Raw genomic sequence first — 121,896 nt, forward strand, 5'->3', positions numbered from 1 at the left:
ATTAGCTTTTCACTGGATTTAGAAATGCAGTCAGATCATTTTCTGTATGTATTTTACTTTTATCTTTTTGTATTTTTGTCGGTCAGCTGCAAGTCCACTAACAACAGGGAGCATACGGTATGCTTCTGCAAAATGTCAGGGTGCAATATGGAGGTCAGAGTAATTATATAATCCTAAAATTTCAAAGGGAGCTGTCATTTGAAAGAGGCCATGTTGATGAGTATTGCAGTCTCAAAAATGCTTACTTTTGTATATAGCCTCATTTTACAAGATAGGGATGAAAGTTTGTAGACTACAGAAGTAATTACAGTAAGCCGCCTCTTAAGCCTTTTATTCTCTGTGTGAAAGCCGTGAACCCTGTCGCATACATGGTGGGATTTGAATGAGTTTTCTCTTTTTTTTTAGTGTCCTCTTTCGTTTCAACACAGGCACAGCCAAAGGTTCTCCAGGGATGCAGTCTGCTGTATCTGTAGCGGGCCGCTAATTCATCATGATAAAGCGTTTCGCAGTATTCTTGGGCGTCTGGCTGGTCTATTCTGGGCCCGGTGACTGTCTGTGAAGGATGTAGAGTGCTGCGAGGGCGCTGTGCACCTCCTGCTCTCACCTCTCCCCGCACCTGTCGGATGACTCCCTCCTCAGCGGGCCGGCAGCCCGCGCAACCCACTGCCCGCGCTCGCTCGCGGAGCTTGGGCCAGACTCGGGGGCCCGATTTTTTTTGGCTCGCTTCCCTGAGACCTCTCTGTGTTGGACATGTGTGCTCTGCCTGTGGAGTAATTGCAGCTTGTGCTTTTGTTTACCCTTCGCAGTCTCCATGCGATCACGTGTAATCACGATATGACTGTGAAGCCAAAATCAGTTGGACATGTTTTTAAATCAGGTTCCACTGACATTAAAAATCTTTTAAAAGCTTAAACTCTCCCCTATCTGTGTTTTCACCAGTGCAATTTAGTTTTAACACCCAGCTCCCACCTACCAGCCAGTAACAATGAGATAGTGAATTGATGGGTGGGGGAAGATGGGTACATGGGATCAGTCTCGCAAGCCTTATCATTCTTTCAGCAAAATCTTTGATTAAGTATGTTATATAACTTTTTTTCATTTGGATCTCTTCTTTTGAATTGAGTGTTTTTTTTTGGGGTTGAATGGCCTGTATTTGGGATAGGGAGTCATAGTTAGTTGGATTAAGGTTTGTCTGTGATATATTTCTTTGTTTTTAGCTCTTTCACATTTGAGCAAAGGCCATCTTTTGATATGTCTTTCTTCTGTAGCAAACAAGTAAATGGACAGTGGCTTGGTTTCTGTCTTCATCTGTAGTAGTTTCTGTCTTTTAGTGTTGTAAATCCTGGCTCTTGATGAGGCAGAGAGCGGCTAACAGAGTATCTACAGTACATGACAATTGATAGAAAATTATGACAGAACTCAGCGGAGATTTGGCTATAAAAATCTCTGAAATGCATTTTACACATTTTAGTTTAAAAAGAAAATTGTGTAAAATGCAGGGTTTATCATTCATTTCTCTGCAAAGATGACCTTGTTGACCAGCACCACAGATAAGATCTATAATATTGTACCAGGAGTTCTCTCTGAGCTAGTCTCTGTGTATCCAGTAACTCTTCTACACTGTCAGCCCTCTCTGCCAGTGAGTGCGGTTGACTGATTCACTAGAGTCCCCATGGCCCCCTGTTCAATTGATATGAATCAAATTTGTGACATGACACATGTGAGCACTAGCTCTCTCTTCCCCTGTCTTTTTCTCTCCTCCTGATTCCCACTGGCACAGCACTGTTGGCATGACCGTTGCTACACTGGTCCCTCCAGTGTGGTGTGTTGAGGTGGCCGTTGTTTCTCCAGATGGGTTCATCGCTTGGGTAAACATAATACATCTTATCTGGCAGTAATTCACCAGTTGGTGTATGGGTTGACCAGCTCTTCTGTAAGACAAATTGGGGTCCCCTTTTGAGGAATGAGTAGTTCAGTGCCGACTCTTCACTGGAGACCTCCTGAGCATTGGTGGGCAGGGATCCAAGAGTATATTGCTGTGCAAGAGGGCTGAAACTGAAGGTCTTAGCTGCTCAGTTATAATCCCAAGTATGCACCAGTGTTTAATAGTCTTGCTGGATATTGGAACAACTGAAAAAAATAGCGTGCATTTTCCATGACCAAAGATAGTTTCAATATTCCAACAACAAGCCCTCATTTCCATAAATATGTATGTGACTTGTCACAACAACTTAGAAGCACAACAGTGTGCAAAAATAAAATTTCAGCATTTTAAATTCACATAGAAAGACAGATTAGCCAAATCAACAGCAGCAAAAACCTGAATTCCACAGTGGGTAATGAAAGCTTTGCAAATATTCAATGCAGACCATTGTGATTTAGGGAAAAGTGTTTCCCTCACAGTAGTCATGGTGAATTGTGTCTTTTCAATACATCTGGTGCACCCATTGGGTCCCCTTTTTATTTCTGGAAACACCTCATTTGCAATTAAACCTAGCTATTTTGACAAATGCAGGCTCCCCAGCGCTTGCAGCTGGGATTGGGAGCACAAACATTCGTAAAGAAAGGGCAGAGCAGGGGGACTTTGTTCTCAGGCTGCCCAATCCGCCCCCCTGCCAGGGAAAGCTGTCACTGCATGGGCTGTGACTGGGCCAGATGTGGAGCCCTACTGGGATCCCATCACACGTATGTTAGCCTCACTCCAGTGGTCTCTCAAGCCCATACAAATCCACTCCACTCGCTCTGTCTCTCCCACCCTTCAGCTTCACATCGTCACGCTGGGTCCTGACCAGGAGATCGGTTTGTGGAGGGACGGGATCACACAGAGCTGTGGATGTCCATGTGGGGTTAAATGTAATCATTTCATGGGTGCCCTCATCTGATGTGTACACAATACAAATGACAAAAAGGCAAGTTCAGTATGTGTGGTATCTTACAAGTGTCTTACAGGCACATGGAGCACATTTTAACACATTTTAAGTTCCACAACAAGTGCTTCCAACTTTTTGTCTGCTAACAGTCAAAAAAAAAACAAAACTGGGAGGTATGCACTACGTTCTGCAGGCCATATTTCATTATTCAGATTAAAGCAGTTCTGGGCTAGATAACCCCAGGTCTGAGGAGCTGAGTCTTCAGGAGACCACACAATGTAGTGACTCACTTTATTGCAGAGTCTACTGAAAAGCAGATATGTCAAAGGCCAAGTGAACAGATGAATGCAGCAGATCCTTACTCACTCACCACTTTTATAAGACTCTGATGCCACGCTAACCTGAACAATTTATCAGCTAAGCATTAATCAATAAGTGCTGTGTTTTTCAGAAGGTGATACCTTGACTTATGAAAGTCACAGAAACAAAGTCATGAATCTGATCTGGCAGAGCATGATGTCAGGTTCAATGCGAGGAAATAAAATAATGAATTATCTGTCACCACAGAAGCTTCATTATCCAATGGGTAGATTATGCCATTCATCCGTTTATGCCAAGCAACAGCTGTGATGGGCATTGATGAAGCCAGCCCAGCAACTGAAAATGGCACTTTGTAAACAAGCAGTCCACCGTCAGTAACTAACAATACATAGCCTTGGCAATGGATTGTTATTTGCTTATGTTGTGTATCTGTCCTTGGTTAATAATATTTTCCAGCACTTCCATAACCAGCTGTACAGTGTGAGATTTCTCAGTGGCATTTTCAGATGAACCAGGTGAGGAGATTGAAATCGGTAGTAGGGTCGTTCCATGCCAACTCACCCAGAATTCAGAACTTTTCCCAGTTCATGTCATGGATTTTCTTGGGAAAAAAAAAAATCATGTAAAAACTTCTATTACATTCAGGGGACCTTGCAAAATACTGTGGCACGGAATGAACCAGAGCCTCAAGGCTGCTCAGTGCTTAATGAACAGCGAGAAAAGTGTATACACCATAATTATACGTTCTCACAATTGTTTAATTGTGCACCTCAAGTCTTGGAAATCTTGAGCATATTACTTTTTCTCACAACTGTCAAGAAGAGCAAGGCATGTGTCTTTGTGTAATTTGCTTATAGCTCCTGGTGTCCACAAATCCTTCATTCAGTTCTGTTCCATTTCATTTCACACTGGCAGAGATAATTGCTCCCCCCCCCCCCCCCCCCCCCCCCCCGATTATGGCCAATCTGAATGAGGATGGATGAGGAAGTGTCTGAGTAGAAGGTAGAAACTGTGTTTTGAAGTTGCTTGTTATTCCAGCAGTGTGCTTGCGTAGTGGAGCATGTCCCCTGGAAAGCTCTCCACACAATTAGTCTTTTGTACATCTCCCAAACTGCCAACGTTGCACAGTAAGAACAGCGGTGATTGTGGAAATTGTCCCAACTTCAGTGCATCTTCTCATGACATGCTGATTGTTGTCTGATTTAATATATTATATAATTGCCAAACATATACTGTATATATACTAATATATATCTAATGCACAGGCAATTAGTTTAGAGGGGTATTATTTTCACAGTGGCAGTGTACTCTATACTGTGCCATGGCATACTACAGTGGCCAGTGGCACACAAACTGAGGAGCTTTCGTAGCCCCAGAATTCCTGAGGGCAGTCCTATTTCCAGCAGGTAATTGTCAGCATCTCAGACATTCAGTAATATAATCTGTGCAGCAGTTACCAGCATCCTTGTCATTTAACCCGAGGGACCAGTTAAATATTGACATACTGCAACAACTTGGTAATTGCAGCCTATTCCTGTGCGTGCTGTGAGAAGTCAGCCCGCACCAACATCATTCCCTTGGTGGCTGGATGTGTCTACTTTGTTTTCTTCACAATTCAGTCTGTTAAGGTAGGGGCAGTGCTCTTGCATCGAAATTGTGGTATAGATTGTAAAGCCTAAGCCTGCCAGTGAGGTTTGCATTACCCGCATATATGCAGATCTTGGGAAAAGCGCAGGAATTATTTTTGTGTGAACCTTCGATGACTGTAGTGTGTTATATAATGGGTTGTGTAGTTTATGGTACTCTTGTCTCATATGTGTGTTTAGGATGATAACACGATTATTCATTTAGGAAGTGGAGGATTGACATTCAGTATTTACCTGCATTCACACATGGTATAGTGGAATAAAATGCATTTATGCCTGCATTCTTGCAGTATAAGAGGATTTAGTCTGTTTAATCCAGCATTCACACATGGCAAGTATAAGTGTGTGCTACATCCATGGAGTTGCCAGCATCATTACGCCATTGTCACGGCCATTTCTCACAGGAACCATGGGGAAACCATATTTTACCTCACTAGGATCTCTAAACAACCAAGCAACAGCAATTGGAATCAGAAAAGGACTTCTGTAAAAAGAAAATCAATAGGCGTGTGATGATAGGTTTATTGTATCAGAGCCATGCTTACTGACTTTGTTGACTTGTTAAATTTCAAGTATCGATCACATACATATCAGGAGATTTAGAAATTTTTTGTTTGCAGGTGGGGGTGGAGTGCTGTTTTCTTTTGTGTCTAATTTAATCATTGCATTTAAGTTCAACCCCAGATAATATTGTCATCATTATGTGGTGTTTCTATAAAAGAATGGAATCATTAAATACAGTCTCTGTGTGTTTTCTCTAGCATTCTGCTTTGTACATCTGCCATGCTGTTCACTTGGCTGGTGTATGAATTTCACCTTGCAAGAAGGACTTGTTCTGCTTTCCAGCAAGGACAGCCAAACTGTATCAAAGTGACTTGGTAGCGAGCTCTCTAATTTGGTCGCCTACACCTGTTCTGGGTTTAATTTAGCATATTTGAACTCCTTAAGATGACCTCCAAAACAAAGTGTCCTTTATGGAGCTTCAGATTAAACTTTCATTAAGATGATCTGGCTTTACAGTGTGTTGTTTAGTACAATGCTCCATTGTCTGAGTGCTGAATTGGGTACTGTAGGTGAAGTACAGTCAGTTCACGCATGAGTCTTTAGGTAACGCAAAGCATCGTAGCCCACAGTCAAGGGTGTTTGCAGTAGTCTGAGGAGGCAAGACGTATAAGCTAGTAGGCAAACTATGTGAAGAGATTAAAGGAAAAGTGAAGTTGAATTGTAATCACATTGATGAGGTTATGCTTCCTATGGATTATGTCAGAGCAGAAGCATTTGATTCTGTCCGTGTCTGCCTTAAGTTATTAATCCTACAATTTATTGATGTGTATTTTATAATCCTTTTTATACATTCATCATCCACATATAAACCTTAAATCCAAATGGTTTGAGATGTACATGCACAACATTATTAAGAAGGAATTTGACCAAAAGACAGTTGATTGATTGTCATTAGCTCTGGACATATACTGTATATCTGTGTGCGTGTGTGTGTGTGTGTGTGTGTGTGTGTGTGAGGGATTGTGTGTGTGTGTGTGTGTGTGTGCGTGTGTGCTCATTGTTTAAGACAGGCCTTTTTTCTCTGAGATAGTTCTGTTGAGATCAGTTACAGTCACATTATGGAAGAAGAAAACAAAAAGAACAGAGACATTTAAAGAAAAAGAAATGAAAACAAAACATTGCAAATGTTTTTGAGAGACTTTATGAAAGTGATATGGCTCTGTCCCAGCATTGGTTTGGAAGAGAATGTTAGGACATACAGAACAAATAGTTACATTGCATTAAATTATGGTCATTTGGCAAATGCTCTTATCCAGGGCGACTTACATTGGTTATAGTTTTTACATGTTATGCACTTCTAAGGCTGGATATTTTTACTGGGGCAATTGTGGGTTCAATGCCGTGCCCAAGGCCACAACGACAGGGCCTCTAACCAGCAACCTTTATGAGCTCTGCTCCTTATCCCTGTGCTAGGCCACTGCCCAACAGTCTCTCTTAATGTTTTTCCATGGATTATTACTGCAGGAAGGAACAAGTGAGGAAAAAACACAAGAAACAGTTGATGCTGTTCATATAGTGTCTGTCCACTCTCTGCATTTTTCCACAGCTCAGTATCAAATTAAACACAGAGACAGGTCAGAGCAAGAGCTTTACAAGACAGCAGCTCATCCGGCCCGCAGTCTGTCCATCCACAGAGCTCTAACTGCCAGAAAGGTGCTTATATACACGCACAATGGGAGCAGATCAGGCATGAAGTACATTGTCCTGTGAGGTGCAGGCATTCTAAGCCAAACAGTACATGCCTTCCCAGACTTTCCCCACCATATACTTGTTAGATTACTTTTGTCATGGATTCCTTTTGATGGTTGTGTAGCCAGGTGGTACTTTTGACCAATTTATATCACTTTTTAAGCAGTACCCTTTTTTTCTAATTCAGAATGTACTGTACATGTCAGCTCATTGACATAAAGTTAAGCACGCTGCCACACTGTCTCCAGTAGAACAGGAATGGGGTTTATTTTCACCAGTTGGTACATGTCTAGCTGTAGGCTGCATTAGAGGGGAACCATGGTAATTGTACTGTAGTCTGAAGTAACACTCTATCTGACCTTTTCATTAAGTTATATCTTTACTTCTCTTATTAATGACATTCATCTGCTCCAAGCTTGATGTTTGTCACTGCATTTTAAATGTACAGGTGCAAAAAATGGTATGATGCAAGTCTATACCTACAAGTGCAGGCAGGCATTTAGAAAGACTTTGTTCACAGTCTTGTCAGACAAAAGCAGACACTCTTACTGTCTTGATTTTTTAGTTATTAAATAGGCATAAATCTTTTTGAGAAATCCTAAAATTGCATTGTCAACCACTTTAGTTACAAGCCCTTCAGGAAGACTCTGTGTTCCCGGAAATATGGTACACAACAGTTATAAGACCCCGCTGATGCGTGGCTTGGTTGTCATATTGACATCAGAACTGATTACATTTCTGGTAGATGGAAATACCAAAGACATGACAGTGGATTGAGGATACAAAAGACTATCTTTTCTGATCTTTTTCTGGAAAGAAATGAGATACAACCTACAAGCATGAAAGATGCTTCCACAGCACTTCAGGCTAAATGCTAAATTTCACATGCATAGTAACAACACTGGCAGAAGATTGCTGAAGACTCCCTATCTGGCTTGAACAGATAGCTAGCCATGCCTCTGGAGTGATTCAGCCAAACTGCGCCATGCTTATTCTGAGCACATGCAAGACACAGGACACAGGAACCCTCCCTGGCTCCCATAGAGAGATGTTTATGTTAGTTTTCCATGTCCAGCTATGAACTTCCTCCCTGTGGAAATCAATGGAAAGATGAGGCCTCTGCGATAGCACTGTCGCGAGGGAGTGGTTGTGTGTAATTACTTTCCTCATAAATGTTTAACCTGCCCTCCCATCATAAAGAAATTAGTCCATTTAAGGAATAGAAGGCCCTTTTTTCTAACAGTGTTAATGCATTAAGACTTAGAGCAATCAGCATATCACTCTCTGTGTGGTAGATGTGAAATATATGGCTGGATTAAGGCAGAAAAATGACTGTGAGGCATTAAAAACCGCCTCTCCTCTGGGCCTTGTTTATATTCATGATAGAGCACAGTGCGATCCCTCTCTGTGGGTGATATTCAGTGCTCTTTAATTATGTAAAAGCTCCACTGTTTTGTCATGGCATTGATTTGTTCTTGACTGCTGTAGGAGTGTGACTAAGATTGATGATTCATGACGGCAATCAAGACCACTGGCTCTGTGGGCCCCGTTGCTGTGGCATTCTTGCCGGTTAACGAGCTGGACTCGTCAACCGGGAGGGTGTTACCAGGCCAGGCCAGCAGTGCTATATGCACAGTAGCAGCAATCAAATGTCATTTAGTGTTGGTGTGTCCACAGGATCCTGTAGAAATGAACAAACTGTACAGTACTGTGCCAATACCAAGATTTACAGCTCTGTTCAGAACAGCATCTAAAGTTTTGAACCTTGAAGATGTAAAGACAGTCTGTTAGTAATTGTGCTGATACACTGCTCACATTTATGTAAATGTTTTAGCGTGACAGTTTGTAACTCCAAGATCCCGAAGGTCTAGAGATCGTCACCATCCGTGCGGGGGTTGGACGCCGCTCCGCTGAGCAGGAAGGACAATTAACGATGGACAGATCCGGCAGGTGCAGCATGGCAGTCTGTCTCAGGGCTGATCGGGGATATTCTGCTGCTGTGGAGATGGGGCACTGGAGCACACCTCTTATCCGGCCCTGCCAGCTGCTGCTGTGAGAGCCGAGGGCACAGCCAGGTCTCCGCTGATGCCGCTGCATGTCTGATACGCCAGAGCTACCTCACCACATCTCGGCACAGCCAGATATCTGGTCCATGAATTGGGCATGGCCGCTCAAAAGGGTCACATGCCAACTGTACCTGTTCAATAAACAGAAAAGGCATTTGACATTGGAGGCATTTGTGCTGATAATGTTCTAATTCTAGCTACAATTGTGAGGCATCCAGGTTTCCTACATCTGCTCTGTCAATTTCTGATAAGCCCCAACAAACACTTTGCTGTTCAAGACTGACTTTCAGTCGCTGAGAACCATCTCTCCCTGCAGGGTCTTGTACATAACAACATCTGCTTTCATCTAAATGATACAGTAATTGAGCATAAGTAATGCCAGTTAACCTCCTTCTGTGGGCTCTGTTGTTGAATTATGTTAATTAGTTCCTCCTGTTCTGAAAAGAGAAAAGTATAACAGTTAATGTGTAAGCTGCTGCACAGGGCCATATCATCAGATATGTCCTGCTAATGTGCAGTTATGTAAGAGTGAGGTGACAGAAAAAAAAACTCAGCTGACGTTGAATGTTTTGAAGATTACATTTGCAGGGTGATGGCAGCGAGAGAGCGCATTAATGTTTATTTTCATTTTTATGGGGTGGTTTTGATCTCAGCACACTTCTCTCAAACTCATGGCTGATGCATGTAGAAGCTGACTGATCAAATCGGGGAGAGATTTCAAACTCCTGTTAGTCTTTGCAGGTGCGGATTTGCTGAAATACATGTCGGGTTGAGAGGAAGAGTTAATGAAACACAGAACCAAAGGGCAGGAGTTAGAGGGGAAATGGAGTGAGGGGCATTTACTGTACAACCCATCGCAGCTTCAGACAATCACAAGCTGGCTGTTTGTAACAGGCCTGGCAGTGCGTTAGAAGACCCAGTGTGTCAAGTGTAAGTTGTCCGATTTAGAAATGTACACCAAAGCACATTACTTCAAAACACAACAAGTGGAAGCATGTCTTTGGATTTCCCCTCACGCTGATGTTTGCACTGTTTAGGGTGCTCCTTACACTGGTAATATTCTGAGCAGCTTCACAAAGCACTAACTTCAGACCAGCTCCTCAATGAACTGTCTCAGTGGGCACCATTGTGATATTATTGTCAGAGCATCAGACTATAAGCCATGCTGTGTCAGTTTTAAAGTCTGATTGAAACCCTGCAGTTATTTCCTAAAGCACGATACTTAACCTGAAATTCTTCAGTCAATACCAGATGCTGAGATCATATACAGCAACTTGTAAGCTGTGTAAGTCACCTTGGATAAGGGCATTTGGGAAAAGAAATGCACAGTAACTATACATCCCTGTTATTCTGAATGTTTAGTCTGACTGTGAGTAATTATGTCATTTGTTTTTAATACTCATAATTAAGCCGGGAGCAATTGGCTGCTTCTTATTAATGGTTATATCCATCTGCTTATGAAAGAGGTTGCCCTCTACCTAACCTCAACTCATGGGTTTACCAGCTGTTGATTTATTTTGCCTTCAGTCCAGATGTAGGGTCTGTGGCAGGGCTAATCCCTGTCAGATGCATCATGCAGGGCTCTCAGGCAGCAAGAGCAGTAGATGGCTCTGTATCAGAGAGGAATTCAAATCCCCATCATGGAAACAAGTCATTAAAGGAAAATCTAAATTGGCTCATAAGTGAGCAGCTGAATGGGACTGGAAGTAATTTTATGAAGAAAGTTATTAGCTGGGCAGGAATTAAACACTGATGGCTCATTTTGCTCCCCAGCGAGGTGTGCAAAATGAGTTCTGCAGGACCGTTGTCGCTTTATGAATCAGCCGGCGGATAAAAGGAATGGTGATGCAGAAAGGACGCAAACAAGGCAGGTGGAGAGAGACGACAGGCTGTCAGAGGCATGAGTAATTTCAGTGAGGGCTCTATGACATCATCCACCAATCAGGATGTGGTCAGGTCAAGCAGATTATGAAACATCGCTAAAACCCAGTGATGGAATTATATCACCTCTCACAGGAACCTGTCCACTCTTTCCTGTGATGCTGCCTGTGTGGTGCAAAAAAGAACAGATAAGGGTAAGATAAAATATTACATGAATGTTAATGTTTGCATGGTCTAACCTTTCTCTGGGGATTCATGTTTTGTTTGTTTGTACCTGTGAAACAGTCCTTGTATGGAAATATGATTTTATTAACTGATCTCAATGCGTATTTTTGAGGCATCAGAGGTTTTTTCTAATGAAGGTATCAGTTCTCAGTTGTTAATGAGTGCTATGTTTCATAGATTTCAACAAAATTTTCACCCGAGTGAAAATTACTTGCCCTAAAACATTTTCAACAATTGTAGAAATCTGAAGTGTTGTTTTGCAGTGTTGTGATACCTCAATGAGAAAAAAACTGTCAAGTCAAATATAGTTCATAAAGGTTTTCAAATGTAGTTCATAAAGCTTTTCTTTTTTGTTTTCCTGTAATTTATGCTATTTGACTGAGTACAGATTAGAGTACACCTCACAGTGAATAAAATGATGCTTTTCACACAATCCACAGATGGAATTAAAAATTAACCAGTGGTGTAACAGATGTATAGTGTGGATTTTGGCAAGTTGCACAAGTTCCAGACTCCGGTACGGTGTAAGTTGAAAATATATCTAAATATGAGTGCAAAACATGATTGAGGTTATCTTATTGCAATCTACAAGATGAAACCATGAAGCATACATGAAGGTTTTGTCCTTTCATTCATTGAAATGGTAACACTGGGACAGTCATGGATTAGTTTGTTGTATTCTGTTTATGTAAGCCACAGTTTTGTTATTTCCTGTCTCAAATAATAATAGCAGTTATGAGGGTCTTGGAGATGGTGGTGATGATGGTGATGATATTGTGACAAATTTGATTTATGCATCATAAACAATTATGTGAAATTGTTGCTCTGCACCACAGCCACTTAGAAGGTTGTGTTGATCAGAGGTGTTGTGGAAAGATTCTTGGCATAAGGGGTTTAGAGACCAGCTCTGATAATGTGCAGTGGGAGACTGGGGTGGCCCCTGGGAATGGATGTGCAGTTCTGACTGAGAGCTCCTGTCAGTCATAAGACAAGCCGTCGTGCTTGCTTAAATTGGAGTCATGCTATGGATTTCTTGTATTTTCCCATATTCTGCTTTCATTGACTGGGAGTTTGTTTATGGTTTGTTACAGCAGGTTTAAACCATATGAAGCCACAAATAGTTTTTGCAAAATTGTAATAGTTGTTAAGTTTCCTTCTGACCAGGCAGTTTTTTCCTGTAATCCAAACGTTATGCGAATGTGTTTTGGCTTGCTTACAATTTTCTTTGTTCCAAGAATATACATTCAATATAGGTCGTAACATTTGAAACCTGTCACCTGAAATCTGAAAAATTGATTTATTACTTACAATAACATTCCTGCCTTAAATGTATTGTCTGTGTTAAGAGCCACATTTCAATATGAGTAATGCAGCTCTTATAACATTCCACAGCATCAAATTCATGAGTAGACCCTCTACCACAAATGTTTCACTTGATGGTGTGTCTTTTATTTATATTACATTACATTCCTTTAACAGACGCTCTTATCCAGAGTGACTTCCAGCAGTAGAGAACAGAAGTGTATCCATCCAAGTTGAATGAGCGACAGTGTCAGACCGGGCTAACAACACTCCCAGACCTGTGAGTGCAAACATAGCACCATTAAAGCATTACCACAAGTTAATTTGTGCTAATCTGAAACTAGACAGTCTAGAAAACAATGGTAAATTGTTGCATACATACACTACCATGCATCTCAGTGTCACTAGCTCACAGTATCCATAACACATAGCGATACTACAAGTAAATAAGTAACATTAGTACAAGTGGCTGGTGCAAGGGGATGGGGATTGAAGTGGAACTGAGATGCAGTCTGAAGAGGTGGGTTTTCAGTCTGTGTCTGAAGATTGCCAGGGATTCTGCTGTCCTGACCCCAATGGGAAGTTCATTCCAATGTGGGGAGACCAGTACAGACTGAGCAGACAGTTACCCGAAGGTTGTGTAGTGATCTGTCTGTGGCATATGGTTTGAAGACTAATTGGAGGTATGATGGGACTGTCCCATTCACTGTCCTGAACTTGATGCGAGCCATAACAGGAAGCCAGTGAAGTGAGGTGAGGAGGAATGTGACCTGGTTTAATATTATGCGGTGTTATTTTTCTCATCTCATGTCTGGAATGAAAGACATCATCGTAGTGACATCACTTGTCTCCCCAACCCTTGCTCCTCAGTTTTCAGAATTCCACTCCATATTATACTCATAAATGGTCTGGGCCCTTTTTCATCACGAGTCTCAAAACGCATCTGAGAATTATTGCTAAAACTCCTCCTGAAAGCACTTTAGAATTTAAAAGAACTTTAAAGAATGAACAATTCCTGCCTCACAGTAGGCAATGGGAATTCCTACTCCCTTTCAGCTGGGAGTAAGACAGTTTCTTATGAGTAGATATCAGTTGATTTTTATGACGTGAAATGCTGTAAATGAACCATAGTGATGACGTTTTTCACAATATGTCCCAGCTGAGAAAATACACAATACATGCAATCGTTGAAAGCAGCAGTGTTGTCATAGCGCTGCAAATTGTGAACATGATCAAATAACCCATAAATGTGAATTAATGCCAGCATATTAGCACGGGTGGTTTCAATTCTTAATCAGCTTGAAAGCAACAAATATAATTAATTGAATTTTTTTTGCAATGATTGCAAACATCGTACAATGTTTGTCAAGACTGTACCATTTTATTTCTTCATTATGGATAATATTGCCTTAATTTCCTGATTCTTCCCACAGATAATGGGCAGGAAATCCCACATATGCCAGCGTGAGTCCTCAGCTTGTAGATATCATACAGATTTCTGCAAGCTGTTGTTGTGTGGCTGGCTCTTTCTGAGCTGTTGCAGAATATTTATGGAGAATGTGGGATCTTGCCTTATTCCCATCTCCACAACACTACCTGTGATCTTATAAACCCTTTAGATGACATAACTGATATGTGAAGTATTGTTTAAGTCATTTGTGGGTTTCACACACTGCTATATATTGCTATAAATACTTAAATGCAATAAAAATCTTTGACATGTGGCTACTTGTACTTCACCAGTGTCATGGGAATGGAATGACAAAAACTCAGTCACCAAGAAACAAAACTTAAATTACTTTTATTTAAGTGGTACGTGGTGACATTCTTCCCCATGTTAAATTGACAATGTCTCTGACGAGGTCTGTGAAAAATTAAATACCCTCCTTATCCAAGCGGTATCTGTTTAACAGCTCCTTGTTGTCAAATGTATGCAAAATGTATTTTCTCTCCAGAAAAATATCATGCTTAGATTTAGTCATCAGTTAGAAACTCCTAATGGGTTTGGGCAACTCACACAGACTCTTTAATACCTACTAAGATACTTAGGTCTTAAGAATTTTGATAAATAGCTTTTACTGTTAAGAGTAAAGGCAGGACCAAACTGATGTCATTCTGAATTTTTGAGCACTTAGGACCTATTTCCTGCTCTGAGTGGCTCGATGAATAAGAAATTGAATAAGAAATCCACATGAAATTTTGCATGACATTTTTAGATTTTTTTGAAGGCTGAAGGGTAAATGGAAAGACAAAATGACATATATTTATGGTTTATTTTTTAGATGTGGCAATTGGAGTAATCCTTTATGCCTACCATGATTTATTTGAATACCTTATAGCTTTTCACCAACATGTGATATGGGCATGATGTTTATGCATATGGATATGATTTTTTTCAGTTCTGAAACACGCAATTTAACTTCTTCCAAAATGTTTTTTTTGTAGGGCTGTCAACCTTAACGCGTTAACGCTCGTTCGCGATTAATCGTGAAACTTAAACGCGTTAATGTTTTAACACAAATTAATCATATTATCAAGTTTGAACGCAACTTCTTTTCGTAATTCCAGCGCGAATACTTACTTGGCTGAATTACTGAAAGGCGTAGCAAACGCAGATGTGCTGAACGGCAAATTTCCTTTTAACCCTTTCGCGTGTACGGTTATTATTAGCCGTTTAGCGCATATGCTAAAACTGGTGCGATTAGAACACTAGATTGGAGAAATTCTAGCTAATTTTAGCTTTGAGGAAACAGCAATTTAACTCTAAAATATAGCAAATGCTAACTGAAATCTATAAGAAACTTAATAACGCAAATGAAAACATAATGAACCATATAAGGTAACATGCGGGCTACATACCATAACAAATAAGTTACATGCGAAAATATCCGCGCTGGAATTATGGAAGGAAGTTACGGTCAAACTTGATAATGTGATTCATTTGCGTTAAAACATTAACACGTTAAAGTTTCGCGATTAATTGCGAAACGTTGACAGCCCTACTTTTTTGACATTTTTGAAAAAAAAAAAAAATTGGTCAGTAATGATTCAGCTCCTTGACCCAACTTAAGTCATGAAACCACTGTTCATTCAGCCTCTTAGGACTGGGGTCAAACCCAGACTGTAAAGCTCAGTTGGCTGTCAAGGTGAGCACCTTAACCACTGAGCTACTCAGGGGCCCCAAGCTGAGCACCTTTCAGTAAGAAATAATACACCGATGAGCCAAAACATTATGACCACTCACATGTGCACTAAATAACGTTGATCATCTCCAAACATGTGCACATGTCAAGGTCTGGGTAGATTAGATGGTAAGCAAACAATCAGTTCTCGTAGTCAACGTGTTGGATGCAGGAGAAATGGGCAGGAGTAAAGACCTGAGTGACTTGACAAGGGCCAAATTGTTATGGCCAGACAACTGGGTCAGAGCATCTCTGAAACGGCAAGGCGTGTCAGCAGTGGTGAGTACCTACAGACAGTGATCCGAGGAGGTACAAACCACAAACCGGTGACAGGGTGCTGGGCACCCAAGGCTCATCGATGCGCGAGGGCAACAAAGGTTATCCTGTCTGGTCCAAACCGGCAGAAGGTCTACTGTGGCACAAGTCACAGAAAATTTTAATGATGAATGAATTTTTACGGGAGGAATGTGTCACAACACACAGTGCATCGCTCCCTGCTGCGTATGGGGCTGCATAGCTGCAGACCGGTCAGAGTGCCCATGATGACCCCTGTCCACCATCAAAAGTGCCTACAATGGGCACGCGAGTGTCGGAACTGGACCTCGGAGCAGTGGAAGAAGGTTGCCTGGTCTGTTGAGTCCCGTTTTCTCTTAGATCACGTGGATAGCTGTGTACGTGTGCGCTGTTTTCCTGGGGAACTGATGGCATTGGAGGGAGTGTGATGCTCTGGGCAATGTCCTGCTGGGAAACCCTGGGTTCGGCCATTCATGTGGATGTCAATTTGACACGTGCCACCTACCTAAAGATCGTTGCAGACCAGGTACACCCCTTCATGGCAGTGGTATTCCCTGATGGCAGTGGGCTCTTTCAGCGGGATAATGCGCCCTGCCACACTGCACACATTGTTCGGGAATGGTTTGAGGAACATGATAAAGTGTTCAAGAAGTTGCCCTGACCACCATGTCCTCCAGATCTCAATCCAATTGAGCATCTGTGGGATATGCTGGACAAACAAGTCTGATCCATGGCGGCTCCACCTCGCAACTTACAGGACTTGAAGAGTCTGCTGCTTATGTTTTGGTGCCAGATACCACAGGACACCTTCAGGGGTCTTTTAGAGTCCATGCCTCGGCGGGTCGTTGCTGTTTTGGCGGCACACGGAGGACCAACAGCATGTTAAGCAGGTGGTGATATTGTTTTGGCTCATCAGTGTATATCAGTTCATGTTTTCACTGTGCTTAGCACTTAGTGTCATACTGATGAAACCAAAGACAAACTCCTTATTAGGAGCCAACAGCTGAGTTTTGATTTAAAGCTTGTCTCTATGAATCATCTGTAGTGTTTGAAAGTTACTGCTAGGTGGGAGTGAAGATTGGTGAAGAGAAACCACTGTCTCGATCTGTTTGTCTCAATAGCAGATATTTCACCCAAGACAGTCCTTTCTGGATAAACTGTGCAGCAAATGTGCAGATGTTTTTGTGAGCTGAATACCAATTAGGTCATCATGTGACTTCTCAGTAAACATCACAATGTAGTCTGTGCTTGAGGTAATTTCATATATTGATTAAACTCGGTCACATAGATTTCCAATTAGATGTATATAAGCATGTGTGGCCACACAGCTATGTATATCTCCCACAGCAGATCTATCTACAGGATTGTTATAATACAATGTGGTAATTTAATGCACTTTAGCTTTTTTTTACTGCCAAAGGATGTTTTGAAAGACGTCATTCTATCCTGTTTTCTCAGAAGCCTGATGTAGGATGCAATTAGGGTGCAATATTGTACATGATTAGGGTGCACGGGTGTCATGGTGCCATTGTGCAGAACACAAACTTGTCTCAGTATGAGAGAACGCAGAGCTCATGAAGAGGGCCAGACAACCCGGTGTCAGCATCGCTCGTAATGGGTCAGGGATCACACAGGAGAGAGAGAAAGCAGCCCTATATTTTTTTAAAAAAAGAAACGGCTCTACCCAGTCAGAATTGATGGTGACTTTGTGACCATTGACTGAACGGGGCTCTTTGAATTGAAAATGTACTGTAAACATGCTTTCACAGAATCAGTAAAAGGAGAGAGGGATGAAATTGGATACTGGATCACGCAGCAGACCATCATATGGTTAGACAGTGTTGCTTCAGTACAGTAAAGCCCATTCTGGAATGATTGTATAACTTTATATAACAGCTGGAGATTTACAAGGTCAGAAGCAGAGGATTGCCTCTGACAATCATCTCACTGTACATATAGAAAAATGGGAGCGTGCTCATGTTGTCTGTGGATATGCAGTGCAATATTCTCAAGAATACATCCACGGATATAGAGCAGTAGTGCTGACCAGGGCTACACTTGGACCTAGATCACAAGCCATTTGAGTGCAAGACTGATATCGCCACAGACATTCTTATGTGGGATAATGGAACAAAAATGAGACAACGTTTTTTGAGAATGCAATCACAAATCTTAAGGCTGAGACCATATCAACACACCCTACTCTTTACATTTCTACATCTCTATTATATGCTTTCCTGGCCTGCTTGATTTATGATCTATTTCACAACAGATTTTACAGGGTAATCCGTTTGTTACACCCCGTAAGACATGGTTTTGGTTATCAGCTCAGCAGATGTCATAATTTTTGTTGATTACGTACAGCAGAATGTGATCATTCTTAACTGATTCAATGCTTTTTTTATTTTTAAATAAAAGCAGGTGTGTCAGCAGAGCTGGCTGCCATAGCAAGGACAAAGGCAAACACCAAGGAAGATGAGGAAGAGCCGAAGCGTGCTGACCGTGTCTCCCAATGATGTGAGTACAGCACACATAAGCAGCACATCACCAGATCCGCTCCCAGAGAACAGCACTTAAGCTCACTTTAAGGTGAAGAACCTGAAAGAGAAAAGTGTCTGAATCATAGAACTCGAACTAAGCACAACAGCCTCTGACAAGGCAGACTGCTAAGAGAAATGTCTCTGAAAGGTAAACCATCTCTGTACAGCAGTCTTGGCAGCTTCTGCCTCTCTGCTGTTTTCCAGCTACCTGTAACTCACCCTTATGAATTCTTCAGCTCTCTCTGCCCCCCCACCCCCCCGCCCTTCATGTCTGACCTCTTAAATCCACTCAGGTTCACTTTGCTTTCAGAGCCATACCTACCTCTCTCTGCTGTTCCTCTCTTCTCAGCTTCCCTCTCCTTTCAGCTCTCTCGAATGTTCCTCTCCTCCCAGCTTCCTTCTCCCTCACCTCTCTCAGCTGCTCCTGTACTCTCAGCTTCCTTTTCCCTCCTGCTTTTCCTCCTCCAAGCTTCCTTCTCTCTTTTGCACTCCGAGCCGTTCCTCTCCTCCTAGCTTCCTTCTCCTCTCAGCTCTCTCAGCTGTTTGTCTCCTTTCAGCTTTCCTCTCTCTCAGCTCTCCTAAGTCCCATCTTTTTCACCTCTGCGAGATGAGCAAAGCAGTTGTAGTGGGTGTCTCCTGCTGAGAGAGCTCTGAAATTAGTCAGAGAGAAGAGCAAGGGCGCGCTTCTACTGTCAAACCTCCCCCTCATATTCTATACTATGTACATGTCTGAATCTACCATCTGGGTCAGCACAATTTATTCACACAATGAATTATTCATTCTTTGTCAGATTGGTAAAGAAAACATGGGAGGCAATGCAAAAAAAGTATTGCAGTCAGCCAAAAATTTGAATGTGTTGGGGGGAGAAGCTTTGTCGCCTGAGAAACGCTCTTTGCGGGATTAATAAGGGTGCTCAGGTGGCTTGTGGTCTCGTTTGGGCACAACAGGGGTTAAGGGAAGAGGGAGCGTGGTTATTTGATTGGGTTTAAGTGGAAGAGAAGTGTAGGGCGGCCGGGCAGACACAGCATGATTAAATAAAGTCCTGCTGCTCCACGTAGGCTCGGCTGGATGATGACCTATTATCAATTCAGCTCAGGTCCCTGGGACCGTTCTGTGTCGAGGAGCAACACATGGAACGCTCTCAATTTAAATGTAATTTACAGGAAAAAACCAGGGGGTTAGGTTCCGCAAAAAAATAGGTTTCATCCAACTTTTATCGTGATGCATCAATCCCTGCTTGGTTGCTGCAGATGAACTAATCTGTCTTTCTGTACTTGTGCGCTGCATACGCTTTCCCTGCTGTTGTCCTCAGGCGACTCTGTTCTCTTTTGCAAGATAGATGTATGTTATCGGGGCAGGCGTATGTGGATATATTTCTCTAATTATATGTCTTTCCCTTACTGCATAACTCATACCTCTGTGTACCGCTTCAACCTCTGTTCACCCAGAAGAGCAGCTTGGTAAAAAATACTGTTCTCTCCAATACCGGGAATTGTAAGTGAGAAGCATGAGCTGTCGGGGGGGGGGGGAGGGGGTGAGGAGTATTTGTTCCCTTTTACTTGTTGTCGTTACACCACGACACTCTGCTCTTCCTCTTTTGAAACGTGTGGTCATGCAGTCTCATGTAGTTGCCATAGTAACCGCAACTCCTCACTCATTTTTTTGTTATGATTGGGCGGCCCTTAAAGAATGGGGCTGTCTTGAACAGAGAGCTCAGCCCCCTGTTTAGCCCTGACCTTATGCCCCCGCATCTCTCCTGAGCACCTCACCCCCCTAGAGGGACCTTGGGAGGCACAGAGGAAATGGATTCTGCGTGACCTGAAACCCAGAAATTTGCAATGATATTAACACTGTAGTTAACAATAAGCTTCCCATGCATTTTGCAGCGCACTTAATAATTCTGAGTATCCTCAATACAGTCGGGTCAGTTGTGGGCTTTAATTATTCCGAGATTACAGTGATTATTATTTGTCCCTGAGTGTCATGTTAGGATTCGTTTAGTTGCAGGGTCATGGCTCAGATAATCCCCAGGACTTGTTGGTTGATTACAAGATTCTCTTTCCTTTAGATCGCTCTCTGAAAGCATCCTATTCCGTCTTGATCAGTTTAATACAAGTCCTACGCTGTGGACCTCCAACATACCTCTTTGTCAAGTTAATGTCAATGGAGCTGCATTCCCAGCTGTGGTTTTGAACAGAGCCTGATCCTGTACAAGGTCAGACTTACAGGGCTAGCAAGATAATTACTTTTGTTTTGACACTTTCACTTCCTGCTTTGGGAGATTTATTTTAAGAGAATTTGGCTTACTTAAGTGTTTTCGTCTTTCAAAAATGGCAAGCAACATTGCATAAAGCACTATTGGATTACGGTTGGAAATGTTATTTTTTATTTGCCCAAATCAGCTACAGGCACCCTAAATCAGCCTGTTTCATTTTCTACTGTACTGTCTTGATTGTTGCTGGATAATAATCAATAAATTATGAGTGTAAAAACCCAGTACAAAGAGGATTAAAGCTGTATTTTATTGGTTGATTAGAAGGAGGCCTGGTCATGACATAGCCACAGGTGTAAATTGAACGGTGGACCGCTCCTGAACACAATTAGGTTTGAAGGTTGCATTCATCATTCTGCTGCCTGGGAGTATAAATCAGATAAATGAGATTTCCTGATGAAACAGCCCGTTAAGAAAAAGACGGTGCTGGGAGGCCGGAGAGGTGTCTTCGTTTTATGAATGGGTGGTACCACCTCCTCTGGCTGTAAAACATGGACAAAGCAGTGCATCCACGCACAGTGCCCTGTAATGGAGCAGTAACCTTTTGGGATGAAAGCGCACGCACACACACACACACACACACACACACACACACACACACACGCTCACACACACACACACACACACGCTCACACAAACGCATGCACACACACACACGGGCCAGCCATTGTTCAATCACTGTGCTCTGCAAAGCCCGGGGACAAATGGAGGCTGATTGAAAAGGAGCTGCTTTGGGAAGGGGCACTCCGAGTTGTTTGTTTTCTCAGGTGAGAATAAAGAAGAGTCCTGATTCAAAGGAACTTAATGAGGCTCTGGTCCCTTGTAAAGCCACAGAGCTAGGCCTGCTGTTTGGAGCTCACTGATGAGCAGTAGGTGTGATAAAGTGAGGCTCTATAGTCTATAAGCACCCTCTGTTATTGGTGTGCACTGTAGGTGCCGTGGGTAATGTAGGATCCACAGGACACAAGGGTGTTTTTGGCTCATTAAGCTAGTGTGGCGCACACCCAAAAACTGGTATGTTCTAGCCTGTAATTGTCAATTAGAAAAGACAATCCACACACTCTGTTACTACAAAGATTATTCATGTGTACTCATGCTTAACTATCAACAAACATGAAGAAGGTTTGGGAAATCAGCGTGTGCCTTTTCTTATTTTAACTGACGTGCTTGCTTCAGCCAGAGGGAGCTTATGCATATGCCGAGTGGTCCTTTGGGAGCAACGGCATGCCTGTCCAAGGTTGTCTCATACATTAATATCTTTCGGGGACTGCATTCCAAACTTACTGCACGTTTGACATTTAAATCCTGTTTGCGGAATGTGATTTTTCAGCGGTGACATTAGGTTTAGGTCGGACATTTGACTTTGACTTGACACTAGACTGGCCCTTTTTTGTGCTGCATGTGAGATGGCTTGATCTTGTTTCTGTCAAGCTAAAATAAGGCAGAATTTTAAAGGACAAACGGTGCGTCCTTTCGCAGACAGCAACTGGCACTTCTCCCTAATGGGAAAGCCCTGTGCATGTGTTTGAATTTTTCACAGCAAACACTCTAAGCCTGCTGGGAGACTTTGGATCTGGTTCCAGCAATGGCTCGTGGTCAAGTGTTTACCGTTATTGCTGTGCGAGTTTGAAAGTGAGAAGTGTGGGGAAAATCTCTGCAAAAAACATCATGGCCAATACAGATTGTGAGCGAACATCTCACCCCAGCAGGGGCTTGATCCGTGTTGGAAATGTTTGATGGAAACCTGGCCCTTTCTGACCTCTACGACACGCTCTGCTGAAAATGTCATTACACTGATTGTGAAAATGGCGTAGACTCAGCTGAAGCTGTACTCTGCTGTCCAGAGAGGCATGCGTCCACGAGGCAGCGTTCAGTAGGTCAGCACGGCTCCTCCTGGATGCGATAATCCACTAATGGATTAAGGTATTGCACATTACAGACTTTGTACAGACGAGTGCATTCAAGGAGAACACCAGCAGAACATAATGGTAGGGAAGTAATTTAATATCAGACGTCGGCCATTGGAGAGGAAGCCCTCTGTGCTGTTTCCCAGGATGATGGACATTATCTTGTCAGCGCGTAGACGCTGTGGTGCTCGGCTTCCTCCTCTCCGTGGGGGGACCACTGGCCTGTCTGCGATGAGCAGCTGAACCCATCAGCAAGGGGCATTTCCTCAGGGGGGCAGCCGCTCTGTCTGCGACCCCTCCAGGTCACCCCTCAGGAATATCTGAGAGGGGTTACTCAAGGCACACACTGGCTGTTCCACAAGAAGGCTCTTTGAGGTGCAGTAATCGTGCAGGGCATAAATTATGCTGTGCTTTATAATGGATGAATTGGATATCAAATAAACACTGTATAAATAGTTACCAAATGTTGTTGTTGTTGTTCCATATGTTGGAAAAAAGGTCAAACCAGGGGGATACCAAGATAAAGCAGCATGTACTGAGTGCTTCTGCATCAGTTCATGTTCTACTTATAATTCTCAGGAAGAGTGATGAGCTCTTCCGTATCTTCTGGCTAAATGATTAATATGAGAGCTTCTCTTTCTCCCTGAGTGTTGTATTGCTTTTGTTGCTTTAGGTCTTATTTTTCTGTTGCAGGAGCAATCAGTGACACATGTGAAGCATTGCAGCTGCCAACATACAGCTACATTCTGTGTGCATGTGTGTGAGTGTGTGAGCATTCCTGTGTGTTTGTGGATGTATGTGAGAACGTGGGTATGTGTGCATTCCTATGCGTGTGTGTGTGTGTGTGTGTGTGTGCGCGCGTGTGCGTGTGTGTGTCTGTGTGTCTTCTCTTGCCTGGAGCCTCTGTAATCTCAGCAATCTCCCACATGTTCATACACACTCTCCCACCATTGTGGCTATATTCAGAGTGAGGTCAGGCCGCACATCACACTTGCTCTTTCTCTCTCTCTCTCTCTCTCTGTCTGTTCTTTCCCCTATTCTCTACTGAGTTCTTTGCCTCTCTGTGCTGTTCCCCTGGTTTCTGCTCTACACTCCTCTTTTCTTTGCTGTTCCCTTGGTCTCTGTGCAGCATTCTTCTGCCACCTCTCTTTTTACATACTCACCTTTTTCTCCTTCTCTTTTCCTTACCTGCTCAATGATCAGCTCCTGAGCTGAGTTATTGTTGTAAATAGCAAGCATAAATTTCTGACTGTATGAGTTGGAGTATGAAAGCAGAAAGGTTGAGATGAACCGTATAAGAGTGTTGAGCGTGTACACTGAGATTTGTTGTGTGCTTCTGTCTTGTAAGCAGGGAATGTTCTTCACTGCTTTGTGTGTGACCAAACATCTCTCTGTCTCACCTTGAGCTTTATATGTTACCTTTGAAATGTGGAAAGGCTCTATTAATCATAAATCCTTCAGTGATGAAGGCTGATGTCCTTGTGATTTCTCTTCTGAGCAGCTTCCTACAAAAGGGAAATGCATATATGCGATGAGAGGCATCTTTACTTTCCATTTGAAAAACATTTTTCCTTCTACAGAACTCTCTCTACTGAACATTTCTAAAGGCTGCAGAATTGAGGATGATTTGATTCCCAGGCTTGAAAGGACATATTTTTGCACTCTTTTAATGGGAGTGATGCGGCTGCTGGTCATTATCACCTATTGTGATTATACAATTGACGCAAAATTTGAATAACAAAATTGTGCCTTCAGAGTATACCACATATTATACCTTTTGGTTCCCCAAAACACCTCCAACATCACAGTATGACTGTTGCATGTATGGACATTCATCATTTTATTGTCCACAGGAAAGTCCAAGGCCAGGTGTTCGAATTGGACAGCTACTTAAGGATGTGGACACAGATGATGTGTGAGACAAACAGTCCCTCTTCCCGTTGCACATGTATTTAAGGAATAGTCACTAATTCTGTTTACCTGGCTGGGACAGAGATAAGCCAGTGCCTCAAAATTCTGCTCTATAAGTGATGACACTTATGCTGGGAGCAAGGAATCTTTGTTGCTGTACATTAAGGGAGTCAATCGCTGATTGTAGAGTGCAAATGAGCGTACGTTTTGAATTGTCTTACAAATAGCCTGTTCAGTGTTCATGGCATTTAATAAAATGTAAATTAATTAATTGGAAAGATACAGTGCATAAAAATACATTTTCAGATGATAGAAGCAGAAGAAATTTGCTGTACAATAAGGGTTTTTTATAGTTACATATAGTTTGTACAATTACAAATACTATTACCTATTAATTGTAAACTCCATATAACTATATGTAATTTTGTACTATGCTATTATAAGGAGTAATACATATAATATTGTAACATAAATTCCGTCATTATTGATATTAACAGTGATAGCTGACAATTTATCTTGGCATTTCCAGAACACAGAGTTGTAAACACCTTGTTTGAGTCAGGAGAACACTACAGGCAGTGAGGTTTGCTACAAGCAGAATTGTAAACAGTGCAAACACGTGTCAGGATAAGCAGGTGAGCGCATTGGATACCGCGTTGTTGTTATTCAGGACAAGTTGTTCCTGATTTTTGTCTTGTAACATGCAGTACAGACTGTTTTTCAGTTGTGTTACAGAAGGTCCTGAGCAGATCCCCTGCTGTTTGAATTATGAGTGCGTGAGAAGGCCTGGGGTGCCCTCTAGTGTACAGTGCTGGGATGCTGAGGGTGTTAACCCATTCTTGTCAGGGACTTGGGGTTCATATTGTTAAAAGACCCATGAAGTCACTTCAGAGTTCATAGAAACACAATCTGATTGAAGCTTGAGCCGCCATCACCTCTTAATTGAAACAACCATCAGCTTTTTACTGAAGTGGCCATCAGCTTTCAGTTAATGCTTTGCAAAGTGTGGAGTGGTTTGTGGGGGGCGGCAATGTAGCACAGTGGTAAGGAACAGGGCTCGTAACCGAAAGGTTGTTGGTTTGGTTCCCCATTGGGTCACTGCTACTGTACCCTTGGGTAAGGTATTTTACCCAGATTTGCCTTAGTAAATATCCAGCTGTATAAATATATAACATTTAAAAATTGTAACCTATATGAGTCGCTCCAGATAAGAGTGCCTGCTAAATGCCAGTAATAGAATGTCTTAAATAGCAAAAGTTAGTGTGGTGTTTGGGAGGTTTTGGGTGTTGATGTATTAAGCATTCAAAGGAGCTTCCTCTATACTTTGTTTTGTGTTCACTTAGTAATGTGGTGGAAGGAATGCCATGGGATATTTGTCTCCATTTTTAAAAGGAGTGATTGTGAGTGTGGGCTGCAGGTGATTGGTGCAGACAAGTCCTCTCTGTGTTTTCAACAGTCCCCCTTCCCTCCCTCTCAGGATGGCAAGGATCCCCCGGATGGCTCCCTCAGCGAGTCCTTCACCTCACCTGCCTGCACCCTCGCTGTGGACCTTCGCAGGGGGCGCAGGCGTTTCTCCGGCAACCTGCAGCTGCCCCCGCTGTCATGGAGGCAGGCAGAGAGGGCACGCACCCCCGACGATGATGTCATCCCCCGGCCGACCACACTGCCCTTCATCGTCCCGCCTCGGATAGACATCACACCTGTTGACCCTGAGTGGTGAGTAGGACCGGGCTCACAGCCGATGGTATCAGACATCGTGATATCTCGAGATATCACTGGTGTAGTATTCATAATTAATTTAAGTATGTGTGTTAACTAAGCAGAAAGCTGTTGGTTTTCTGGTACCACATTCAAACAGCTCAGGGAGTGAGCGAATTACTGTACATGGAATTATCAGTGTTTATTACCACATGTGCCACAAATTACTCTATAATCACATGCTGTTTTGTCATAACATGGGGAGGAGTGTGGTAAATGTAACCTATTGGGGTGTCACAAATGACCCAGATTAGATAATGTTATGTACAAAATGGACTGAAAGTAGATGAAAGAATAATTTCATAACAAAAAAAAATACAGGTTCACATCTTATGAAAGATTGATTTCAGAAATGTTACCCGGTGACCTTGCAGGAAGCATCCTTCCTCAAAAGATGGGAGGATGACAAACCTTCTCACTGGGATGTTTATCATCCTTCTTGGTTCACACAAATGAGTCAGATATAGCAGTGATAGCAGCCTCCTCAGTGTTGCAAGTGAGCAGGCCGAGACATACAACCCAACTCTAGTGCTCAGTATTCCCTACCAATACACATGTCTGAGGTGTCTATAGTAGGATTTATTTGTTTTATGGCAATTATTGCTATTGGTTCTTAGGCTGGCTGATAATTTGGCTATGGTATGTGTATTGGGTTATTGTATTGAAAGGAAACATAAAAGAACATTCTCATAATAGGGTATGTATTTCTAGCGATAAAACATGGTTTTAGAAAGACTCACTGTGTGCTTTGAATTTTATATTTTCTAAGTTCCTGAACGATTTGTTTGGCTTCAAACTCTATAGTTGTGTCCTACTAAACAATAAACTGTGATCTCATTCACTCAGTCCCTTTGAGTTACACATATACATTTAAACCTTAGTGGCCAACATCTTTCTTGTGTTTAAGTGTTTGTAGTTCAGCTTCATACTGTCGAAATATAGATACATACAGATCCACATATAGTCATTTATATTCAGTTATGAATAGAAATGTGTATAGAATACATATGCGTTTGATGAACTCAATTACAGTGCGGAGCATTTTTAACAAATTTTTGTTCTACTTGTTACTACATTAACTGCTTAATCAGTTTATCAGCATGTTAGCTAGTGAGCCAAGTGATTGATATATACAGTCATGGCCAAAAACATTGGCACCCCTGCACTTCTTTCAGATAATGCACCACTTCTCCCAGAAAACTGTTGCAATTAAAAATGTTTTGGTATTCACATGTTTATTTCTTTTGTTTGCATTGGAACTACACATATATATATATGTATATATATATATATATACCTATATACCTATATATATATATATAAATATATAGGCAAAACATTTTGAAATGTGTTGTTAAATAAGCAAAGCTCAGTCGCTTTGAAAATATTTTATTTCATTACAGCACTTGCACATATAAATGAACTTTTCTGCATTACAGTAACCAGATGCTCAGCCATTTACTTCCTGTCTGCTACACTGAAATAAATAGAAGTGGAATGCCAATAGAAGTAGTTTTTTGCAGGCATTGTAGAAATCAAAATGTCAATGAGCACACTGTGACGAATGTGTTTTTCTGTGGCTGTGACAGAGTTCCTTAGCTTTTGCTGCAGAACAGACTTCATATTTAGGTTTTCATCACCATTGTGCTCAGAATAACTGTAACAGCATGATACGTTTTGTATGCTTTCTTGATAGATTTTGCCACTTAGGCAAGTTGCTTGACTCTGCACACCCATCCAGCTCTCTTCAGTGATCTGCCATTGATTTAAAGGGTTCTACAAATGCTTTCAATTCACAGTGACTTTTGGGATATCAGAAGCACATCCAATTAAGTGTATTGTTTTGCATACTTCATCTGAGGAAGCAGTAGCAAGAGTTGGGTGGTTGGTGAAGCATTCCTTTTGGTTGGGACAGCCCTTAGAATGGTGATGTTTTATCGTCTGGCTTCCAAAACAAGGGGAAGTCTAGAGAGGATATAACTGATCTTGATCCTTGATCCTCGAACCCGATCCATTATTTAATCTTTAATAAATCCTCACTGAATGGGTCCCACAAAAGGAGTGACTGCCAAGTCAAAGTTTCTGTGGTACTCTGTCTAATGGACACCCATCCATGTTGTTCCTCTACAGGTATAAAGCTGTTATTTTCACATAAACGTCTTGTTTGAGAGGCCACTTTTCAGTTGTAAATTGGCCTGGTCTCAAAGTAAACCTGCTTGTCCTGTAGGGTATTTGTGCCATGGTTAGCTATGTTTTGTGTGAGCATGTTTCTTTCGGGTGTTCAGTCAGTACACAAGGGATTCAGGGCCCAGTTTTTCTTCATGGTCTGATACACGCTACTGTCAACTGATCCAGGTCTGACACAAAAGCTCTGTGGAGTTGGAGGCAAGGTCAGTTGATGGAGTCATGTCAATCTATATTTAATAACCATTATGAGATGCACTGACAACACAAGTGATTAGTGAGAGAAAAGTCTCAGTGGGTTAAGTGTGATTGAAGTGTAAAAATGAGCACCAACAGCAAGCTCCTGCTGGCAGAGGCATACAGCTATAAACTACTATCACTTTTGGATCCACTCTGGTTCAGCAACAAAAGGGGATATATCTTTTTCCATGAACAATAAAGACCTTTTCACACCGCCTTCATATTTTTCTTATTAAAAAAATTCAATTTGCATCCATGCTTGGGAAATTGGATTGCACATTCCTGGCTTTGATCGCTGAACCTTACATGGAAAAGTTCAGCTTTGAAAGCCTTATCTGTGTGTACAGATGGTGGTTTTGACTGTGTGTCGCAGCCGAAGGGCTGATATGTGTCAGAAAGAACAGGGCCAAAACAAAGAGCCCTCGTCATTTCCTCCCCCCAGCCACACGGTTTTGCCTTGAGGAGCTCAGTGAGAAGGAAGGTTTTATGCTGTCAGTGTTCTCTTGCCCTCAATTAGCCTGTGAAGATGCCTGAGGTTGTGTCGTAGTATTATTTTTATTTTATTATTTATTAGTATTATACATTTTTTCCTGGGCTGATAAAAGTGGTCCCACCTCTTCATGTGCCTTAAACCCATGCAGACACAAGGAGAACATGCAAACTCTGAAAACACAGAGCTGTAAATACAAATGGATATTATGGTTAGATTTATTGTCAGCTCTTGTATTGAATTATTGGTCAACTCCAGGTAAAGAATACCCAGTATCCTGTAGTGAATACAGTTTGTTTATGGCAGCCATGAATCAGAAAATCCTGCTGTTTGAAGAATCAGCCAGAAGATGGAGACATTACAGCAGAATGAGCTATGATGTGTGTGACTTGAATGTTGGACCTGAATAAGCTTCTTTACTTTGCATATGGGCAAGGTCATGGCTGTAGGCATTTAATCTTTGATCATTTTTAATTTTTTTTCCATGTGTGACTATGAAGACCTCTTTCATAGTATTGGAAAAAGGGAAGGAGTATCTTAATATTCATGCTAGCATATTTAAATAAGCCATGCAGTCTTGACATACCTGAATAGTGACTGAATGTCCATTATAATACTAACATCCTCCTCAACAGAATAAGAACTGGGTTTGACAGGATGTGTGTTTAGCCTATGCTCAACCATGCCAATTAACTAAATACAGTATACTGCAGAGTGCCACATTCATCAATTGCACAAACATTAATCAAGGCTAATTGGCTGATATTCAGACCTGCTCAACTGAATGGCATACCGTTTTACTGTGCTCTGCCTCTGCTGGGTTTGCGTTGCAAACTCATTTTGTAGAGAGCCACAGTGTTATCTTTTTCTGAAAAAGGCACAGCAGTCTGTTTACTGGGGTGTGAAATGACCCCCCTCTCCCCAAGCTGAAGAGCACTCCTCTAGGCCATTTCCTACCAGTGTGATGTTCAAGCACACCATTCAAATACCTGTTCACATACCTCAGTCTCTTACACAAGCTCCTAATGTTTAATTTGTTGATGAGCTATTTATAGGCATTGAATGTCATATGTTTAATTTGCCTTTGCTTTCTCTCTCTCTCTCAAAATCTATATTTGAGGAAACAAGAGGCTGGGAGGCAGCTATTTTTGGAAGACAATTATTTTCATGCCAACAGGAACAGCGTTACATTAAATTGAAGCTGTGTCGAGCATTGATTTTGATTTGTATTCCCACGTCAATTCCTGGCAGGCAAGCTTTGGGGGAGCCGTGGAGTGTAATTGCACTCGGATGTAGATGACGGGTTTTTCAGTGGATTTCATTTGGAATGAGGCTTTTTCTGGGCCTTGTTGAACAGCGTCGTCGCTCGAGCGGAGGGCGGCTGGGACTCCCGGCGTGGTGAGGATGAGGAGACAGCAGAGGCCCTCTTGTCATTGTAGAAATGCTGTTACGCACAACGGGAGAATGTGCTTCATTGGAGCTCTTTGTCACGTAATCTTCTAGGTTGAGTTGTCTTTGCGGTTTGAGTCTAGGTTAGGTCAAGGTCCTGTTGATTAGACTTTGTACATTTGACTCTATGAATAAGCTGCAAAGTGATAAAATTTCGAAAGATCTTTAATTCTGAATGAGAAGTGGTTCGTTTGTTATTTTACCAATCTGTAAGTAAATGTATTAGCTTAATAGACCATATACAATGTAAGTTAAAATATGATATTGTGTATTGTTGCAGGTATGTGTCTGTGCAAGCATTGTCATCACTGTAAAGATCAAGGCTGCAGTTTTATAGTAACTGCAATGACACACTCCGTAGTTGAAAAGCAAGTAAGAACAGGCTTTTAAAGTTTTCTCCTGAGAAATAATGTGTAAGTAATGTCGCTTCTGGAAATAGTAGTGACTCTCAACTTCAGAATAAGGAAGTGCATAATAACGGATGGTTGTCAGCTGGCGAGAAGCTAATTGTCTATTTGTCTTTCCGTAAAGAGTTGAGAGGATCTGGATCAAACTGTGTGTGTAAATGCGTGGAATCAGGTTATTCTAATCACCTATCACCAATGTGATAAGGCCAAGGTACAGTCAGTTTTGGATTGAGCCACACCTCTTCCTGCAGTTACAATACCACACCTACTAGCTTGTAGGCATGAATGTTCATTATGGTGGGTGGATTGTGGTGCTAACTGTCGATGCAGCTTCCCCCTCAATGTTTCCTTTCAGCATTAAAACACATTAGGTACTTGTGCTGCGCACTAGCTACCAGCCACCAATAATTTGTCTGGCCAGTGAACTATAACATTGAGTCATTTTGACTTGTGTCACTATAGGTAAACTATATTATTGACAACTTGGATACCTGTAGCTAGCCACTGTACCTTGCAGTAGCTAGCTGTAATCCATAGTTTAGCAATGATGAAAGAAGCTATGCAGCCAGCCATATTTGCAAACAAAATGATAAAATAACTGGCTATATAGGATGGGACACTTTCCTTGTGCTGATTGCCTCAATGAAAAGTATACAGAGGTCTATGTACATATTGGTCTATATTGTTTGTCAGAAGTATGTTTTAGTAGGAAAAATTGTTACACCTAGACCACACATTCTGCCTTTTTTTCAGTTGACTGTAAAATTATTGATATCCTTATATTATCTTAGTGCATCAAAGATAATCTAAGGATAAGTGCATCAATGTGAAATATGTGCCTTAAAAATGTTTGTGGCTGTTTGGTGAAAACATTTTGCATTTAGAAAGTAAAGATAATACAGGAAAGATCATGTTACAACATGCCCCAGAGAGATTTTAGGCTTGAATTACAGTATTCCATAGTTAAAAGCCAGTGCTACTTCCTCAGGACCTTTAATTGGGTCTGAAGTATCTTTTCAAGACCTCCATAACAGGCATCACTCACTGAGATGGTTGCGTGCACTTGCTGACTAATGTAACAGAGACCATCCCAGGCACAAGGCTCCATGTGGGGATTTTAGCTGTCTTTCAGTGTGGATCTTCTGTTGAAGGGTTCTGCATGGCTATGATGGGCTGCTTCTCCTGGTGGCAGACTGCCCTTTAGGGGAAGTGCCAGCTGTCCTGCTATGTGGGAAAGGGTGGAGAAAAGGCAAGTGCATCCAAAAGTGATCATCTCATAATAGAGGCACCACATAATCATTAATGCAGGTATATGTCCGACAAATGTCTGATAAAGTAAGGAACCTGTCTACAATGTTAGTATATTCTATAATCAGTGTTATTCCAAACCTGCAGCTTTATATGATAAGCATAAAGCAGTGAGCAGTGAATCAACAAAGTTTTTTTCGTTATGGAATTAGTGTCTATTTGTCTAAGCTCTTGGAAAATGTTTGAACTGAGACTTGTCATCAGAGAGGGATTATCTCTCTTAAGTGCACTTTCCTGGCTGCATTCCTCTACATTTCAAATATGAATGCACATACACACTCAAAAATACAGCCTGAAACAGTACTCAGACTTTCTTTTATGAATGGATAAGTTGGAGATGAAGCCATTCTCAAGAAAAGGACATCTTCCCCCATTCTACTCATTCATCTGTGAGAGGTTGACTTTATGTAAGGCCTTCCATTATGTAAGCCATTCTCAAGGCTTGGTCACAAAATACAGACGTAACTCCACGCAGCAAAAGAAGGTCAAACAAGCATGGAATACAAATCAAATAAACCAATGTCTTCAAAGTTCAATGCTGTATTCACACCTTGCATGAGAACATCTGCTGAGCAAACCAAACAGATAAACAGGGAAATTGGAAAGCTGAGTGTGAAATGGCTGCATGGAAGAGAGTTGCAGCCCACCCAGCATATTTTAACACCTAAAAAATGCTACCAGAGTTAAAGTAGAAGGGGCTTCCCATGAAGGAACATACAGAATCTGAAGATCGATACATTATCGTTTTATCCTTGAAGTCTCATGTGTTTCCAGACCCTCAGCATTGGGATTGTGCCTGCAGTCTTGACCTTTGTTCAAACTGAAGCCAAATCCACACCACTAACTACATACTAATCACCAACCTCTGATGGCTGAATCCCCTCTGGATTAGACCGCAGGAGACAAGCAGACCGGTTTTGGTAATCAGCTGTAGAATGTTTCTCGAGCCAAACGGCTGGAGGATTGGTGCCTCCCGTCCTCGGTAATTGGGTGTGAAATGTGCTGTCGGACAACGCGTCGCAGGTCTGGTATCACCCGGTCCCGGCTCTCATCGGTCTAATCTGTGCCCTGAGGAGTCAGAAGCTGTCAAGGTCACTGTGAGAAGCCGTCGCTGGTGATGCTGCGAAGCTGGCAGCGCTCTCTTTTCCTTTCGTCCTTGTCACCATGGTGAGAATCCCAGTGAAGATTAGCGCAATCTGGCCCTGCTCGAGAAATAATTGTCTACGTGACTGCAGCTGTGCTGGACGCTGTCAAGAGTAATTGACCCATTGTGTTCTGCCAATAGCTTGGCTTGTGAAATCCTGTTCCTACTCTGTGCTGGAGTGGGGGGGGTTGCTTTTTTTGTTCTGCAAATGATGCAACACTGCCTCTGTCACAGTTTGTTTTACTGCAATTTATATTAGCAATTTAAATTTAGTTGTCATTTAATAAAGAAACATACCATCTTTTTAAAATCAAAAGGTGTGGAAGGACATATCAAAGTGCTGTGTCCTCTGTTTGGTGGCTTATGTTCAAATGGATTTTTTGTAATTGTATTTTTGAAATGAACAGTGGCAGTGATCACACCCTGAGTTGAATTGAGAAGGAAAAAAGAATTAGGTTAACATGATTTATTGTCATGACTTTGAAAGATATATTTCTCATTACTTAGGCTTCTGTTGCTTTTTTTAAAATGCCATTTGACATCTCTCTACACATGCTCTGAATCTGTCTTTTCTGGTGTGTTTATTAGCTGCGCGAGCCTGGGGTAAGATTGCTTGGGTCCCTCCTGATAGTTTTAATCTGTGACTTGAATTGCGGCAAGCTGCAAAAGGTCACAAGTCATCAGAATTCAGCAGCAGTTCCACAGTCACCCAGAGACCTGACAACCCATTTCTGACTGTCGTCAAAAAGACAAGCAGCCAATCAGCTGGCAGGGGGGAGGAGCCTTCAGCCACTGTGTGAATGTGCAGACTTCAGAAATGTTTATTCTCAATGAATACTTGTGTGTGCCTTTGCTAGCTGCTGAGGGGCTGTGTGTTTAGTCTCTGTTCTCCTTGTGGAAGGTGACCCATTAGCAGGTACTCGTCTCCTCTGTGAGGAAAAGGGACCTCTGTACCCCTTGTTCTGCCTGAAGAGAGAAACTGGATGAGGGACGCGTTGATCTCAGACCCTGATGAATATTTCATAAGGGAGGTTCCAGGAGCTGAATGGATTCAGTGAGAGCCGGTGTGTACTTTACAGACGTACCATACCCACCAGGAGGCTTCTGACAGAGGAAGAGAGAGAGAAACAGGGAGGGAGAGAGAGGCACATGAGCAGTTTCTCTGAGGAGGTGTAACCATGCTCTGACACAGCTTTGCCTCGCAGCGTCTGATTACGAGGAGGACTGTGCCGAAAAGCTTAAATGCTCAGCCGTGAAAGTCTGGAGCTCTGAGGAGAGGGGAAGAGCAGACGAGCAGCGCTTCGGACCGCGACGCCCTCCGCCGAGCTCGGCCGCCGTGCCCCAGCGCACTTCGCCGTGCATGGCATAGCCTCTGGCTCCAGAGTGGTACGAAGCGCGCCCGCGTCTCTCCCTCGCCAGCATGTCCGGAAGGGAGCCCTCCTCCAACGAGCTGACCGCCCCGGAGCCGGACGCCTGCATCCGGACCTTTAAGGAGCACATGCACCTGGAGCTGGAGCCCCCCAAGCTGGGCGGCTCGGGGAAGCGGACCACCTCCCCGAAGCTGTCACCCCGCAGCTCCCCGCGGCTCTTCAGGAAGCTGATGGTGAACAAGGGCATCCGTCAGCGGCGGCGCTTCACGGTCGCTCACACCTGGTAAGGCTGACCCGGCTGCTTGTAGCTTGTAGCGCATGGTACGATTCAAGGTCTCTCACACCAGGTGCGACTGACTGGCCGTGTACGGTCATGCGGGTGTCTGCTCAGGCAATGACAGGGAATGGAGTGGCAGCATTAAGATAGGAGTCCCTTGTAGCATACAGGGAGAGTAACAGAGGTTAATATGATGCGCGTGCAGCAGGTAGCTCTGCACAGGATGTTGATGTTAACACCGTTCTTTTGGTTCCATGCTATACGATCATGTGCTGAAATATGACGCTCAGATCGGTGCTCTGTGCCAGCTGGGTCACCTTATATTTACTGCCTTGTAATTTACAGCTTTATCTGAGGAGACCTTGGAGGAGGTAAAGTGGCAAACTGCTAATGCGAGGGCACTTCACAAATGAAGCTTCTGAGAAAAATATGCTCTTATAATCTTGAGGCTTTTCAGCACACTCAGATTCTTAACATGATCTTGAAGAAGGCTTTTCTGTCTCTGTTTGCTGTTGACTCACTGTGACACAGTCCCATCTCAGGTTTTGCTTAGCGATCAGCATTTTTTTTTTTTTTTTACTGAGCTCTGGCAGTTGTCTCCTGGTGATAAATATCAGCGTATTTTTGGAGCCGTATCAGCTGAGATGCTGGGTAGGGTTTTAGAAATATGAACCAGCTCTTTCTTTCTTTATTATGTCTTTCCCCTGTCTTCGTGTTCTGTATGTGAATCTGGTTGTTTTGGTATCTGCCTGGGTCCTAGTCCGCTTCTCTTGGCTCCTCTCCTTAAGGGCATTCAGCTTTATCTGTACCACAATGACACGCTACAGCTGCTGCTAAGACAAAATAGAAATGTTCCTCTCCCCTTCTTTTTAAAAATCACAATAGCATATCACAACATTGTGGCTTCAGCTGAAAGACCCTCATGGTGATGGATGGCTCTTGTTTTTTGTCATATGTTTTTCACTAGGAGCAGAGCTGTTAATAGTTCATAAAATTTCAACATACACAGCATTCAAATTTTTGGAAAAAGCAATTTACCATTTTTCATGTCCATCGGCAATTACTTTTGTCATGGAAGCAGTTTTAACAGATGCTGCTGTTGTTTCATAACAGAAGACGCTTTACTGAAATGTTCATGACATTTCAAATCTTATTAAGAACTGACAACATGTGAAATGTGAACATTTTTCATGGTGTCAGTGCATGGTTATTGTTTTCTTCTGTGATGTAACAATGGAAGTGTATATGAGGAGGGTTCTGTCTTTACATTAGTATAGATGTGTGTGTGTTTGTGTGTGTCTCTGTGTGTATGTATGCCTGTGTATGTGTTTGTGTGTGTATGTAGTATTTTTTTTGTATGTATGTACATACGTGTGCATTTGTATCTGTGTGTTGCCGGCATTGACACAGGCTTGGGTGCGGTACACAAATATGTGCAGGGCAGGTGGAGAGATAAGGGTTTAGTGGTTAGCTGGCTGGAGCCGAAGCTCTTATACTGGGATATGAAGCAATTTCACCTTCAGTCGGTCCTCGCAGATAGTGCCGCCTCTGTGTGGCTCATATACTGTAGGGGCGAAATGGCACTGGAGCAACAGTAAATACGAGGGAGCCTGCATCTCCCTTTGCTTCTCAAAGCAGGAAAAATTAATGTTCAGTCATGCTGGTTCTGAGAAACTCCACAGACGCACAGCGACGGAATCGGATCTGGAGTCTTGACAGATTATATCCTTTATTTCCAGATATCAGATTGATTTAGTTTGTATAGCCACACATAATTGAATGTCAAGGCGCAGTCTGTCTTTTCACAGCTTTGTGAATTAGGTTATTCTCCTTCTGCATAATTGCTCAGGGAAAAGTGTTAATACTCCCTCTTCCAGCTCTCAGCAATCCTTAGACACATTTTATTATTCCTTGATCATCACACACACTTGTTAAGTGTCAGTACACATTATAAGGCTGTGTGATGCTCTTGTCACTCAGAGAAGTCCCCAGTGAATCTAGAAATTATTCCACTGGCAGAAGAAAACAATGCAATTGCATTCAACAGCCTCTCTTGTTTAGAAATGGCAAACTGGCATATGGTGTCATGGTTCTCTTTCTTGTCTGCTGTGGATGTCCCTGTTCTTGCAGCACACACAAATTTGCAAGATTATTGAACCACTATAGTAGCCCCAGTTTTTCAGAAGGGCTCTGATCACCGCTGCCATTCATTACCATACTGCAATGTATTCCAGTAACCCCGGGGATAAGCGAATATTTTCCCTGGTTTGGTAGGAAGGGGTTTGCATTCAGAGACCAGACGTTAGTTAAACTCCGTCCCGTTGATCTAGAAGCATCAGGCAGTGTCAGAGGGAGCTTTTGACCGGCTTTTGCCCATCATGTCTCACTGGCTGGCTAATTTAGCAGTATCTGCGGGTGGGTGGGCCTCTTGCTCGGCATCCTAGCCGAAGGACTCCCACCAACCACCGTCACAGCATTAACTATGAATGGCGCTACCCGGGCCCTGACGGCACCCTAATATAACACGGCAAAAACAGGGGGTGGAGCAAGTGGTGCGTGAAAGCACTGAAGGATATTGGGCAGCAGAGTGGAAGGCATCTCTAAATAAAACCTCTAAAAGGTTTTCTCTACACCCCCGTGTCCAGTGAGGGAAGTGGTGAAGACCACAGTGGGGCAGAGGACTAAAATCAGCCATACCATTTGTTAGGGACTGAAGATTATTAAGCTGGCACCATTCACATTTACTTGTCGAGGTCTGTTGGTAGAAGGCTCTTATGTAGAAAGCAAAGTGAAGTAGGTCCCTAGATTCCTCCAGGTTGGCTTTCTCTTCATGCAGTGTCAGTAAATTACCCATATTATATTTCATCACAATAGTCTCTGATTTGCACTGTAGGTAGGTGTACTCTCATTTTCTCAATGTCCATGATTAAAGGAGCTCTGAATGGCTGGGGCCTTACAACTCTCACGAGGTGGTATTTACAAAATAATCCTGCTTGGATTTCAGTTTTTTTTCTTGAATAAGCACAGAACGCCTACACGTCCTTGAGCTAAATCTTTGGTCCCTGGCCGAACGTGCTCTGAGAAAGAGGGGCGTTTGTTTCCACTGCGTTCTGTGGGAGACAGCGCAGTGCAAACATTAACATAATCCTGGCAAACATCAGAAAAATGTCATTGTTTATTTCTTTCTTTTTTTTTAAAAAAAAGGACCTTTTGTTTTTTGTTCAAACTATCTTGAATCATTATCTCAGTCTGTCCCAAGCATTGGAGCAGAAAATGCCCTTTTTTAATATTTATAATCAGCAGAGGTTGGGTTCACACAACTGTGAACAGAGTGAAGGGCTGGAGCTGACAACCTGACAGAGGAGCGTGCAAACAGGCTGGAGCACAAATGACCGAAACGGTCCTCTAAGACGTGGGACCGTTAGAAACACTAGGAAAGCACCCTGTCATCCGCTCTGTAACTGTGCCGTGCGGCTGGGCGGCTCTGTCAGCAGCGGCCTTGTTTATCTGCTTATGCGTTACAGATCTGAGCGTGTCACCTCTCGTTTCTCCTCATCTGCTCAGCCTCCAGTGAGCTCAGCGGTCATCGGCCCTGCGTCGTGTTATTCAGTGGGCCAGAATGAGAGGACTTTCCAGCGGACGAGGATAGGGGCCAGTGTATGACGTTCCCAGGAAAAAGCCCGCGGGCGATGTGCTTGTGACAGCAGTGACTCCTGATGAGGGGGTAACTCTCTGACAAGCTCCTCAGAGTGGAAACAATGCAAAGTGAATGTATTTTATTCAATATCTTTTTGTCCTCCCAGGGTGCAGGGTTACCACTTCACATTAGTGTGTGCTCTGTGTGTGCATGTTACTGCGCAGTGCACGCAGCATGTGCACGCATAAATGTGCACCCTTGTTGTTTTATGTAAAAAAAGAAAAAAAAAAACAACCCTCTTAATTTTTGTTGGTTTTTTAAATGTAAAGATACATGTGGAAGTTAGACATTGAAACTCTTACTTTGGCTTGGCCAACTTAGAGTACACAGTGCATGCACTGTAGTTTGGAGAGGCTTGGCCTCCCTCCCTGGCCCCTGATCAGGGATAGTCATTAGAGGACTCTGAGGTTAATCATTGAAATTAATCAGAGCCCTTTGGAAACACTGTAAACAGTTCATTACTGCCACCCTGCAGAGATCATTTCAATGGTTTACCCTCTGCCCTCTAAATTATTGTGCTGCTTGTACGTTTCAGCCATAAAAATGAGTTTTGTACAGATATCCATGACAGTTTATGCTAAGACGAAATAAATATACTTGACTAAATAAATTGCAGGGAACAGTTAGCTGTGTGTATGTGTGTGTGTGTGTGTGTGTTGTTGCTTACATGCATTCATTATTTTGATAAATGACAAGACTAAATCCATGGTCTGTTAGCTTAATAAAGTGTATCAGGAGTTTGACAGAATCTGCTTTGTTTCCACTAATGCCGTAACAACTTACCATCTCTGTATGATTGTGGCTGAGCACAATCCACACTTCTGTTTATCTTGCCCTTGGTTCTTGCACAGATCTTACCTCAGGCTAATGATCGTTTTGATTGCTAGAAAAGCTCTTTGGTTTGGTGGGCCCTTATCTCTTCTTAATACAATCCTGTCTCATTCGATATGAGTAAACAAAGGCTCAATTCAACGGCCCCAGTCCGTAGGGTCTGCAGACTTGCCAACTGCCAATTTTCCCTGGGTTTTAAAAACAATATACAAACACATTCGGCTTGTCACCATGTGGCTTTTCTCACTCTTTCACCCAGCTTGGTTTAATTCTGTCACAATGCTTGCTGAGTGCTTTACCCTACTAGGACAAAAATCCATTAGTAGTCATGCACCAGCTAACACATCCGCCCCAAAATCACATACTAGTATGCAGCTGTCAAAATGAGTCATTGTATGTGGTCTTTGTTTCAGGAGCTGTGGCAGATGTGAATAATCCAATGCGCTGACAGGAAGGGTATAATTATGGATTTTAGTTAACCAAAACCTTATATTGGCTACTGTCATGGCAGTTACATGACATAGAGTGGAAAGTATAATAATCCACAGTAAAACATATGTAAGTAAATATTTAAGATGAAAGAAAACCTTATGAATATAGTGAGCTACCAATTTCCATTGAAATAGTAATATTTTTTCCTTGAAATGTCTTGAAGGCATGATATAAACAAATAAACAATAAACAAATTTATGTCTTTCAAATGAATAAGGTTGGTAGTGCTTTATATACAAATTTACAACATAATGGGGTATGTGCATTAAAGTTTATCTTGATACTTGAACCTGGCAAATTGTTTTTTGCGATGGATGAAAGTGTACAGAAGATGGTTTTCTCGTCATTTTGGTATTTCCTGTCAAAACTGGTGATGCAGATCATAATGCCACTTTTTCTAATTTGCATGCTTCAAAGTGATGCCTCAAAGGGCACAGTTAAAATCTGACAGCTGGCCATGTCTGGTCTGAAGCACGTGGAGAGTGGAAGACGATTGATTGTCTAGCAGAAATATGAATGACTTGACCGTTATTGACTGTAAATTCTCAAGGTAAGTGGTCATTTGAAGTTATGCTACATGAAAACAACTATGAGTTACGTAAACGATGATAGTATTACGGTGTTCTTCGGAGATAATGGGTAGCGTATGTGCTGTAATGGAAGATGAACACAGATGCTGATTTTTCATGGAGCAATACATTCTGGTGTTATGGTATCACTGTTCAGTTTGGTGCAGTGGTGTTACTGGTGTTACATCATTTTAGTTAGAAAACATAGAAAGCAAGCATAGAAAGCTCACGTGTACTTCTGGGCTTCCTGCACGGAGATTCAGAACGAGACTCGACAGATGAAATGTCATCTCTTCTGTATTGCAGCCAATAGGTGGCTGTCAGCATTTTTCCAAAGCACCACTCTTCTTTTGGGTGGAAACTTGTAAATTATTTCAACCAAGTGTACCATGAGGCAGAAAGAATCCTGAATATAATAAACAGAAAATATTACATTGAGGCCATGTCAACTCTACACAGAAAAACAAATTTATTTCAGAGAAGACCTCCTGTGGACACTTCTCTCCCCCCCCCCGTCTGGTTCCCCATGAAAATGATCTCAGTCTATGTGCCACAGTCTCCTCCATCTCTGCTGCTATCGGGAACCTTATCCAACTGAATATGCAGTTACTTGGCAATCTTCTTGCTGTAGAACCTTACTGGATTTTATCATTTTCATACTCATTATCACTGGATGAAATACTCTGGGCTTTTTGTTTCTGCAGTAGTGTTCTGTCTACTATTGGACCTGGGAATTTTTTCATGCATTGCTCAGTTTTTAAAGTGAAGGGCAATAGGGCAATAATTACTTTGGTGGCTAGTGTTTTTGGAAACTGAGCCAACTACATGAATGAATAGAACATATTTAAATGACTTTAGTAACCTGTTTATTTTCAGGGCCTGCTCCTTGATAAATTGTAGTTTTCCCAACTCTCAAAAACAACTCCAGTGCAATATTACTGAAATATGCTGGTACTTTTTAAAATGACGTTTTACTTATTTGTATGGATGTTCTGCACTAAAGCAGTCAGTGTGAATACATAGAAGGGGGAAAGCTTAAATGAATGCAATAATGCTTTAATTGATATTCTTAGTTCATGTTGGTTTCACCACAGATTAATAAATCTAGAGCTCCAAATATGTGCATATCCATAACTGTAAATATGTAAAAAAAAAAAAAAAAATGTAATTTACAAAAGTTAAGTGACTGGACTAAGGGTTCCTGCGGATTCTCATTTAAATAGTGATGACTTGTGACGGTTATTGGGTGTTTTGGATCACTTTGCATATCACATGCAAATTTACATGAAAGAAAGAGAGCTATTTTGGATACATAGACTTAGTAATTGGTGCTTTCCTGTTTTCTGCTAATAACAGGAAGAATGGAAGCAGTTTTAGCTCCCTAATCTCTGTGGAAAATTGTATTTGTTCATGAAAATGTGACAGTTTCTATCTCGGTATCTGTATGACTACTTTAAAATGTGCAGATGTAAAGGTTTGGGATTCCTCAAAGCAAACTCTGAAGTAAGCTCATCGGTCTTTACCAGATCTCATTCCCCATATGCAAATGTGCCTTTTGTGGTGATGATTATCTATGGCCTTCCCCACAGGGATCATTAGCATGCTAGTAAGAATAATTCTCTGACCTGCTTAATTCTACCAGCATCCGGGTCATAGAGACACTGCTGAGGAGGCTCTGAGGAGATTGAGGACAGCAGCTGGTCCGCGCTGACATGTTGCAGCAGTGTCATCTGTCCTATTTTGAGGGATGTGGTGTTTCACTGCAGTTTTACCTTCATGTGCCTCCAATACTCCAGTAAATTACAGATGTGTTTATGGGTGATAGAATAAGATATAAAGTTCCAATCTTATAGGTACCTGAAAAGCAGTTAAGTGATGTAATATGCTGCCATAAACGTACCTGTACAGCCTTTAATTCTGGGTTTTAATTGTACCTTCACTAAGGTGTGTATAGCGGCTGCTTTTTCACTGTGGTCCCAGGTAAACAAACAAAAAAAAGACTGAAAGCAAAATTGCAGCAAGAGGCTGAAGCCAGACAAGATCACAAACAGTGGTATCTGGTGTCCTCCTTCCTCAATGAAAATACTACTTCTGTCTTGAGATACCTTTGTAAATGGGGGGAATTATTTCCATTAAGGATGGAACATTGTTGTCTGGCAGAGACTCGGGGTACATTGATGACATCATCAAGAAGTATCTATTACGGTTTCTTTTTAAAGCCTCACAGATTTGTATTCCTGCTGTTTTTCTCAAGGTGAAGTAATGTGTGATGATTGTACTATAGACATGATTGTACTACAGTTGTGTATGGATGGTGTATTGCCTCATCTCTGGAGTAGAAGGTGTGATTTTCATCTGCCAGAATACACTGCAACCATTAACGAGATGGATACTTAGAATTTAAGCCAGAGTCAAAGCTGAATGTGAATATTTTATATTAATTCTGCAGTTGTGAAACAAGCATAATTATACCCCTAATTGAATTCTGTCCACACGTTCGAACATGAATTGCTGTGACATTCTCTTTTTAAATTTGAAGCGCTGTGTAGTCACAGATGGAAGCCGTGCTGAGGACTGTAATTACAATGCCGAATGAGACTGCTAGAATCTTTGTGCTTGTGAAATATGGAATAGCTGGGAAATGTAATTGATTTGTGGGCAAGCTCATACGGAATGTTCAGACCTTTGCCTGTCTGCTATTTAAGCCAACCTAAAAAAAACATGGTCTAGCATATTTCCTGGTATTTTTATTATTTTGACCCTCCTTAAAACTGCATGAATGTCCCATACCCTTTCCAGATTTTCAGTGTTTTCGTGGTTGTGCTCACTGAAAGTTAGCCATATGTATGGCTGTATAACCTATGGTAAAATGCAGTGTCTTTATCTGCATGTTGCTGAATACCATACACTGTCTCAGCTCAAGATTCAGTACACTGATCTATGTTATAAATACAAGCCATGTCTATATGATAAGATCAGCAATGTTTAATAAGCTTTTATCATACAGTACCATTCACTGTGTGATGAATGATACACAAAATATTTTCAAAGCTTTCTCATTCTTGGGGTTATTCAGACCCGTGTGGTTCAAAACACAGTGGCTCTTTTTTTTCATGAGCTAACTGATAGCCACTGTCGAATTCTTGTCTCAGATGAGCTGATTGCTATCTTTCAGGAGACATTCCAAAAGGACAGGTAAATGTTCTGTGGTATTATGATAATTTTCAATAGAATACTGGTGTATTTTTATGCATTCCTGTAAGGTGGTCTTGTTAAAGGCTGGTATCCATGTAAATGGGAAACAGTTGCTATGGTGCTAAGCTGATGGCACAACATCATCATCTCCTGCTGGCTTATCATATGAGGTTTCTCTTAGGGGATATCTGCATCAGGATTCTGTATCAGTGGGGAATTAACTATCCCCATGGTTCTTTAAATAGCAAGGCAGAAAACAGTGGTTTTGCCTCAGGATGAGGGGGGATATGTTATTGACTGTTACAGAGTGATTCTACACCCTTCTATGTGCCAGCCATACCCTTTCTTTGAGTTGTACAGGAGATTAACATTTCACACTTTATGTCTCAGTGTTATAGTAGTGAACGGTGCATTTGATCACAACTTAAAGCCTTAAAGCCCCTGTGAACTAGCTTGTGGAAAAAAAACTGGGCAAAACAAAGCACTTGAGGTGCTTGTAGGAGCATGTTTACAGTAGCTGTAAATCATGAATGCCCTGACTGTCATTCTCAATCAGTCAGTTATGTCACTTGCAATCATGCTCAGCTAACTGGATTTCATTATCTGTAGTGTTCTGAGCATCAGCCAGTTTCAGCCTTGATGAGCAGCTGTCTGCATTTTGATCTTGTGGATTTGCATGGAAAAAAGAAGACTGTGTATTGTACGCAGTGTCAAGTCATCACTCACGTAAACACATAATCAAGACCTACAGCAGGCAAGCGGCCTGTGCTTGTCTTCAGAATTTTCCGGATGGAAAAAAAAGACTGAATAGACAACTCCCAGCAGATGGCTGCCCTCTAGCCTTTCTGGTGATTGGTGTCTTCTGTCTGTGATGGTGGTTTCAAAGGAAGAGGAGTGGTCAGCAGAGAGGGGAGAGGCAGTGACAGACGCCCACCTTCGCCCAGCTTTTCTGGTAGGTTTGGCTTAAAAAAGTGACTTCCTAATACCACCCAGGATGCACTCAGTTACAGAAGGCATTGATGCCACATGCTCTGACCGACTGCTATGAATTCAGCTCTTTGTCTCTCCTGTCATGAGCTCTGCACATGGCTTCCGAGGGCCAGGGCAGGGGGCGAGTTCGGAATGGAAGATGTGGCTTGATGGGGACTGTGAATTAGCGTGGCATGACTTGGCATCGCCTCGTCCTGTTATACATTGCGGCGAAGTCATTCAAGGTTTGCTTCGCACAGCACACAGGGACATGCACAGAAACAAAGCGATGAAACAGAGGGCCATGAAACTCACTGAAGCAACCTTCAGCTTTGCATAACAGTGCTGCTGAATTTATATGTGCACTTTCAGTTTGACTTTGTAGCCTGTTTCATGAGTTGCTTAAGCTCAAAGATTTCTGTTGAGTAAATGTTTCCATAGTAGCAAAACTGTTGCTGAATTTTTTTTTCCTGAAGACTCACACGGTCCATTATATATTTATATATGTATTTTACAAGAGGAGTCTAATATATTACATAAGCATAAGCATATGACCATCTCATTATTACTTGCAAATTTAAATGTTGCTTACCTCTGATTTAGGGGTTCAGAGTGCCAGTTCCCCTGCTGCTGTTGGATACCATTTGGTTGGCAGACATTTCTCTCAGAGACCAGATTTTGCTCAGCCTCAAGATGCATATGTTTTCATCACAAAGCACTATGTTTTGTCGCATTATGTGTTGTGTTGTTGCTTGAATAATGATGTACATGTACTCACTGATCTGGGAACGTTGTTAACCAGGTCTGGCGCTGTTGCTCATATAACTTGGGTTGTGCTGGAAGTCACTCTGGATAAGAGCATCTGCTAAATGCACATATTGTAATGTAAATGTAATATTATTACTGAACAATATGTATGGGGTTATGTAGGGATGGTTAGCTTAATAATGGTTATACACTCTCACCTATTTAAAACTCTTATTAATTTGATACAATAAATTGAGTTCACAACTTCTGAGATAACTCCCCTACAGCATGATTCACATCATTTGTCTTTTTGAATATAAAAATGGTTGACTTCATTCACAGAATGACATTGAAAATATTGTAGCAATGCAGGCTGTCCAGAAGAATGAAAATGGCCTCATCATTAGGAAGCATTTTTTTCTCCACTTGACAAGCCTGACAGTATAACAGCCTCCATGACTCCAAAAAAATACAAAACATAACACAGAATAGTGCTATTAGTGTCGAGTTAGCTTTTTTTCTTTCAGAATGTAGCTTCTATCATGGCTCTCCCACTCACTGTCTACTAAGGGCATATTACCTGTGTCATTAATGCCACTTAAAACTCCCCCATATAACTAGTAGAATGACCAGCCTTTATCCAGATACACTAAGTCTCTAATGGGAGGGGAGGTTGTACCCACTGACTGGCAGAGGTGCCCGATTCCACACTGTATGGAACATGGACAAAGAGACTGCTTAGAATGCTTGTTAACGAGAGTTCTAGTTGTGTTGTTTGGAAGCCTGTTACCTTCCTCCCACTGTTGTCCATTCTGTGGCTAAAAAAGCTAGCCTTTTTGTAACCTGGGAAACCTTGATAAGGTACTTTGATAAGTTTTGGGGTTAATTTTGATGTTTAGCCTCTGAAACCTGGAATGAAAGTCACATTGGTCTTATATTGTAATGTGTATTTTTCTTTTAAACTGTTAAATCTTACCTGTTAAATGGGCAGTTACAATTGACAGACAACATGATTGTTAACATTCCTAAGACAAAGTCAGATGGAAGACTGCTGACTGCTCATTTTGGCTGTATGTTTCTAGTGTATCTGCAGAATGTCATGCACACAAGTGAAGGTCAGCTGATGCTGAAGAGGGCCTAGTTCACACCTTGCATGCTGTGCCAGAGGAATCTATGAATGGAGGAGGTGGGGGTGAGGACATGACTTTGAGGGATAAAGTGTCATGAATAAAAGACAGGCACATGCATGGCCTTGTGTGGTTATGTGGAGAAATGTCCCCATTTCTCTATGTGACATTAGAAATTCCTTTTCTAATGTCTATTTTTTTCTAATTTTTTCTAATGTCTACGTTTCTAGTATTGAGCTCTACACATTTTCCAAATGCTCAAGGTGTATCTTTGTTCTTAATGTTAAAAAAACAGAATCTGTCCCTTCACAAGGTTTTCTCCTTGGTTCCTGATCAAATTGAAGGATTGGGTGTCGGCCATGGGAACCCTCGCTTTAGTTACAGAGGTCCTGTGTGAGATTTCACCGGTTGCTGTTCAGGGCAGCAAGGTGATATTCAGGGACATCATGCTGTCCCTCGGAACACAAGTTCAACTCCTTTGCCAGCTGGTAAACGAAGAGACCAGGCTGGTACTGTGTACTGCATTTTGATTGGGCTCCAAGAGCAGGAAGAACACATTAACATTAACATTATTATCATTTAGCAGATGCTCTTATCCAGAGCAACCTACATTGGTTGCAATTATATACATTTATACAGCTGGACGTTTATTGAAGCAAATTGTGGTGAAGTACCTTGCCCAAGGGTACAGCATCAGGAGCCCTGCAGGGAACTGAACCAGCAACCTTTCCTTTGCTCCTTACTACTGCACCTTACACTGCTGAACACGTTCTTTGTTCAGTAAATATATATGGCTGTTTTGGTCAGAATGTATTATGGGTGTCCTCTTGAAAGGTATTGAGATTTTTCTCTGATGATGTGGGACATAAACCATCAGATGGCACACAATAGCAGTTATAACAAACAAACTTAAGAACTTCAGAAGACCTGATAGTTCAAGTTTATGTGACACACAACTTTATTTACACATAACTAATGTGAATAGTTTCCAAAAAATAATAACTAAAATAAAATTCATAAAGGTAATTGCAAATCACTGTAGCCAAATCAGGTTATTACAGCAGTAAATCGGTAAATTACTATTACAGTAGTGCATTCCATCCTTCAGTTATCTGAAATGTAATTTCTGTTTCTTTGTGAAATATGGAAAAGGAGATTCGTTAACGTCTGGTTTCATTCAGATGACCATGCAGTGTTCTGCTGGTATCTTGTGACACAGGGAAGTAAAACACTGCAGTGGGCTTCTGGGAAATACAGAAACTTTTAATGCTAAAGATCCTCTTTTCATTTGGATTCTCCATTACCAGAAAGTCTGCTTCAGTGAAATCTCCTGCAGACATCACTCCCTTACATTCTATTTTCCCAACCATGTAATTTCAGCAAATTGGTGTAATGCTCCCATTACCGCATTGCCCTTAGTCAGAACTTTGCATGGACCGCCACTCATGGTTCAGCACACTGGATATACTAGAGGCCCTGGATGAAATCGCTTTGATGTTTGACTAAAAAGCACCATGTTCCTCGGAGTGTTTAGACATAAAGGCTATTTTGGTTGCCTACTCTTGCTTGATGAATGCTAACCCTAAGAGCAATTGCTCTCTTCCAGCAAGGCTTGGGAAACATAAACTCCCGTCATTTTGTTAAGTGAGATTGCACCTTAAATGCTGTGCCCTTTTCAGCATCTTATTACAGTTACAAAACCATGATAAAGTAGTGCAGTTTTGAATTAGCCTCAAAAAGGAGGCTGTCTTTTAGAAGCTGGTTAGAAAAGTGTTGAAATGACTAGCCCATTAACAGAATGAATGAGTGAATGAATGGATGATTGGATGTCTGAATACATTAAAAACATGTCATATATCTGTCATGTGGCCTTTGCAATTCTATTCACTGCGTCGATGGAGGGTCTGAACACAGAGTTCGGTGTGTTTGGTTGTTCTCTTGAAGAGTGTGATGACATGTGCTTCCTCAGAATGACACCCACCCAGTAATGCTGCACTGGAGAATCTTCCAGAAGTCCCGCTGACAGGTACCCCACCTCTCCTGCTACATGTGCCCTGACCCCAGAGAGAGGGCCCAGTTTATCCCGTTATTTGAAGAACAGAATGATGTATATCAATAAGGTGATTTTTTATGTTACATCGTAGATGATCATGTAACCAGTAAATAAAAGAGCTTTGTTTCTGGTGTAAGTAATTAGACGTTTCAACAGCTCTTAAAATAAGAGTCCTTGTAGCGCAGTAGGTGCTAATTAATTCAGCATTATTTGACAAGTCCTGACAAGGAAGGAGCAAGAAAAGACAGCATTTGGAAATGAAACCTAATACCTACTGTATACTAGTGTGTAACTGCTGTTAACATGACATCAGATTAATTTCTATTACACCTTTGTTGTCCTGCATTGAATCATTTTAAAACCTGCCAGATTGTTTTAGCATGAGAACTGTGTTGCTGTCATTCAGTGCATGTATACTGCCAGCTTGGCCAAAATATTCTGCTGATAAGAACATTGTTAACCTGCAGAAGCTGTTTACTACAATGCATACCTTAGCAATTCTGTACATTCAGTATTGTCCAGTTATAATTACAGTTATACCATGATAGCAGAGCATTAGAATTAGGTTTATTTAGAAATACTCATTATCAAAAGAGGCAAAATTCTCATGTGTGAAGTAAGTTGAAATATCAGGTGTGTTACAGCATTCTGCCTGTGATAGAATCGTCTGTTATTATTTTTTTCCCCCCAATTATAGCTACTCCACTTTAAAGGAATGTGCTAATTAAAGAAATGATAGCAGAAATTTCATTGCATCTGAAAATAGCCTCTGGACTTGTCTAAATGAGTCATGTGCTGAAGTGGGCAGCGTACCACCTTACCTTCGCCATGTGGGAAAATGTGAGCCTAACAGTCAATTGTGGGCTAACAAGTGCTGGAAGAGCAAGGTTGTTGCCATGGTGATGTGCACATCATCGGTGAATGCAGAGGAAGTACGTATGGATAGTGTGCGAACAGTGCCCGCGTGCCGGTGCACCCGGGGATAAATGGATCGTGGCCGTCTCTGCTGCGGGCTAGACTTCCAGCACTCTGCCCGACTGCTTCATCAGCTGTGGGATGACACAGCCTGGCTGTTGTTGCCTTACTTATTCATGCATTTAGTCATAGCAGCACAAATCTGTGACACAGATACTGCGTTTGATATTCAGATATCGCACAGAAATGAGGCACAGGAAGAGAGGCCTGTTGGGTGGTTTTATGAAGCCGTGTCAGGGTGAAGGTTATTTTTAGAGGGCCAGATTTTATTATGACTTTTTGTCATGAGAGTAGGACTTAAGATCACTATGCTGGAATTTTTGTTTGAGCTACACTGCATGCTTTTTTGCTACTGAACTCCAAGCTTTTTTAGTGCACAGAACGAGAACAGTATGTATATCTAGCTGATGTTTTTTTTTTTCCTTTCGTGGACGTATCTATATTATTCTTAATTATTAAGTTTAAAAATGTGCTGGCTGGTGCTTTTCTCTGTGCGTGACATAACTTTGTGTAATTTACGTATTGCACTGACTGAGGAAACGGGGACTAAGTGCATAGAATCACTGTGTATGCTGTCACTTCACCTGCGCCCGGGTTCGCAGGGCAGAGTCATGATTCCTCTTTTCCTCCATATTAAGGCAGGAGTGAGGCTGGGTTTCTCTCTGGCCTCCCAGTTCTCAGAAGAGCAGGCACCCCCCTCAGACACAGTGGGTCTCTGGCCTCGCCAGCGAGACACTGGGTTCCTTTCAGCTTCAGAGCACCCTGTCCGTGGCCACAGCGCAGTCTTTCCACTGAGGTACACATACGCACACACACACATACACACTACGCACATTCAGTCTCTAACACAGTATGCATACACACGGTCAGACGTACACACATATATTCCTCTAAAATGCAGACTCCGCGGAGTGCACTCACACTTCCTGTAAGTGGGGAAGCTAATGCACAATGCCGTAGATGCAGATATGGTGACGCAGATGCCTGGCGATGCAGTCTCTTCCGATCCAATGCGGAGCAGATTTGATGGTTACTCTGTGTGCAACGCGGAACCGCAAGCCACACAGAGAAACATGCTGCTAGATGCCAATCTCCTGCCTCCTCTTCCAGGTTTAAGCTCTTTAATTGTCCTTGCCCTAGGTTCAGCAAATAAATGAGTTCAGGTGGAAGGAGATGTGATTTGAATCCAGCTTTCTGGAAGATCGCAGCCAGTGTACGCTTCTCCCCCAACGTTAATTGTGATTTAACAAAAGGTCTGTCAGATGTAATTGTGTCCTGCAGGATGGTGGACTGGAACTGAGGAGGCATTTCTACCAAATGGCAGAGGTCTAATTGCACTCTTTCCACTGCATCTGATAGACAGTGGAATCACTGGCATGGCAGTCCTCCCCTGTCTTCTAGCACCCCATGTCTGCCACTCGTGTGGAAATCATCAATTACAGACGACACCCAAATTTAGCATTAAAACCCCCCTAATCGAGGGCTCATATTGAGCATTTTTGCCATGAAAATCACTTTGCTAAGGGCTGACAGCCTGATTTCGGGACAAAGCGTGTCGAGTCATTTTTTCGTGTTAGAAATGGTGTGAAGACTGAACAAAGGGAAAAAAAGCAATCCAGGAAACCGAAGAGGGTTGAATATATTTGCCAGGAGAAGATGGCTGTCAGAGGAGGTTAGTGGCCAGTCTTCCTCCTGAATAATTATTAAAAATAATTATTATACTAACACCAGCTATCATTCATTTTGCATATGATTTCATTCTTCCCTTGTGTGAAATTATGTGTAAATGAGAGCAGAGTAGAAAGAAATTAGATATTGAGAGAGTGGGTGGAACACTGCATTATTAGTGATTGCAATCATAATGGTGTCCTGCCTTTGAGGCTTTGATTTAAATATGAACAATGGGAGGATGCTCTAGAAGAGTGGTCATCAGATACCTAAAGAGAGTTGATTTTGTAGGACACCAAACCTCACCCAAAAAAAGGTAACACAAATGCACATAGAGCTGTAGTGTAGTGTAGTGTAGAATGTAGAGCATTTAGTGACATACACTTTACTATCCCTGAGGTAGGACTCGGCCAAGGACTGTAGGGTGGATAAGCTTTTCAGAGTACTCTAAATGCTGTTCTTTAAAAACCAAGTTTAAAACACAGCAAGGGTCCCTCCTCTGCGAGGCCTGGGGTGTTGGTAAAACGTTGGTGGCAGTGTTGTGTTGCCTCCCTGCCTGTATGGGACCCTCTGTCTGTCAGCACGGTCGTCTCTCCCCGCTTGTCTGTTTGGCCCGTCAGACGTTGATATGTTATGCGCGCTGTGTTCACAATGTGCTCACTCACGACTCCGCTAATTAAATTTCTCCCCTCTCTGCCTCAGCCTCCCACATCTCTTCTGCTAACATGCCCTTCATCACATTTGCGAGGGTTTTCCACTGCCAATTTCTCTTTTCTTTGTCCCCCCTCCCCCATCTGCATCCCGAATGCTTGTTTTCGAAATGATGTCTGAAACAAGAGTACACTGTGTAGTCATCACTAATTTAAAGTAAACAGATGCCTTTTTCCTTGTTATGCTTGCTGTTGAGGGCATACATTATTCAGCAGGGCACCCTATGATGTGCTCCCCTTTGTGTGTCTGTTACACTGTTTGCCTTTTGGCAGTTCCGAACTGCACTTACGGGGATGACGGGCCTGCTCTTTGTACTCCAGTCCTTTGCCCCCTATTCATGAGAGGGCTTTGAGATATTTTACAGATGTTGAAAACAATTTCGTTGGCAAAAAAAAAACCCTTTAATTGGCCTTGGATTGCATGGGCTCGACGAAAAATCCCGTTTGAAAATAAACAATGACTAGAGCACGGGAGAGGCTGCAAAGGAACGAGTGAGTTCACCGTCATAATTCCGTCTCCTTTGAAAAGATGACCTTTTTTAGACTTGGTGTGCCTCCGAGAGAAGATTGCTCAATCCCATCGCTTCAACGCCTGGAGGGAACCGCTGAAGCGTGCCAGGTTGCTGCACTCTTCTTCCCCCTCCCCACTGCCACAGCTCCAATAAGCAAATGTTATCAAATTCTAAAGGGCAGTGATTTGGGAACCTGTACCCCTTCTGCAGAGTGGCAGAGGAGCTAATCACCTGAGGTTAGCAGTCCACGGGAGATTAGTAGGCAGACTGCAGGTCCAGGAGAGCGCTGTAATGAGCATTCCTGTCCGATTGACAGGCTAATCATTGTGTGCTGCAGGAAAACCAGCCGTCTCCCCCCACTGAAAATCTGCTGTTTCTATGCAGATGAAGCATCTCTGCTAATGTTTCTCGTCTTTTTTTCTTGTGTGAAATAATGAGCTGATATTGTGCCGTGCAGCCTCACAGACGATGCTGAAAGCACAGATAATTGGCTAATTTTGTTACAGCGCAGCTGTCAAAAGAAGAAGGCGTTCCTTGGGATCCGAGCCTTGTGGAGTAGCTTGTGTTCTTGCGTCTTAAACAGCCCGGTGCCGTTAGGTCTGTGTGTGAACTATTCAAAGGACAGCATTTGCTAGTTAGCTGGAAAAACTACACTGATTAGGAATTCTGGTATACTTGGTATATTTATCTTTCTCCTTAAACTGTTGCAATCATTGATATGACCTATTTTACAAAATATAGATTGTTAATTGTATATTAAAGAAATGGTCTTCATATTTAAGAGGAAGAGTGTTGTGGCTCCATTAAATATGCCAGCATGTGTATTGTTTACTTTATCTTTACAAAGTCCTTTAGTGTGATAAGAAGCAGTATAGCAGATGACCTGGAAGTAAAGGGTAGATCTGGATAGTGCTTTCCTCGGGGCATTCACAAGACATGTTGACAGCTGGGTATTTATGACTGCAATTATTACCACCTCAGGGGAACACATCTGTTTAAGCCAAGTACCTGGGCTATTCAATCAATTAGCCAGCAATTGTTACAGCTGGGTTATTTATCACTCAAGATGTTAGGCTTTTAATATCAATCAACTAGCAAGCTTTAGTACCAGTAATTAGCCTTTCCCACCCCAAGAAGACTGCCAGACATTGACACAGACCAGGGTAAACAGGGACATATTAATGTCTGTCTGTAAGCAGATGGAATGGACTCCGTTAGTGCTAGCCCCTGTAGAAATGAACAGATTATAAAGTAGAAATGGTGTGAAGACTGAACAAAGGGAAAAAAAGCAGATTATAAAGTACTGTGCTGATATCACTATATTTACAGCTGTGTTCAAAACAACTCACGAAGTAATGGAACATTCACCTCAATTTTGGCCTCAACACCATAAGTCTTCGAATGCAATTCACTATCAGAAAATGGAAGTCTTCAGCAAAACTGCTGTCTGCTGTTGGTTCCTTGATGTGTCCTGAGAATCAGCAGAGCTTGAGCAACAATGGCCAATCATGAGTTTTGGCTTGCTTTCAGGGTTTGAATACATCAAAAGTGTGGCAGTTTGTAGCAGAAACTGGTTTCTTGTGACATGTTTCATTGGCACAGGGTGGTTTTTAACATCCCCATTATCTGTCCTCACTGATCTTTATCTGTCACTTTAGTCCCAAGAAGCTCAATATTGTCAGACAAAAGTTTGATGTGGTTGAGAGAATACACTAAAATAGACTGTAGCTTTGAAGAGAAATATTTTTTTTTTAAATTGTGAAGCTAGCAATTTGTAGTATGATGTAAGTATGTCTTATATAAACTAAAATAGATGGCATGTGTGGTCCTATCAAATTTATGACTGTGTTAAAGCATAGCACTGTCGTAACTGGGTTCGCCACCCTTGCGTGTCTCACCCTTGTATGTATTTACACATGCCATTATTAAGGCTATTTGCTCAATCTGGAAATGTCTCCAAAGGTCAGAGGGAGTATCTTGTGTCAATAAGCACAATGTATTGAAAGCAAAATCCCTTTGCCCTATTATTTTTATTCTCTTGTTGTTTTTTCCAAAATCAGAATACGGTTACATTTTACATTGTGAAATATGCTGTTACTGGGGATTGGTTTTTGCTGGAGCCAAGGAGTCTGGAAAATTCTGCAACACTCAAAAAGCTGTCTTTAGCAGTGTCGCTTTTTCCTTCCTTTACTTTGACCTTCATTTGAGTTTTTCCATTAAATTAATCTTCATCATGCAGTAATTAAATCTCATTTTAATCTTGGAAGGGTGACATTACCTGGAATGGTTCTTTAATTGAGGTCATGTTCTTCACAGACACATGTGTGGGCATATTTATATTGTTTTCTGTATTTGTCCATTTATTACATTATACAGTATCCTGGAATGAATTGTGAATTTATCAGCCTTTGTTGGGGCTATTTTGTAAGTAATTGTTTGAGATTATTAGACTGGGTAGAAAACTAATTAATCAAAAACACACTATATGGATCTTAATAATAATTTTGCAGTGTCCTCATTTTCTGTTGAGCTTGTGCAAGCATCATGCTGAAATTGTTAGCGCTCCAGCTCTCAACTGCAAAGAAGGATTGATCCCTCAGTATGGTGCAATTCTAAAAACTGGAAAAAATGGAAAATAATTAACTACTGTAGAAGGATGCTTGTTGTGGGAGATTGTTAAAAATAAGTAAGATGAGGAGGGATTTCAGCTGAGGTGGTGTGATACATGTGTAAGTCCCATCTGGCTGCTGGAGGCTGAGTCTGGAGCAGAGAGACGAGGAGAGGCTTGCTCTGCCCAAGTCCCCACGCTGCAAACAGGCCTGACCTTCCCCATCATTCCGTGGCATTTCGAAAGGCATAGCTGAGGGCAGGCCCATGGTTTAGGCGGCCAAACTTAGTCTGGCCCATGAATCCCAGTGCACCTAATGGTCGTGCCGAGCTTGTTCCAACACGCTCTAGTTTTTCCTGAGTGCTTCGGAAATAACAAGCCCCTCACTGTGACGCTGTCAGCTGTAGCGCACAATGGCGCTGTTATTGTGACCGGTGTGAATGTTAAAGTTTAATTAGCCTCCCTATACACTCTGTGGAAAAGAAAAACACAACAGCATGCTGAAAGAAACCTGTAGGCATGTTTAACCCATTAACATCAGGTGGACAGATGTTTTTTTTTTTTTTTTTCCTTCACAGCGGCTTTTACAGTGTTTGTTTGTGTCCCCTCCCTCTCAGCCCTGTCAGAAAGGCACACTCAGAGCAATCGAATCCCCATGCTGAATGACATGCGGAAGGCTTGTTTAGATTGCCATCAGCCTGCTTCAGAGTGATTTATGGCTGTACTTAGAAACCAAATTGATGCCCTGCAGAATATCCTGTTACTGCTCTGTTGAGAGGCATATTTGTTTTCTGTGAAGCCATCTGATTTTAACCTGTGAAAAAAGGCTGCTGGGTCCTAGAATGGTGCATCAGCGTAGCGACAGAGGCAAATAGTAACAGTGTACTGTGGCATTATTTTTGAGACTTTTGACACCTATTTATTAATTATGGGATGAGTTTATGCACTGTGGTGATGCATAGCGTGATCCTAAAAGAGCACAACTGTGATAAAGAGCCTGCCTGCCTTCTGAATTCAGCAATTTGCTGTGGTGACATCATTTACCCTTGGTTATTAAAAATGGATTAAAAGTCAAAAGTTCAAGGCACCACAACCTTCAATCCTTCTGGCCTATCAGTATAAATATATGCCTGTAATCCCTCTGAGGATGTGTGACTGTGACATTAACCTCAGTGATCAAGGGAGTTTGTGTATGCTTGGGTCAATAGACAGACAGTGGTGGTGAGTAAAATATGAGATAAGGGGTTCATTGAGACAAATTGTGAGACTACACTCATACTCTGTGGCCAAAAATCAAGAGGAATAACCAGTAACATAACGTAGTCTATCTGACTATGAGCCATAAAACCTGACGGTCAGAGAGCTCCAATGTGGAAATGAGATTGGAAGTCTCAAAACTGTACTAACTACCGCCCACCCCAGAAAGATGTCCATATTTTAGTGCTAAGCATATCCAACTTGAACAGTAAATTTTATTGGACACATATCAAAATGAACATAATCTATTTTAGGTTTCGAAGAGAAAGGCAGCTACATCAGCTATTATCAGTGATTCTCAATGAATCCCCCAAAAATAGCCTGTTCTCACCTCCTGAGCAACACGCCTCCGCTACTAAACACATACACATGATCTAGCACTCAATGAGGCTCTTTCGAACAAGCACTGTTCCTCCTCCTTGTTCACGCTTGATTGACAGGCACACTGCAGGGCACTCCTCAGGACAGTCGTTGTGTTTTGCTTTCCTAAGTGAAGCAGCAGTGAATGCCCCACAGGGGGTGGATCGATTGGCACTTGTCCCATCATTTGTCAAGGTTCATTGCTGCCAGTTACAGCCAAATGTATTTGTGTGGGCAAGGGGTGGGGAGTGGGAGACCCTGGACTCTGTCCATGTGGAAGTCCTGTTTGTTATTGCCTCACCCTGAGAACCAGGGAACCATGGAAAGCTACAGCAGACTCCTGACTTCAAATTCACCTTCCGTTGGCCTCACAGTCAGGCCTGTATTTGCAATGGATATGCAGCCTCTGCCCGGCTGAATGGATCTGTTTTCCAAGAACCTGTGTCATACGAAACTCTTATCACTGACAACCCTCACAAAATCTAAAACCTTTCCTTTTACCGTGTGTGAATGCATTTGGGATCCAGTGATCAGATTTGGGTGCTTGGAAGCAGAAATGGTCAAATGGTCGTGTGTCTACCGAGTTTCTCTGCGTGTCCAGACCGAGGCACTGTGTGCCCAGGGGCTTCTTACATGCGATTACTGTTTGAGGTTATCTGTGTTATTCCTGTCAGGCCCTAATCCCCAGCCAGCAAGTGCAGCGGAATGATGAGTGAGTGCGGTCGTAGGCGGTGAGGAGTGTGCCTGAGATGCAGTGCATTTCTCCCTGTCAAATGAAGGCAGTGTTTGAATGCTTAATATCTGAGTAATGAAGAGACAGGCCTACAGGACTGGGGGAATGGATACACCAGAGCAGTGCTCCTTAAAAAAATGAGTTCATTGTTGCCAGGTTAGTGATCTATACACATTCACAGCCACCGTGTGATTTTATTGAGAAATTGCTAGATATTTTTCTGGTGATATTATTCTTTCTTTTTTTAAATCTACTCTACTAAATTATTTTTTTTTAGATTTAACACAGAGTTGGAAGTTTGACAGACCAGAATGACCAGAAATGTTGGAAGAATGCAGAACATGAATGTCTCTCTGGAGGAGCCCCAGCCTTACCCTCTCTGACCCAGTGACTCACTCCTCAGAGGAGGTGGCAACACTGTTTGTGGTACTGGCACTGATACTGTAAATGTAGTCATTTGAGTCCAACAGCACACAAATCCTGCTTCTTTATTTGAGAGCATGGTAAATGCCCAGTTGAAAGGTACTTCATTCCCTTTTTACTGTATAATCAATATTTTCCTCCCCTTTTCACAGAGGAAATAAAATGGGCTTGTAATAGTTTGTTTTTCTCAAATCCGAACAAGATGAATACAGATGCTGTTACTGGAGCAACAGCTTCTTTGGGTTTAGCTGTGCCCCTGAGAATAGTCCTGTTGCTAAGACAATAGCCAGGGGTAGAGATCCCCAGATTACAGTCTGAGCTGGTCTCCAGGTGTGGTGAAGATTGTACAGCGAGGTCCCTGGGACAGTGTCCCCATCAGAAAGGGGGGGGGTGCCTGGGTGATATTTCCCAAGACTGTACCCCAGGCCCCAAAAACTTGCTCTTAGGTTTACATATGAGAGCTCTCCATGCCAGTGTTCACATGGCATTCGGACCGAGCACTGCCAAGTGCTACCATCTGTGCTCACTTCCAGAGCGTTCCCGACGAGAAGCGGGGGTGGGAGGTGACTCCGGCTCATTCCCGAGAAAGAAAAACAACAGACCAACACTCACATGCACATGAACAGAACCTGAGACATGCCCCTTTGAAGGGCTTGTAGACCCCATCATTAGTCATGCGTAAAATAGATCACAGCGGTGTATTACTGTCTGGATGATGAGAATTGTTTTTCCAGAGTCTCGGGAATAAAGACACATCCCCGTGTGGTACCAGACTCATACTGAGCATGATTGTGTGATCCAATGTTCTCTCACAACATAATTGCTGATTCATGTTTTCCTCTCATTACAATATCATGGTGTATGTATTTTTAGACATAATGCATCATTTGCTCTGTTGCCTCAGAAATGGTGTGGGAGTTGTCATATTTGGGTTCAAGTTTAACAGTGAGGAAATTAATAGTGTCATTTCAGCTCAGCCCTAATGCTATCCCTGAAACCTTCACCCCAATCCCAAACCTAAACACAAACTAACCCCTACATGCAACCCTTCATTTAATTACAACCAGTAAATACTCAGTGTGGACTGTTATATAGAGAGATGTTACATGTCATTTATAAGAAAAAATGTCAGGTGGGAACTTCATATAAATATGAAGTTTATATATTTATGCAATTACATTTTGCATTCACCAATGTATATGGGCTCGTCTCTCTACAGCAGCTTCACTAATACAGGAGCAGTGAAATGAGACAGAAACAGTCCTCCAGTACACATATGTGCAGCCAGTGTCTATTTTTCACATTGTAAGTCACATAACTCACTATGGTGGAATGGGCGTCCATTGGAGAATAGCTGCTATTCTTCTGATGTCATCTAAGCAGCTGAGGGGCACGTGTTAAATAGCAAGGTACCTGAAAGTGGCGAGACAGGGAGACCCTGGGGCCTAGGTGATCTACCCACTCCTATCCCCAGCACAATGAAGACAATGTGCTTTGCTGCAGTGGGTGCCCAGTATTAAATCCAGTGCCACAGAGCTCAGCTTGCGCTCAAGGCGAGTACCTAACACTCTGGAGCTTCACATTATATTTCAATACATCTGCAAATTGTATGGTGAGGGACTTTTCTCATGATGGACGGTGTCTTGAATTCTTTTCTCCACGGTAACAGAATATTGTAGCCTTTCTACGTTGTACTTAAGTGGCCAATTCATTTTTTACCCTTAACCCAATTGGCTGGTGGTGTTTACTTCCTCTGTTGGGAAGCGGCTGTTCGCTTGCCCTCCAGCACATCCAGGGAAAATGTCAGAGCCACAGATTCGCATGAACAGATAATCTAATCTTGCCAGCAGATGCTGGCACACTAAAACAATTTCCAGCCAATGATCATTACCTTCCACTCACACAGGTGGCAGATTGCTTTAGCATGGGCGGCAAATTAAGTTTCCATGAACCCAGAGCGATGTCTCGGCTATTTACCACAAGGTCTTATGGTTGTCATGAATCCATGGCTTGGGATCCTAAATTTTACGAGCACAATCAATAACAAGAAAGATGCATGTTTCTGATGTTGGTCAGTGCAGTCGATGTCTGGTCCTCTTAGGTGACATGCTGCCAGGCTGGTCCTTGTAGATAATGATTCGATTTAGGCCTGATCTGGTATCTAAATTTGCAGCACATCATTACGGTCTGGGTGAAAGCTCTGATCTGTGGTCATGTCGTCCCAATAAGGTCAGTATTGCTATTTCCTTTCCCCATTTTTTTAAAAACCTTATCATGACCCTTGAAAAATTGCATTATTTATGCATCTGCATCAAAACCATTGCGGTTTTATACAGGTAAACCTCACAAAAGTCCTGAAATGCTTAACGGTAACATGTGGTATTTTAGCAGTTCAGATATACTTTTCCTGCCTCAAATCCTTTTATTTTTCTTGAACCCAGTCACTGTTTTCCTGCTGTCCTTCTTTTCTTGTTTGTTTGTTTTTCTTGCTTTCGTCTTATGATTTATATTGGGTCCAGTTAGCTCAATTCCAAAATGTAATTGTCTTATGTGCACCTTTTATGCCTTCAATTTAGGCATATTATTTTTTGTAGCCAGCTGTTTCCACAGCATCTGATCTTGTCAGCACAATACGAAGTGATATCACTGGAAAGTCTAAAATTTATAGTCATATTTAATTGCCTGTTTTGCAAGAAATAAATGGTGTGGAGATAGACTAATATTATAGTGTTAGTAGCTCACAAAGGCATCTTTTCAGAGGCTGTTTCTTTATTCATAACTAGCTAGATGATAAATGTTCTACATCAGCTACCTCTACTGTGGCATAATTATATAGATAACATTAAGCAAAACAAAGGACCGTGGACTCATGAGAATCTCTTGTTTTTGAATCTCATAAGCAATTGCTGTTCTGCTAAAAAATCAGATAATAGATTGAATCACCTGTTTTATGGTCATGACAGAACAATGCATATTCTACCTGGTGAAGCCATTTAAAATTAGAGTATTTAAAAGTGAGCAATTTGGTTTTAAACTGTGTTTACCTGTATAATTCAGTGAAGGTTAGCTTTGTTCAAACAGAATATTTGGAGAGTGATGAAAGATACATACATCTTTTAGGTCCACAAGCAATCACCTATTATGTCAAGTTCTATATTTGACATTATTCACAGAGCAAGATGAAAGATGAGATCAAAAAGTGAAAAGTGAATGGCACTAATCATGGAGACAGAAAAACATGTCTTTTTTATGTTTGAAAGAATTTAAAGTCATTGACTGAACCCTAGCATTGTAGCATACACAACAGCAACTTGCACAGCGACACTCCTGCTTATTAATGTGAGATTTATTTTATATAACAACAGATTGTATAAAATAGACTACTGTATACTCAGGCACATTTTGTTCCATGTTTGAAGAATTTAGCCAAGGATTTTTTTTTTTCAATTAAATTAGAGGAACAAATTGTTTAAAATGTAAATATCCATCCTGCCATTCATTTGTAATTCTGCTTTTAGGAATGTAAGTGGGATGTAGTTTAATCCTTTTGAAGGTGGCCTTTCAATTCATTTCAGGACACCTACAGTAATATTTTGTTTGAATATACTGCTACATGTTTTCTAAAAATATTGGTAGTTGACTGTCATTATCAAAAGGTCAATTCATCATTCTGATAACAAGGACGTTATTCATGTGATTTTTTTCATCCACTAAATAACTTTCTCGTTATAGCCCATATGCAATGCCTTTTTAGAAGAAACCCATGTGTGCTGTTTTGGGTGTGTATAAGACTTCATATTGGGTAAAGTATTTGATTAAATCAAAATATTGGATAAAAATCAATGTGCTCTCCCTCCCTCAATAGTGTATCATGAAAAAGCCTTGAGGGCCATAATATCCTGTTCCAAAATTAGGCAATGCACAGTGTGTGATTTCATACCAACCTCTCTGCAACGTGCACCTTTCATACCAAACTGTCCATGAACAATGATAATGTCATATACATAATAGTGATTAATGCAGGTCAGACGGGTTTTTGCCATTGTCTGGATGTGTCTGTCTGCCACGGTATTGTGACCTGATGCCTGTGGTCAGATAGCAGGTGAGACAAGCAAATGGGGGGGGTTAGAGACAGAAGCTTTGCCTTCCCCGGAGGGCTGAGACGGACGTCTCCACACAAAGAGGACGAGAAAGGGAGGCCATGAGCACATATGCTGACAATGGCCTGCCGTCACTGATGATGTCAGAGCAGACATTAGCTCCCCAGTCATGTAGCCCTGAACTCAAGGCCTGGCACAGAGCCACGCTCTGCTCGTTTCCATGGCCCTGCCCAGGTCATGTGACTCTGTGAAAGGCTGTCCCATCTGAAACTTTTCATCAGAATCATTTCCTAATGTCATTCTTGTTTTATCTGTCAAGATAGGGCAAGTGCCTTCACTGTTTGCTCTAATCTTTTCTGAGGGAAAAAAAGAAGGCAAAATCTGTTGGCTTTTCTGCGCAAAGCTATTTGATAGCATGTCCTATGGCATTGTATGCTGTAAATGCTTGAGGCTGTAAATGCTTGAGCTGGAGGTGGTTGAGATTATGTTTGCTTCCAGTTTTTTTTCCATTGACATGCTTCATGTTAGTTTAATTTCTGCCCCTGTTAAAGGTTAAATCCTGTGAAAGAGGCATGGTATGCTCCTACCACGCTGACTGCACTGTAGCCCACCAGAAACTACTCAGTGAAGAAGAAGCTGGTCCACACTGTCATGGCAGCAGTCATACGAGTCATACAAAGCTCTTCAGTCTGTGTGAGCAATTCACAACATGACCTTATTTTCTTTTGAAATTCCTCTCCTGTCAAGTCATGAGCGTTATAAAATAAAAGTTGACTAAAAGTTGTGCGTAGCTACTTGCGTTTGGGCTTTGTTTTCCAATGGTGATAACCAAACAAAGGCTGTTTATGAGTAATGGCAGAAAGGGGTGCACATTGTGCTGAAAGGACAGTTCACAATTAACAAAGCATAGTCCCCTTTGTCCGGTCGGGGTGAACATGTGCAGCGTGCTGTTGAATGGTGCCATTACCTCCAGCTCCATTGTGTGTGAGTCACCCCGGGAAGAAGAGGAACCGGGGCTGAGTGAAAGCTAGTCAGTCACTCGTCAAAGTCAGCTGTCTGAGAGCCATGGCAACAGCCGGCTCCTTTGTTTGCTGTGCCTGCCGTGTGCGTCACTCAGATGAGATGTCACCACATTGCGCGTTGGGTGATCTGCTCACTGGGTCGCTGGGCCTGGGATGCAGACACCCAGGCTTTTGCTTCTAGTGTTCACAGTCCTGGTGTGTCTGAGAACAGTGGAATGGCATGTCTGTGTGTGTGTGTCTGTGTATACATGTGTACACGCGCATCTGCACAAGCATGGGTGAACATGTACATGTGTGCATGTGTACCCGAGAGGTGAAATAATTTGAGATTTGGCATTTAAACACATGGAAATAACAAGAAAGTGTTGTTTCCTTTAAGCTGAAATGCATACCACAGCCTCCTTGTAAAGAGGAGGGGATCCAGTATCCCAATAGCCTTGTTCAGTTTGATGTTCATCGGTTTGAGGTTACCGCTTCTCCCCCAGTGAAACGTCCATGCCAAGCACGGAGTGAACTCTCATTCCTCTGCTTGCAGGATCCCTCCATTTAAAATGCACAGTAACTTTGCAAGAAAAGGCTGCGTTTTACGCTCATGCGCTTCTGTGTTATTGTTTTTTTTTTCTCCTCTATTTCCTGCTATTGTTTGTTGAAAAAGGGGAAACGGAAACCCTCCATAGTGATGCAGCTGTTCAAGATCTGCATTTCCTCAGTGTTTTAGGATTCGTACAGTAGTGGCAACATCCTAAAGAAACCTCTCAGTTTACAAAATGAAGAGATTAGTGAAGAAAGCCATGAAGGATTCCTTAGCATTGCTGTGTTTCATTTATGTGTTTTTCTGTGAATAATAACTCATTTGTGCGAGATTTGGTTGGCTGTGAATTAGTATCATTATACATTTTATGGTTTCCTTACATAATATGTGTTCATATTATGAACACATTAGTAGTGTCGACATCCTAAAGAAACCCCTCAGTTCACAAAATGAAGAGATTAGTGAAGAAAGCTGTAAAGGTGTCCTTAGCATTACTGTATTTCTTTTATGTGTATTTCTGAGAACAATACCTCATTTGAGGGAGATTCAGTTGGCTGTGAATTAAGTATCATTATTCGTTTGATGTTTTCCTTACATAATGTGTGTTCAGTTTGTTTTATTTCATCTGTATTTAATCCTTTTTTTCACACAGGTTTCAGAGTCAGAGCAGTAAATGGGACAATGGTTATTTAACCAACTGTAAACAGGTATCTAGCATTAAGATCCTTGTGCTAAAATAAACCTTTTCCATCTGCTCAGTGCTCCTGACCTGCCACTGGAGGAGTGCTGTAATTTATGTGTACGTTTATGATAAATGATAGGCATAGCTGTGAAGTCTTTTTTCTTTCTCTCTTTCTGTCATTACCACAGCTGCTCCTCTGTCCCCCCCGTCCCCCTTCCCCCAGCTCCTTGCTAGGAGGTGTGGGTGTATTCAGGTTAGCCATGTCTTCCTGGCCCTGTTTCAGAGAGATCCTTTATCCTGGCCAATTAGCGAGACATGACGGAGCTGTAATCCATACCAGAGCAGACATTATGAAATCCATCTCTGTAAAACTATTCTGACCCTCGTTACCACGGCATACATTATACAGGAACTCTACAGCATATACTCACATATTCACTGTACCCGTAGGGTACCACACAGCCACTGGAGAGAGAGGAGACTCCTTCTCCCACTTATTTTGGAGGGTAAACTCACTCCTCTCTAAGGAACGTCCATGATCACCTCTTGTGTCTCATTTTGAACCCGCCCTTAAAACGCTCACACTTATTGGTTATAAATCAACAAAACCAATTAACATGACAGCTTAGCCAATTTGATCATATCCACCAGCTCCCCCAGCGCATTGTTCAGACTATTATATTAAAGGCCTGTTATTTTTAGTACATCTTTGAAATCGATCTGGAAAGGAGCCATCTACATTGCAGCGGTGCCCAACTGATGCTGTGCTATTTTATGCTCTCCTTTGGACGCACTCATATTTTACAGTGTTTCTTTAGTCAGAGCAGGCTCACAGGGATTTACAGCATCCTTCATAGCAGTGCCGTAAAACAGGAGCAAAGCAGAGAGGTCACAGCACGGTATGAGGAAAAGCCAAAGAAAGTGTAAATGGTGGTTGCGGAAGTACTGTGGTTATAATTTAGGTTCACTGTCATGAACCTGACTCCTGTACGGCAATGTGTATTGTACTGCTGAGAGGCACTACACTCTCGATTTTGATGGTTGTGTCGTGAATGTTGGGGGGGGAACGTTAATCATGTGCCACTAAGCATCGCACTAGTTAAATTTCTCCGCTCGAAGTCTGGCTGATTCTCACAATGTATAGCGTGCGAAATTGTGAGTTGCCCTGGATACGAATGTATGCGTAGTGGGTAAACAGCAATAATAGACCGTCCCTGCTGTTCCCGCGACGCCTCACCGGTTCAGAGCTACGTGGCGTTTCGTCAGCAGCGTGGAGAGTGCGAACCCGCACGAAGCGCTATGCCTGCGCGAAGATGCTGCGCTGTGCCCCCTGGTGGCACTTGAGGGTGCCCTTGTGCTGCACCTGGTGCCATGAGCTCCGAGGCTGCCTCAAGAAGACCTCGATGACGAGCGGAGACAGAGGCGCAGACCTGGTTGTCATGGACACCTGCAGCTTTTACAATCAGAGAGAAGGAGGGAGATTAAAGGTGGTGTGTGGCTCTGTGTGAATGAGGAAAGAATATAGTATTCTCTGCTGATCTGAGATCTTAAAAGGGGTGATGTGATGAGCATGATGCTGTAGGGCAGTTTCAAATACTAAAATTTTGTCCTTAACATACCACGTGGACACTGTGATTCAGCTATTGTTGTGCATAAACAGAATTTGGCAGCTTCGTATACAGGTGCATGTCTATGACTATGATCGCGTTCTCTGTGTTAATGTCCTGGTAACATACCTGTTGATGCACGCAGTGTGCATGTGTACGCACACACACACGCACACACACACACACACACACACACACACACACAGCCTTCACACAGATAAACCCAAACTGTCCTTTGTAACTGAGAGTGAGCAATATTTGTGGGATAATGGGGCTGTGAAGTGTGTCTTTCTGTGCATGAACACTGAATCATTTTCCATCTGGGAGCTTTGAGATAGCTGTTAGCAGGAGGAACAGCTCATCACTGAGGCCCTCACCCTGCCGAGAGCACGGTATAGAGAGTGATAGTCACGCTCACAGTCACACTCATACCTAAAGCGCAGACTCCCTGTTTCCGTGTGTGCATGTGCGTGTGTGTGTGTGTCTGTGTGTCTGTTTCTGTGCACTGCTTGAATCGGAGGGCGGAATAGTTGGAGATTAGTTCTCTGACAGCCATCCTAGGCTGACACAGACACTGTGGGTATGTGCGTGTGTGTGTTTGTGTTTCTGCGTGTGTCTCCCACCTCCTAGTGCAGTAAGGAGTTAAGCCATGCCTGAATCCCTCCCGTCACACAAATTATCCAATGACGCAGCTACTTTACAGCACCAAGTCTAAACACATTAGCCAGGAGAAATGGCTCCAATTCCTCTGTTTATTTAACATTTACGCCAGAAATAAAACAAGCACTATCTCATAGCAGCCGAACAGTGTCTGGTTCTACCCTGACCGCCCTTTCCCTTCTTTCTTCTGAACAATCATTCCAGATGCCACTGCCGTATCAGCGCTTAGCAGCAAAGGGATTTTTTTCTGACCCTCGCGTTTGTCATCCTACATTGAGAGATTACACAAGGAGGTAAAGTGACAATGTTCATTGGCAGGCCTTGGACCCACGCACATCCTCCTCCGGGGCAAGAGGGGACGGGCGATGGCTTGTTATTGTTGAGATGTTCTGGTTAGCGGTTTGTTTTTGCTATTTTCCTCATATTCTGTCACATCTCATGTAAATTGCTGTTATGGCGTTTGCAACAGACAGCCTTGTTTATGAGGCATATATGTTGTCTCCGTATGTGCCTTCTGGCATTGCACGGCCTGTGTTAGGGTCTTTGTGAACTGCAGAGCTCTGGAACACATGTCTATTTGTTTTGCTGTTTACCACTATGGTCGTAAGTCTTTCACATGGATGCTGTCCTACAATATTATATAATAATCTTTGTAACATACTGAATAGGTTTATTGCTTTGTACCACCTAGAGGCCAAAACTCCACAGGGAGATAACAGACCCGTTGTGTTCCCAAAACTCAGGTCCAGCCCCCCACAGGGAGATAACAGACTGGTGGCGTCAGCACTCTTGCAGTGGAGACGCAAAATACAAGTGGGCCCACTTTGCTAAGGTAGTCTGCAGGGGATTAAGTAACCCGATAGTGCTGAGAGTTGAAAAGTAGAGGGATCAGGATTCACAGGTGTAACGTAAACTGGGATCCGGAGGTCCGCTGAAGTGTTCCGTGTTCGAGGTCCCACCTGATCTCTGCCTCTGGAGTTTCGGGATGAGGGGGTCCTGAATGAAAAGAGGATGCGCTGGTCTTGCAGAGAGCAACGTTGCACACGTCTCTCTGAAAGGGAAGCTCTGGAGAAAGGCGCACACAGCTTGGCCGACCCACACAGGCTTCCCAAAGCGCCGGGGCTTCCTGTTTCCTAATGACAAAAGCAGAGCTGTTTGAGGCAGCGAACGGCCCTGGCTGCACACAGCACGACCTCGCAGCGTGAAACAGGAGCCCATGCGCACTTGCAGCCGCAGAGACGGAATTTGGGAGAGTGTGTCATCTCCGTCATCGCCGTGGATCCTCAGCTGCTTCGTGTTCCTGTCACCGTGGCAATGGCTAACCTCACTGTGGATCTTAACAGCTTCTCCTTTCGCCGTCACTCCTGGGTCTGGTATGTGAGTTGAGGGTCCTGGACCTCCTGATTGGAGCCTCTTTGGCTTACTCTGGGGGGAGAGGACTCTGCTGGTGTGTAGTCTGTCACTGGTTGATGTGACATTGTTGGCAGTGCTCGAGGTGAGGGTTATGGGCTTGGCTTGGTGCAGTTGGAGTTTCCACAGACCAGCTCAGCCCCAGCTGGGGCTCCTGCCACCTGGAAGGATGATGTCTGTGAAATGGGCATGGCAGTGGAAAGGGGCCTGCTCATCGCCCGCATGGGGGGCTGTCAGTGAACAAAGACATAGAATTATAATCACGCTGACAGACATTTTAGCCTATTTTGTGTGTGGACCCTCAAACTTTTTTCCTATAGAGGCCCCATAGCATTGTTCTGTGAGTGCTCTATGTATGTGTATGTGTCAGCAGGCTTGTTTGACTATGTGCTGTGTGTTTGTGTGTGTGTGCGCAATTGTGGTTTTATGTATGTGTTTGTGTTTATGTGTTCATTTTGTGTGTTTGTGTGTGTGTGTGTGCATGTGTTTCTGTTTAAATGGGACTATATATGTGTGCTTCTGTTAGTGCGTGTGTGTGTGTGTTTGTGTGTGTAAGTGTGGGTGTGCATGTGTGTGTACATGAGTGTGTATGAGAATGTGAATTTATGTGTTGATGTATGTTTGGTGTGCTGCCTTGTATGAGCTCTCTCAGTGGTTAGTGTTTTTAATTCACTGTGAGGCTTGGCTTTTTGTGGACCTGCAGCTTCAGCAGCTCACAGCCCCAGTAGAGAGCGTTTCCCTCGCGGAGGCCACTGTGAATGGTGTGACAGCACGCAGTTCTTTTCACATGGCCAACACTCGGCTCGGTGGGGGGGTTGTGCTGCACCGGAAAATGAGAGGCTGCTCGACCAAAGTGCCAGTTGCCATGGGCTGTCATTACCGAGCCCATCAGAGGAGCCTCAGAGATGTGTGAAGGAGGGGCCCTCCTCGGTGTAATGTGAGGCAGGAGCGGACAGTCAGGTTTGTCCATGTACACCGTTACAGTGTCATATCAGCTCCCAGCGAAGGCATTTTACAACCCGGAGAGAATTGTGTTAGTGTTACATGGTCTCAAAACAAGGGCAGTTTATTTCAATCCGTAGAGAGGTGTGTTGCAATTGTGTTATGTGGTCACAAAACACCTACGGTTTATTTAAATGGAGAGAGTGATTGTGCAGTGTAAGCTCTTATCATTGTACATGACCTTAAGGGTGAGGCCCACACTGCAGTCATCGCAGCACTGCTGGCATTCATGCTGTCAGATCCCTTTGCTTGTGTCTGCAGTAGGGCCACTTGTCCTTCACAGGATTCTTCCTGTCCAGTAGCCCTAATATTGCAATCTGTTTCTGTGTCAGATGGCTACTCTTTAGCACTGCATTTCCTTGCAAGGGTCTCTGAAATGTTTGCAACCTAAGCAATGCAAGCTAGTTTTAAATGTGTAATAGAGATGGGAAAAAACTGGCTGTCATCCCCATATGATATCAATATGCTTTGCAAAAGCGTGGATTTACATGATATGGCTGGATATACGTGGGTGTGCGTGAAATCATATTTAAGCCACAGTGACATAAATTCAGTTGAGCGTTTGGTCGTGAGCAGGGTTGGTAAGTGCATGGAATTGAAGTGTGAAAGTATAGTTGTGTGTCTGTGGGACCTGAGTAGGTGTTCCTCTGTAGAGGAGGAGGAGACCATGATGGAGGAGAGCACATTAGAGAGGGACACTATGCAGGACAGTAGAGGTGAAAGAGGACGCAGTGCAGGGAACACAGTGGAAGAGAGCACAGTGAAAGAGGACACAGTGCAGGGAACAAAGTGGAAGAGGAGAGCACAGTGAAAGAGGACGCAGTGCAGGGAACACGGTGGAAGAGGACGCAGTGCAGGGAACACAGTTGAAGAGGACGCAGTGCAGGGAACACAGTGGAAGAGGACGCAATGCAGGGAACACAGTGGAAGAGGAGAGCACAGTGAAAAAGGACGCAGTGCAGGGAACACAGTGAAAGAGGACACAGTGCAGGGAACATAATGGAAGAGGAGAGCACAGTGAAAGAGGACGCAGTGCAGGGAACACAGTGGAAGAGGACACAGTGCAGGGAACAAAGTGGAAGAGGAGAGCACAGTGAAAGAGGACGCAGTGCAGGGAACACAGTGGAAGAGGAGAGCACAGTGAAAAAGGACGCAGTGCAGGGAACACAGTGGAAGAGGAGAGCACAGTGAAAAAGGACGCAGTGCAGGGAACACAGTGGAAGAGGAGAACACAGTGGAAGAGGACGCAGTGCAGGGAACACAGTGGAAGAGGACGCAGTGCAGGGAACACAGTGGAAGAGGAGAGCACAGTGAAAAAGGACGCAGTGCAGGGAACACAGTGGAAGAGGACGCAGTGCAGGGAACACAGTGGAAGAGGACACAGTGCAGGGAACACAGTGGAAGAGAGCACAGTGAAAGAGGACGCAGTGCAGGAGAACACAGTGGAAGAGGACACAGTGCAGGGAACACAGTGGAAGAGGACGCAGTGCAGGGAACACAGTGGAAGAGGAGAGCACAGTGAAAAAGGACGCAGTGCAGGGAAGAAAGTGGAAGAGGAGAACACAGTGGAAGAGGACGCAGTGCAGGGAAGAAAGTGGAAGAGGAGAACACAGTGGAAGAGGACGCAGTGCAGGAGAACACAGTGGAAGAGGACGCAGTGCAGGAGAACACAGTGGAAGAGAGCACAGTGAAAGAGGACACAGTGCAGGGAACGCAGCGGAAGAGATTGCTGTGTAGGGCAGCGGGGTGTATGTGTAGGGCAGTGGCCAGGCCAGCCTCTTTGGATTGATGCCCCCACTATTTTGGCAGTTCTTCGAAACAAGCCAGATCAAATGAGAGCGTCCGCAAGACGGGCCCGTGGGCATTGCTTTAATTAATCATTCTGTAGTTTTTAATCTTTCACGACTTTCTGTTAATGCTTTTAGTGCTGCCAAAGCTTATCTTGGTGCACAGGAAATGAGACTGCTTAAACTGAAGGGAGACGCATAGGTGCTGGAGAGAAGAGATGAAAGGGCTTATGAAAGAACAGTGTTTCCAGAGAAATCACTCATATGTGACTGCTGCTTGGCAGGCTGCTGGCTGGCTACCATTAACCATAAAGGTTTGGTACAGGGATGCTAAGCTGTTAATAGTGTTTCACATCAGCAACTGATATAATTATTGGAGGCCAAATCCATATCCATATTATACCATATCCAGCCATATACTGCTGTTGCATCCAGCTGTATGAATGGGTGATATGCATGTTATGTTACTGGATAAGACCATTTGCTAAGCAACCAGTGTGATGTAATACTGACACATATATTGAGAAACAGCATTTATTTTAAAGGTGATAAATTGTGAGGACACTTCCTTTGTGGCTTGGCCCAGTGGTCCACTCTGCATGTAGGAGACTTTGAACTCCTCCTGGCATGTTATCTAACATGTCTCGTTGTCACGGTGGTCCACGTGACAGGGGGGTCACCGCGGTGCCCCAGCGCATCCCCCCACTGCCACCACTGCTATTGCGTAACCGCCAGGATCCCTCCCCGGTGCCCTATCGTCTCTGTTACTCACATCACATCTTTTCACACCATTGGTTCCAGCCTGGAAGAATGGCTGTACCTTTAACCTAGCCATGGTGGAGCAGTATACACAGTGCATGATCATTATACTGGATTCCAATACTCTGACCAATAAATGGTGCTGCTGTTTTATGTGTACTGATACATACGCCTGGGCCACGTCTGCATGAGTCAGCGTGATGACAACATGAACTGCAGAGTCTAATGTAAATTATTATGATTATGTATTTGTCATACTCACAGAGCATTATAGTTCAATGCAAAAATTTCAATACAAAGTACAAATGGCAAATAAACAAATGCAATATAGCATATAGCACCAAACTACAAACAGGGGTATGGAGTAGAGGCTTTTATGGGCCTGTGTCCTCAGGCCTCTGGTGCTGAATGCGACCCCAGTGGGTTTTCATATCAGAAATTGTGTGGGTGGGTTGGGTCGGGTTGGGGTCATGTGTGAATACATCTGCCTGACTTCTCTCATAAGCACATGTGCGTGTAGTAGAGTGTAAAGCAAGACAAAAAAACAACTGTTTAAAACATGCCATTAGAGAGGCAGCCAAAGCTCAGCTTCAAAAGAAACCACTTCTACAGTGTGGGAGACACACTCATAGTTCGGAGAGACTAAAAAAAGGTTGGATGTGGACTTTTATGTATTATGTGTTGGATAATTAATTATGGTAGCATAACTTCACTTTAAGTGGGCTTCCAGGTTTTTTTTTTTTTTACATTAAAATATTCTTTCCTCTTATTTTGATAACCAGCTGTTTATTTGCACATTGTGGACTATTTAAGGAATTAATGAGCTATGTGAAAAGAGGTTACATTCTGTCCATTTTTCAGTTTATCTCAGGTATTGCTCATTGGCCTATATAACAGGGTAATGCATATTTTATTTTTATATTCTTTAAACAATTTAAAACTACGTTTAATAGTTTAAATTTAGCTAAATGTGTCCACGTATCTTCTAATGTGTCTGGTTTTGGACCAAGGTGGGTGTAATTATTTAGACCTCAAACATGGACCCATCTTAACCAGTTGATATAAATCCCTACATAAGCCCAGTATAACCAATAATAATAACCAGATATCTTCTGTACGTGCAAGATAGAAGAATGGGAGGCCAGTGCGCTTAGCTCAGCTGGTAGATTAAGGTAGAGGCAAAGCAGATGAACCGAGGTGCTGTCTGAAGAGGCGAGTTATCAGGAGGTGGCAGATGGGGATGGGTGAGATTCTTGGAAAGACATTCATATCAGTAGGAGAAAAAAAAAAATCTGAATGTCATCTGCATAATGGTGCCAAGAGAGGTTATGAAAGACCCCTGTGATTTGGCATAGAGGGAAAAGAGTAATGGGGCTAAGGGCCGTGGCTCGCTGTGCAGTGGGTGAGAGTTTGAGCGGAGATGGAGCCTCTCCAGGAGGCATGATAGGACTGTCAGGCAGGAGGGGGATTCGGGACATGGCAGCGTACATTACAATTATCGGCAGCCTCAGAGGAGAAAAATGAGACAAAGTTAACGGCAGCGAGAGCGGAGGGGTGGTGGCTTGAGAATGGATGGAAAAGCAGGGAGCAATTTGCAGGCATTGTCAGCGGCTGCCTGAATTTTTTGATTGATAATGCACCGTCTTACCTGAGGACAGAGAACAGGCTGGAGAGGAGAGGAGAGAGCGCTACCTTTCGAGATCTGCGGGTAGTTTCTTTCATCTGTTCGCGCTGCATGCGGATGTGTGCGCTCTCAGGGTGAAAGATGGTGGTGAGTCATGGACTTGCAGGGAGCGGAGTGCATTTTGGGTGAGAAGGCAAAGAGACAGAGAGGGCTGAGAGGTAATGACAGTGTGGACAGGACTCTTTTCATCAATAAAGTAGTAAACTGAAAGGCAATAGATAGCCATAGACAGATTTTCTGGGAGGTGTATTTATGGGATTAAATATAAATGAGGACAAAGCCTGGAGAAGTGACACAGTGATAGGGGAGGAATGACAGCTACCAGGATTGAGAGAGTAACAATCTAGAACTCCACCCACACCCAAAGAGGCCCAGAGCATGGAAGACAGCATATGCACGTAACAGAGCAACAGGAGTGGATATGTTGTGTGGGGTGATCTGTGTCCCTGTGTGAACAGAAACATCCAGAAAGAGGTGGGATACATGACAGTAAGGCTGACTGGCAGTTCCAGACAATGCTCTTATTTAGCAGATGTAGGGAGTGGCCAGTTTGACATAGTTGTGAAGGTTTCAGTTTCATTTCCTAGGTAGGTCACCGCCATTTTTGTTTTGAGCAAGGTATTAGTGTAACCCAAATCACCTCTGAAAATTTTTAGCTGTATGAATGGGTACTGTTAGCAAGAATGTAAAACATAAACAAAGTTTCCTTTGATAAGGACATCAGTCAAGCAAACGAAGTAGCAGTTTATGGATCTGTATCTAAAGGCCTCTCAGTTATAGTGGCTGCATTTTCAATACTTGTTTCTGTGTGATAAACCAATAAGAGGATGATCTCTCTACTCCAAACATTGACATTTAAAATGTAAAAAGTCTTGAAGGGTCTCTGTTATGCCGCCATGCCCGAGCAGAAAACCCATCAGGTATCAATGTCAAAGTCAGTGCAGATTTGACTCATGGCCTTGTCTCCATTTATGCAGGGATGACTAATAGGATTCTGGCCTGGTGCACCGTTAAGGGGTCCTGCCCCACCCTTTAAGATTTTTAATATCTTTAGGATCTATTGGGTGGCATCCATCCAAGCGTGTGACTCACAGTGTTCCTCTGAACAGATCTGTCACAACACAAACCTCGTCTTGGAAATGATAAATGGGCACCCTGTATCTTTTACACCAGCTTTCCTTCAGTGGGTTCTGACGCCAGTGCCTCCCTCCTTAGAGCGCACAGCCGATTAACACTGACATCAGTCTGACGCCCGTAGATTCACTGGAGTGACGATTGGAACAGTGTGGCCACAGTGAATCAGTGCACAGTGTATAGGCCATGTAGTGACCATAGCAATGTAAAGTTTGATCGTAGCACACACATAGGAAAACAAGGTTTGCGATGTGCTGTGGAAATGATTTTGGCCAGTGAGGGGCATTGGCAATGCTGGTGTCATAGAGCTCAGGCAGCCTGATGTACCCGTCTTGCAGTGGGCAGTCTGTATAGGCCTGTACTGCCCTCTCCTGGCCGTCTGCAGAAGACCTAGTTCTGGCCATGCATAGGGCTGTCTGCAGCTGCTGGCGGTGATAGTGCCTTGAGATACGGAAACCGTTGATGGAGGAGATGTAGATAGTACTCCTTACCAGAGCACCACCCGTCCTCACTCAGACAAGCCCTGGGCTGGAACACTGACTGGACAGTACTAGCCTTGCCTATTTTGTTTTCTTATGAAAAGACAAAGCAATGGAACCAATATTTATGCAGAAAAAAAATACAAGTTCAAACAGTTACATCATGTAACAAGAAAGTGGCAAATGTTTTTTTTTCATTCTTTGACACTTTCTATCATCTAAATCAACAAAAATTGTTCTGTTTTTGTTAGAATTGCTTGCAAGGATTAAGATTAGGATGTAATGTGTGGCTGCTTTGAAATGGAAACTACTTATTGGAGAGGACTGCTGTGACCCTTTCATTATCTTTAGTGTACGGTTTTACAGCTGCGTAATTTTGTTTTGTGTTAAATGCAATGATTATTATAGCACTATATCTCTTTCAAACAGTTCTTTGTACTTTGCAAAGTTGTAGTGACACCCTGAGGGGGAGTATATTGAATTTAATTTGATTGCAGTATTGATCACTGCAAATAAAAAAGTCAATTGGGAGATTACTGTTTTGCTGTTAATGTTTTATTGTTGTGCTTTGTTTTTTACCAAACTATTCCATCAGTAGCAGTTTTATGGCAGCTAGTATTAACTTCACTGAGTAACACTGACCTAGTTTTAGTATAATTTAAGCAAAAAAATGTGCAAAAAAGACATGCTTAGGTCTAGTGTGACACCTAGTGGATCCAATTAGCATTACCATTTAGCATTTTGTGCCTGTAGGCTAACTGCTGCCCTCTAGTGCCAATTATTTGAGTACACCCCACTTTCCTGCTCAGTCCTTGGTCATTGCTCTTTATTTTCCAAAAATCAAAAGCTTTTTCACCCCTTGTGGCATTTTATTGCAATTAATATTAAGGAGTTGCTAATAAATAATCACATGCTGATTATTAGAAGCTCTCTTATTATCTTCATTTAATGTAATACAGCCCGCTGGTTTTCTGTCTACTCAGGAGGATACAATTCTAAATTTTTAAATCCATGTATTTCCCAACAGCCACCTCTCTTGTTCAGTGATCTTGAGATTCTGTTGTAGACCCAGGAGAGAATAATGATGTTTAAATGCAGCCTGCTATAATGAACATTTCTGTTAGTGGTAGCATACGATTTTCAGTCCCTGGGGGGTAATTAAAAAGGAAAGGTGGCAAAAGCATGGCCACTGTGGTTGATTTTCCCTATCATCTCTTTCCTCCTCCTCCCTCCTGTCCCCTCTCCTATCTTCTCAATAATGGACTGAGTTTATATTGTCTCCTGAACAACGCTGTATTTCTTTCCCAAACAAGAAGATATAGTGTGTCTGCTTTCATCGAATGCTTAAACAAACCTCACATCCCAGGCCTGTAGTGCTGCTTCTGTGTGTCACAGGAACAGAGAGGGGAAAGTGTGGGAGAGTGCAGGCTGGGCTGTCTGTTGATATAAGGCTTAAGGGGCTGTAAAGAGCTTCCCTCTCTCCAGAGACTAGACATCTGGACAGCGTCGCTCGAAAAGCTTTTTTCCAGCTCTGTTAAATCTAACAAGCTTTCTGAATGAGTGTCTTTGTCCCATATCCAAATTATACAGCATATTTCCATTCTCAAGTAACAAAAGAGTGCTAGCCCATCTAAGAGAAGCAACCAAAAAAGTCTGAGCACGTGAGAGATTAAGACCTCTGAAATCCCTCGCCCTCGGTCTTCAGCACAGAGCATCACCGCAGTCTTAGCAGAGAATCAGCGTGGTATTAGCAGACTGGAGCAAATGACGGGAAATGGCAGCTCCTTTATCGACGGCAGTCAGACCTAAGTGGGCTTCACCGGAACCAAAAACACACAGTGCCGTACAATGGTCACTCAGTGAGACAGAGGAATGCGGGGAATGTCCCTGCCACAACGCAAGGTTTCATGCAGCTTGGTAGATTGCGTAACATAACTGTGAGAGAGCACGGAGAGGGGACACGGGGAGCTCTGCCCCGCCTCTCCTCAACAAGCCCGAATCAGAGCCGAGCTGCAGCCCCACACAGGTGGCAGCCGCTGCTGATGTGTGCGAAGGCCTGTTACTCTTACTCACTCACACGCGTTCACTGTTCACACTGGAGCCTGGAGGTTGGAAGCCGGTCGTCGGCTCCTTTTCTGGCTCGCTCGTAGAGCAGACATCGGATTTAAGAGTGAGTCAGTCTTCTCACTCTGCACACCATTGAACACCCACTGTTGTCACTGCCAACAGCCATTTTATCATCCCGCGAAACCACAGTGGGAGTGGGACAGTTAGACATGATCTTACACAAAGATTCCGCCCCTTACACTGTCAAAAAAACCACCCCACATAGTTCAGCTGTAGTTTAAATTTTGGCAGTTGAACTTTCACTTAGAAGCCCTGTGTTCACATACTTTGAGGTTTGGAGGGAATAGATTTTCTTTTCAGAAGTTTGAAAATGACATTGTAAAATAAACCTTTGGATTTGAGAGCTCTTTCCAGGATGGTGTGTTTATGTACCCTGGCTATTTATATGCTAACTGTTCATTTCTACGGATTTTAATATTGATTTAGTTTGTTTGCAGAGTGCTAATACTGGACTGTGTAACAAATATTGGCTGAGTTCCAAGCGTTCCACATTGTTAGAGATTTAACGTTGGAGATTTTCCAACTGGGAGAATGGGCTTCAAAAAATCATATACCTCTTTATAATGAAAGTCAGATTTCATGTATTATATTGTACATTGTTATGTGCAATTAATATGGATATGGATGCAACATTAGTTATAAAGAAGAGTTATAAGAGGCAGTGTGAGCTGATAGATTATTGATCCCTCAAGTCTTTCGTGGTGGATTTTGTCAAATTTACCAACAGGTGCACTCTCCCTGAGTGACCTGCATTGCTGACATGTGCACATTTATCATAATATTGTTTTAAGAAGGAAACTGGAGACCTTGAGGATCTCAGCCTGCTGTTGAGGAGCTGGAGGGCTTGTTTTTGTTACCTGAATAAAACTGGCGCACGTTCAGGTGCTACCCTCTAGGTGCGTGAATGAGCGACTGTGAGAGAGTCCGTTTGCCTGCTGCGCTGCACAGGCTGCGCTTTGGCTCCAGCAGGAAAGTGAGTCCATTCCGTAGGTCCTTTCCAGGTCTGCCGGAGAGCCAGAGAGCTTCTACGCTGCTCCACAGCGAGACTCCGCAGAGGGGAAGTGGCTTTGGTCTGAAGGCTTATTTGTAGTCGGGACTGAGGCTGACACCCAGTGCCATGCATGGCAGATAGCTGTCCTGGGGCGATGTTTCGGAGGTCTCCTTGTCACAGGGGTAGAGTCCACTTCGATTTCAGTGAAGACGTGATCAAGAGAATCCACTCCGCCAACCTCAGGTTAGGTCTCCCTCTCTCTTTCCTGCTCTCCAAACTTTCCCAGAAGTTCAGAGTACCTTCACAATTTCACAAAACTGTGTTCCATCGTCTTGTTAGCTTGATGCTGTTTACTCCTGTTGGACAAGACTGGTGATATGATGTTTGTGAGCAGATGTAGGATGTAGATTACTGTTGCGAAGTGTGACTGTAAGCTGGTTTTATTTTCCAAAGCGTAGCATGCGGGATGATGTAATGCTGTGTGTGAGTGAATGATTATATGGTACCTGAAAATTTGCTTCATTTGCTATTTTATTCATCTTGTGAATGAATTATTTTGCTTTGTATATGTTCAGTTGCATGCATTGTATTTTAAAAGACAATGTCACTCTCACCTCATACATATAATGTAAACTTGGTTAGATAAATGTCTAAATGTATGTTGAATGCAACGACTGTAAATATTCTTAAATTGAATTGAATTGAACTTCGCTAGGTATGATTTGATAAAAATTAATACAACAAATCATGAAAGATAAACATCAAACAGTGAAAGAGTTTACAGTGTAAACAGTGACTGACTCTGTCATACAAAAATGTTGGTTACCCACAGGCTCCCAGAACCAAGGCGGTCATGGCTTTGACTGCTAGGGACAATAACACTGAGCTACTGAGCTGTCTGAGGAGATTGTTTCCTGTGGGAATTTGCATGTACTGCGGACACTTTACATATGTGGAAGTGATCATGTTCAGTGTGTGTGTGTGTGTGTGTGTGTGCATGCATGTGTGTATTTTTTCTCTATATGTTTTAGTGTGTTTCTGCCTGCATATATGTGTGTGGATTATATACAGTAACTTTTCTTATCAGACATTGTACTTCTGAAGTAATGAGTTCCAAGGGTGTGTGGATATTTCTTGCAAAACCAAATGCCAACAGAGATAGTCTCCCTGTGAGACACATTTGTTGTAAAACACGCAAATCAAATATTTGGATTGCAAGATGGCTGCAAAAAAATATACAGAGGCACTGGTATAATTTATATCTACATACACTCGAACAGACATGCCCGTGCACACACCCACACACTCACACCCCGACATACACATGTGTACGTACACAAATAAGCGCATGCACACGTTCACACACAAACACACACACTCGGACATGCGTATGCGTGCATACACATGAGCACACACACACTGAAAGGAAGAGAGCATGGCTGACTGCAGTATTTGGCCTGGGGTAACCCGCTTTTGTGAAGCTACGCAGTCCAGTCCCCGTAATGGAAAAGTATTCTTCAGTGTAAAATGCCAGGCCATAGAATGCCATTTAAAGTAGAGCTTTTGTTCTGTTGATTCTAATAATACCAGCACAGGGCTTCTTTCTCCGCCTGTCCCGGCTCTTACTGGAATGCGAAGTCCATGACAAATCTCAAGCAGTCCATGTGTGTCTGATACCTCTCTGCTGTCTTCCCATTCCTGCCACTCCTAACTTTAAACACAAAATCCTGTGGTCCAAGTAAACTTCGTTCTCACACAGTAAAGGTGTGCTGTCCGAATAAGCTTCGTTTTGACACAGTAAAGATGCAGTGTCTCAGTAAGCTTCGTTCTGACACAGTAAAGATGCATTGCCCAAGAAAGCTTTGTTCTTACGCAGTAAAAAAAAAAAAGGCTTGTTCAATTAAGTTTCATTCTTACACAGTAAGGTGCCTTGTCTGTTCTGTCCCACATGGATGTTGTTTGTAGCAGAGAGGTGTTGTCATTCTTTCTGTCTGTTTAGCCATACTTTCTGTTTTTGTCGACCTTCTTTGGTTGTTCTCATACCTGCTGTTGTTAGCATTGCAGGCTTGTCTGTGGCAAACGCTAACCTGAGCTCAAATCCAGCAGCTAAATGGCTGCTAGGCTCAGTTCAGCTCAGTTCACGTGGCATTTTTCTTTAGTCGGTCAAATGTTCGATATTTGAGATGCTGGTGAATTCTCTCCCTGCCACTCGTGCCATCTAAGGCAAAAGAAAAAAAAGTGAAAAAATGTAGAGATGGTGCTCATTACCCATGAGTAGAACTGGCTGTTTTTTCTCCACTGCATTCCTGGAGCTTTTACATTTTTCCCCCCAAAATGTCTAATAGCAGCCATCCTTCGTGGCTTAATTGTAGCATTACTTCAGTCATGGGAAAGTAAGCTTCTTGGTGCCGAAACAGGAACCTTAAGCTATGTGTACTTCATGCAAATGTGTGGCCTAGACTGGACTTTCCCTTTACTGTTTCTGCGCCTTATTTGGAGTATTAAAGTCATGGTTCACTTCAGATCTACCACATCATATCTGTGGTACTGTTTCTTATCTGCTCCTTACTGCCCCCTGCAGACACTCTCCATTCCCTCCAGTCCCTGTAGCCTCATTCGCTAGCTGTTCAAATGTGGAGTGTCTTCTCATTCAGTAAACCCTTAGCTCCAACTGGGTGTGATGCCACATGAGCTTCACTACAATCTGGTGTGCAGAGGTAACATCAGGGGACCAGCTGCAAACCACAGGCAATGTTCTGATGACGCTCTTTGTGGTTGATCAGTAGCCCCCTGTAAAGAGTAAATCTCTATTTTTTTAATCATGTACATGCCACGTGTGTTACATGTCTGCATCCTGTCAGTAATACAGCATGTGCGGATCATTTGTGCCATATAAATCTGATGTGAGTGTATTGTATGTGTACCACGTGCATACCTACATCTTTAACATGTGTGCACCTGTGTTCCTACCATTTGCGCACCCTCTGTGTCTCATGTTTGTACTGGTAGTTTTCCATATCTGTGTCATGTGTGTATCATGTCTGCCGTGCTCTTGATTCACAAACACAGTGATTCACTGGGATACACACTCTTCCCGTAAGGCGTTTTTGGCTAATTTGTTGTATTCAGTCAGTGATGGATTGGGATTGACTGAGAGGAGCATGTCTCTGGTGTAGTCCCATCTGACATCTCTAAGTTAGGGGCACTGCTTCTAGACTGCTGACAGACCTAGAATGACTGACTGATTACTAAAAATGTACAACTGACTGAGGATACTGTACATGGGGACAAGGCCTTTGTTGCTCTTTATACTACATAGAGAGTAAGTAGGAAAGACCGGTTTGTGAACATGTTGTAGTCGTTGCCTCCCATTGCAGTCTGAAAAAAGATTTTAGCCCTGTCGTATGACTGTAGAGCTGACAATGCTCTTAATCTGCTAGTGCAGCTGCTTATTATCTGTACTTTAGAGGGACAGAATGCCCTTTCTCTGTCCCGCTGCTTACTCTCTCTGTCCCCATGGAAACCATCCTCCATCCCATAAAGAGTATGTAACAGGCCAGATGAAGGGCCTGTGATTCATCACCATGAGACCGTGACGGGTCAGGCCGGACTGGGACTCTGAGCTCTGCACTTGATGGCTTTTACAGATCCAAGCTAGCTGTCGTGTGGGCCTGGGAAGGCATGGGTCAGGGGTCAAGGCCGGGGTTTATTACCCCCCACATCTGAACAAGCTGGGCCTCATCAAAGGGGCTTGGCTTTACAGGATCCCATCCACCCCAGAGAAGGTCCGGTACGCTCAGCAATCCGTCACAGAGCCCCGTGACGTCACGTCCGTTTCAGCCGAGATGTGAACGGAGGCAAATCCTATTAGATCTTCTAGCCTATACTATAATCCTGACTTTTCATCTGATAAACCACATTTTTAATCCTTTAAATGCAGGATTTGGCCAGCACTTGTGCTGCAGCTAAAATGTTGGATAAACATTCCCTGTCAGTCCTCTGTAGGATATATGTTATGCGTTTTTATCAGAGGGTATTTGTACAGAAAGCCTGACAACACAGCAATGAGGAAATCACCTTGTTGTGATCATTGATGAATAGCTTTACACATTTCATTTGGAAAGGCGTTAAAATCATACTTAAAGTATTTGGCAGGGCAGTAATTGTGTGTGGGGCTCGGCTGAGCATTTAAAAACCTCATATCCCTTTCATCTGCAAGAGATAAATCACTAAGCGTTTATAATTCTGATTCTATCTCAGTACTCTGGGGCCTGAAAGAGGATACCACAATTTCTCTGTTTGTTTGTAGTTAAAGGTAGGATCCGCTGTGTCTTAGTTATACTGTTTGCCAGTTGCTTCCAGCAGTGGTTATAGCAACAAGCAGAAAGAAAAGACATCAGTTTCACCCTTAGCATAACTTTTCAAGGATATTATTTCAGAGACACAGTATAATGTTTTATAGGGAATACAAATACTTTTTTCCCTTGTGCTTCAAGTGACTTTTAATTGTAGAATGTATTTATTTAACTGAATAACTGAATAGCTGAGTTATTGACAGTTGCTTTTTTGTGCTAATTGCCAAGTGCCCCAGTTAGTACCATGTATAAATAATCAGTCATTTTGTTTGTTGTTAGGTTCCATTATTTGTATACTTATCCTGAGAAAGGCTGGGAAGCTGAAGCAATGACAATTTTTACCCAGATTTCTTATTTGGTCCTGGCTTTTGAAATATGTGGCAACTTCATAAGAATCTGTTTTGCTTATGTCTGCAGGATTCTTTATATTCAAGTGTCCTTTGTTACCCCTGTGTGCTGATTGGGAAAGGTCTGATGTGAGAGTATACAATGACAGATTTTTGGGAAACAACCCTTTGTGACAGAAAAATGAAATACTCTTATTATGAAAGACCTGTGTGAGCCCATTTAGATGGAAGACTTTGTGAAAGCCTTGGTCACAAGGAGAGACATGGGAGACTGCAGCAGGCAGAAATATCAGGATCCCGAGTCAGAACCTGTATGTCGGTGCTGCAGATAATAGTGGGCCCCTACGGCCTTGTCCACAGAGCTCCTACAGTTATGAGTCCCATTTTCTTAATTGACTGGAACCACTCTTAGCTGATTCATTCACTGCTGTAGCAGAAAGTATGTTTGTTTTTGAAGCATGAAAAAACACACAGTCTTATTAATTTAGTTTAAGTTTATAGAGGTTATATGAGTTCATATTTGTACCCTGGGGCTACAGTACTGGTGAAGGAAAAAGGGGCTCAGATTTACAGTGGAAGTAAGGGAAAAAGTGCCTTTGTTTGAACGGTATACCAATGTTTGGAGTTAATGGTTCTCATGGTATCAGAAAGACTTAACTGAATAGAGAAGGGTAGGGAGGAGTACAAAATCATTAGGTATGAGCTGTTCAGAAAATATAGAACAAGCAGAAGAGGAGGTGGGCTATCCATTGGGGCAGCAGTGTAACGTACTGGTAGGGAGCAGGGCTCGTACCTGAAAGGTTACTGATTCAATTCCCCACTGGGGCACTGCTGCTGTACGGCTGGGCAAGGTACTTAACCCAGAATTGCCATAAATATCCAGCTGTATGAATGGTCAACAGTTAAACAGTGTAACCTATGTAAGTCGCTCTGGATAAGAGCGCCTGCTCATTGACAATGATTTAATTTTATTTTAATTTAAATCCCAGCAAAGATGTTTGGGTTAAATCACTGAGGCAAACTTGAGAAAGGCCTATGTGTAGGAATGTGTTATCCACATTGTAGGAATGTAGGAAAATGGCCATTATGCTCTATGACTAAGAATGTCGATGAATATCAAAAATGTCTGTCAAGAAGTAGAAATATTAGTAATGAATGACTTCAGTTTCCTCTTTATTAACTTTGAAAATGTGTCAGGAGGTTGACAATGCATGCAGGATATTTCGGATGTTGTGAGATGTTGTTAAAACAGAAATAAGGGAGGCCAGAAGGTCCTTTTGAGAAGAAAGTTGTGGAAGATGCAAAAAGTGGTCTTAAGTATTTTTTCAATCTTGCAATAGAAAAAAGGGAAGCTGAAGAGGAGGTTAGGTGGTTAGAGGGTCAAGGAAGGGAAGGGTTTTGCTTCATAACAATAAGGGTATTACAGATACACTGAACAGCCACTTTGTTGAGAGCTTACCTGAGACAGAACTATATGCTTTTGGTAAGGTCTGATACATAGGAAATGCCAGGTAATGTTACATCAAGGACTGTGAAGTACTGGCAAAATGACAAAGTCAGTAGCCCCAAATGGTATATACCTAAAAGGACTTAAAGAACCAGTTATACAGTGAGTAAGAGCAACTTGCAGTGGACTACCAACTGTAGTAGACAACTTAAACAGTTGATAAAACTTGTCAGTGGTTAATTAACAACTAAAGATATCATTGTATTTGGTGGGTAAACATGAAAAACCCCAGCCTGTTTTACAAAGAAAATTTAAGAAGAAACAATCTGTCTCAGAAGAGAAGCCACATTAGCGGTAGACTTTAGCCACAAAGAGCTCAAGATGGTGCATATGTGTAACACATACACAAATACTCTGTTATTGAGTGTTTTGGGAAGTGTTTGTTGCCAATCTGAAAGACGCATCTCCTGCATCAACATAACTGCAATGTCATGCTTGCGGGCCCTCCAACAAGAGCGCACACATGTGTATAGTGTGCTTCTTAGGTAGTTAGGGTAAAGGGTAACTCAGGGTATTAAGGGTTTCAAGGATAAAGACCCTTTGGTTTGATCATTACAAGGGTTTCTCATTTACTTCAAGCATACACATGGAACCCATCAACAAACTGGTGTTGGGTATCAGCCTTTGTAGGCTTTGAAGACTTAATGCAGTTTATGTTTGACTTGCTTTTCATAACACTGGGTCAATGTTTTATTGTATAAACATAGATAGAACTCTGATATCATATTGTGTGCAAGGATAGTGCAGATTGTAATTTTAAATCCTCCCTGCATGGGATGAAACTAGGGCATAAAGCAGTGATGAGTGCAGATGGAAACACTCACATCATGGCCTGTTCCGCTGTGTGGCTGAAGGCACCCATCACTGGACTGCACTTCACAGCCTCCTGTCCCAGCAGAGATTAGGGTTGCTCTGAACTATATGGCAGTGAGTCTTACTGTCTGCCCATTTGGCTTCGTTTGATGCGGGCAGAGCAGATTTTCCCCGCTGTGTTTTCCCAAGCTGGGTCAGAAGGTCGAGCTGGAGTTTCTGGCGACCTTGAAAGAGTTTCCAAAAGCACGTTTTCCCAGGAGTGTGTGTCCAAGATCTTTCCCCCTCCTGAGTGTAAAGGCATGCCAAAGGGTCTCTGCACATCCGTAACAAGACCAAAACACCAGGGCTTTGGAGCTAAAAGTCAAAGGGATTTACTGAACCTTGGAGCCAGTCTCAAATGAAAGTTACAAAGTGCTAAATTGCATTTTGCTACTCTCTCTAGTCCCCCCTTTATGTCTCCCCATATCTCAAATTCAAATTCAAATTCAATTCAAAAATGTTTTATCTGCATGTTAGCTTGTGTTGCAAAAACTGCAGACACATAAAGGATATACAAAGAGGTCATATTTGGAATCTGTTTGTGCAGTTGCTTATTTTGAGTGACAGTGTGTGTTGCTGAAATGTGTGATGCAAGCAGTGCCACGAGCAACCTGGCTGATGTCTCTGATCCTGCCTCTATATCTGATCCCTGGCACAAAGTGCTTGGACATTCATGCTTGTAGCATGCCCTGTCCTCCCCTGTCCCATTCCTCTGATAAAAATGTTTTGTTAATTGCGGAATTGCTTTGTCAGTCCATTGTCTCTGTCTGTTTCTGTGTGCTGACGCCTGCTTGAAGTATTAGTCTCAGTTTGAGATGAAAGCACAGAGACATGCTTTGATGACCCTGTTACAGTAAACACTACCTGCAGGGAGTGTTTTTTTTTACAGGGAGTCCTCATGGGGTTGTGTTCTGTGTTGGAATTTTGATTGGTTTTGTATGCAGGTATCCCCACTCACATGGTGTTTACAAGAGAAACAGTGTGTGTCAGCATGCTTCTGTAGGGGCAGTGGGAAGCATGAGTGTATCATAACGACTACACCTTGGTGTTATCTATGTTTTAGCAGCAGCAGGGCTCGAACTGCCTCTGTAGCAAGTGAATTAACTTCCTTATGCATGGTACTTTGTCATCACTGTGTGTTCAGTGTGGTGTACTTGAGTGCACTTGTTTCCAAAATGTGGGTTAACGCCTACTGGTAGATCGTGAATGTTAGTGAGGTGGCTCATGTCAAAAACTTCTTATACCCCTTCCATGTACACTAATGTAAGTAAATTCAAGTAAAGCCTGTACAGGTAGTATTGTTATTTTGACATGTATTTTTAAGAATTAATTCTGTGTTTGAACATATGTTAGGCTACATCCTGTATTCACCATGACTGTAGTCATTACAGTCTTACATGATGTACTGACCCATTCAGAGGTTGTCTGTTATTTTCTGCTTGTGACTTTATTAGATGTGTTTTTGTACCGTTGGTTTGTAAGTCACTCAGGATAAGAGCATCTGCCAAGTGACAACATTTCAAATGTAAATGCTATTTTTAATTAAGCAGTAGATCACAGATATGGTATTTATTCATTAAGCAGGGTTGGTCTGCTGTTTGCTGTGTTGTAAAATCAGTGTGTAACCCGTTTATCCATTTGACTGGGGCCCACTGTGACTGTGTGCATCTGCTTGTGCCGTAGCTTTGATGTGGAGAATGGCCCGTCAGCGAGCTGCAGTCCGCTGGACCCCCAGGCCTCCCCAGGGTCAGGCCTGGTCCTGCACACCAACTTCCCTGGGCACAGCCAGCGCCGCGAGTCCTTCCTGTACCGTTCTGACAGCGACTACGACCTCTCCCCCAAGTCCATGTCACGGAACTCCTCCGTCGCCTCCGAGCTGTAAGCCCAGCCTCCCTCTTTTGATTGTCGTGTCACGTGTGTCTGACAGCCCTGAGGAGCATGCGTGCAACACTACCAATACCCTCATCCACAAGGCAGTAGGCAGATAGCCGCATGTGATCTCACCTTAGACCTGTTTAAACTGAATCACACACTGTATAAAGAAATACATTTGCTCTTAACCAGGATCGTGTGTTCATTTTCATTTGACTTGAATGGTGTAATTTACAGGAAAAGCTAGTGAAGAGCTGGAGAGTTTAGTTTGATTAAATATGCAACACTCACCTTTGTGTATGAATACCTGTATTCTGTGGACACATCTGCAATTGTAATGTGAGATATACTGTTCAGACCACAGGGAACATCACCATATATTGTGTGTCTGGAGCTTTTAGCAGATGCACATTGACATTTGTTGCATGGTTCTGAATCACACTTTGATTGTTTATTCACCCTCGGCGTTGCTTATTTCGTCATTCCTGCTGTAGAAACAAATCTTGAATGACCTCTGCCATTTACTGTCTCAACAGTTTTGATAAATCACTAAGCTAAACAGTTTATGACATCATATTTTATTTTATTTGCAGACATGGGGATGACCTGATTGTGACACCTTTTGCTCAGGTAAAATATGAGACCAAACCTATATGATGTGAATTTGTATGTTAATAGTTACTGAAATGAAAAGGGTGCTCCATACAAAGTTAGATCTGCAGAATCTTTCTTTCACAAATTGTTAATCTTTTTTTCTAGGTACTTGCAAGTCTTCGCAGTGTAAGGAACAACTTCACCGTCCTGACCAACGTACAGTGTGCCCCCAACAGGTATGTGACTCTAGAGGTTTTGATGAGGTCAAAGATGATGCAAGTGGTAACAATAAGTCTATATTCAGACATGAATTATGACACTCTCTCAATACTGCTCCAGGGACAAACAATGTACAGTGCATTATTTTTCATTGGAAATGCTCATAATTGATCAAATTCAAGTGTGCTGGCAATTTCATTCAATTCAGTTCAATTCAAACAAGCTCTGTCGGCATGACCATACAGATGTACAGTATTGCCAAAGCAGTGTTCACATAAGTATGCAAACAAAATGACAATTAACTGGGAAAAATGTGCGTGTGCACACAAATAGAAACGTTTACACAGTAACTGGGCAGATGATTCCTGCCCATTGTCTCCCGGGCTGTGGCACTCACAAACGTATCATGCTGCTTAATACTGCTTGTATTTGAGCTCTCTTGACAGTTATCTGCTCGACAGTTACCCGACAGTTGCTTGCAAGCTGTATGCAAAGAAATATGTTGTGGCAATTGCGTTTGTGGTGTTACAAAGATAAGAGGAACTGTGTTCCTTCGAGTCATTGATGTTATCTGCATTGTGAACAAATGGAGGGAAGCTCTCTATGCATTAAACCTGAATTGCTTTATTGTTCTGCTCTCAGTTACCCTCGTCATATCAGGTATTAATGTCTCAATGTTTTAGCCGTAAGTCTCTGCTTGTACTACCTGGACTGTAGCCAGTTGTGGGTATCAAGGGGCAGTCCTGAGCACTGCTTTGCTGTAGACCAGCACATCTTCAATTAGCAAAGAAGGTGGCATTTAGCTGCAGCACTGAGTAGGTTAGAGCTGGATTTAATTCACCATTTCACTTATCAACTGTGCATTTCAGTTTGCAGCTGCAGGCTTAAGATACTATACTACACAGAGCAGTGCGCAAATAATAAGGGTAATTCAAAGTTAACAATAGGTAATTGGTTTAAAGATCATCTTAAGTCAAGTAATCACATCACAAGTAATCACAATAGTTTGATCATATCCTGAGGGAGGAAGTACCATAAAGCATCTCCACAGAAATCACCACAAGAAAGACGTAAAAGACATTGTTGATAATTCATATCTGATGAAATAGAAAATTGATGAAACCATCTGGAAATTAAACCACTATTACCAGCATTGAGTTATATTGTACCTGCATTGTACTGAGTTTGTGCAGCTTTGTCGGTAGTTAGAAATTTTGACCACTAGAGGGAAGTCTTCTCAATGTTTTGGATTTAAGAATAGACAATAGCATTTAAGACCCACTAACCCAATGATTGAAACCATGTCTGTCAAGCCAAAAAGGTGTCCAGTCCAAGTTAGGTTTTCAAATGCACTCAAGTTCCACTCAAGAAGATTTTTGCCACTTAATCCTGTAACTAATTTTCTTGCAGAAAATACTTCACTGTGAATCAAACAAGCCACCACAAGCCTTTTTATCAGCTCTGAAGAAGTTTGTTTTTGGGTCAAACAGGATTTTGTCCTAGCTTTGTAAATATTTACCCCAAATGCACATTCATATTGAATAGACCCACAGACAACTGCCCACTGTCAATACAGTAGCGAAGTCCACTGACTGATTTTTTTAATCTTTTAAAGCCAGCCATGAAATGCATTAGTGCTGAAAGGCAGTGACAGGTTTAATGATAAATGAAAAGGCAAGAGACTTCTGGCTTCTGTACAGCACAGTACAAATGCCACAGTCCATTTCTATTTTATAAATCTATATTTTATTTTAGATTATAAGCAAATGCTTATTATAAAAGTGGGGGGTGATGATTGCTGTTGTCTGTAGCTGTTTCTGAAAGTGGGCTGGAGTAGATATATAAGTCTTAACAGACCTGAAATACTACTTACATCCATTAACCAAAGGCTTTGCCCTAGAGCCATCTGACTTCAATCAGGGAAACACACACACACACACACACACTCTGTAGTTATAGTCCTATATAGTACATAATGTATAGTTCTATACATTATAGTCATGCTAAAACAGAAAGAAAAAAACATGATGTAATAGAAAAGTTGTCCATATTGTTTCTTCTTCTGCTTACATGCTTTTTACATATTGTATTGTAGTCTTAATAGCATTGCATTCTTTCATTACAAGACATCTCCTAACTTGAGGAGGTCAATGACCATTTATCTGCAGTCTTCAGGGAGCTTTCTTACCTTAACTATGAGACTGCATGGTTACTGATTACTATAAATACTACCTCCTTTTATACCTCAGGGATAGAGGATGCTTTTGGAGGCCTCTGTAGAGTTCTAGAAGCTTCCATTGAACTTCCAAAAGGCAGAATGTAGGGGTGGATTTGTTTTTTGTTTTTTTTTGTTTTTTTTCCGTAAATGGTCACTTTTGTTCAAAAAGCTTACTTGGAGGGCAGCAGTGTGGCAAAGCGATGAGGCACAGGGCCAGTAACCAAAAAGCTGATGGGTTGATTCCCCACCAGGGCACTGCTGTTATACCCTTGACAAGGTACTTAACCCAGAACTGCCTCAGCATCCAACTGTATAAATGGATAACACATAAGAATGGTAAGCTACGTGAGCTGCCCTGATTAAGAGAACCATTGACCCTTGTGCTTGTGAAAGAAAGCTGCATTGTGCAGTCAGTGATGCAGGATCTGTTATTTCTCATCATGCAGCAGTGGTGAAAAATTCATCTGCAGACTTATGAGTTTAGGGAGATGTGTGACACTTATCTGGTAGTGTTAGGTGTATGACTGCAGACAAATGCCCCTCTGTTTTGACTTCTCCCAGATCAGCTCTTTGTATGCCAGCTTGTGTCGATGGTGAGGTTGTGGTCACTGAGGCTACATCCAGTTGAGGTCCATTTTTGTCTGACGAGATATTGCACCAGGGTGAAGTTCTTTTTTCCGGGTGTTGTAGCATTTTAATTTGTTAATTTGTTTTATTTCATTCGAGTAATTTTCAGTACATGCAGTTTTGTCACTGAAGTCAATCATTTCAAAATTGGCAGTTGTGACTCTTATCAATGCCACTGTTTCCCAGGTGGAGTTTCAAAACCTGGTATCCCATGGGTCTAATTTTGGGTAGAGCTGGTTGTGCTTTCTCTTCCTCTCTCTCTCTCTCTCTCTCTCTCTCTCTCTCTCTCTCTCTCCTCACCCTTTGTCTATGTTTGTTGCGTGTATGTGTGTGGGGGTGTGTGTGTGCGCGCACATGCTTGCGTGCATGCTGCCCCAGAGTAATTCAAAGTTCTCCAATGGACTGTAGGGAGCCTGTAATGTAGACTCCAGTCCAGTAATGATCAACAGTTACAGTGAAAATTCACCACATAGACGTGACAGATATCACAATACAGTAATTCAGTACTTTGGCCTCCAAACAGGCACAGCTGGCAAGATGCTCCTATTCAGTGCAGCCCTATGAGCCCCCCTGTGGGGGTTGGCCACCTCACCTGCCAACAATGACCAGGAGTCTATATTGGCGGAGCAAAATAGCTTTGTTCATTACAGATAGGCATGAGTAGGTCAGCCAGGGTTTCCTCATTTCAATTTCTTAGACACCCTGCGATTCATGAGGCGCCTGCAAGTTGCTCGAATGACGTCAGTGGAGTAACAGCTATCCCCCAGTTGGTGCCAGCTTCACTGTGGTGCACTGTGTGACTTACAGTGCGAAAAAACAGCTGTTGGCTGCATGCAAGTACATCTGAAGATTGCATTCATCTTGCTTCAGCACTCAATGTATAAGTGCAGAGTTTGGCACGATGAGCCTAATGTACAGATGGTGATTCAACAGGGTTGCATAAAGGGGAAAACCATAAAATGTAATTCAGCACCCTGTATTTGTAAAATCAAGTGATTTTATCCTGATGTAAATGCACATGTTTCATTCTTAGTATTTTTGCCTGTGCCTGTAGATGATTTGTGTCCTCTGCTTTCTCTCTCCAGAAGGTCACCGGCAGCCAGCCAGCCTCCTCTCACCAGAGTCTGCCTGCCAGGTAGGCCTACAGCCCTCACTCCAGCTCACTTTAGCATGTATAGAATAGTGTATCTGAGTAATATCTACAATGATGAGCTCTCTGAGCCACAAATGAATGCTTCTTGACTTGTTTTAAGTGTACTGTCCGGATTCATCCGACAAAGCGCAGACTGCACAGTTTAACGTTTTAGGTTAAGCTCTGTTTTATGGTAACATATGAGTGTTTGTGTGTGTCTCCCTGCCTTCTCCAGACTGGTTGTGGTCTCTACGTGACTGTCGTCACACTTGAACTCGTAACCCTACCTAATCACTCATCTGCGGTGTCGGGCTTCGTCTGAGCGTAATTGCGCTGCCAGCACTGAGCCAGCCGCTATTTAGTCTTCTCCTCTCTGGAGGAGAGACTGGAGACTGGAGGAAATGGTCCATTGAAGGGAGCCAGCACTCATCGCCTGCTCACTGAATCTCTCCCACTTGTTTAAAGGAAAAACGGGCATGGTAGTTTTGGGAATGCCCCTGGGTATGATAGAGGGGACAATTCTGCTCATAGAGTCAGAGATACTAGAAAGCAGTGAGACGAGTAACACGATAAACAAATCCTGCTCCTGGGAAGCTGGCCTTGCCAAAATACACATTATCATATTCCAGTGAGACCATTCACTGGCATTGTTTCCGAAACTTTTCTTTCATTTATCCAGAGATGGCTATGTGAAATTCCAGAGGTTTTACCACTCAGCGTGTGTGTTGGAACGTACATCATTAATTGTTATTACCAGTGAAATTCATTGAAAGAACCTCTAGATACTTCATGTGGCTCTCCACAGCATGTGCTGTGTAGAAGCGGTTTGCCCAAGTTGGGTTTGAGCCGTCGAGCTTCGAGTTCTGCTCCTTCCTGTCCCCTGGGCCACGTCTGTGACCCGTGCCCCGTGGTGAGACACACATTCTTCATTAATTACTTCATTAGGTGCAGGGGAATCTGAGGTAGCTTGGCGAGGGGGAGAGAGAGCGAGAGAGAGGGGGAGGGGAAGAGAGAGTGAGAGAGAGAGGGCTCCTGTGTTTATGGCCGTGACGGGAGCGGGTGCTGGACGGTGGCTGTTTGAAGCGACAGAGGTTCCATTGTGCGTCGGCACGGTTGCGGCTCGGCCCGCGATAGAGGAGGGGGTTCCTGTCAGCTGCTGCTGTCGGGCTCTGATTGACGTCAGCAAGCTTGCATGTGGGTTGTGTTGACTTCCTCTCAGAGCAGATGGACAGACAGTAGCATCCTGTGCAGGAAAACCAGAGCAGATCTTGTGGGGGTAAACACACCTCCATCTTCGCAAAACTAGCAGTGTGTTTTATGACACTGTGTTTTGATAATCGTTTCCTGTGTTTAAAGTGCACCCGGGGTCGTTCTCTGAAAAATAATCAAACCAGACCGTGGGATTAATTTAATGTTTCAGTAGTATTAGAAAATTAAACACAGGAGGCATGTTTGGTTGGACCTACTATACTAAGCACACAAGGAGGCTGTATTCCAAACACTGAAATTGGACATTTAAAGTGTGTTTTGAAAAGTGTGCTATTTAAGCCTCTTTCGATACTGTAGCCCTCATAAAAATGTATGTTGCTGTAAGGAATGTTCATGTTGTTCAGTTATCTCTTCTGGTGTTTGTCCCTTGGGTGGTATTCAGTGACTGTAATTTGGTAAAGCCCCCTTGATGATAAAGCTGTAGTGATGTAATGGGACCCCCCTCTTTTGTCTGGGGCAGCAAAGACAATGAGGAAAAGGAAAAAGTGATTTCCTGCGCCGTCCTGAGCTTTGTCCAGCGTGTCAGCCAAACAGGGTTAATGGGCAGGAAAAAGAGTGCAGATTTTTCCTGTTTTTCTGTCACCATCGTAACCTGCTGGATGAGGCGGCAGTTGTTTTTCAGACACTACCTGTGAACTGACGTGGCATGAATGTAAGGAAAAAAAAATCACAGGAAACAGCCCGGTGTCCGTAGCCTCCATGGCTGAGCAACAGTGGTACATGCTGTTTGTGAGGAGTGGGTATAAGCAGCAGCGGGACCTGTGGAGGAATCCAGGCTTCCTGTTCTGGGCAGAGCGTATCCAAAGCACATACTCTCCGGGGACATCCTGCGTTCATCATAAACTATTGACATCACTTCACACTGTTTTGCCATGTAATTGACGTTTGGGTAGCATTGCTGGCAGGAAAAAGAAAACAGCAGCTGTGTTTCACACGGTGTGATTGTAAAGATATAGGTGAAAGATGACTTAGATCAGGAAGAAAAGAGGTATGCAAGATCTACAGCTCTGGTAAGATTCCAGTTGTGCCGTGGAAGTGCCTTTGCTGTAAGGAATGTTGTTGCAGTAGTCAGATGCGGGGACTATTCCGGTACACAATCGAGTGGGAAGGTTTTCACTACTTTCCGTAGGATTGCTGCATGGGAAGTCCCACAGTGATGGCCTCTTAGGGCTACCTGGGAAATTATTACTCCAAATGGTTTAATCATTGAAAAGAAACTGTTGTAGGGGAAATGCACATTAATACCAGGGACTTGAGCAGTGTTTGCCATTGTTGGGAAAATTTTTGTCTGTATTCAACTAGGAGAATTGCTTAGTTGGACATACTGTACAAGGAGCGCACCAGGCAGTTAGACCTTAGAAGACTGCAATAAACTTTATGGAAGTACTGTTAGAAGGAAAAAATCAATGTGGAGTGGCTTTGTCCCCGTGTTCTGAGTTTGAATCCAATTTTTGAGTGCTACTTAAACCATTTTAAACTACGTTTCCACTTTAAACTAAACTTCACTTCAGTGCAGTGCTTTTAAAGTAAAAACAAATTTCACATGCAGTCATCACTGTGCAATTCAGTATTTATTTTTCTCTAGTTAAATACCAGGCCTAAGATCAAAGGAATAAGCAGCTTTCTCGCTCAGTTCAGTCCACTTGGGATACTTTAATATCACAGCTAATACATTTGAACAATGTGAGCCTTTTGTGGCAGTGTCAAGTTTTGCACAAATGCCTTACACTTAATGTCAGGAGCCAACGTGTTCACGTACAACCAGAAGAAAAGTGATCATCAGGTGCTGTTTTAGTGTTACCTTTAATTAATTTAATTTCCCTCTGAAACCAGTTTGAATAGCACATGTTAAGAATGCATGGGAGGGTCAGAAAATCACGGTGTAGGAGGGCATGCTTTGGTGATAAAGTCAAAGTTTTACAGCACCCTTTGGTGGTGAATGTGTCTCTTTGCTGTTAAATCGTTGGGCAGATGTGTGTACGTGCTGACATGACACTGGGCAACATGCTACGTGCCTTGCCAGCGCTCTTTGTTATTGATATATACATGTTCCAGGCATTAACCCCACAGAGTCGTTCCTGCGTGCGCTCTCTGCCTTTATTTACCTGATGGAGAGATAAGGCTGTGGCCTTCACATGGGCCCTCACAGCGGCCTGGTGCTACGCATGGGTCCACCTCTACGTGGGAGAAGGCCAGAAACCAGGTTAATAATAGCGCCTTTGCCCGCACCTGTTAAGGCAAAGTTAGTGTTGACCGCGGGGGCCCTGACCGAGCCCCGAGGTACGTGATAGCGCACATGCGATACCTGAAAAGCCCTCCATAGCAGAGGGTGTTGTGCCAGGCAGGGGTTGCCAGGACAGCGAGTCAGACTCAGAGCCACGAGAAGCATTTGGAGGTCTGCCATCTTCCGTGTCACCTCTGGCATGGGGAAAGGTTTGTAGCGTGTCTCCCTGGATATCACCACACAAATTACAGGAACAGCAGCGGAAGAATATCCATGCCAGGTAGCATTTTTTGCGCTGTAGAGGTCAGATATAGTGTTTCTTCCAGTTAGCTTGTGTGTAGTTTGCAAAGTGCAGATGGAGACCGCTGGAATGGCTCGAATGCCTGGCAGTGGAACACTTTGGGATGGACTGGAACTTTCTCCCTCCCTGTATATTGTGTTACTTCCAGTCACTGTTAGTGTTTGTTTGTTCTCTACCCCTCCTTCCCACTTCCCGTTAAGCCACAAAAGGAATATAGAAACATGGCAGACTCTCTGAACCCTGGAAAACATGGCCTTTCGCAGATTTTAACTTAGCGTTTTATTTTCTTCAGAATATAGCCTGACTGTTCGCTGAACTACATAGATGTCTTATTATGCATGCTTGGCACACTAGTGAAGTCTGTTTAGTTTGTATGGTTAAGTTAAAATAATCATTAACAACACTGCCCAATTCTCTCTGCCTTGTGTCATCCTCTAAGGACTGTACAGAGATTGCTCTTTTTTAGAATGCCAGTTAAAGCACAAAATGTACCTCAGAAATACTGCTTCTGTAATGGGTGTTGATAGCTGTGACAAACCCCCCAAAAAATTGCAGTTTAAACAGGCCACACAGCAACATGTGAGCGAACGTGTCACGTTCAAACACAGCTTGAATCCTCCTGCCCGACCAGCAAAACCGTGTCCATTTGCAATGTTAAACCCTGGGCCGTCCATCAAAATATCACACAAAAATTGCAGTTAATGAGCCAAATGCCTTTGTGAGCATGGCAAATTGCATCTGTTGTTGAGGTTAACAATCCCTTGAGGTAATCTTGCACTTCTGCCAGTGTCTATTTGCGCAGTGTGTGCCAGAGTGGCCGTGTTTGTGAGGTGAGCACAAAGGGTGCATTATCACGTTGCACGGAGGGCTTCAGACCCACTTCTGTGTCACAGTTTGCCCATGCCACTCCTTGTAAACTGGAAACTGGCGTGAGTGAGGGTCCGATCACATGATCCACAGATTGTTCTCTTTGTGTCAGTGTGTGATGGAGAATTTCCCCCGTCTTTTCCACTCACCTCAGAGTCGGAAGAAGGCCTGGTCTGCCTGAAGGAAAAAGAAGCCTTACCTCTAGCTTGTTGGTCAGCTACTTTTTTCTTTGGTGAAAATATACAGTGGGCATTGTAAGGTGGTGCCAGTAATGACAGCACTTTTTGTGGGCACCTTTGTATTGCTCTGAGAGTGTGGTGTGAGAAGTATATAGTGTTTCCCTGTCAGAGTGAATACTGCCTCACTGCCTAACCAGCCAGCCAATGTACATTCACAGTAATGCCAAACAGTGTGCTGTCCACAGTTACACCAGTCAGACTGTGCTGTCACAGTAACTTAGTTGAACGGTGTACTGGCACAGTAACATCAGTCAGACAATGTGCTGGCACAGTAACTCCAGCTGAACAGTGTACTGGCACGGCAACACCAATCAGGCAGTGTGTTGATGTACTGACACTGGTCACAGACTGTTCTGTCATACTGACACTAGTCAGGCATTGTGCTGTCTCACTGTGAATAGATAGACGGTACACTGCTAATGATTCCTGCTCATCCACATTTCTCTCAACACCTCTAGAGCTTTGATCATAGAACCAGAAACCAGCAGGGCATCCTTATTACATCCTCTATTCACAGAGTTCAGTATGTACCATGACCACTGTCTGGCTATACACCAGGAGGGAAGTGGAACAGATTCAATCAAGCCAATGACCGGCTGAATCAAGTGCTTAAGTATCTGGGTGAACCAAAAGCCTGCGGGTACTGAGGTCCTCCAGGATTATAGGTAGCCTTGGTGAATGGGAGTGTTGGATTTTGAAGATGTGTGTGTGCGTGTGTGTGTGTGTGTGTGTGTGTGTGTGTGTGTGTATGTGTTCATCCTAAAGTAATGTGAGTTTGCTGAGCATGTGTTGCTCTAAGGCTTATGGTGCTGCCAGAGAGGAGTAGGCCAGGCATATCATTGTCTCTCCCCATCTTCACGTGAATCTCTGTATGTGAAAGGTATCACGTCTCTGTACATGAAAGGTATAATTCCCACCGCCACACACACACCCTCTTCCTACCAGGTAAGCGATATGAGGCTTGAACCACCCTCCAGATTATGCAGGCAAACATGCACTGACTGGAATTTTCCTGCGTGACATCACAATGAACGCTCTCCCTCTGCTTCATTGCCAGGCAAGTTTAAGGGAAGGGCCATGTATGTGCGTATGCAGCAGGTCTGTCATTCCTCATACCACAATTCATTTCCCACCATTCACGTCTTCAGATTATTATAAGATCTGTCATCTCTTGCCATCATATAAACTAAGTCATACGTCTGAGTTTATATAGATATGAATCAGTTGTTGCTAACATAGCATGTGTCTTAGAAATTAGTTATTACATAGATCCTAAAACACAGTGGTGTTGTCTGTATTTACTCTTGTTTCTGACCTCTGTGAATACTATCAAGTTAGGTCACATCATGGTGATGGTGCTGTATATCTTGTGAAAAATCATGAGGCTAAGAATATTCTGTGCTTTTTAGTTGTACACTGTAGATAAGCAGCATATCTAGAAAACAAAGAAAAAACTATGATACCAGTGTGGTGCCCCACCTTACATTTTTACATTCAATCCTTGGTGAGATGCATTTTAATGATGCACAAATTCATGCTAAATGAGTTCATCATCCCATCACTCAGTTTGTGCCCTTTTCTTCTACCGGGGTCACCAGATTGTGCTCTCTGTAGTCTCAGTGCTCCACTTGCACTGTGCTCTCTGTAGTCTCAGTGCTCCATACAGACTGTGCTCTCTGTAGTATCAGTGCTCTGCTCAGACTGTGCTCTCTGTAGTCTGTGCTCCATACAGACTGTGCTCTCTGTAGTCTCAGTGCTCCACACAGATTGTGTTCTCCGTAGTCTCAGTGCTCCATACAGACTGTGCTCTCTGTAGTCTCAGTGCTCCATACAGACTGTGCTCTCTGTAGTCTCAGTGCTCCACACAGATTGTGTTCTCCGTAGTCTCAGTGTTCCACTGAGACTGTGTTCAGTGCAGGCATTCAGACTCAGTGCTCTTCTCACCAGAGAGTTCTCTCTATATCTCTGTGGAGACTCTGTGGAGATTGTTGAAGTGTTGGTTTAGGTGTTGAGCAGCCTTATCGGTCAGCTGTCCTGTGTAAACTTGATATTTGTCTCCCTGAGTCTGGGCCTTGATGTTTGTGGGGCAGTACCTCTACTCTGTGAACACTGGTTATCAGAGGTGCCTGGTGTTCGTATCTCTTCACCTCAGTTGCTTTGACTGTTCAGCTCTGCCAGAAGGCCTGTTTGTTCACAATGGCAAGAGAGCCATAATCTTGGTCCCATGTATACCTGATTTGGTTTCATATTGAGGCATAGATTTGTCTATTTTTTATCATTCATTGTACAAAGTACGTGTATATAGAATGTCATATGGCCAAATGAAATGCATGAATTGTAATATTTCTGACGTTATTTCTTCACTAGGACACTAGTATCTGTTTCAGTCACATTTGGGTATGTGTGTATGAAAGGCAAGCATTACAATCATTTCGCTGAGTTTATAATGCAACCCCTGCCCGACATCCCACCCTATCAGAATGCTGAGACCGGTAAGCTGTATCCCCCTGTCAAGCAGTCGCAAGTGTCTAGATTGCTGACACATCTCTCCTAGATAGCAGTGCGCCAGGGATCAAATTATTTCCACTCATCACGCCCTCCCTCCCTCCTCCACAGTGCCCCAACAGCGCTGTAAACTGCCTAAGCATGTCTGATAAAACAAATTCCCCTGGGAACATTAACTCTCCAGCGCTCTGATCCCTAAATACCCCCCCCCCCAGTTTTACCGCCACCCTGACCACCCACCACAAACACACACCTCCTTCCTGCTATGCTCCAAGGACCTGTAGAGTAACATCTATGTGGCCCTGCCTGGCCCATCTGTGCCAAGCAGAATGCCATGCAGCTGCCTTTAATAGTCCGGGGGGGGGGGGGTTCACATTCGCACTTAAGAGACTGATAACATTTGCGTGGAGGCAGGGGTGAATCCAATGCCAGATTCAGCAGCAGACACATGAGTAGCCATGTGCTGCAGAGCTCCCAGTCTGTCAGATGACGTGTCTGAGTGCGTTGGTGTGCAGGGAGAGGACCCCTGAAGGTGCCCTCGCGTGTTTGCCCTCTTAGAAGGTGAGGAATGTCACGGCCTCGTCCCAAAGCCCCTCCGCTTTCTGCTCCACTCTGTTGATGTAAGAAAACTGTTGTGTTTATTTGCTCAACTCTTGGAGACAGAGCGACATAGCAAATAATATTCTGTGCCCAGCTCCCATCTTGAAAGCAAGCATAAATCTTCCTCACGCAGACAGTGTGTTTAACACAGTCGGCATACTTTAGTGAAGCAGAAATCCTTAAGAAAATAGTGCCCACAGTAAACAGTGGTATGGAGTTGAGTTTTAAGACTGTGAGAATGTCAGCTGAAAAGAGTTAAGTATCTTCTCGCTGTGTTTAAGGATTGGGCACTTCACATACATATCATTCACAAAGAGCAGTTAAATGTTTCCCATTCTAGGTATTATGATCATTACTCTATGCAGTCATCTCAATATGTAGCCAGCAGCATCATTGAATAAATAGAACATGTATTTATCATACTGTTGTATGAAATATTAGTGAGATTCATGGCTGCTGTGCCCTTTGCATGCACTAATTTTCACCTTCACGTCAGTTGGTTCCTTTTAATAATGACACTGCAGAGCATCTTTACAGAGAAAAACAGTTGAGCAATGAGGAATATGAATCCTCTGTTATGATATACTGGGCTGGCATTGTAAACCCCCAGTAACCTTTGAGGCTTGCATCACATTTTGTAAGGTGTTATTTATTCATTGTGTGCTGGAATCTGTCATGGATCTGATTAATGGCTGTGGTGGCCCAGGACTCCATGTGCACTTGCGGGTTTGCAGCCCAAGGCAGCGCACCCTGCTGTGTTTGGGGCTGATAAGATATACCTTTGCTTTGTCATTGTCTTGCTCTCAAACAGCAGCACGGTGTGCGGGAAAGAAATTATGCAACCTTTCATACAAAAAGGCCATACAGGAAGTTCAAACAGTTCAACCTGATTGGTTGTGACACAAGATAAACAAGCTGGGAAAGTTTGCTCCAAATGTATGCATTTCACTCATATGGTAGTAACTGTAGTTTTTCAGAGAAATATAAGATTTGGAATCAATTTTGTTCATTCACTCATACTGTTTGTTATCATGTGCTATGTTGTTTTGTATGGCCATATAATGTGTGCATACAGTACATAAATTGCACATTGGATGTATTTAAAGTGACTCATATAACATGATCTGTACGGTCTGTGCAACAGGTACAGGAAACTATAGTACAACTGTACAAAATACAATGCTACATACTGAGACAAGAGCCGTATTTACATGGTAAATATTTGTACACATTTCCACTGATAGAGAGGGGTGTATTTCACAATAATGGAGGCTTGTCAGCCTGATTCATGTTAAGATTCTACCAGTGAAGGGCTTTGACCAAGAAATAGGAGGGGGCAGAGAACTTATCTTTGAGTTTATTACTGGTGGACAGTCCTTCCTGAAACTGGCAAGCAGGTTGAGGATTATTATCAAATAAAGGTTAGTTCTATGCCTCCCACCTATTTGTTGTTCACAAGCTGCCACTTCTTTCTACATAGCCCCTTTAGATGTTTTCTGCACATCTTCACGCGGTGTAGTGGAAAGGTTCTGGGAGGAATGAAAGAGCTACGCTTTCAAATTGGCAGCTTCACTGTTTCTTTAATTTCACAAACAAGCCCCAACAAAGTCCCTCAGGTTAGACAGTAAAGAGGCTGCTGTGCTCTGGCCAGACTGCTATCTTTGCTCTTGGGACAGTCTGGCATATTGGAAACGGCTAGAATATTTGGAGCTGCTTTTTCATATGCTTTCAACATCCTTCAGAATGAGGAGGTAACTGGAACTGACCGGAATCTCTGGGGGTAATTTGAAACCTCCATATATGGTGTTGGGATACACAAGCCATTGCAGAATGTATATGAAGTTAAGCGTGTGCAGGAAGTAAGGACAATAGCCGCGCTGCTCCATTCAGACCAAACGCACGTTAATGCTTGGCCAGGACAACAAAGGCTTGTTTTTTTTTCCCCTTCTTTTTGAAAACAGTCTTCGGAAACATTGCCAGAACTCCCAAGCTGTGAATAGCAGGGCTCTTCTGTTTCTCCCTCACTCTCGCACACCTTCGCCTCACAAAGCGTGCAGCAGACACACTGTGTAGGGCTGGATGTGAGCACAACAATGGAAAATCACTCCATCTGTATGTGCTGCCGTCAGAGGCCTGGCTCACTGGGAGCTGCACTGTCTGCCTCGTGCATCACAGACAGACACTGTGCTCCTCACTGTCTCCCGCTGCACAGTCCGCCTCTTTGCCCCTTCCAGTTGAACACTCTGTACGCAAATGGTATGGCCATGTCTCATTATCACCTCTGTAAAAAAAATCAGGAATCCATGTTGTATGGAAGGAATTAAAATGTGTCTTTTATTATTAAGCGTCAAGCAACGTTGTTAAGAATGTTTTTTGTTTTTTTTTTGCTTTTAAATATTCCATTGTGGGTGGTCAAGTCCCTCACAAAACAAAAATGTCCTGAAACAGCCAATACTCATTAAAGACTGTATTAAATATCCTGAAGGAAGTAGCTGTAACTCACTTACCAAACTGAAAGCACAGTGCTTTAATATTGTTTTTTTCTGTGAAACTTTGGCTCCGCTCCTGTGAGAGGAAGTCTGTGTCACATTTTTGCTCTGCTCTCCATAAAGCAGGCCCTGAAAGCTGGAAGCGTGCACCTCAGTAAGTATTTGAATTATGCTATTGACGTCAGCAGAGTCATAAAGCAGGCGGTAGCCCCTCCCTGAAGTATTCCCTGCCAAAGAGCTGGATGCTATAGTGCAGATGTATTCAGAAAGGAGGGGGGCAGGGAAAAACCAGGCAGCCTCTTTTGTTTTGATATTTGGTAAGATTAAGCCCTTGTCTAAACGTGAGAATCTGTGTTAAAATGTTGTTTATGAAAAACAGAACGCTTTATGTAGCACGGGTTTCAGTTCCTCAGAGATGGAAAAAAACTGGTCACCTTTGTGACATTTTACTGTAGCCAAAGAAAATTGTGGGTTATAAGCCACCTTAGATCTCAATGCCTGCCTTTCAAGAAGGCAAATAAAAACAATTTTTTTGTTTGTGTTTGTGGGAATGACGTGCAACATTTAATTGAGTCATTGTGATGTTGGCAGTGACCAACAATATCACAATGAAAAAAAAGAAAAGGGACTTACCATCAAGGTGAACTGTGCTGGGATCAGCCATCTGTAATATGACAGAAAAAAATGCTTCTGCAGGCAAGGAAAGAGGACCTATAAGCCTGGCGTGTAAGCATTTCACATTTCAGATATAACATTTCCATTCTACAATTTTTTTTTGACTGGACCAAATAATAACTTATGTTGTCTTCAGAGTTTTTAATGCCGTTGGAATTTAGGAAATGATGTTTTTGTCATTTGGCAGTTAATCTTGTCTTCTAACAACTTTCAAGGAAGGAGTAAAAAGTGCATCATTTAACCAAGCTTAAATGTATGCTTTTAATCCACCTGGAGCACATACGGCCGAATTTCCCCACGGGGATCAACAAAGTGTACCGTTTACCATTAACTCTCTCTGATACTTGAACCATTAAGCAAATGGGTTGCATAACTGAGGTGATGTTGGACCATGTTTCCCATGAATAAGCCTCAGTCTGGCTGGTGACCATTAAATCATTCCATACTTTATTATGTCTGGTAATGCAGCCGTGGCTCTGAACAACACCCCAAGCATCTCTCCTACTTAATGGTCCATACTTGCAATAACTCAAAGAACCAGATTACTTTGCTTTAAATATGGAAAAACATGGTTCATTTGGGTGTAAAGCCTTCCAATCTATTCTAATAGATTTGCCAGGGGTAAACTGAAAGGCACTTTAACAAGCCTCCTACTGAGGACTGTCACTACTGTTGCCCGGGGCCAGGCAGTTCACTCCAGGTGAAACAACAAAGCCGTTTCTGTGCTGGGCAGCGTGTGGCCCCTCAGACCTTGCTGATAAATGATGTCAGTGTTATCGATGAGACATGAGTGTAATTCTGTCTGTTCTGGAAAGTTTTCCGCAGATCTCTGATAATGGGCATCGCTTACTGAAGCTCTGTAGCTCTCTACGTAAACTCTCGAGTCTCACCAAGTGGGCCAAACGCATGCCATCCCTGAGTTTATTGACAGATGCTGGTCCTGTCTTTCCACTGAAAGGGCTCTGCTGTCACCTGGCCAGGTGTTGGTTGGCTGGACTGCCACAGGTTGCCCACACGGCTCAGTTACCCATACGGTTTTACTCAGTTCAGCGTACGTCTCAGAGGTATTCTCTTGTAAATGTGCGAGGGTGGTTTCCTTGAGTCTGCTGTATCACGCAGCCATGGGTCTGACAGGAGAAAGGGGGCAGTGTGGCATTTCTGCAGGAGAGGAGGACTGGGCCGGAGCCCAAGCCGAGCAGCGCTGTTTACGGCCAGCATAGAGGTCGTTTTGTGCACCCTGGTGCGTTTGCACTGTAGGCTCTTGTGCACTGCAAGCATACTGAAAGCATCTCACTGTGACAAAACCTGAGACTGAAACACTATCACCAGTATACCTTACAGTTATCATTTAGCACTGTGGGCTAGATATAATTACAGCTTGAAGTTCATGTTAGGTTTTGTAAAAAAAAAAAAAAAAAGGCATGAAGAATTTGAAAATGAGCTTCTTTCTATTCTTACATTCTGTATTCCAAGGAATTGTTGTGCAGTGCTTCATGGAACTCCCCTTCTAAGGCTGTGCATTTTTACAGCGTGTTCCATTATGAGTTATTCCATTTCCTATGTGAAACTCTCTTTTGCTGCCAATAATGTTTAAAATGCTGACATTGAATCTTTCAGTTTTGTGTAGAGTGTGTTTTCTATTTGGTGATATGCTTTCAGTATGGTGATTTGTTCAATATGTGTGGTTGGTTATGTGTGGTTAAGTCAAGCGTGCGGCTGTATTACCATTGACAGCTGGCCTTGTGTGAGAGTTAATATATTTAGGACCTGTTTATATTTCAACACATGAACATGAAAAAGAAGAAGGACCTCAAAGTGCACTGGTGACAACAGCAACACTGTCCTTCCTAAATGCGGCATTACATTCTTACTGTATTCGTCCTTAACTGAACATAATGTAAGAATATTCTTGGTAATCTGAAAATTATATATTTTAGAGGAAAGTTCATCATTGAAATGCATTCTTGGAAAATTAATTGCAACCTTTCTTATTCATAGTTACAGTAACTCCCATTAAAGAATCAAAGGTGTTCTGATGTTTTTTCCTTTTATAACGAAAGGTCAAAGTGACTCAAGGTTGTTGATAATGCATGTATTTCTTTTAATTCATACTTGCTGTGTGGGTGCTGTTTGACATTATCTTTTTTTAAACAGATCATTTCCAGTTGTCGGCAGTGTGTGGCAAAGTCAGCTCCCCCCCCCGCGTCACTCCCCATGATTACAGCATGCATCTGGCTGGGCTGATTTAGAAGAAACAGAACACTCCCTTATTTTAAACTGCTTAGGAAAGAGCTGGTCTTTTTGTGAAAGACTGAGGCCGAGGGGAATGACAAGTATTCCGCTGGATGTGCAAACACGCTCTCTGTAAGCTTTCCTCATTGGGCTCCTTTCGTAACATCCAATGTAGCAAAATGTGAAAGTTTTGCTATTAATAACGAAACTGAACGATTCTTCCTGACAGGGAAGTTGACTAAGTCTCTGTGGAGGTCTTCTGAAATTCAGCTGTTACCACAAGATGCAGCGTATCTGCCTCGCCCCCACCTGTTCCCCACTTGCCTGGGAAAGAACCCACTATTTTCGCATAATGACGTGGGCACGTACGACATCATGAGACAGTGGTCCTTCTTTTCGGTCCCTAAGAGCCAGAGGAAGCATGGTTGTCATTTAAAAGGGACATGTTTTAGGTCGCTAGTTTACATTTTGGTGCCCTGGTGACATTGACAGACCTCCCAGGAGATGGATAGGTCCTGCTGTCTAATCCCTCAGGGTGGGTGATCTCATGCCTGCTGGTAGCAGATGTGTGAATTTATTTCCTGGCCAGACCATCCTCTGCATAGGTGCCAGTGACCACATCAACACTGGCCATGCGTGGAGGGCTGTGGAAAACCCCTTCTTTTGCGTGTGTGGTGTACCAGCTCATTGCTCTATTCATTCCTCTTGTTAAAATGCAGACGTAGTGATGTCACTGTCCCGCTCACACTGGGCATAATAACGCAGACTAAACCGCGCATTTGCGAAGACGACTTGTGGGCGTGGGAAGAAGGTTTGAGCTAAATCCCACTCTTTTCACTGAGTCTCCTGTGATTACTGATATAGGTTATCTGTCAATACTGAAGAATTTCTGTTGGACCTTTTGAACTGGCAGCGAAGATATCATGTTGAGAACAGTGTTCCATTTAAGTATGTTTTCATGTGCTCAAATTTCATAAATTGAACTGGAGCTGGCTTTTGCTGGATTTGATGGCGCAGATTGAAATTTATATCTGCCCCACACTTGTGTTTTATCCAGTGGGCTAGAGGAGGAATTACACAGAGGACTGGAGACCTAGAGCAGCTGGTCCTCTGCACAAGGGCTGTGTGTGGGTAGACAGGATGAAATGGGGGTTTAACAGACCTGTCTCTGGTCTGTCCTTCCCCAGGAAATCCATTCCGGGGTTTGGGAGCACTCTGGCCGGGGCTGAAGGGAAGGATTTGATTTACTTGGCAAACAGACGGGAGCCCGGCTCTTCGGCGGGGGAATAAAGTTGTCCTCTCATGTCGGGAGTGCAAACAGAGCCCTCCTTTGATGGGAGGCGGATCAGAGTAGGGATCACATTCAGCACGGTGGTGTGAACCTGTCTGTTTCTGCCGCCCCGTGCAGCGGCGCCAGGGTGAGGGAGGCCCCCGAAAACGAGGGGCTCTTCTCTCCTCACAAAGAGCTCGACCCCTCTGCCGTGTCCACGCCGGCCGCTGACGGAGCGCATTGCCCTCCGCCAGGCAGCAGACAGTGTGTGCGCGGGCTCGATAAGGGAGCTGTCGCGCTCTGAAGGAAGCGCTTTGTGCTGCCTGCGTGGAGGCGCACGTTTATGCAAATCGGCCGAGGGCGAGCGGGTGCAGGCCCCGCCCACTGGCTCCCTCCTCGGTGAGGGCCTCATTGACATCAGAGCTGACAAAAGCCAGGAGGCAGGCTCGCCAAGTCGGGGGGGGCAGGGGCGGGGGGGAGAAACAGTGAGACGCGAGCTGCTCTCCCTGCAGAGTGAATGAAAGTGATACCTTGTGCCCATGATGAAGGAGCACTGTGCAGCCTTCTGCAGTGTAGCACTCGGACGCCCCAGAGACTGTCCCCAGAGCAGAATGGAGCAGCTCAAGCCTGACTACATGTCCATGTGTCTGTTTGCAGAGGACTCCTACCAGAAACTGGCTATGGAGACCATTGAGGAGCTGGACTGGTGCTTAGACCAGCTGGAAACCATTCAGACCTACCGCTCCGTCAGTGACATGGCCTCCAACAAGGTAAGACTATAAAAAAAAAAAACTTGATGCTGGGTTGTCTGTAATCTGTAGTTATAGCAAAGTTTCAGAAGTTTCGGAAACACTGATAAAATTAGTGATTAGTGATAAGTGATAAGTGCAAAGTCATTAGTGTGGCTGTACATACAGGATATATTGCAGTTCTCTTGCAGCGTGGCATTTTCTGTGTGCAGTAGGGTCAATAACTAACAGTGGGTATGTGTACCCCAGAGTAAGATTTTACTGGTGCTTTGAAGAAAGAACAGTAGCAGAAGCTGGAGTATAATAAGTGTGTTTGCAGCATATTTTATGTTTTATGAGTATGACCCATTTGCATGCCTTCAGATCTGTTAGAAATGGCTATTATTATTATTATTATTATTAACCTTTCTGTCTCTGACAAACATGCATGGCAACAGAGGCATTTTAGATGGAAAAGCTGAATTGAGTTGTGTGTGGACCTGGGTCCCACACATCGAGGAAATGGAACTTTTGCATTGCCAAATAGGCAAGCAAATCATTAATGTGAATTTGTAAATGTGCATTTTAGGAAGTGACGTTATCAAAGTGTTATCAGTAATGGTTTGTTCTGAGAAGTGCTGCATATCTTCCGTACGGGAAAATGAAGGCAAAAAAGGAGAAGCTACTGGACGACACAGTAGAGCAATAGAGCTCAGTAAATACAGAGGACAGGCTGGGCAGCTCTGAGGGGCGAGGGGACCCTGGAAAACAGTGCGACACTCCTGTCCTGTTCCCCTCCTGGAGCTGTGCTCCAGACAAGGAGAAGGCCAATTGCTGCTGTTTAATGTGTGACTCAAATTTCCTGTCTCCTTCCTGATCCCCGCTTCGCCAGACTACAATGGCCCCAAGTAAAGGGGGCAAGGCTAACGGCCGCGTTTTTTCCAATTGCTGACGTCTTTTGGAGAAACAAAAGAGCTAGAACTTTTGGCAACTTTTATGCAGCTGGGCAGCGGGTACACACGCATTCACAGTGTGAGTTTTCCTCAGCTAAAAAGGATTATGTGACCACATAGTTTACCATGTCAGCGTAGTTCATATGCAGCACCCCTTTGTGCTTATGTAAATGCATTCAGTAGGTTTTTGTTGTCTTGGAAGTATAATTCTTGTGTTACTGAGTAGGTGAGAGCCAAACGCTATTGGAGATAACAATATCAGCTGATAGTAGAAACGGTCCTTGGGACAATTGTCAGTGCTCGGTGTATGATGTAATTTATTTGCATGCTATCCTACTGACCTAAATGGTCCTTATTTAAAAGACACCTTTTATAACATTTATGTAACTACCCTTTGGAGATTAAGATCTGCTGTTGACATTAGATACAGCATTCTTGACTCATCTGTGTGGGTCTTTTGTATGTAGCTGGTGGGTTTCAGTATGGCTGTGCTTTAAGGTCAAGAGATGATGGAACCCCCATTTCAGGAGCTAAAGTCAAGACAATGAGATATTATTCAACACAACAGTTACTGTATTATTCAACACTAAAGTGCTTTCAAATCAGTACCTGTTGTTTCAGATTTTATATTACTGACAGACTTTGAAAAACGTCTGAGAAACAAGCATCATTCAAACTAAAGTCAGAGTGCACTGTATGTCGATCAGACGTGTTGTGTTTGATCAAAAACAGAATAAATGTTGAATGCATTATCTTTGTGTGACTCAAACCCATTGTCTGGGGAGTTTGTTAAACATGTGCAGGGAAATGACTCTTTCTTATGAATCACGCAAAGCAGTACAGGTGTTTAAAAGGAGCTTGGGAGGTGGTGTGTTCTCTCTTGTGCATGGCAGCTGGCTGTTGTCCTCCCCCTGGCTGTGTTCTGGTCCAGTTTTAACAGGATGGGTCACAGAATAACTGTTTATCTGCTCCCTTCCCAAAACATGTCTTCCAAATTCAGAGAAATACTCCATCAGGAAATCTGCTGTTTACAGAATTAACAGGAAAGGGCAAATATCCTCAGATTCCTGGTCTCAGTACTTCACCTATTGTTTATACTGCTAACATTGTCAAGCGTTGTGAAGTGCCCTAGGTTTCGGACTGTGAGAGTGAATTAGGGTGTAATTGGTCACGTTACCTGTGCGTGATCAGGTCGTCGATCTCACCTGGGCAGCCAGAGAAGCTGGATGTTGTGTGTAAATAACCAAACAGGTCAGAGGCGCAACCAAAGGGGCGGGACCAGCACAAGAGGGAGTGCAGTCAGGCTCTTAAACAGTCAGAGCGGTGTAGTCAAAGGGCACAACGCAAGTGGATCTGTAATGCTATCACGTTTCCCAACTTCCTCACGTCAGAGCATTACAAGTCTGTCATACAAGAGCAACTGTTCCTCAGACCTGCTCATTCAGGAGATTTTACCCAAACCACTCACACAAAAAATGGGTGCTTGCTGTTTTGAAAAGAAAGGGAAAAAGCTAGGGAAAACTAACGGCTGGAAACAGGTAAGACACATTCGATTTTTTTTCTTCAAATTCTACCTTTATTTTATTATTTACTATACATTTCTTATACTTATTTTTAATTATAATTTGAGGACAATTCACTTCTGACGGTTTTTATAGCTGTACTATTTTGCCTCTGTACAGAACTCTGTTTAGGTGTTTTATAATCACTGATTAAGCAGGTATTTTCTAGAAAAGGGTTTTCTTTTTGGTTTGGATTTAGAGAAGCTTTTTGTTGTACAGGATGTTGACTCTGCTTAGTTTCCCTTACTTTTTAATGGTCTGGAATATTTATTATTATTATAAAGATTTTGGCAGATGCTTTGGCAGGGTGGCTACCACATGTTGTTGAACTGTTTGCAGGAGAGTTTGAAACAGTGCTGAAATTCTCAGGTAGCTGGTTATGGTTATATCTCACTGTGGCTCAGAACTGCAGGCTTTAATGATGAACCTGTAATTCCATGGACGGCAGTCCCACTGTACAGCTGCTGCTGTAATTTGGAGATGCTGTGGACCACTTGTTTTTAGCAATTACTATGCATGCTGGAAATGATTTTTTGAATCATATTGGAGAAAATGTGAACATGGCATCAAGTTCCATCTTTTATAGTATGTCACATACAGTGGACAGGAATTGCCCTTGACTAATTTTTTTGGGGTGCTCCAGTCAAATGGTAGAAGAGGGGATAGTGTACAGTAAAAAAATGCATGAAATGGCCTTGTTTTTCTTTCCGTAATCTGTCTAGAATTAAACTGTGTCTGTTAGTCAGGAAAGTGGCCTGTCTGGAGGTGTTTCCATGTGCTGATAACAAGCTATTATTCAGCAGCTGTCTAGACTGAAAATGAAAAATGAACCTTTTGTGCAATGACATCAAACATTTGTACAGTAGTGGATTGACTAAAAAGATGTTTCTTAAATGTTCGGCAGCCTGAGGAGGCCAAATCAAATGGCCCCCAGCCCCTGTCACATATATTCCCTCTCTCTCGCTCACACACACACACACACACACACACACACACACACACACACACACATACGAACAAACAGCCTTAAAACCACATGGGAGAGCCTTTAGAGAAACAATCACTTTCAGCTCTCTGAATCCTGGCTTGTCCCGGACTACTCCATCTAACTTCAGGGTGAATTGTTAAATTATTTGTAAGTTATTAATGAAATAATTCCTTGTTTTATTTTTGTGCTTTTGATTTTGATTTGTGTGATTTTAAGGGTTTGTTAGTGCACTGATTAGCTTAAACAGTGGCTTGCATTGTAAGTTGAGGACTGACATGAGACACAAATGAAAAAGGGAAGTGTTTGAGTGTGTTGTGTAATTTGGCCAGCACTCACATTCCTCGGGCCTGATTGCGCCATACGATGATGGCATACCTACGTACTATTTAGTCGGGAAAAACCTGACAGAATGTGACTCATGTAGAGGAAGTGGGAGTCATAGCTTGTCAACCTTGTGAGGTTTCTTTTTCTATTATTTTTTGTAAACCTACTGATTCACCTGTTTTCAAATAAGTTCTTCCACTTTGCCTTATGAGATAACTGCACTTGGCTTATGCCTGATGTGTGCTACAGCTGTCCTTTTTGGTTGTGAATGTAGAAACATGGTACCAGTTTGTGCCTTTGCTGGAATGTGCACAGGCCTTTTTCATAAGAGCTTTTCAAAGGATTAAAGCCGTTAAAGACAATAAACACAGAGGAGGGGGGGGGGGGGTGCATCTAGAAAACATTGTATATAATCTCATATGGCACAGAGAGCAAACCTACCTGCTTTAATCACCCTCTTAGCTCCTAATCAGCAGCTTAAGACTGTAAATGTCAGATGAGAGTAGACAGCTTGGAAAACCCTTGAAGCTTTTCTGCTGTGTGAATGGCACCCACCAGTGGCAGAAATTGCGATCGCTACATTTAAATCGTGCCATGTACTGGAGCAGTATGTATGGTGATCCATGGAAAAAGATATTTTTGCAGATATTTTACAAGGCTGCATTGGAATATGCATAACATTGCAAGTTAATACATACATGTAATATGTGTATCCATTCCAAGGCTATTCCATAACATGTATCTATTCAAAATATTTTAGAGGTTGATCATTGTTGATCTGAATATTATTGATTATCTTAATAATGAGGAGCTTAATAAGATCCACACAACAGACTACAGCGCTGCCTGTTCACAAAAAATTGGCTGTGTTACAGAATGAAATGCCATAGCCATTCACCTTCTCCGGGCTGCCTGCCGCGAGGCCATTAACGGCACATCAGCCCCAGTGCTGCTCACTGGTGCGCACAGATTCCCCCTGCAGCCACTGCCACCAACGCCAGGACCATCAGAGCGAGCCCGTCACAGGCAGTGGGGGCTCTGCTCACACCGCCACAGTCACCTTTTATTTTTCCATCAATTATCACATCTCAATATGTGTTTTAAAGCATGCAAATCAATTCAACAAACTCTAGTTTGTGAATTCTGAAATCTGTTCTTTTAAGCGTTAAAAACAAGAGGCATGCGTGCGTTTTGCTAAAATGGCTTCCCGAGAATGTCAGTGCAGTCTAAATGATAAAGGCATTTTATTTGACAGTGTATGTGGTGGCAGGGGCAGCGCAGTAGATTCCGGAAGGGGAGGGGGGGTGTCCACTGCGCTGTGTCATACGGCTCCACTCACGCGTCTGCTGTACCCACAAGCCTGCTCCTCAGAGATCCCTGATGCAGAGCTGTCCTCGGCTGCTGCTGCTGCGTGTGTTTTTTTCCTTTTTAAAGGCGGTGTTATATAAAGAGGTCTTTCCGCAGTAAAAGGATAATCCCACATCTTTGATCTGCCTCTCAGCATTCCGAACACGTATTCCCTCGCATCTAAAGCTCCCCACAAGTTTTGTTTACCGCAGCTCCATGGATGCTGCGTTCTAGAAACTACAGTTGTTTAGACTGGAAAAAAAAACAAACCACAGGGCTTGTTTTTGAATAACGCTGCTATTCAATTGGTGTCTTCAGCTCGTGAAAGTGAACAGAAGTGAAAAGTCTGAAACATTTTTCATAGTTTTTTTGTTATACGTTTTCAAAAGCATGGTTGAAAAGATCATAAATCATGTTGAAGGGGATCCCCTGTTATTCACAAAGCTGTTGATAACTGGCACAAGGTCAGCCTATTGATTTCTACACGATTGTCTAGACGTGAAGATTAATTACAGCATTGGAAGGGACAGTTGGGGAGAAATTGACATGTACTGCTTGTAAAATGATTTTCAGTCAGAGTCTGCATAGGGAGCTTTTGTGTCCCGGCAATGGCTGTCATGCACTGATCGCTGCTGTGTTTTGAGGGGAAACCTCACAGAAGTAGACCTGGCAGGTCACGTGACACTGTTGCCATGGCGTTTCGATGTTCATGTAATTGGCGGTACACAGACACGGGTTTCTACCAGTAGAGAGAGTTGTGGTGATGTCATTGAAAATGGTGAGGGGTGCAATTATCCTCAGCTGTACAACAGAGAAAATAGCACAGTCTGGTGAAATCAACAGACTGTGTCTGCTATAATTACCCGGGTATACAGTAAATGATCAGACACTGATGCCAGTTCTGGCCCTGAAAGAATTGTACATAATACAGTATGAATGAGACATTCACAATCGTCGACATTTAAAACCAAGCCTTTCTCTTGCTGTTTTGGGTGTTCTGTAGAATTACCCTCATTCTGAGACTGGCAAATAAACAACTGATTAATACGTTTTCAGAATGCATCTATTGAGTATTATATTAGTTCTTGTGGAAGCATTTGTATTCATAGAATACAATATGCCAGATAAATTGTAAATATGCTAAGCAAGATGAGAATCTGTTCTGATTTAAACAGCACAGGAGTGATTATCCCAATCATTAGAGATGGCTGAGATCAGAGTGCCGCAGTGCTGGGGGGCTGCAGAACAGAGGGGGCATCCAGAATCAGCACTGCATATCTAAGTAGGGGGCTTCCTCCATTTTCTGTCAGATCATGTGTGCTGCGTCGAGCGTGTTGCTGGGGCTGGCAGAGTAGGGAGGGAAGAGAGCGGCGCAGTGCAGTGAGCTGTGGAGTGAGACTAATCCAAGCTGAGGAAGCCCCCCTTTTCCGAGCCCAGCTGAGGCGGCTCAGGCTTTTTCGCATCCCTCGCTCCCGCTCTCCCCCCTGACCGGTCCCGGAATCGCCCCGCCGCCGCTCAGCCCCGCTGCAGAGATGGAGAGAGGGAGGCAGCCGTTGGTCAACAGGGAGAGCACGCTCCTCTCAGCATTTGGCAGCTTTCTGAACTGCTAATTAGTGGGAGAGGACAGGAGGAGAGGGGGGATCTTTTTTATCCCTGGAATTCCATCAACCTCGTCTCTTCATTGTGGCGGATAGGAGCGCTTCTGGCTTTTGCTGAAACGGGGTCCAAAATGCCTGAGGCGAACTACTTGCTTTCTGTGTCTTGGGGTTACATTAAGGTGTGTACAGCCTTTGTGGCTTTTGTTACATTTAAAAAGGGCTGCTGTGCTGTTTTTAATGGGGTTTTAGATGCTGTGAGGTTGGTCTCTGTACAGTGAAGGATGCAGGTTGTCAGCTGTGAGGAGAGATGCTGTTTACTGTATCTGTGTGCTGTAGGAACTCCATCTTGAGCTCATCTGCAGATATGTGGCTAGAGCTCTAGCAGCTGCTGTTTTGTATTATGGATTTTCTCAACTCATTTTCCAACAATATGCCAATGTCAGGAATGTGCCAATGTAATATTACCTCCATTTTAAACAAAATGTGTGATTTGCTTAAAATGTCATCAATTTTGGTCAAATGGTACAAATGATCAAATGATACAAATGGTACAATGGATATTACATATGTATAATATATCCATATGTGTTCTGAGGGTATCATTGGTACTCTTTAATCCCTTTTCATTCTGAGCCCCATAAAGAGGGCTTAATTAATATGGATGTTTTTTTTTGACATGAATTAAGCTGATTTAGGTGGAAGCTGACCCCTGGCTGTGTCACAGGTTTGTGTGTGCTGACATGAGTTTGTCTTTTCTCGTGTTTTCCAGTTCAAGAGAATGTTGAACCGGGAGCTGACGCACCTGTCGGAGATGAGCCGCTCCGGGAACCAGGTGTCCGAGTTCATCTCCAACACCTTCCTGGGTAATTACAGCTTGGACTCAGTGCAGACAGACACACAGACTCCGCATCACAAACGCTGGGATAATTACACGTACCCCAGTGCACATCAGAACGTTGAACGTTGTGTGTAAATTTAGCTTGTGCTCTCTTTGCAGTGCATTCTTGGAAATGGGTCAGGGATGGCTTGTGATTGTTGGCTACATGTTAGAAAAAAATTCCCCTTTGAAACATATTGTTCTGGATCAAGTGGTTCAATTTGCAGTTTTCTCTGTGAGTGTTTGGTTGGTGGAGGGGGCGTTGGGGTGCTTGAGAAATGACTTACAAATAATGATAAAAATTCATGTACCTACAATGCATATCCACAGGCTGTAGACATACTGTTCTTTTTCCAAATGTATGACACACACATATTAATAGCTGAGATAAACATTGATGTAGTATTTTCATCTAAATAATAGATTCGCCTATAGATGAGGTCACCAGAGGTTTGAATTGCTCGACATTGAGCGGCAGACATGTAGTCGATCCCTTCTTTAGTCAGGTGAAGTGTGTTCAGAGAGATAAAGCTGGTCTTTGGGGTGGTGAATCAATCTCACTCCCGCCGAAGTGGCGGTGCACTTTACAGCTGCCCGTTATTGGACAGGTGATTGGCAGCGCTGCTATTTACGGCCCTGTCTGATGGACATCTGCCGTTCTGCGATTGGTGTCTTGGTGGTCAGCTGTGGTGCAGGGCCAGGTATCAGGGGCCAGTCTGTAGAACCGTCGTGACTCTCCCGTTAAGGGACGACAGGGAGAGATCGCCCCGCGGAGAGAAACCCAATAGTCTGTCTAGGCTGCCCTTTCTTTTCCGCACGTATGTCTGCGCCAGTTTCTCGATCCAGTCTTATCTGGTTGCGGGAGACGTCGTCCCTGTGGAATAGTCGCTGTGTGTGTTTGTTTGTGTGTGTGGGGTGGGGGTGGGGGGTAGTCAGAGGTGGAATACCTCATTCTTTAAACAGCAGGAATGCGGTAGTACCCCTTGTGGAAAAGCCAAGCGGCAGATTCCATGACTCATACCCAATTAGGAACAGGCAACAGGGCCATCTTGCTCTTTTTCCCTGTCTCTGCTTTGAAAAGTGGCAGCACACGGTGGTGACAGATGGGCGTCTGCCCCCCCAACCCCCCCCCCCCCCCCCCCACCTCCCCCCGCCTCCCCCGAGGGTGCCAGCCTGGGTGCAGAGTCAGTGTGGAGCGGTGGGGAAACCATATGGGGTCAGCTGTGCCCCCCCCCGGTCTCACTGCCGCAGAATCGAGTGCCGTTTATTTATTCGGAAAAAGAGCCTGTCCTAATATTCCCCGATCCCCCCAGAGTAATGCTGTTGATGTCATCCTGCGGCAGGATGACCCCAAAATCCTTTTATTTATCTGTTTATACATTTATATCTGGATTACCTATCAGCATTAAGCACTTCGTTGTAAGGATCAGAATTCGTACGTTATGTGCTCGTAGAATGCAGAATCTGGAAATCTATGCACATGTTGTGGCTCCTTGATATTTTTGACTGAGAATGGATATTTTTGAATCATTTTAATGCCTTGTATATGCAGTAGATCTGGGCTGCTTTAAAAGCATAGCTTCTCCCCCCCAGCAGCTGCATCTCTCTGAGCATGAGGGAGAGAGGCAGCTTCATAATTAATATATGAAGAGCGTCAGGCGAGTGGGACATGTGAGAGTCAGCGCTGAGGGGATGGCGCCCCACCTGCATGGAAACGTTCGCATCTGCAAAATACCCACTGCAGTCACCCTACCCACACACACTGCAGTTCCCGGGACTGATCACGCTCCACTTGAGTGGGCAGGAAACAATTCCCTGTATTGTTTCTGTTGCTCACAGATTCTGGAGAACAGGGCTCCACATCTCAGGAGCCTTGCTTTAGTATCCATTAGGGATTAATTATGCGTCCCTTATTGCGATCCTGCCAGGGGAAAGCCCTGCATCTCAAATCGCTCAAGACGTTTGAGAGGAGAGAGAGAGCCTAGATTGTCACATCGGCAATATGCTAATGAATAATGGGCTCTTTCTCCATCACCCTGATCTGGACACTGCAGCGCTCCGGCTATTACCGTTTCAATTTTATCGCCACCGTCTTCAATTAAGCTGAGGGAGAGAGAAGCGCCCCATTATCTGAATTATTGTAGCGATAATTGAATAACCCTCCTAGGAGGGAGGCTAATAGCAGACAGCCTAAGCAGGGCTTGAGGAATGGATCCTTCAGAGAGAGCCCAGTCCATCTAGGACACACTATCTCTCTGTCTGGTCTGCAGCTGCAGCGTCTGGCTAGATTCACATGAAGCTCTCCCCTTACAAATATGGATGGATTGCCCAGCTGATTTTTTTTTTCCTCTTAATGAGATGGTGCTGAGCTGAAAGTGATTCCAGCATTCAGACGTGAGATCGGATGCAGTAATGAGAACCCCGTTGTTCAGGAGCAAAAAGCTGGTGGTTGTGAAAAGGGGACAGAGGGACTCCCTCCCTGCAGGAGTTGAATGAGAGGCCCTCCTCTCCGGCCTGCCTGTGCAGGTGTCCAGTGATAGTTCATTGCTCTGCACCTGGGGCTTCTCCTCGGGAAAGACGCCATTGACGTCACTCAGGGAAATGGGAGACGTGAAATCAGATTTTTTAAACAAAAGGCCTTTGTTTCCCACCGCATAACTGTAACAAAGAGGAGGTTGAACTCCCTGATGTGGGGCGATTTAGAAATAGGCTGTTCCACATTTTTTCCCTTCAACTCTGTGAGCTGATTTGAGGAGGGAAGGGGGCTTTGTTTCGGAATAAGAAAATAATGGCTCGGTTAACATTGTTAGGAGGATCACAATGCACAAAATCGGACTTCCCGCGAGTAGTGTGCAGTAATAACCCGTGGCGTGCTGCTCCTAGTTACGTCGAGTAACACAAGACAGGGTTCCACTGACGAGCACATTGACAAAACCTGCCTTTGTGCAGGGCTGGAAGAGCCCTCTGACTCCCTCCTCTCCTCTCCCCCCTCCCTCAGACAAGCAGAATGAGGTGGAGATCCCGTCACCAACGCCCAAGGCTCGGGAGAAGAAGAAGAAGCAGCAGCTGATGACCCAGATCAGCGGGGTCAAGAAGGTGACGCACGGGCCTAGCCTGTCCAACTGCAGTATCTCGCGCTTCGGCGTCAAGACCGACAAGGAAGATCTTCTCTCTAAGGTAGCGTACCGTCTGTATCTTCTGACCCAGAGTTAGCCACTCATCTTAAATAATTCAGTTATTCTGACCATTTAAAATGCACTTTGAAAAGATGACTTCCCCTGCTTGAAATAGCACAGTATTTGCCAGTAGCACTTGCCTCCAGAGTCTTCCAGAAGAGAACTGATGATTGAGTGGCCGAGGCATGCATGCTTTGCGACTCCTCCCTGGAATGGCTGTGTGGATTCTCAAGTAACGAAGAACTAACATTCTGTCCTGTCATCTACAGGAGCTGGAGAACCTGAACAAATGGGGCCTCAACATTTTCACAGTGTCTGACTACTCCCAAAACAGGCCGCTCACATGCATCATGTATGCCATATTTCAGGTCAGTGTCTTGCCCTCCCCTCTTCAATCATAATCATGTTTCTATTGTAATATCATAACAGCGAGTGCCACATCATACTATGGTTTATTGTCTGCTGAAAAGAGGTTCTAAATGGTCCCATGTCATCTCACAGGAGAGGGACCTGCTGAAGACGTTCAAGATCCCAGCTGACACCTTTGTGACCTATATGATGACCTTGGAAGACCACTATCACTCTGACGTGGCCTACCACAACAGCCTTCACGCCGCAGACGTAGCCCAGTCCACCCACATCCTGCTGTCCACACCCGCACTGGACGTAAGTCTTCCCACAAGAGTACCATGATATCACAGCTCTTCTCATGATGAATAGCTTTTATTGCATAACAATGGCGCAATACGACACTTACAACATCATTGCCTACATTCACTTTACTATCAACCATGTTGTCTTTTTTACTGACCTGTTATGAGACTCGCAATCCTGCTGTTTTTCCCCACATTCTCAGCATTGTGCCCCTGCCACACTCCACATTGTTTCAATTAGTGCTTGCTTTCACTCTTTGTGCTTTCCCTGAATTCTAAATTTCTACAATATAAATTTCATTGAGGAATAGACTGGGATTAGCTGTTCTCTAGGGCTGTGCTTGTTCATATGAAACTTACAACCCCTTCCTCATTGCAGGCTGTCTTCACCGACCTGGAGATCCTTGCTGCCATTTTCGCCGCTGCCATTCATGATGTGGACCACCCAGGAGTCTCCAACCAGTTCCTAATCAATACCAGTGAGTGTCCACCTCCTCTCCATGGGAGGTCCTGATGCTTTTGGAAGCCACAGTGCCTTGGGTTATGTGATGCTGGATGAGATGTCCTCCTCTGTGGATGAGCTGTGTCAGAGTTTCTCACCAGGTCTCTGTCTGTTCCCAGACTCGGAGCTGGCCCTCATGTACAACGATGAGTCGGTGCTGGAGAACCACCATCTCGCCGTGGGCTTCAAGTTGCTGCAGGAGGAGCACTGCGACATCTTCCAGAACCTCAACAAGAAGCAGCGCCAGTCCCTGCGGAAGATGGTCATCGACATGGTGAGTAGTCCTCCCTACATGCCTCCTCCCCATCACAGGTTAGCCCCTGAGATGGAGCCCAGGAATAATTTGCCTCATGTTATCCTCCAGGTCCTGGCCACTGACATGTCCAAACACATGAGCTTACTGGCTGACCTGAAGACCATGGTGGAAACCAAGAAGGTGACAAGCTCTGGAGTCCTGCTGCTGGACAACTACACAGACAGAATACAGGTACAGTGGCCTCATCTTACACTCTGCCAAGGGAGTCTAATGTAATATCATTGTCTCCATGCAGACCTTGCTGTCAGAACCAATGTATCTCCGCTTTTCTCCGCAGTTTAATTGAGTTAATTAATGTTCCATGGAGAGGGAAACCATTCCAGGCTCATTAGAGGGATCGTTAGGAGAGCTGCCCGCCGTCATGCCTTGTTCCCACACTCTGAACTCACGCTCCTCTCTCGGCTGCCTCGTTACCAGGTTCTCCGCAACATGGTGCACTGTGCAGACCTGAGCAACCCCACCAAATCCCTGGAGCTGTACCGGCAGTGGACCGACCGCATCATGGACGAGTTCTTCCACCAGGGGGACAGGGAGCGGGAGCGGGGCATGGAGATCAGCCCCATGTGTGACAAGCACACCGCCTCTGTGGAAAAATCCCAGGTGAGTTTCCCTCCCATACCATGTATGGCAATGTAGTGTTAGCCATGTGGAGCCACAAACTGTTACTGTCTACATATTGGCTGACTCCAGTTGGTCAATACAGGGTGACCTGACCTGATGTGATGCTGGTGTGTTCCCACAGGTTGGCTTCATCGACTACATCGTGCACCCTCTGTGGGAGACCTGGGCTGACCTGGTGCACCCAGACGCACAGGACATTTTGGACACGCTGGAGGACAACAGAAACTGGTACCAGAGCATGATCCCCCAGAGCCCGTCCCCACCCTTCTACGACCAGGACAAGGACAATCAAGGAGGTGGGGACAAGTTCCAGTTTGAGATGACGCTGGAGGAGGAGGACTCCGAGGGCACGGAAAAGGAGGAGCACAGCCAGGGTGATGACAGCCTGGGCGAGGGACGCTCCCCGCAGGACTACTCCCAAAGCCAGGACATAGAGGAGCCCATGGAGCCCACGCACATCGAAATTGTCACGGAAGACGCCTCGCCTGTGGACACATAGGCCCTGCCAACCTGGCAGAAATGGGTCTTTTGCGTTCGCAGATTGCTTTCAGAGGAGAAATCCTGCAATCATGCTTTTGAGAGGCCTAGGGGCTGACTTTGGGCCGAAGGAGGTGTCCTTCTTGCACTTGATTTGGAGCCAGAAGTGGACAGTTTGAGTGGAGCATTGAAGGAGCTCTCAGGAAAATGCTGCAGACACTTGGACCTGATTTACAGGCTAAACTGAGAAATGAAGGATTGCGCCAGCCAGGAACATTTACTGGATTAGAATCGGGGTGATGACACTACTGAGAGATTTTTGTACCAAGTGACTTTTTTAAAGGGGATGTCATGAGGTAAAATATGAACTACTGATAAACAGGTATTTATAAAGAAAATCTGTTTACTTTTCTGTAACGTTTGTCTAAGGACTTTGTGTGCCTTTTTTACAATTGTCTTTTTAAAGTTTTTTTATTTATTGAACACATTTTAGTATATGTAAAATGTTTGTCTTTTCTTAAAAAAAAACAGAAAGCTCAAGAGCAAAGTTATTTTGTATCTCAAATGAGGTGAGAATGCAGAGTCTTCCTTATTAGTGACTTTGGGCAATAGCAGAGCAAATACAAATACTGGCCTCATGGACAAATCTTCCACAAAGGAAAAAAAAAATCCCACAGAAGAAGTACTTCCTGACATTACCATTTATCTCTCACTTCCTGTTTTTGGTCTCAGCAAAAGATCAGTTTCTGCATTTAATTCTCACACAACCACACACACACACACACACACACACACACACACACACACCACAAACTACACTACACTATATTATAATTCAGTGTACTCTTTGTAAAGCCAACTCAAATCCTGATAATGTAGAAGCTGTTGATAAACAGAAGGATAGAAGCAGTTTGGAGGTGTGAAAACTGCATCAGCCAAAGAAGACGACTCGCAATATCTGTTAGCGTTTGAACACGATGACGACTAAGACTGTTCCCAGTTCAAAGATGTACTGTTTTGTATCAATGTCATTATCTGAAATGAGTCCCCTTATCTGACAGTGATAGTGTAAGTCTACCCTCCAACCATCAGGCACTGTCAGTAAAAAAAAAATAAATAAATAAATCTTTTTTCAAACCCAGTAAAACAGTTTAAATTTGACAAAGGGTATCATTGTTTA

At 43.2% G+C, this 121,896-nt stretch overlaps 1 protein-coding gene across 3 annotated transcripts; it reads left to right on the forward strand.

Moving 5' to 3' along the window:
* The first annotated feature begins 18,473 nt into the window (after nucleotides 1–18,473).
* On the forward strand, nucleotides 18,474–121,523 carry pde4ba (phosphodiesterase 4B, cAMP-specific a). Of its 3 annotated transcripts, XM_036522276.1 has the most exons (16): nucleotides 18,474–18,557; nucleotides 26,149–26,387; nucleotides 86,945–87,139; nucleotides 87,727–87,763; nucleotides 87,893–87,963; nucleotides 91,877–91,926; nucleotides 107,252–107,364; nucleotides 114,864–114,957; nucleotides 117,970–118,148; nucleotides 118,417–118,515; nucleotides 118,649–118,813; nucleotides 119,180–119,279; nucleotides 119,422–119,576; nucleotides 119,667–119,789; nucleotides 120,036–120,218; nucleotides 120,361–121,523. In XM_036522276.1, the coding sequence occupies exons 1-16, from the start codon at nucleotides 18,516–18,518 to the stop codon at nucleotides 120,736–120,738; spliced, it is 2,223 nt and encodes a 740-aa protein (XP_036378169.1). In that variant the 5' UTR covers nucleotides 18,474–18,515; the 3' UTR covers nucleotides 120,739–121,523. The 3 variants fall into 3 exon arrangements, with proteins under 3 accessions (XP_036378169.1, XP_036378170.1, XP_036378171.1); XM_036522277.1 differs by lacking the exons at nucleotides 18,474–18,557; nucleotides 26,149–26,387 and adding an exon at nucleotides 34,849–35,304; XM_036522278.1 differs by lacking the exons at nucleotides 18,474–18,557; nucleotides 26,149–26,387; nucleotides 86,945–87,139; ... (2 more) ...; nucleotides 91,877–91,926; nucleotides 107,252–107,364 and adding an exon at nucleotides 113,793–114,273.
* Nucleotides 121,524–121,896: the final 373 nt, after the last annotated feature.

Source organism: Megalops cyprinoides, chromosome 2 (genome assembly GCF_013368585.1).
Source record: "Megalops cyprinoides isolate fMegCyp1 chromosome 2, fMegCyp1.pri, whole genome shotgun sequence".
NCBI lineage: Eukaryota > Metazoa > Chordata > Actinopteri > Elopiformes > Megalopidae > Megalops > Megalops cyprinoides.

Coding starts and splice junctions, on each gene's coding strand:
- pde4ba (XM_036522276.1), top strand. CDS start 18,516: ATGAGGAAGAGCCGAAGCGTGCTGACCGTGTCTCCCAATGAT. Junction 26,388..86,944: donor ACACCTGTTGACCCTGAGTG/GTGAGTAGGACC, acceptor CTTGTGCCGTAG/CTTTGATGTGGAGAATGGCC. Junction 91,927..107,251: donor CACCAGAGTCTGCCTGCCAG/GTAGGCCTACAG, acceptor GTCTGTTTGCAG/AGGACTCCTACCAGAAACTG.